This window comes from Lycorma delicatula, chromosome 4 (genome assembly GCF_047948215.1).
Source record: "Lycorma delicatula isolate Av1 chromosome 4, ASM4794821v1, whole genome shotgun sequence".
NCBI classification, from domain to species: Eukaryota; Metazoa; Arthropoda; class Insecta; order Hemiptera; family Fulgoridae; genus Lycorma; species Lycorma delicatula.
Window position 1 is genome coordinate 158,198,181 of NC_134458.1, and position 130,627 is coordinate 158,328,807.

Here is a 130,627-nt window from a genome sequence, read left to right on the forward strand (position 1 = left end):
AACAACTAACAAAATAAAAAACTTCCTCTCTATACGTAACGTAAGCTATACAGCAAAAACCACAGGTGTACAAATGTATATATATATTTATAAAAAAAACGTTACATAATATTATGTTGTCGAATTAAAATGTAATGGAATGAAACAAGTTTGATGGATCATAATTTTGTATGTGCGAACGGAGAACGGTGGGCGTTACATTTTCAATGAACGCAGGTGTACATTACTTGTACTTGGTTAACGTGGAAGCAGACATCTGACTGTTGTTCATATTTCCCCTCTTTTACTTTTGTGATCGCTTCGCCCCCACTACCTATGTAAAACTTACTCGCACTACCACATTATAACTCCCCGTCGATGAAATCAAATCGTACGTGTATGCGGACGGCTTAACTTTGTTTTTAAAACTTGTTCAGTGTTTTTAAGTTGACAACGCCGTAAAGAGGTTTAACCTGACATCGCGTATTTTATTTTGTGTCGTTTACTTCAAAATATTTTTAATAACTAAATTTTTTACTGATTTTGTTTTAATAAGTATATAGTGATTTGTCGATTCGACGCACCTGTTTTTATATAATTTTAAAAAATGAGTTGTGCGATTTCAACGATAAAATATATATTATTTTTATTTAATTTTGTCTTTACTGTAAGTAATTTTTAGATTATCTTTAATTATTATCTTATGTTTTTAATCTTTATTTATTTGCAAAACTTCCATGTCATCTTTCATTATTTGAAATCTGATAGTTATAAAAATAGTGAAATATTTATTTTAATATTTTTCATGAAATCTATGAACGTTATTTAGTTTACCCCACAATCTTTCTTAGTAACGTGGGTCATTATATCCACCAAGGAAGTAGGACATATAATTATAAAAATAATTACATAAAGGATATGGAAGGATAAAAATAATTATTTACTATGTTGCATATATATATATATATATACTACCATTCAGTGTTCGTGATAAAATAATAGCGTCCTCGCTTATCATACAGAATATTCTAGATTCGAATCCCGGTCAGGTTTGGTATTTTTTCAAACACGGTAAATTTTCCCTCCGATATTTTTCAGTTTTTGTTAATGGTTATCGTGAAATAAACAACATTTAAATAAATTTAAATAAAGTTTTAATTTACAATGTAAAATAGCATCTGTTTATCTCGTAGTTCGAGGAAAATTACTTACGACAATGATAAATGTAAATTTATTACTGGGGTATAACATTTGGAATAATTATTTTTTAAGTTGTTTCATTTTATGAAGTTTTTTTAAAGTGATTGAACATGAAACAAGCAGCGTAATGTTTTGTTTTGATACATAATTTTTATTTGAATGGTCGAACTGAAACTGTACACTTCATTTACACTCGTGTATACCATCCTCATTCATCCTCTGAAGTAATACCCGAACGGTAATTCCCGGAGGCTAAACGGGAAAAAGAAAAAGATAATTTTTATTGACTGTTCGAATTTTTATTAAAAAAAAAATAATTTTGTACTATTAGTTCTTTTCTAGTATTTTACAATACTTACTTATTTTACAATAAATCGTATCTTACAATAAAATAATTGCGCTACCAGATCTATCTTCCCTAATTTTAACCGCAAATATTTTCGTACATACCTTCTTGTTAGTATGATTAATATAATATAAAGTGCCGATCTCCGTGCCGGAGTGGTAGCGTCTCAGTCTTTCATCCGGAAGTTCTGGGTTCGAATCCCGGACAGACATGGCATACGCTACGCTGATGTTTTGTTAAAAATAAAATACAATTATTAAAAAATTGCGTAGATCCGTCAAACTTGTAGCATTTGACACTTCAGATCTAAGAGCGTCATCGGGTTTGAATTCCCGTACTTCCCAATCAATTAAAAAAGGGAAAAATTGAAAATTGGATCGTCTTTTCTTCTTTTTCTTTTAATTAAATATTTTAATATTCTTACCGTTCCTTTTTTTAAAAAAAGAATTCTCCTTACAGAGTGGAATAGATAAAAAAATAGTTTTTTCAGATCGGTTTGAGCCCTCCACGAGTTCTTTTATGTTAATCGTATGATAGGCCTTGCGATTAACATAAAATTAATATTTATTGAAATCTAAATACAAACATTGAACTTTAAATTTCGTACCTTTAATATATGTAATTAATACATTCATTAGATAAGAATAGGATTGAGGAGTTGAAAAAGAAAAATCTGTTCCACCATACTTTAGATAAATGGTAATAAATGTTTATTGAGGTTAGTAAGATAATTAAGGGTTAGTAGCCGGTTCCTTTCCGCGTTAGAAGTATATACCATCTGCTAATAATAAATCATTAACCGGATGAGAATACGGTATTAAATTTTGTACTATAGCTTCAAAATGCCGTGCCTAACTGGGATACGAACCGGGACCTCCGGATGAAAGGCCGAAACCCTTCGCGCACAGAAGCCGGCAACCCGAACACTTAGCAACATCCTAACCTTTTCCCAGTTTTTTAATAAAGTAAAATGCGTCTTTTTTCTCGAACTCTCCTTCTGTGTCTCTTACTTTTAACATGTTACTAATATTTTTATAATCTTTTCCATAACTAAATTTAAACCGTTACTAATCTTTATTGTCCTATCTTTCATTAGTGCTCAAATATTCGTTCCGTGTACTGTGCCGCACTTATATTTTTCTATCCTTTGTTCAGAGGCGTACATACTTGTCTTGTTAAAAGAGTTTCTTAGTCATAATTTTAACTTTCAGTTGCAAAGTGGACTCCTAATTTATCCACTTAACTAGAAGACGTTCTCGAAATTAGGCTTCAAGTGAAATAATACTTCGTACTTTGTATTTATTTTTTAATATTTGAATTCTATTCTATAATATTTATTTATAATATTAACCGTTCATTTATTTTATACTTGATTATTAATTTTTATCCATAAGGTTTTCGTATCGTTATAAATATTTTCTAAGGTAAGTTTCTGTACTTTAAAAGTGTTACATATACTGTATGTATCACGAAGTTCTGCCGGGACTTTTATAACCTATTCTACTTGTGAAAATAATGGAAAAAATTTATATAATTATATGTCCTCAAATGCTTTGTTTGCGGGTTACCGCTAGTGAAAGTTTTTTCTCGGATTTCAACTACTCCGGTGAAATGAGTTCGTACTGAAATTTTTAGAACGTTAAAGGAACAACATTAACGATTTCTTATAGGTTTTTACCTGAAAATTGAGTAAAATAAGTCCCAGAATGAGTAGAATAGGTCGACAGAACATATCTGCAGTAAATTTTGAGAAATCTGGGGTGAAAACCAATAAATTGGGACAAAAAACCCTGTTTTTTATGTTTGACGTGCAGTAACCTTTTAAATGGCTAGTAAACATACAACTTTTTCAGAAATTTGTTTCTTAATTTTTTAAATTAAAATTCTGGGACCTATTTTATTCAATTTTTCAGATCAAAAACCATAAGAAATTACTAATTCTGCTCCTTAATTAACGTCTTACAAATTTCAGTACGACCTCATTTCATCGTGGTAGCTTAAATCCGAGCGAAATCTTTCACTAGCCGTAACGCAAACGAAGCATTTTAGGGCATATGTTTATATGCACGTTTTCCATTATTTCCACGAATAGTATAGGTTATAAAAGTCCCGTAAATTCATATGATTCACTCTATAAATGGTAGGCGAAAATAAATCTATTTAAAAGTAGAGTTTAGTAATTTCTGTTATTGTTTTTATTTAATTACTTTCAATAATGTATTAATATACATTTCGTAGTTTCAAATGACAATTTTTTTAGTTTTCTGTCATTTTTGTTGTATATTTGCATGAATACCAAAACGATACCTCAGAAACGGCTTAACCAATCGAGCTGAAATTATAACTGTAGCTTCAAACTACTAGTAGCGATTATAAATAGCTAATAGTGATTATAAATAGCTAGGTCACAAATGAATGTTCAGGTTTAGGTTTAGTCTAACCTGTGATATCTTAGTAGCGACTCGTCCATATGGACTGGAATTCTAAGTGTAGATTTTACAACTTTTATTTCAGTAAAAGTTTTAATCAAATTTGAATCGGTATGAATGCTGAAAATCTATGTGCCATTAGTCGGCGTAAAATATTCGGTGCTCTTGATTTTTTTCGACGTTAGAGAACGTTATTATATTAGCATGTTATGGAGCTAGAGTTCTTCACACCGGGAAACCAACATCCGATCTAATGTAAACAAACAGTGCAGCGACGTGCTGGACAGTTAGAAATAAATTCTAGCGCACAACTTTGTTTTGGCGGTGCACCCTTTCTTCATCCGCAATGGCACGAGGAGGTCAGAGCTCGCAATGTATACAAGAATCTGATTTTTTTTTTTATTTACTGGTTCGGCTTGAGCTCACAGCCATTCAGTGTTTTTAAGTGAATTAAATGTAAACAAGAATAGAATTACATTTCTTTTCGTTACTTTAATCTTAAAATTTTAAGATTATCAAGAAATTAAAAAAAAATCTAATCTAGATTTTGGAATTAAAAATCTAAAAAATTAAAATTTTCAAATTTCTTTACATATTCACGTATTTTGTTTGTACATTTACCCTTTCAGTTTCAGTATACCATCTGAAATATTCATCAATTTTACAGTTTCTCGTCAATTCAAATCCTTCGTGTTTTAGTATCATCGAGTTGTAATTTTTATTTTTATGTTTCTGCTAAAGAGCAAAAAAACCAATAAATAAAAATTTATTGTTTTTCTAATAACGTTCAACTTAGAGAAAAACAAGCTTTTTAATTAACAGATAAAGGAAGCCTATTTGTAATTCATTTCTTAATATTGTAATACGTGAATAAGTATGTGTGTATGTGTGTGTGTGTGTGTGTGTATGTGTGTGTGTGTGTGTGTGTGTGTGTGTGTGTGTGTGTGTGTGTGCGTGTGTGTGTGTGTGTCTGTGTGCGTGCACACACACACACACACACACACACACACACACACATACTTAGATATATCTGTATACATGTTACTTAGTTAATAAGTCGTAAGTCACATTGTTTGCAGTGTAATGTTTGTTATTAATTATATTTTGTATTGTTTGCAGTCTTATCAGCTTATTTGTAAAAATGAACATCTTGTCTCTTTGAGTGGGTTTTAACCTCTTTTTTTCACCTAATTCGATGGTTAATTTGATTTAAATTTAAACAATTAAAAGTTTCAGAAATATGCCAGAGTATATTTTTTAAAACATAAAAAAAAATATTCTTATTGGTTTAGAAACTTTGTTATTTATATTTTCTAATTTCAGTTTTATTTTACTAAAGTAGTAGTAATTAGTAGTTTACTAAAGTAAACAAGGTTTTTTTTTAATTTTTAACCGTTTTATAAAACGAAAATAGTTTTTTGTGCATTTGAAATGTTTCATATATAGAAATTCTATTTGCCGGCTACGTGTAATAGATCATAATAACTACCACAATTTTATTATGAAAATTTATTTATTGAAAAATCAACCGAATTACTTTGAAATAAAAGTATTTTATTTTTTTTATTGCAAGATTCTCTTGATTGGTAATTGTATTTTTTTACACGACTGACTGCCCAAAAAGGAGTGTAATGTATTTATGGTGTATGTATGTTTGTTCCACCGTAGCAGCTCAACGGCTGAGCCGATTTAGATGTATGACTCCGCGTTGGAATGGAATCCTTACGTTACCAGTAGTGTCATAGTCTATAAATATATATATTTAAATAAATTTAGAAAATTTGAACAAAAAATTTTACTAGTTGTCACCCGCACGCTCTTTAATTATTTTATATTAGTAATTATCCTATATTAAAGAGCAGTGTTTGTCAGTAATGTTTTTTTTTTTTTTTTTTTTTTTTGGCAGTCGTGTTTCTTAATATTTATTTCTTATTTTTATTTCCGGATATACTTAATGTTACCCTCCCGACTGAGAGAAAAGTTTAATAACTTTTTTCATGAAACCTAAAAATTTATAATTTTCAAAAATTAATATTATTTTAAAACATGTTTATTTAATTTTTTTTCACGTTTTATTCAAACGTGAATTTATTTTTCATTTAAAGAAAGAGCGATTTAATTAAAATGTATTCCAAATTTTGTCAGAAATCGACGTTAAAATTTATTATATCTTCCTCAAATATATTTTATTTGATTTATAATATTTTGTTTAAATAAATAGCGTACTACCTGATAATAATTTAACAGTTGAACGATGGAAAACGCCAGACATTATGTCCTGAGTTTACCGATTTTTCTTGAAAGAAATTAAAATAAATCCTTTCTTTATTGATAAATATTTTTATTTCAATCATATCGATTCAAATCTCACTACTATATAAAAAAAACAACTACCATATAAACCCTTTCATCGAAGGTCCTGGCTTCGAATCCCGGGGTCAGGCATGACACAGCATTTTTCATACGCTATAAATTTTCAATCGGGCTAAATGATCACAACAGTCGATGTCCGCACCTCATCGAAAATAGAAAACATCTTTTTCGTTTGTTTCCGATTACCGCAAAAACTACTGAACCAATCGTTACGAAATTTGAGATGTAGTTTTCGTATGACCCCTGGAATGTTTACCGCAGTTCAGAGCTTTCAAATCTCACTACTATATAAATCATAAATAAAAAAATAAATATAAATAAATAAACCTAGAACTTCTGCTAAATTTTTAATGTTGTTTTCTATATTGATCGTTGTCTCTGTCAAGTTCGACTTCTTCAAAAAGTTATTATGTGACTTATTAAACTTAATAACTTTGTCTAAACTGGCGGCGTTCCGCAAGAACTCATTTTTACGCGAGTAAAGTTGCACTCTATAGATTTTTATATTTTGAAATAACAAGTTCCGTCAGGGTAAGCCATGCACATTATCGACATAAATTTGACTTTGAATTTGGTATAAATATTTTCATAATGCCTCGGTCGGCAAGGTTAAAGTAAGAGGAAGAACTTCTCGGATTATTAGAATTATAATCGTAGACAATATGAATCTATGCCAGAGCGTTCTCAAAGATTTAAACAGGAACGTATACATTCAGCTGAAATTTGAGTTATTAACTTTTGATTATCACCCTGAAATTGGCTACCTGAATTTGAAGATATTTAAGTAGATAACATGATTAAAATATGTAACCACTGCAATGCAAAAAAAAAAAATGGAATCATGAAACTGCTAGACTTTGGAAGCTAAGTAGCATTATACTGCTACTTGATATTGAACAGTTTTAATATCTTCCTGATTTCATTAAAAATTTTATTTTAGGAACACATTTCATTTTATCCGTTAAGTTGTAAATAGCGATAACTCTGAGAGCAACTGCCCACATATAATTACTAAAAAATTATTTCCAAATTTTGAATTTATATGGGCGTATACCAGTGGTAAAGCCGCGACGGGGTACGCTAATTAGATACTCATTGATTAAAACAAAAGAGTAAAGATTTTATTTGAAAAAAAATAATTAAAAATATCTTTTGTTGCAAAACTAAACGTTAAGAAGATAATAAAAAAAAGTTATTTACATTTATTTAAGAATTTATTAAAGTTCAGAAAAGATTTTACGAGATTGTACTAAAACATATTAAAGAAATATAAAATTCTTCAGGCTATTTTTGTTATTGAGAAAGAGATATTAATGTCGCAGAATGTAGTAACTTGTGCTCTGTCGCCTTAGCTTTTAACTGATATAACGTACACTTTTTCAAATTCAAATTTATTCCAATAATAATTTTACAAATAGATATACAAAGTTGCATTCTGGAATACCTAGAGCAACACAGAAGCTCCAGTACCAAAGTCATAATACATAAATGAATCTTAAAATATAGCCTAATCTGAATATAATTAATCTAACGTTTTTAACATCGAGTCTAATTCCTCATTTCAATTCAATTCAATTTTATTTCCTCTTTTTAAATACATAGAAAACGCGCATAATATTAGAATATGGGAATAACTATTACCTGCAAAGTAAAAACTGAGCGCAGGTATGAGTTGTAAAAGTTTATATTAAGAATATACTGTAATGTAATAAAATTTAAGTTAAAATAAAATAAGAATAACAATAAAAATAAAATATAAAATATGTTCTCATAAAAATACAGTAGCACAAAAAACAAAATAGCCGATACATCAAAAAGTCAATACAATATACTAGTAATAATTCACAGTAAACAATATCTAATGAAAAAAACAAAAAAAACTTTACTTTTAAAGAGCCTTCGTTACACTAATCATTACATATATGGCGGTGTGTGGTTCGATTCATCAACAGTAATACAAAACCTTGATCATATTGTAAATTTTGAACACTATTTTAATTTTTATTCGTACTATGTTAATTTTATTCATTCCAAAACACTAGTGTCCTGAATGCTGGCAACTCATTTCCTCACATCTTTGATGAAGATATTTTCAACAGTTTTATACTATTGTCTAACACGTAATAAATTTTAGGTCCGAAATAGACAAATGATTTTCGAAACCGTTCTTTAAATACAGCCGGGATTTGTGTATGTTCTGCAACCGTACTTCTTGATTTGTACACATTATTTATTTTATGATTTTTACAACTCTTAATACTTTAAAAATGCTCTTAATACTTTGTATATGTATAGATTCTTTACGGGTAAAATATTCAGTTATTTTGAAAACCTCAAGAGGTGGGTTGAAATTGCTCTTTTTCTTCTTTTTTTGTTTGAGATGACATCGTCGCCACATAAGCTTGAAGCTTGTGCATGGGATTTGGAAATGTAGCGTATGAAAAATGCCATGCCTGACCGAAATTTGAAACCAGGATCTCCGGATGAAAGGCCGAGACGCTACCACTCGCGCACGGAGGCCATGATTGAAATCCATAATTCTAATTATTATTTTTTTTTGTGCTATTTCCACGCTTGTTAAGTGAGATTTATAAGTGCCTGCCCAACATTCGACACCAAATTTAGGTCTAGATTTAGTAAGCGCATTATGTATACAAACGAACCATTTTTGATCGCAGTAATGTCGTAACTTGTAAAATTTATATAACGATAATTCTTTCCTTAATTTCAAAATCTGTGGTTTCCAACTTAATTCAGAATCTATAATTAGGCCTAAATATTTAGTGGAAATAGTTTTCCATATACATTCACATACAAAAATAGCCTTACACGAACAAGAGTGTTTATGATACCTTATAGAGAAGGTCCTTCTTCTCCATCCAGGAAATTAACAAAATTAGATTTACTTGTGCTAAGGACTAATTTATTATTGTATAACCAATCTCTGATAATAATGAGATCTTCCATCTGTATTTTTTATTTTCCCATATCGCAGTTACATTCTATGGTAGATCATCCGCAAAGAAGAGACGTTTCTCTCTGAAATTTTCTTTACATTAGTCATCAATGAATATTAAAAACAGAACAACGGAGAGGACAGTACTGTGGAGTGCCGCATGATACTGCAGTCCAATCACTTAAATTATCACCCACTCTGACACGTTGTAGACTATTTGACAGTTAAGATCCAAACCAGGTTAACGCAAAACCCTACTCTCTTCATTTTAGCTAGGAGGATTTTGTGATTAACTTTATCAAATGCTTTTTGTATATCTAAAAGTAAAACTGAGAATTTTTTCCCTATATTTATGCTGCTGTATACGTCTTTTATTTTATCGTTGTTTCTAGGAAGAGATCTCTACAACTTAGTTGTAATATTTTATTATTTTAAAATAATAAAATATCAAATTATTACTAATTTTCCTTATTCATTCTGAAAAAAAAGCTTTTTATTTTCGTAAAAATTACATTCAAAAAATTATGTCAAATACCTTTTAAAATTTATGTCAAGATCGATTTCGTAAATAGTAAAATAATCATTCTGCCTGTGGCTCACTTTTCTAAGAAATAAAAGATTTTCTCCATATTTTTTTTACACGTTTTAACCGGTGATCCGCGAAAACAAAAAAATGGTGTTCGTAGTTGACTTAAAATGAGTCACAATCATAGCTCCCTCTAGCTTCTCGGCCGTGCAATGATTTTAGAGGTATTACAATAAATTGCACAGAGAAATTTATTTCCCGCGCATCTACAATCAACTATTGTAAATGTGTAAGGTATACTCTATGACACGTTTAGTTGAGACTACGGAGTAGCATACAACGTGACTTTCTTACGGGAGTTTATAACTACTGTTCACAATAAAAACATTCTATTCAGTTATTGCCAGTTCATCGCATAAAAAATTGTATTGTGTACTAGCGGTGCAGACAGTGTAATGTTCGGGAAGAAAAATGGGGTAGCAGTAATACTCAAAAGAGAAATATCTCACTTAACTGAAAAACACTGTGCGGCACATCTGCACAAATAGATGTTCTATATCCTGCATATTAGATATGTTATATCTGTAGGATATAATGTTTTCTATATCCTGCATAATAGATACAAAATATCTGTTATGCAGGATAAAAAAAATTTATTAGAACTGGGTACACAATGTTTTACTGATCTAGCATCAAAAAGAAATCTTTTTTTAAATAAGCTCAAGTGTTAGAGCATGATGTTATATTATTTAAACCATTAAATAAGATTAAATAGTTATCAAAGTATTTTGCAGTTGGTGCTACAATAAAAGATTACAATACATTAATTGTATCGCAATTGTGTAACTGTATTAATTGTATAATTGAGTACTGTAAAAATCAGATAGCAGAATTCGATAACCCCATTTGTAAATATTGTGAAAAAATTCTGACTAATTCACAATATTGGATAGCAATATTTGCTCTGAAAGATGTATTAGATGAGCTTACATAATTGTGCAAATATCTACAAAAAAGTGATCTAACAAAATTATCAAAGGTCAACAAAAAAAATAATTTGAAACTGAGGTAAAATTCGGTGAATTAGAATATATGTTTTTTATGCTGAATCTTAAAATGAAATCAGTTTTTCTTCATCACCCTCAGAGTTTTAGTTATAACCCTGTAAAATATTGAGAAACTTCTTAAATAATAGAGTACAAAAATAATTACAATTAAAATTCCTATCTTTATTTTGCAGATATTTATGTTTACCTTTATTTCTTTTTTCTTATTTCACTTTTGTATTCAGTGAAGATTTCTCTTTTTATCATCTAGCAGTAGTCACTTATCATAGATTCATCCCATATTGCTTGATAACGTTCCATCTGCAATATATCTTGGTGGAACCTTTCTCCTTGGTCATTGCTTATGTCACCTGTTTAAAGAGATAACGCCCAAATGAGGATGTAAAAAATGAATTTTCAATGATATTCTGTAGCCTAAATTTTGTACTTCACTAGGAGTTTATTTATAAGGTGATTATGAATTCCAGCTTTTTGTTTCCAAGAAAAACAGTAACGATATCTTTGAATGACTTCCGTGCTGCTGAAAGAGTCATTTCCAAAGTGTTCGTGTTCTTGAACGCTAAGTAAGTCATCGTGTTGATGATGAATATCGTGTGATTCAGTATACTCAGCGTAGCCCAGGTACTAGTACTAGGCGAGTTTCATGTCGCACTGGTTTTTCAAAAAACAAAGTGTGGCGCATCGTACAGAAAAAAAATCTTTATATCTGTACCTAATAAACGCCACTCGCAGGTTAAAATTTACGGCCAACAGATTACCCCTAGCTGTTAAACTTCTGTCATTGGCTTCTACACAACGCTGATAAGGTAAATTCAGTTTTAAAGTCTTCAATTCTAAAAATAGTAATTTATGTAGCGAAAATTTCTCAAGGCCATGAATTCAAATTTTTAGAATTCGTATTACTGTGGAAACTAGTTTCCAACATAGATTTCTCATTAATGTTTGGTGTGGCATTATTTATGACAAAATTCTAAGACCGTTTGTTTTTAATGAAAATCTTACGGGTACATTCATTCCTTAAAAAATAATTTGCCGGCTTTTTTGGACGATGTACTTGTATAAACTAAATTGCAAATAATTTTCCAGCACGTTGGTGCAACGCCACATTTTTTTTTAGTAGCAGTAATTTTTTAAAGAAAATTTGAATGCTAGTTTCTTGTACTGTATTGGACGCGGTGGACCAACGGATTGGCCAACACGATTACCTGCCTTAACGCTATTAGATTACTTCATTTGGGGCCATATGAAAACAGTAGTATACCCACAAAAAGTTAATACTAAAGAAAAGTTAATCATTAAAATACGAAATGCTATTGAATTTATACGAAACGATCCTTACTTAGATGATACGGAAAGCCACCGGAAATATTTTACGTCGAGCAGACTGCTGTATACATTGTGAAGGAGGGAATTTCGAACAATTACTGTAACTGTTGTTTGTTTTTTTGTTACCGTTTATCATTTCACGTATTTGATTTTATTGTTTTGCTATATTAAGAATAAGGTTATTAATTACAGAAAGAAAAATACAATTTTTTGTCTATTTTTCGTCTGTTTTGATTCAATAAAAGCCTTATTTTTAAAAGTTTTTATTTACTTTTTATTGGCTGTATTTACATTTATTTTCTCAGAATTAAATTCTCTACAAGTTCTGTTATTAAATCTTCCGCATTTGTTAGTCATACAACAAAGCTATTGTGTACTAAAAACCCAGAAAAAAACTTGTTTTTCGACACCGAATTTTGTGTTTTACGTCGGATATCTTAAAAGCTACTGGAGTTATAGTTATAGGACCTGTTTTATCCTATTTCTCAGCTTAAATTACATAAGAAACCACCAAATTTACCCCTTAATTTGGATCCCAAAAATTACAGTAGGTATTCATTTTATTAGAAGAGCTGAAATCCGGGCGAAATTTGGGAAATAGAATTACTAAAGATGGAGGAAGCAGGTGCGATATAAAATGCCGAATAGCACAGGCGAAATGAGCCTTCAGTCAGAAATATAATTTGTTTACATCAAAAATTAATTTAAACGTCAGGAACACATTTTTGAAAGTATATGTTTGGAGCGTACTTTATATGGAAGTGAAACTTGGACGATCGGAGTACCTGAGAAGAAAAGATTAGAAGCTTTTGAAATGTGGTACTACAGGAGAATGTTAAAAATCAGATGGGTGGATAAAGTGACAAATGAAGAGGTGTTGCGGCAAATTGATGGAGAAAGAAGCATTTGGAAAAATATAGTTAAAAGAAGAGACAGATTTATAGGCCACATATTAAGGCACCCTGGAATAGTTGCTTTAATATTGGAGTGACAGGTAAAAGGAAAACACTGTGCAGGCAGGCAACGTTTGGAATATGTAAAACAAATTCTTAGGGATCTAGGATGTGGAAGGTATACTGAAATGAAACGATTAGCGCTAGATAGGGAATCTTGGAGAGCTGCATCAAACCAGTCAAATGACTGAAGACAAAAAAAGCCATAATTCCCCCGAAACAAAGCGTTTCCACACCTATGTTTATATGAACTTTTTCCATTATTTTCACCAGTAAAACATGTCCTGAAAGTCTGTTCGTGGGATACTCTATAAAAATACCATATTAGAAGTAACGTGCTTTTACGTTTGAAATTACGGCCTATTAATTATTTAAATTGTAAAACAATTGCGTTCACCAGTATTTTCTTTGTGATTCATTTTTATTATCTATTTTTAAATGCATTAGTTACATTATAAATTTAATCGTAGATAAGATAGTCTCTTATTTATGTAATATGTCTAGATAAAATTGTAGTTTTGTAGATAAAATTATTATTAAAGGCATAAAAACAGAAAAGAATGTAAAATAAAAGGAAAAACTCTTCAGAAAAATCAAAAAACTGTTTCATGGAATATGATTTTTTTTTGTTGTAATTTTTAATGTTATCTGAAATAAAATTATTATCACTGGAGTTCATATCATCAAAATTATCTATTTTTTCGACTATGATTAATGTGGAACTTAAATTGTTATGTATATATTTTTTTATTTTCCAAAGGTATCTCGAAAATTGTTTTGCTTTCATACGCTTTGATAACAAAACTAGCTTTACACCATTATTAAACTTTATTATCATATGATATAATTATTATACATATGATATAATTTCTTGGAGCTTTCCTTTAAAACCAGAAAATAATTTTCTCAATTTACAAAAATGGGCTGCAGACCATTGTTTGGCGCCCATAAATATGAATCGTGTAGGTCGATAATTAGTAAATTAAACATTTTTAAATATCTATTATTTTATGATAATGAATCTGCAATTTGTGCTAAAAAGAATATTCACTTGTTATTAAAAAATGACAATATCAATTTTTTCCAAATTAGGCAAGAGAACCGTTTTCACGTAACTTAACACAATACTTAGGCTTACTAGAAAAGGTTTGTTATGTTTCCCTTTCCATTTTTAATAAACTACTAAACCATTTAAAAAATTTCACCGCAGATTGATTTAAAATATAATTCAAAAATTTTCTTTTGCAGAAACAATATTACTTTTTGCAAATAATACTAATCAAACATTTTTTTTAAAAATCCGTGAATTTTCTTCATCTTTCTTCCACTATCATATGGTATTTTGTTGATATTTTTTATATTTAATATCTTCATTGATATTATTTAATATTATTGCATGCGTTTATATTTTAAATAATTACTATAGAATTTATTTTCAGAATTGGTAATCATTCTTTTTTTTTACAAAAACAATTACTTAGGAGCAAGTATGACTTTATCTACATTGAACAATCTGGACAATTCCAGCTTCTACTCTATGGAAAAAATGAAATCAAAACACATTCTGTCAAGCTTAAACTTTACCCATTCGATCATTTTCGTGCTACATAGTTTAATTTTTATTTCAATATGACATTTTATTCTACATACAATTCTATGCCTAAACATATTTATGTCGAGGTAATGTTTTTTGTTTGTATAATATGTTTTCGATTGAAAATAAATCGTGTAACAATGTCGAGTAACAATCGAGTACTTGGTCGATTCCGTTTTTTCTATAGATCCCATTTTAATACGAGACATATTGTTTTTATCGTACAACGAACTCTGCAGGAAGAATTCAGTAAGATACGAAACACTATTTAATAATAAGTTGGGATACATTTTGTTCATCACATTTCTTTCGTTGAGATCTAGTACATAAACGTTTTGAAAAAAATATTAGCTCAACATAAATATGTTTAGGCGTAGAGTTATTTGTAGTAAAAGATGTCTTATATTGAAATATAAAAGGAGCTTCATGTCTTGGAAAAATTATCGAATGACAGTATAAGCTTGACAGAATGTGTTTTGATTTCATTTTTTGCATAGAGTTGAAGATGGAATTATCCATATAGTTCCATGTAGATAACTCATTCTTGGTCATAAATAATAGTTTTTTTTATAAAAAAAATAATTTTGAAAATAAATCCGGAGACAAATTTCTGTTTTGAAAAAGTATGGTTGTATGCATGTTCGATATAAATATTAAATAAATTACCAAAAATACTTGACGGGATGTGTTTTATATACTCGTATATATGCCTATGTGTAAGATGTTGAGGCTGAAAAATCTCCAAACTATTACATCAAGTTTCATTGAAATTTATGCATATTAAAATTTGATGAAAATTGGTTGAATCGTTCCTGACCGAACAGGATCAAATGATCTCGGTCTGACCACTTCTGAAGTCCGAATATTTTTAGATTAGTTACTGTTGGACTTAGATGCGCTTCAATAAAAAAACAAGAATGCTAATCTAAAAACTAGTACTATTAGATATATCTAATCTAGTACTATTAACTTTAAAAATTTGACGTTTTAACTTTTTGACGACACAGTAACATGACACCTGCCATAAAATATGGTGCTAAGTTTAAAAAAAATGTGTGCGTGTTTGTATAAATATATATATATATCCGACGAGCAAAGCTGCTCGTCGTATTAGTAAAAAGTAAATACTTAACGAAGTGTACAAGGACGTCTGCATGGCCGAACGCAGTACTATGATTGGTTTAAGTGTTTTCAGGAGGGCAGAAGTTCGGTAGACGAAGATCCAAGGACTGGACTAATTTCCACGTCAACAGACAACTAACGTGTTAAGAGTGCGCGCGCTGTAATTCGCCAAAATCTTCGTTTAACAGCCCGTGAGGTTGCTGAAGAAGATAGCATAAGTGTAGGATCTTGCCATAATCCTGACTGAAAAACTTGCAATGAATCGCGTCATTGCAAGATTCGTGCCGCGTTTGTTGACAGATGACCAGAAGCAGAATCGAGTTGAAATCTTTCAGGAACTGCCTGCAGATATGGAATGTTTCAGTGAACGTTTTCCCCAGCTTTACGCAAAATTTCACGCACACTCCAACTCTTTCATTTTTGTTTTATCACTAACCCGACGAGTAAGTTGTGCACGATCTCATTCAATCGGTAGTTACTCGACAACTAATGCGTAGATCGAAACCCAGTAAAAGCCGATACGTTACCAAGATTCTCCGGCCACAGTGCGCGTCTAACGGCGCGTACTGTGCCCGGTGTACGCCATCTGCAGACACCCCCGTATGTGTTTTTAATACCCTCGAGTATATATATATCAACTTGTATTTTTCTTGTTATTTTGCTGTTCGTCGCAATTGCTTATTATTATTCCATGAGATCTGATTCGAGATGTAATGCGTATTATTTTAAATGCTGATATGTTAATTTTTTATCTAACATTATAAAATAGAACTCGAATCACAGAGCTATCCTGATGCAAACAAACTGCGTGATTTATGATCTGATCTATGTTTGATGTTTTCAATTGGCGACGACTGAATCGTGTTATTTACGAATTAATTACATAGCAGCTACATTTAAAGTTATATCACTGTTGACAAAAACACGATAGACGATGAAATATTATATTAATACTAGCGAGGACTAATAAAGAGTCACCTGATACATTACTTCATTAACACGATAGCACACCCTGCAGTAAAATCTCACTACTACAAACAACAGCTAGGATTGCTCTTGCGCTGAACACATGACGAATTATGTCAGGTCGCTTACAACCTTTTTTTGGTTTGTATAAACTTACAACTTATAGCTTAAAATGCAGAAATGGAATTTTTTAAGGCTGTATTGAAAGTCTTCGGATACAAATTGTGGAGCAGAACTGGTGGTTTTATATGTTTCTATACCGAAAAACCAAAATTTAGCATCGGAATTGCATCTACTAATTTTTAAGAAAAAAATATTATAAAGCAAAAAAATCTATAAATCAATTATTATAAATCAAAAAAATCACTTCTTTTAAATTATTTCTTTTTAAGTTTCCAATAAATAAATGAATAAAAATCTTTTAACAAAATTTTATAGAGAATTTAATTCTGAGAAAATTTAAATAAGTCAACTAAAAATTAAAAAGAATTAAACAAATTCAGTTTTTATTTAAAACAAAACAGACCAAACAACTTAGTAAAAATATATGTTACAATTTTAAAAACATAAAATCTTATTTTATTGCTTATATATGTATATTTTACGGAAGTATATTTGGATTACAACTTAACACTGTTTTATTAAAGCAGTAGAAATTGAAATATTATCTGACAGTGGGTGTGTGTACGTTATTACCAATTTCCTTTTGATGATGTTATATTTTATTTTTAACTATTAGTCTTTAAATTACTTTAATTCCTAGCAATTTTATCATTACTATTCATTTTTTTATGCATTGCTTATAAAATAGTAATAGTAATAAAAATTTAAAAAAAATAAATTTTATGTCACTTTGATTTAATGAATACTTAAAAATAATATTTTTTTTTTAATATAGGACTGCATTTACAGGCTGACAACAATTATTTTTTTTATTTTTTATTTTTTATTTGACAGTAAGATCTTCTGTATTTTAATCGTTTACTAACTTATGCGACAAACGCTGTTATATACAATTTTTTTTTTTAATATTATCATTTTATTACATATTTTAAAATTGCATGGAAAACTGTTTATTTTTAATTAGTTTTGAAAATTGAGAAGATGCAGATGGCTAACATACGGCCCGCGGGCCGGATCCGATCCGCGTAATGAATTTTTGCGGCCCGTCAAAAATGTTTCAATATTAAATTTTTTTATAAGAAGTTAAATAATGGAAAATACGGAAATTTAAAAACTTACCAAGAAATATTTAGTAATCTTCAGCTCAACTTATATTTGTGAACAAAACGTAAAAAAAAATTAAATAAGAACAACAAATTTCATAATTAAATTTTGTTTACTTAAACGAATCGTTTTTGTATTTAACATTTTTTTAATTTTAATATTTCGTTCGGTCCGTGAAAAAGATTTTCTTTCCAATTCGGCCCGGAGGCAAAAACTGTTGACCACGCCTAAGATAGATGGTCGTTATTTGCCATTCACTTACAGATTTATCCAGTTTATCATTTCCTGACGTATCGTTTTTGGAGGTATCGCAAAATTTTTTTATGTGTAGCAACCTTCAGTATATGAATATTTATCGGTCGTTGTTTGCGATTACGTTTACATAGCCGCAAGAGTGAAAAATTACAATAGATAGAACAGAACGGGACGTAACAGTGTCGGGAGATGTTTTATCCCGCTATTTATTGCAGAGTCTGGATATCAGACGTCTTGGAAACAGATGGAGACAGCGTTGACGTAAGGGGAACCTGCCTCCAGCCAGATGACGATGATATCAGCACGTCAAGCCCGTAGAAATTCTGTCGATGTTTAGTCCTGTATGAGGCACTGTCGTTTCTTCATCACAAAGACCAGTGTATAGCAGGGACGGATCCAGCATCTGAATTTGGAGGGGACTTTTGGGAGCAAGGGGTCACATTTCCCTACTCCTTTCTAATTAAGTTGTGTATATAATATTTCATACACTTTGGATACTCACTGTATTCTGAACTATTTTTAAACACGAAAATCGTTTAACCAGTCATTAATTAGTATAGCTGTAAAAGTACAAAAAAGGAACGGTTTCGGCAAAACCAAAAAAGTGCTTTAGTTTCTTCAATTTTATTTCGATTTAAAAAAATTAAGCTGTAAGTTATTCGAAGTGACCCTCACGGGATTCAAGAAGCTAAATGAACTTTAAGCCCGGACTGTATGTATATAGTTCTAACAACTTTAATCAAAACTGCCAAGCAAAACAATCAAAATTATATAATAATGTAAGATGGGATAAAAAATAATAAGATGAAGATTTAAATTGATTTGTAATTGTTCGTTCATTTCAATATTTATAATTAATCCATTGCAATCCAAAATTTTACACATTTTATGTCATACAATAATAATAATACAATATTTATTTATAAGATGAATTCCTCTTGATTATTAAACATCTTAGCATAGCAATCGATAACGCGATCTATATCAGTTTGGATGTCGTTATGAATATGCATTAGAGCAACTGACGTGTCAGTCTCTCTTAATTACCTATTAAGAAAAAATAAATATTCATTAAATAATTATTCAATAAGTAAAATCACAGAGTTGCAACTTACAACTGGTTTTTTTGACAATACAGTAATGATAAAATGTTTCAATTCTTTTCAACTGGGTTTTCAAAATGCAAGGCCTTCCGGTCTTTGGGGAGTCCATGGCCTCCCTGGATCCGCCTCTGGTGTAGTAAACGCCAATACCTTCTGAGAAATCAAATGTGACCGGTGTCAACACTTCAGAAGCTATACATATATCAAAGCCACGGTGAAGACGATAGATTAGTTTACTTGTTTCTGTATTGAAACGATGTCATAATCCGTTTTGGTACTTTTGGAATTTCCCCCCAATTTTTTTTCTATTTTTTTAACGATATTTGACGAATCGTACGTATATCAACATAATCTAACCAAATATAACCTACGCTCGCTTCACTCGCTAACCGCTCTAATTAACGTTAAATGTACAAATTATAAACAACAATGATGTACAAGTATATAATTTCCTCGTCCTAATGTCGGTGACATAAGGATGAGGATGATTTGTCCAATTTGATACTTCAACATATTACTTAGGTTTCATCCTACAATATAATTATCGTTTAATAAAAATAAGTATTGTGTTTGTAAAAGTAATTTTAATTATCATTTGCATTAAATGTTATATTAAAAATATATTATATAAATTTTTAATTGTACTCTCGTTTCTACAAAATAATGTTATCTAATCATTAAAGTACATGCATTTTTAGTGAATTATGATATTTCACAACAATATTGCAAGTATATATCATTCAAAGAAAAACAGAAAAATCTTGGGGGGGGGGGAGATTCCGAAAGAATCTACCGTTTCAATTCGGCAGGGAAAGAAATAAAAAAATTACAGAAGTATACAAATAAAAGAATACAAATTTGAATACTAGATCGTGGATACCGGTGTTCTTTGCTGCTTGGGTTTCAATTAACCACACGTCTCAGGAATGGTCGACCTGAGACTGTACAAGATTACACTTCACTTCACTTACACTCATACATATCACACTCATTCATCCTCTGAAGTAATCCTGACGGTGGTTCCGGAGCCTAAACAGAAAAATAAAAGAAAAGTATGTTTATAGAGCCATGCTTAGGGACCTTTTCCACCTGGTCTGAGCGACAGAAAAGTTTTGGCCCTATATTCATGATCTGAATCTAATGTTCCTACTCTAATCGGTAGTTTATTATTTTGTACATCTTTGGATTCATTTCACTGATAAAAAGACTAATAAGTGTAAAGATATCTTCAACGATAAGCATTAGTCATCAATTTTTTTTTAGAGAAAACAAAGAACAAATTAATTCATTTTTTTTTAGAGGAAACAAAAAGAAAAAATTAATTAAATAAAATGATATAACTACTAATAAAAAAAAAACGAATAAACCCTAATAATTATCATTAAGTTTAATCGGAAACACATGCAGTATCGATAAATAAATGACGTAATTTGGTGTAAGTAAGTAATTAACTCTACAGCGACTCCTCCCACATCCATAACTTTTTCGTAATAGCGTAGTCGTTTGACAACAGTTTTTGTGGAATATGGATACTTATTACAGTTTTAGTGGGTTTTTTACGTTTAACAAGGCGCGGCAATTAGATGATTACTCAACCGACCGACTGTTAATATTATCTCTTTAACTTTAATAAAAATATGTTCAAAAGCTATTAACCCGGTCTACAGAGCTTGACAATGTATTTTAATAAACGTTTTACACAGAAAACTCCGCCGCCTTACTCGTCTTGACAAAATATTACTTATTGAATTTTTATTATTCGAAAAAAAAATTATAAAACATTTTATTTACCAAACAAATATAATCTTATTGCAATGAAATAAGTGAATAAAATTCGGTTAAAATTTCAAAATTAAATCTTTACGCTCTTTTGGTTAACACTGTTGTTTATACAGAACGTTTGGAAAATTGCTGTGCACTGGAAATATGGAAGCGTAATGACGAAACCTTTTTAATTATTACTTTGTACTTTATTTCATTATTTTTCAGAAACGGATACTACAATAATTGGAATAGTTTATAAAAGGTGTTGAAAATGATCTCAAACATCAATACAACACTGCACACGTTTCAATCTTTCTTTTTCCTATTTAGCCTCCAGTAATTACCTTTCAGATAATACTTCAGAGGATGAATGAGGATGATATGTATGAGTGTAAGTGAAGTGTAGTCTTGTCAGTCTTAGGTCGACCATTCATGAGATGTGTGATTAATTGAAACCCAACCACCAAAGAACACCGGTATCCACGATCTAGTATTCAAATTTGTATAAAAGTAACTGCCTTTACTAGGATTTGAAACTTAGAACTCTCGACTTCAAAATTAGCTGATTTGCGAAGACGCGTTCACCACTAGACCAAGCCGGTGGGTTACACGTTTCAATCTGTTTTTACACTTCAACACTTTAACCGGCTGATGTACTGGAATATCACGTATTTATGCCGATATTACGGTGTTTAGTTCGTCAATCGTGCGTGGCCTGTTGCGATACACTGCTTGTGTCGCTGCCCCCTATAGAAAATAATCTGGGGGAGTCAGATTGGGTGATCGCACCGGCCGCAAACCACTCGAAATGATTCGTTCGCCAAAGACATTTCGTAAAAAAGTCATTGACTGTTAGCTGTGTGCGCTGTGGCGCCATCTTGTTGGAACCAACCGTCATTGATTTCAACTTCTGTTAACTGACTAATGAATTTTGTTAAAACAGTACTAAAGTGACTTTAACCGTATTTAAAAAAAAAATTAGTCCCATAATGCGCGTTCTACTCACATCGACCCAGATTTCAATTTTCACTTCGTGTAATTTATGGGAGTTAGTTGTCGTCCATAGTCGTGAATTTTGTGATTTAATATACCCTCCCAAATGAAACCACGCTTCATCTGTAAAAAAAAAACATGATGTCGAGGATACCTACGGAATTTTGTAGAGAAAACGTTTAAACCATTGACAATAATTAAGTCATTTGGCATGATCTGCAGGTTTCAATTCTTGAACACACATTATAGGAGAAAAGTTTCAGTTCTTTTCTTACAGCTTTATGTGCGGTAGAAAGTCCGTGCTATGCTACTTATGCGTTAACTTTGATGGACTTTCGGCCATAGCATCCGAAATATCAAGCAGCTTCTGTTCGTTTAGTTTAGGTGATCTTCCGCTTCGATCAGCGTCTTCAACAGAGCCTGTCGCCCGAAACCTTTCGATAACAGTTCGAACTACATTGCGGTGAGGAAAATTTGGAAATTTTTCAGAAAACTTGTGTTCCATTGAATCAGTATACTTGTCACCTTCACGAAAGACGTGTTCAACGAGAAAAATGCGTTCCTCTACCGAAAGAAATGTTACGTTTCTCGCAACTGTTGATTCCGATAAACGAAACGTAGCACGTTTAATCACAGCTTAACAACACTAACGTCTTGGTTTATTATTGAGTCACACCCAACGAACCCTTTTTTTTCCTTACTCCCATACGCCGGGGACCCGCAATTCAGCATACAACAGTGTAGGGGGTGGTCCTTTCTACTCTTAACAGTCCTTTCCACCTACCGGGAGTATGTCCAGCATAGCAAGTCGGGCTGCCGGTCAGATCCTTATTTTATATTATATTAGTAAGCAACCCATTAGAGTACCCCACTGTAGTTTTTTAGCAGTGATCCTATATGAGGCTATCCAGCTTCCAGTTGTCATTATTCAAAAACTACCACAAGGGGACCCCGATTGCTCATCAAGAACGGCCCATCTCGGCGAACTGTCCTCTCCAGATCGAGGCTGCCTTCCCTAACTAAACTCACGCACAATTACACACGTTCGAGGTCCCAACCGTCACGGGATTTTGTCTTAAAAAAGTGAAAGAACAGAAAGCACCACATAATTCTAAAGCATACACAGCGACTTTCCAAAATCATTGTATATTGAAATTTAATCATTAGTTAATTTAATTATGTTTATTAAATAAATACAACATTTAAAAAAAAAACTATTCCACGTGATTATTTTATGAAACAAGTTAACTTTTTTACTAACTCAAAAATCTGATGTGGACACAACAGGACTTTCTTGTACGCCTATTAAATTATATATACATATTTTTTTTAAGTGAATAATACATAAAATTTTATTTTATTTTTTTATATTTTATTTTTTCATATATATATATATATATATATATATTTTTTTTTTTTTTTAAATTGTAATTATTGAATTATTATTTATTGTAAAATTTTTAATGCAATCAGAGGTTAATAATTATTAATAAATCAATATATTTAAATAAAAAAAATATGAGATGAAGTCAGATTTGAACCAATAAGCCGTCCTCTTTTAAGATCCAAATATTTCATTAATTTTATTTGGCTATAACTCTGGAACCAATGAAAATAAGTACCATTTATGATATATCATTGAAAAGCTCTCAATGAGGGGTTATTACTGCAGTCCAAAATCCAAGTTTTTGGATCTTCAGCTTTCATGGACACTTTTGGTCCAGTCGATTGCAATCAAAAGGGTAGGTGCGCAACTAGATATTACAACAGCGGAAAATCTAAAATGTCAACATCCTACGCTATTCATTTTTGAGTTATTCGAGATACATACATCAACAGCTACGGTGAGCCATTAGGATTCTAAACCAGGACCTTCGCACGAAACACCGAGACGGTACCTATTCAGCGACGGAGTTTGGTAAATTTTACAAAAGATAAAATAAATAATGTTGTTATTCAGGGATTCATCTCGTTGAAGATTAAAAATCGAATTAACTTATGCTTATTTCCCTGTTAAGATTATTATTAATAACTGTCCTAAACGGGATTTTACTAAATATTTAAGAAGTTGGAGATTCGATCATCTTGTGAGAAAAGGCTTTCACATACACTGGTTCTTATCCAAGTGCGATGAAAATTAAATTGTTCAATAATTAAACATAAAAAAATTAAATTTAGCAAATTTTCTACCCCAGAACGATCTAGTTTTCGAAATGAGAACAACACATGCCTAAGACCGCTGAAGGGAACGACTCAGAGATGATAAACGGAAAGGGTCGGGTTGTAATAATAGGTAGTCTAAAAAAAAGTATTGAACCTTTTGCGCGCGAGATAGCGTTAGCGTATTGTGGCAAAACTCGAAGAAGGCCGGCATCTAAGTAGTCATGACATCGCCAATGACCTAACATCAATCACCAAACAGCGTTAGATCATTTTGAAAAGACAGGATACAAAAATAAGCTCAATGTTTGTGTGCCGCATGATCTGACTCAGAAAAATTTACTCGATTGAATTTCTTTCTGCGAATCTCTACTGAAATGTAACGAAATCGAGCCGTTTCTAAAGCGGTTTATCGCGGGTGATGAAGTGGATAACCTACGACAAAAATGTGCGAAAAAGATCGTGGTCGAAACTCCACGGTTGTGGCAAAGTCCACACTGACGTCCAGGAAGATCATACTGTGCATTTGGTGGGATTGGAGGGGCATCGTACATCACGAGCTGCTGCTGCCAGGCAGAACGATAAACTCAGACTTACACTGTCGACGATTAGTGCGATTGCACCTAGTAATGTAAATGATACGGCCTGAATTGTTCAACAAAAAGGGGGTTTTATACCGCGCTGACAACGCCAGACCCCATACATCTTTAACGACCCTCAGAAATTGAGAGAACTTAACTAGGAGGTTTTAATACATTCACCGTACAGTCTGGACCTTTCTTTCACCGTCAGACTATCATTTGTTTCGCTCTCTTCAGAATTCCCTGAATGGTCCAGGAAGTTAGTTTGAATGGTTCTTTTTTTGAAGTTAGTTTCAAAAGAGGCCTGTGAAAACCACGGGTCACAATTTCTTCACCGGAAACCACAGAAGCTCTGCAGCGACGGGATTATGGTGTTGCCGAAAAAATGGCAGAAGTCATCGATAAAAATGGGGCATATGTGGTCATCATGTTATTTTCCAATAATCATATAGGTGTTCTCAATTTTGACCTCCAAAAACTCGATACATTTTAGACAACCTAATATATTACTTAAAAAGGAATTGATAAACAAAACTTTCGATTTCGAAAGGCTTCGGGATAAAACAACTTAACCAAAATGGCGGCCGTTTAAAATTTTTCACAGCTGGTTATAAAGTAGTTTACAATACTTCATAATTAACTGCTGGACAGTGAAACGGTAAAAAAAAATAGAATTTAGCAAATGCTCGTACCTCAAAAAAATCTATTTTTCGGTACGAGACCACTACTTAAATATTGAATAGGTAAGTTTTGAAATCGGCTTTCAAAAAACATTAAATGATTTCCATTTTTGTTAGAATTGTCGTAATCTGAAGGTTTTTAGGCAAAAAATTTGTCTTTCTAAGCTCTTTAAAGTGATATTTTCAACTCTATCAATTTCCATTTAAAGGTTTGAGTCGCTGTCTTATGTTTCCTGGCGATGGGGCGTGGGGTGATGGTCTCATATCAAAAAATATATTGTTTTCGGGTAAAGAACATTTGCTCGATTTCATTTTTTATGATTAACTCTTGAAAAGTTATATAATGGTCGCCATAGTTTGTTAAGACTCGGTGTTATATACGAGGGTTGTTTATTAAATAAAGAGACAAAAGTGCAGTTGCGGGAAATTTGTTTAATAGAATAAACAGAAACCGTGTTCCATTCAAGTCGGCATCTCTGGCGCAGAAAATATCAGTTGTTCTAAAAGGAGAGTGTCCACCTACAGTCCTACAGATATTTTTGTTTTTCTGTTTGTTCCTATCAAAGGTTTGTACGTAACACCAAATTCTACAAAAATAATGAATGCGGTACAAGATCTGCTCAGACACCGAGATGAAGAATTAACTAGAATAAGAAAGCTCACAAAAATTAGACAAGTGCCAAAATGTAGCCGGTAAAAATGTTAAAAAGTAGCTTTAGATTCATTATCATTGAATAAATAATTTTCTACACTGATTTGTTGTCTCTTTGAAATAAATTAAAAGATTTTAAGAGTTCTCAGGAAAAATTAAGAGAAAAAAGGGGAAAACAATTTTCTCAAAAAGGAGAGGCGAAGTCAGTCAAAAAATGAAAAAGTACTGGTAGAAAAGGAAACAAAATACAAAATAAATTTAGTTTTTTAATACGAACCATACCATAGATTGTGTAATTGAAAAAAGTATATATATATATATATTTGTGTCGATAATTCTGCGACATCAATTGTCAGCTTTTTATTTCAACATTACATTCTGTATTAGTTAATACAGGCTTTATTATAGTAATAAAACATCCAACCATCAAACAATCTATTCAATTTCACAACACTTTAAAAATAATTATTCTATTCACTGTTTTACATAATTACATGTTTTTATGATGCCTTTAAAACCTACACTATAATAGCAAACAGTATTTTGCAATACAGGAAACTTTTTTAAATGAAACTACGAGTATATTGAAGACGATCTTGTAGTATTTTGCCTGTTAAATCATCATTCGATTTGGTTTATTTATTTACGGTTTCTATGTATGATAATAGACTTCGAACGTTTTATTTAAATTTAAAAAATTGAGATGTACAAATAAATCTAATTAATAAAATTAAAATAAAGTTCTAATTCGAACTGGAATTGTCGATTGTTGTTGATAATGGAAGATTTAACCTGTACCAAAAAATAATCTTATCGTGATTCTACAGTATCATAAGGACTGTTTTCAGGGACACCAGACGTAGGCATTGATTGACAAATTGTGGAACAGAACGGAATGTAAATGTGTCGTGGAGATTGCATTACCTCCTTATTCATCGTATAACCTGGTGAACTTTTGTCTTTTGCTGCTGCAGGTGTTTCTAATATACAGCGTCCCGTAATTCTTAGGAATAGCTTTATTAATTTTTATATCATTTATGACTGGTCTCAGGTTTTTATAACGTTAGGTAAACTAGTACCCATACAATATAAATTAAAAAATTGTCCTTTTTGAAAATCCTATTTTTATTTATTTATTTTATTTTAAATTTATAATACGAGTAGAACTGGGATATTCTTTATATGTATTAAAACAGGAAAATATATATGGATAAAATTATGGATGTCCGAATACCTTTGTAAGAAATCGAACTCCGAATGTTCTAAATCAATAATTATTTTGTAATAATAATTGTGGAAGTTCTTGTTTATATTTGCAACAGTACCAAAATACTTTTATTTTTAAAAAATAAATATAATTATTTTTTTTATTTTTTAATGCTTGTAATATTGATTATTTTTCGATTCAGAACAAAGTAGTTTTTCCATTACGCGATAATTATCACTAAGTGATAATCTATCTAAGCTCGGATATTTATAAGTTGTTGAATTTAATTTTCGTCTGCCGTAAGAGAATTTTAGAAATACGTTTTCTTTTCTCTTATTTTTTTTTCAAACTGATTTAATGAAAGAAACATTTTTTTTCGTCTGATCAAATTGCATTCTGCATATTTTATTTGTTCAGAAATAGACTAAAATCAATTTCGTTTTTCTGTCAAGGATAACGCTTCATGGATGATCATGACAGTAGGAAACAGTTAAACACGTAATAGTATAATGCTACAGTTGCGGAGCGATAATTCCGTAGATTTCAGGAAACAATTTCTGAAAACTTTTACATACCTGTAAAACTTGATTAAATCCTGCCGATTATGGAAATATAAAATAAAAATAATCTAAAACAAATAAAATAAACACTAATGTAAATAATTTTTTTTAAATAATTAAAAATTAGATAAATAAAACCGCATTAAAAATTTTAAAAAATTGAATTTCAACCGTTGAAATCATCAAAAATAAAATTTAGTGAATTATTAGTTGTTACAGTAATTTGGTTCCAAATTCAAAAAAGGTTTAAATCAAGTTTTATTTTAACAAAGTATCATTTATTTTAGAAATCACTTTTATTTTTTAAAAGGTTTATTTTATTACTTTCCTGCTTTAGTAATATATGCTTCTATAATAGGAAAATATATGGATCAGTCAAAAAAAAAAATCTAAAAAAAATTATTGTTATTTTTAAGTTTTATACTCTAGGGACAAAAAAAAATTAAGAAAAACTTAGATTTAAATAAATCAAAAATAATCTACGAAGAGTTTTTTTGTTCCAATGCTCTCAAGACCAAAATGTCTATTTTCGTCAGACGGGAACGTTTGAGCGTATGTATACTGATTGGCCTGTATTTGGTCAAACTCTGGACCCGGATGTACGATTTTTTTAGAACTTCTTAGACGGTACTACCGTCGGGGTTAAAGATTGTATTAAGTTTTTGCAAAGATTTGAAAAAAGTAAGGGGGTGTTTGACCGAAATAAAATTTCAGATCTTTACTGGGGCACTTCAAAAAAAATTCAACTTTTTACAAAAGTTGAATTTTTTTAATCAAAATCACAAAATACCAAAAATTTGTATTTAATAACCACTCCCTTTCCAAAAAATTACTATATATTTTTCTTTTTTTATTTATATCTTGCTTCAGAAAAAGAGTTAATGGGAATTTTTTGCATCAATATTTTCTACATAAATAGGCATTCAAGCCATTATAAAATGTTTTCGTCCATCCCATTACAATGGTCTGTAGTAACAAAAAAGTTTTTTTTTAATTAAAAATATTTATTTTAAATTTCAATCCATTTCGCAAGTTACCCATTGCATTTAAAATGTAAAAATGGTAATCTTTTGACATCTATTATTCCTTAATATTTCTTGAATAAAATATTAGCCAAAACTTTTCACCCCTTCCTAGAAAATTACAACTTTGTTTATTTAGAATTATAACTGTATCTTCATGTTTTTTCAACAATCTTTTAACGTTGTTTTTTTAATTTATTATCATCACTGAGTAAAAAATAATTTTACCTGAGTGCTTCGCTTGAGTATGGAAGCCTTCAAAATAAATAAAAAAATTCTTCGTAATTTCAAATTTTTAATGCTCAAAAGTATTTTTTTTTAAAAATAAAGTTATTAAAATAACTTAATACTCCTCCCGTGATGGGAGAGCTCAGAACTATTAAATAGATTAAAAAAAGAATGAATTGCGTAGCTTGGCTGGCGTAGCCAGACCAATATATATATATATATATATATATATATATATATATATATATACAGAGGTGTACCACGAAGTTCTCCTGGAACGTTCGATGGTTTGGAAGACACTTAAACAAAACAAATTTTATCCTCATCATAAAAATCCAGTTCAATAGTTCAATATCTATACCCAGGAGACGGTCCGCTTCGCTTGGAATTCTGCAACTGGTGACAACTCTCTAAGTATGTTTTGTGTACCGACGAAGAAAATTTTTTTCGAGATGGCGTCAACAACTTACGCAATGAACATACCTGAGTAGAAGTAAATCCTCATGAAACAGTGAAAGGCAATTTTCAACACCGATTTTGCGCCAGTGTATGGTGCGGCCGTCTTTACAATCAGCTATTTGGACCGTTTCATATTACCTGGCCGCTTAAATACTGAGATCTACTTGGACTTTCTTCAAGAATTGCCGCAGCTGCTTGCATTGCATTGCATTTATAAAAGTACGTTGACAATCGAGTTATTGCAGACAATTAACCCGGCAGTACAGTTTCGCACCGTAATACAAGCTGATAATTTTTTGCCTGTTTTTATTTCCTCCACTAAATGTATAAAAATGATTAATAACAAAAAATAGTAGTAAATTAATAAAAATTATCAGCTAGCATTATGGGGCGCAAGCGTACTGCTGCGTTAATTGTCTACAATAATTAGATTGTTTGTCAACAGATTTTTACAAACAGGTGTCATTTTGTTCAAAATAAAATGCTTAATAAATTTTGTAGTAAGTAAAAATTTGATCAAACAAGTAATTACAAAGATGTTGAAGATTAAAGAATTAAGATGGCCGCCATTTTGAAATTTTTGAAGGTGACGTTTTCAAAATTCTTTCTTTTGTAGAATAAGACACTAGTCTTAGATTTGCCAAATTTAATTAATGGAGATTTACCCCTTCCTGAGAAATAAAGTTTTTGTTGAAAATCACAAAATGGCGTCCAGAAGAAAAACAAAGCAAAATAGGACTTATGTCGATATGAACGTTTTGCTCATTTTGTTGTCCTGAATCAGTTCCTAAAGATCGACGAATACGTCCTGGAACATTGTACATATACAGAGTGTTTCTAAAATGGTTGGCTGGCTATACTTTTTCGGATTCTACTTGTAAAACTAAACAAAAAATATCCATAGAAAAAATGGCAATTTCTCCTTCGTTTTCCCATTGTCTGCCATTTTGTTATTTTTATGTTAAACTTTTATCTCAAGTTCGGTTAGAGGAATTACATTAATATTTGGTAAACATCTTTGTAATAAAGTTTTAAAATTAGAAAAAAAATCAGGATCTAAATAGTTTCGCAAATTACAAAATGGCGGCCACGTTTATTTTTAAATCTGTTATATCTTCATAAATATAAGTTTTATCAAAATGTATGTTTTCGCTAAAATATTAAGTCTTTTATTTTGAACAAAATGACATTTTATTTTTTTAAATCGGTTAAAGAATAGCCGAATTATGGCAGAAAATCGATGTAATTTTGTCTGTTTTTATGTCCTTTACTTTACGTTCAATTTGATTAAATATTAATTGTTTTTATTTACTGTTAATTCTATTATTGTAAATTAGTATCAGATAAAGTGATAATTTTCTCACAATAACATTTAATATTACATAATAATAAAACAATTGATATTAATTTTTCACTTTTGAATAATTTTACACAGCGATTATTACTGCTGATCATGTTAACAATGTAAAAATGAAGCTTCTTTCAAGGAATGGCGTTGAAAACTATCAATCTGGAGTGACGAGAATCCTCATGGTACCTTCCAAAGTAGCCATCAACAAAGATTTTCTCTGAACGTATGGGCAGGTATTTTTAATGACTATATTTTGGGTCTTGTCATATTACCAAATCATTTAACTGGAGAAAATTATCTTGCTTATTTGACCGAAAATCTTCCATATTTTTTGGAAGACCTTCCTAAAAAAAAAGTATACTTAATGTTCCACAACAATTAACGTAAGATTATCACAGATATTTGTTTTATTTTTTTAATTATTAGGTCTATTATTGTAAGAAAATTATTACTTAATTTGATACTAATTTACAATACTAGAATTAACAGTAAATAAAAACAATTAATATTTAATCAAATTGAACGTAAAGTAAAGGACATAAAGACAGACAAAATTACATCGATTTTCTGCCATAATTCGGCTATTCTTTAACCGATTTTAAAAAATAAAATGTAATTTTGTTCAAAATAAAAGACTTAATATTTTAGCATAAAGATAAATTTTGATAAAACTTGTATTTATGGAGTTATAACGGATTGAAAAATAAACATGGCCGCCATTTTGTAATTTTCGAAGATATTTAAGTCCTGATTTTTTTTCTAATTTTAAAACTTTATTACAAAGACGCATACCAAATATTAATGTGATTCCTCTATCCGAAATTGAGATATAAATTTTTACATAAAAGTAACAAAATGACGGACAGGGGGAGAACGAAGGAGAAATTGTCATTTTTTCTAAAGATATTTCTTATTTAGTTTTACGAGTAGAATCGGAAAAAGTATAGCCAACCCACCATACTAGAAACACTCTGTATATATAAAATACATGCCAAGCATTTTTCATGATATATTTAATATTTATATTGAACACTCTTCACGCATATAACAATGCTTTTCAAATTAGAAATTTGTCTCCGAATTTATTCTCAAAATTAGTGATCGTTCTATTTTTTACAAAAAAGATAATTTAGTTACAAGTATGACTACGTGAAACTATGGACAATTCCGTCTTCAACTCTATGCAAAAAATGAAATCAAAACACATCCCATCAAGTATTTTTAATGATTTATTTAATAATATTGAACACTGTTCACGCATTTAACCCCCCTTTTACAAAACAGAAATTTGTCTTATCCAACTATGCTAAGAGGTTTCTTAATGTATTACATATTTTCTTTTTTATCTTTTCATTTGAATATTTTGAATTTCATACATAATCGGGTTAGATGAGTAGCGCTACTTACACCGCTTCAGTATCTATTTTAACTTCTAGAAGATTGAGGCTCCATATTACGAATGCACTGAAGGAAAAATACTTTTTACTCAGGTAATTTAGATTGCTCAGCATTTTCAATGGAGCTGGAGCGACCTGAAGTTAAAAAAAGGTCAGATATTAGTCCAAGCGAGTATATACAAACTTTCATGCAATATGAAGTTAGCAGAGGTGACAAAATCGGTATCAGCTCGGAGTAGATGTTTGAATCTAATTTATTCTCACATTTATAAGTTACATTGCTAAATAAAAATACAAAATATATACAAGAATTCTAAAGATATACTATAATACAAAAACTTTACCTGTCCAAGCAGCTCAATTATTTCCAAATACGAGTATAACTTACTCTGAAATCTCTTTCGGCGGATCGGTCGAGTATGATCAAATTCCAGTGTGTTTTCAATTGAAAATAAATCGAGTAACAATGCGGGTTACTTTGTCGACTCCAATTTTTCTATAGGGATCCCATTTTAATACAAAACATGTTTTTATCCTACAACAAATTCTACAGGATGAACTCAGTAAGATAAGAAACACAATTAAGAATACTATTTAAAAATAAATTGTGATACATTTTGTTCATTGCATCTCTTTCGTTGAGATCTAATATACAAATAAAAAAAATAAAAAAACATTTATTTGAAAAAAACATTAGCTCAACATAAGTACGTACAAGAAATGTATGTCTTATATTCAAATATAAAAGAAACTTCATGTAGTAGGAAAATGATCGAATGAAAATTTAAGCTTGATAGATGTATTTTGATTTTATTTTTTGGATAGAGTAGAAGCTGGAATTGTCCATAGAGTTCCATGCAGATAAAGTCATACTTGCTCCTAAGTAATCTTTTTTGTAAAAAAAAAAAATAGAATGATCACTAATTTTAAGTCATAACACCAATATAAATTTATATTTTCCAATTTTTTCCCACATTTTAAATTTGTTTTCTTTAGCCAGAAAGATATTTTGAAATGTTTTTTCATTCATTTTTATTATACATATAATAATTTATTTGGTATACTCTTTTGTCATTTATTAGTTTTTTTAAGTTATGTTTTTTGCAGAAAAATGTTATGTTGTTTTTTAATTCTTTTATTAAAATATGCACCACACAAAATTATCACAAATTTATTAAAATAATGGGTAATTACTTTTTTTTTTCACTTTTTTAAAAACTTTTTTTTTCGTATTTATAAATCATTGTTAGTTATAATTCTACGAAGAAAAAACATTTTAACTTTGAATACTAAATCTTACAAGAAAAGTATGAAATAATTTATACATAATTATACATGATGCACTTGTATTGTACATATCCACACATTTAAATATCGGTTTTAAAAACACCCAACAGACAGACGTGTCTTAACATTATTTCTTCTTATTTGATCAATATTAACAATTATCTACATAATGACCTTACTTTGATTCAAATTTTCTAATGATATCTGTATGTAATACGTGCAATTAAAAAAAAAAGATTAAAACTAAAAATAAAACTACCACTGATTTGATTATAGTTAAAAAATATATAATTGTAAATTAATACATATTTCATTGTGACGTGATTTACTGCTTCTTAAATGGAAGAAAAGTTATGTTAGTCTTTGTTTAAAAATTAAACGTCAGTAGTCGTGAAAAAATACGTGTCAATTTAAAAATTTAAAAAATTAAAATTAAAAATTATTTTAGTAAAATTTAAATGACTTTATTCATTAAATTTGTTAAAAAATATTTCATTTACAATCTTATCAAATGGAATGGTTACCATTTTATTCTACTTTTTCTTCTTCTTCTTATTCCATCTACTCCTGTTCCGGTCCTTAAAGCCACAGTTCACCAATTCGATCTGCCAATAAGGTTGTATTCCGTAACATCAGCTGGAATTCTCTCTGACGGCATCCTTTCCATTTAATCCTCTGTCCAACTCATCCTCCTTTTCATTCAATCCTCTAACATTCCATAACGTTAATTTTAACGTGTCCTTTATTCCAAATCGTTTTTCTTTCTGACACTTCCAGTTTAGATTCCCTTGTAATCCGTTACTGTTTCCGAGGTTTTCTTTAGGAGTGCGAGTATATATTTTTTCTGCAGGCAGGAAACCACCCTACCGTGTAACCCCTAACCTGGAGGACCAGGGTGTTTGTATAAAGTTCCCTCCTCTTACATAATCAGCCCTCATTACGGCTGAAAGAGCATCATCTACTCTTGATTTTCCTTCGGGTTATCTTCCCTAGGTTCTTCCACCTACTCCATCGTTGGGAATTTACTCTTTATCCGACTTCCAGACCGTTGACCATTTTATTAAAAAATATTTTTTCTTCTACACTTCTATTTCTTACTCAAATAAAAATAAGAATTATCGATTTAATTTAATTGAAATCTTCAAGCTTTGGAAAGCTTGTTTATCTGAAGAAAAGGTCATTTGAAAAAGTTCACAAACTGAGCATTCACACTTAATTTCATTTTCATACTGCGGATATACATGTAGAGAACAACACGACACCAGGCTTACCACTGGTCATTAACCCACTACTACCTTACCTTAAATTATTTATTTTTTTTTACTATATTTGTTATTTTTTATCTGGGGAAAAGTTTTTATTAAAAAATTCAGGAGCTAAATTTAGTAACAAGGTAAAAAAAAATTGTTGAAAGTGAACTGGGGAATGGTTGAACTACGTATTTAGTTTACCATTTTTGGAATCTTCTGAAAGTATGCGATTGCTTTATTTTCGATTTAGTTTGTGAACAAACACAAGACGAAAGATTAAAATGATATTCAGCTTATTTCATTTGATACATATCGGAAAACGTAACGTTTCCACCAACGATACAGGCTAGTTTTACAATATAATTTAGAAAAACAACGAACTGTTGCGAATTATTTCATTCACAATTTAATGAAAGGTTTTACAAAGTTGTAAATATTATTTTATAATTTCAAACAGATATTTATATCGAATTGAAAAGTGTAAACGAACTGTTAAAATTAAGGATTCTATAACCAGACGTGGAAATGATTTCTTAAAAAAAAAAAAAAAAAACAAAATAAATATCTTAAATGGACACATTGCAGTATGTAAAAAGGAAAATTTGTAGGGTATTTTAACAAATAAAAATTTTAAAGCTATGATTTAAATTTTATAAATAAAATTGTATAATTTTAATGTATCATTTGTATTCTTATAATTTAGAATTAATCAAATCTAATTTTTTAAGTAATGTTTTCGTACACTTTATTGACTACATTAGTATTTATTTATCTAACTTGGGTACACGGTACGCAGTTCGTCCGTTACAAAATGCTCTCATGTAGAGTGCAGTACGATTTTCTTGTAATAACTTTTATATCCAGGTAGGTACGGTGCGCTATTCGGGGCCACCGAAAAAAAACCATCTAAAGGCATCGCCCCTTACTTAGTAGTAAAAAAAAATATTTTTTTATTATAAATTATATTGAAAAAGAATATATATCAATCTTAAAAAATTTTTTGTCTAAAACGCTTTAAAATTTTAACACTTGATTTCGAGTCGAATTAATTATATCATCTGGAAATACCTTCTCGCCATTTTCTGTTATTCATTTTGTATTATCTCAAAAGGTTGACAGGAAAATTTAAAAAACCTCGTATTTATCAATTGTAGCCCACCAGGCCTGGTCTTTTTTTTTAACCTCCGGAACCACCGATAGGTGGTTCAGAGGATGAGATGAATGATTTGTACCGTGTGTGAAAATGCCATGCCTAACCGGGATTCGAACCCGGGACCTCTGGATGAAAGACCACTCGACCAGGCTGGTCTAGTGGTAAACTCGTCGTCGCAAATCAGTTGTTTAACAGCTGATTTTCAAAGTCAAAAGTTCTGAGGTTCAAATTGAGGTAAAAGTTAATTACTTTCCTACAGATTTGAATACTAAATAATGGATGCCGGTGTACTTTGGTGGTTGGGGTTCAATTAACCGCATGTCTTAGGAATGGTCGGCCTGAGTCTCTGCAAGACTGCACCTCATTTACATGTTAAACATATCATCCTCATCTCATTGGGTCGTGGAGCAGTTGCTTGTTGTTCATTAATTGAAGAAATTGCAACGTACACATTAAGAAAATAAAAATTAAAAAAATACATATTAATAATACATAAATAATAAATATTTTTGTAATATTGAATTTTGTTTTGGATATTGTTTTTTAATTTTAAACTGATTTAACCACTAAGAAATTTTTCAGTCGGTAAGGAGAACTTGTTTTTCAGGAAGTTTTATAATCCATTGCGATTTAATATGCTTTGTGAAAACACTATTCATTGACGGCAATTTTGCAAAGAGACTAAACGTTTGGCACAATGACCGTATTTTATTAACTTCAACTTCTGTTTGAGTTCCACCTGGCAGCTGATGAGCTGTGCGTCTGCGGGGAGGACCAGTCAAATGAACACCTGATGTTTGACTGCCCTGCTCTTGGAGGGGCCAGAGACCGGGCCACCCAGGAACTTAGAGGTCAAGGGGAAAATTGGCCACTCACAAGCGGCGAGTCAATGTGGCGAGAGCCGCATTGTCGGACCGTGTGAAAGTTCCTTGATGCGATTGCTATGTTCAACCGACATCAATAGTTTACTTAAGGGAAAGACTCCTAACGCACTGCTGTGGGAAGCTAACCTTGAGATATATGGCTGACCATCAGCCAATTAGGGCTCCAAGCGTTTTAATATGGTGGACAGGTACTTGCTGGCATTCAGCGACCTAGGCGTGGCAGCGAATTGCTGTCTTGACAAAATAAATTTTAATTTATGGATGTCATATATATTTTTAGTAGTTGACGGGGTGCGCCTTCCCATTATAATAGATATATGACAAGTGAGCGGTTGGGACACGTAAGCCGGTGGTGTATGGCACCGCGCTAAGTCCGCTCACGCTGTTAGGTAAGCTCTAGGAGCTACTTAGGACACTGATCGCTAAACTGTTTCGAGGCTCAGTAGCCGTTTGTGGCACAGACATTCGGTCTTATGCTTTAGGGCGACCGAATGGGGTGGTAGCGGGAGAAATGCCAAGCAAACTAACTTTAAAAAAAACCAATACCTTCAACAACCTTTTTTATCAGTTAACGTGAGAGGTTGCTTTTGCTGATCACGCTTGAGGTACGCTATACTAATTTTCGATAATAGTTTTCGAATGCTGTATATGGTGATATAATACTTCTCGTTTAAGTGGATTTTCATAGTAACGAAATGCGGAGGTCAGGAACTGCGAGAGAACGACTCTCATATGGAGTACAGCGGTAATTCGCTGCTTCGAAGTTTTTCTATAAAAACGGATCGGACCACGTTCCGCTGTACTCGATGGGATTTATGACGTTGTTCCAATTCAGCTTAGTTCCCCAGTTTTTAGATTTTCTTTGTCTCATAAAATTCAATGTCCAACAACCAAATCTATCAATTCATCTTCTGCTGATTTGAAAAGTTCACTTGACAAGATAATAAAAAATGTTATAATTGAAACTCAAGCTATTATGAGTAAATTAAAAAATATATATATTGAAAACCTTTTAATTAAGTTTCCATTTCTTTCAATATAATAGTTAGTCTAAAAAGAATTGAACTTCTATGTACGCGTTAGCGTTAGCGTATTCTGGAAAACCTCGAGGAAGGCCGGCATGTAAGCAGTCATGACATCGCCAACGACCTAAGCATCCGTCAACAAATAGCGTTAAACTTTTTTGAGAAAGTGGGATGCCAAAAGAAGCTCGACGTTTTGGTGCCGCAGAATCTGACTCAGAAAAATTTACTCGATCGAATTTCTTTCTGTGAATTTCTATTGAAACGTAACGAAATCGAGCCGTTTCTGAAGCGGTTTATCGCGGGTGATGTACTGGATAACCCATGACAACAACGTGCGAAAAAGATCGTGATCGAAGTGAGGAGAAGCTCCACGGTCTGTAGCAAAGCCCACACTAACGCCCAGGAAGATCATACTGAGCGTTTGGAGGGATTGGAGGAGCATCGTATATCACGAACTGCTGCTGCCAGACAGAACGATAAACTCAGACGATTACTGTCGACGATTAGCGCGATTGCACCTAGTAATGTAAATGAAACTGCCTGAACTGGTCAACAGAAAGGGGGTTTAATACCGCGCTGACAACGCCAGACCCCACACATCTTTAACTACCCTCAGAAATTGAGAGAACTTAACTAGGAGGTTTTAATACATTCACCGTACAGCCTGGACCTGACACCGTTTGACTATCATTTGTTTCGGTCTTTGTAGAACTCCTTGAATGGTGTTAAGTTAATTTTAAAAGAAGCCTGTGAAAACCACGGATCACAATTTTTTTCACCGGAAATCACAGACGTTCTACAGCGACGGGATGTTGGTGTTGCTGGACAAAAATTGCAAAAAGTCATCGAAAAAAATGGGTCACATGTGGTCTCATAATGTTATTTTCCAGTAACCATAAACGTGTCTCAATTTTGACGTCTAAAGGCTCAATATTTTTTAGACACCTAATTTTTAAAAAAATTTTTAAATTTATTGTACATTATGCAATTAGTCTATAATGATAGCCATTAATGCACAAGTGAAGTAAGTTACGACACGATCCTTAGCGAGGTTCGTAAACTTAGCAGAAGTACATTGATGGCCATTATAGAGAGTTTCATATCATATTACGTACATATAAACATTTGCTGAGCTGATTTTTATTTATGCTTTTTGTATTGATTATTTATTAAGATTTAACTCTGTATTATTTCATGTTTATAATGTTTAAAAAAAAAACGTAAACATGTTCCGTGAACTCGGCTCCTGATGATTCACACAGCTCCTGGTGGTTCACTCGGCTCCATCTACACTATATCATATGGCTCTTCACTAGAGTCAGTCAGTAGCCGTCTCTCGCAGTCTCTCTCTGATCACAGTCTCTGACCATCATTCGAGGAATCATTAGTGCGTCTTACAATTCTAATATTGTTTAGTCAAAATTTACACTTCATGCAGTTAACAAGTAAATTACACATATTCTTCAACAATGAATCTTTTTTTTTGTATGTTAAAAATCCTTTAAACATTATGTTTGTGTTTTTTCTTCTCTATAATTGTATGATAAAATATTGAACTTAAAGGAATTTATATAGACATATATAAAATCCACGATTCTAAGATTATATTTTGTGCAAGTGAATATCAAGATGTCAATGTTTTTCATTCTACAGTGTAATCGTCCGTTAAACTCTTTGTTATGATAATCCAGATTACATCCTTCGTAAGTGAATATCAAGATATTAATGTTTTTCATTCTACAGTAATCGTCTGTTAAACTTTCTATTATGATAGTCCAGATTACATTTTGTGCAAGTGAATATCAAGATGTCAATGTTTTTCATTCTACAGTAATCGTCTGTTAAACTTTCTATTGTGATAGTCCAGATTACATTCTGTGCAAGTGAGTGTCAAGATATTGTTTATCATTAACAAAAAACAGTAATCGTCTACTAAATAATAAGGTAATCCTCTGTTAAGTAATAAGATATTATTATACTCTGTATTGTTATTATATACTGTGTGTATGTAAAAGAAATATTTAAGGTAATAAGTTTACCTATACTTTACATAAGGATTGTTGTATATAAATATCGCACAAGGAGATTTTGTGCAAAGCATTTGTCTTGACAAAACAATAATATGTAATAATGTATTTATGCATTTTTTTGTTGGTTTTTATGAATATGGTTATATAATTCTGATTTTCATTCTGTTAAAAATAAAGTCCAATATTCTTTTTGCAAAAACGAGCTATGTGTAATTTTATTTTTTGTAACTTTCCCCAACACATTGTTTACGGAATATTTTTTTTTCAAAAAATATATTAAGTAATACATTTCTGTGGTAATAGGTTATTACTCGACTTAATTAACAAAAGGATAAACAGTATTATGTATAAACTTAGTTACCTATCGGTGTACTTTCACGTTAACCTCTGCTTGTTAACTACTAAACTGTATTAAAATCAAAGTAAAGAAATATTAAACAGTACTCGCGCTTTTGATCGTTCAGTAGTGGTTGAAAAGAGTAGTCTTTTGATCAGTTGAACACCTATATCATAATAAAAGTCTGTTTTATAATGACTCTCATTACGAAACAGGTTCCAGCCGCGTAATTCAAATATAATGAAAAGAAATGATTTGAAAAGCTGGAAACTTTAAAAACGCAAACCGTACTACCGGGTTATTTTCAACGTTACTCGACATTGCGGTACAGATTTAAATAAGTATAAAGAATTTACAATTTTCTACGTTATGATGTAGCTGAAATTTATATTATGTTAAAATTTTTAATAGTTTTTAGATTTTTTTCAGATTTTTAATTAAGTATATTTTCGGTACTACAATTATCCAATGCTTATTATAATCTGAATAATTCTTTTTATATCCTTGTACGAGTACAAGGATATAAAAAGAATTATTGTAATCGCAAAAAATTTCGGTTTTCAGATTTCAACGGAAATATCCAATTTGATCATCCCTGAATCCTGTATTGTATTGATAATTGAAATTTAATTTGATTAATGGACTGTAGAATAAACACTGAATTGAACATAACTTTATTAACAAGAAATGATACTAACACTTTTAACAAAAGAATATTGATACATAATAGTTGGCGACTTGGCCATGTTGTGTTCTCTTAGTGCACTAACAATTAATGAATAAAAATAGAAAGAAAAACATTATGTAAAAAAAAGAAGTAAAACTAATATTTCAACATATGTAAAAAAGAAGAAAAACTAATATTTTGTATCACATGGTGTACGAGACAGTAGCGCTACTTGATAGTTCGATCTTATGCAAGCGACGCAACAAATCCATTTTGACTAGTTGGGCCGTAGAAAAAATATATTTTCATAGAAATGATTTGAAAAGCTGTAAACTTTAAAAACGCAAACCGTACTACCGGGTTATTTTCAACGTTACTCGACATTGCGGTACAGATTTAAAAAAGTATAAAGAATTTACGAATTTCTACGTTATGATGTAGCTGAAATTTATATAATAAAATTTTTAATAGTTGTTAGATTTTTTTCAGATTTTTAATAAAGTATATTTTCGGTACTACAATTATCCAAAGCTTATTATAATCTGAATAATTCTTTTTATATCCTTGTACGAGTACAAGGATATAAAAAGAATTATTGTAATCGCAAAAAATTTCGGTTTTTAGATTTCAACGTTAATATCCATTTTGACCATCCCTGAATCCTGTATTGTATTGATAATTGAAATTTAATTTGATTAATGGACTGTAGAATAAACACTGAATTGAACATAATTTTATTAACAAGAAATGATACTAACAGTTTTAACAAAAGAATATTGATACATAATAGTTGGAGACGTGGCCATGTTGTGTTCTCTTAGTGCACTAACAATTAATGAGTAAAAATAGAAAGAAAAACATTATGTAAAAAAAAAGAAGTAAAACTAATATTTCAACATATGTAAAAAAGAAGAAAAACTAATATTTTGTATCACATGGTGTACGGGACAGTAGCGCTACTTGAATAGTTCGATCTTATGCAAGCGACGCAACAAATCCATTTTGACTAGTTCGGCCTGACAACTGTACGTACGTATGTTATCTCGCATAACTCAAAAACGATTAGCCGTAGGATGTTGAAATTTTGGATTTAGGAATGCTGTAACATCTAGTTGTGCACCTCCCCTTTTAATTGCAATCCACTGAACCAAAAGTGTCCAAAAAAGCCCAAAATACAAAAAATTTGGATTTCGGACTTTTTCTTAACTGCAATAATAAGCACTCATTGAGAGTTTTTTAACGATATATCATAAGCGGTACTAATTTTCATTGGTTTCAGAGTTATAGCCAATTAAAGAAAATTAAAGTAATAAAAAAATTGCTATTCAGGTATTTTAATTTATAAGATAAAAATGACATGTTGTAATTATATATAAAAAATAATTAGATAAAATTTGTAGTTTATATTTAGTCGTAAATAATTTTTATGATGGGAATAATTCCATTTGTATGTACTGAATAATAATTAAGTATTAAATAGTATTGATTTTTTGTCCAGTTAGAGAACTTTCATTTTACTACTAGTATTACTTTTCTTTGGTTTTTATATAGCTTCGTTAGTGCTAGTATTTTTTTTTCTTAAATTATGTTTTTTTATTTATACTTTTTTTTAGATTACTTCCTTTCTTAATATACGTTTTGACTTTAATGGATTTTTTTTTACTTTAGTATGTTATTTATATAATCACTTAGCGTTGTTTTTTTTTCTGTCATTTTTTTATCATTGCTTATAAAACACTTTCGTGTACTTTTATGGTTTAACTTTTTCTTTTTTGCAATGCTTTTCAAAGTGTTATTCTTTATTAATTTATTTGGTTAATGTCTGGTGCAGAATTTCGTTTATTTTGAAGTTAATTATTGGTTATTTACTCAGAAAAAAATCTATTTGTGTTTTATTAATGTTTATTACACCTATAAATTAAACTAATTTAAAAAAAAAATTGTGAATTAATTATAGTATTTTTATTATTGAAATGCTTTCATCATTATCAGGCTATCTACCTTGAAGCAAGTGTTTTGTACCGTTTCGTATCTATTCTCTATTTACAGGTGTAATTTTGAGATTGTGGTAAAAATGGCATTTCCTTTTTAGGTCTGTCAGTTTTAATATTTTTCTATTTTTATTTTTTATACACCTGTTATTGATCTTTCTATCACTGTTTAAATAAATAAATAAGTATTTTATTTTGAACCGTACATAAATTATACATTATAATGAGCGAGTCAAAAGTATGAAAACACCTCAACATCTTGAAAACAGTTCCAGATAGAATGCTGTAACTTTTAGGATATGGTATCGTAAAATAGTAACTATTTTACCTTTTGACGAGAAATAGAATTACAACCCCTTCTTCGGGGGTGGCCCAGGGGTTGTTACTCAAATATTTTAAACGGTAACATCATTTGTGTGATACATCATTTTAAAGGACTTTATAAGAAAAGAAAAATGGTATAAATAAATAGTTGGTGCGATGTGTGTACCCAAAATTGCGGCGGGATAATTTTAGATTTTGAAAAAAAATTACATTGATCATTTTACATTACAAATAATGATCAATTACATTGATTAACTTAAGGAATTATAATCGAAAAATAAATAAATTGATTAAATGGATATTATCGAATAAATTTATTTAAAAACATAATGTTTGCTTATTTACTGACATTTCATTTTAATAAACATTCGAAATGTTCTCCTTCTGTTGTTTGACAGTGTGCCAATAGGTTGAAAAAGGATAGTCTTGCTTTATTCAATGATTCCCTAGTGATATTTTGTGCTGATACTCTAATTCTTTGTTGTAAATCATCGATATCTTGGGACTTATTATGATAAACAATACTTTTTAAGAGCCCCCAGAGAAAGTAATCCGATGGTGACAAGTCGGGTGATCTCCCTGGCCATTCTATTTGACCCTTCGGCCAATCCATCTTCCAGGAAAAAATGCATTTAAAATTTCACGTACCTGAAGACCGAAATGAGGAGTGGAACCATTTTGATGAAACTAAATGTTTTGAAATTTGGGGCCAACAACGTTTTGAATGTTTGGAATGATATGGTCGAGAAGCAAAGCCTCATATTTTACTGCGTTTATATTTCCATCAATAAATGTAGGCCCTATCAATAGTCCACCAAAAATACCTGCCCGTACATTTACTTTGACTGAATACAGTGTATGTTCCTCACGATAATAGTGTGGATTAATATCGATCCAGAATCGACAATTATGGTGATTGCCATTTAAAAAATGTGAACATCACTAAAACTATGTTGTATAATAAATCAGAATTTGCAAAAATAATATTGTTCATTATAATTTCGCAGAACTTAAGTCCTTCAATCGTAGTCATCTTCATTAAGTTCTTGCACCAGACCAGTTTTGAAGAGTTTGAAATTTTCACTTTTTAATATTCTAATCGCTGAACTTTGGCTAATTTTACGTTCTCTTGCTGCTGTTACAGTCGAAGAATGAGAGGATTCTCAATACATTCTTGCATAATTTCCAAGGATTTGTTATTATTTGATACAGATTTAGGCCTCCCTGGTTTTCCTCCATTATTAATGCTCCCTGTTTCCTTCAAATCGTTTGATGGTTTGTCGACCTGAACCTTTTGAAATTAGGTTGCAGTTATTAAATTTTGCATTGAACAATTCTCAAACTTCATTATATGACCTAACTATATCATCAAATTAAAAGTGTGACCCTCTCCTGTTCACTAAGTGAACAGTTAGCTGGCAGCGTAGAAAAAATTAATTCAAAACAGTTACAAAAAAAAAAGTAAAAAAGATGCAAATAACAAAAGAGACCTACAAATGCGGTAAAGGTAGACATCTATTGGCCGACCAGTCGCAGTAAATTTTCATAAGAAACTAAGTGTAGTAATGAAACACTCTAAATGGAATATTACACGACAGTGAATTAAGCTTCATTATTGCAACAACTCTTAACAGACCATTAATGATTAGCTTATCAGCATGATTAGGTGACAACATTTTTATTTATTTACTCATTAAATTGGAACAAAAACAATTTTTAGTGTTAAAAATAAAATATATATTAAAAAATATTTATATTAAAAAATATTTTATTTTTTTTAATTAAAAATTTAACTATTAAAATAATTTTAATTTAATTCAGTTTAATTTCTTTTTATTTAATTTTATTACTTGAACTTACTAAATTCAGTAATTCTCAAAATCCATATTTTATCCCGCTGTCATTTTGGGTGCACACACTGTACCAACTTTTTATTTATATAATTTTTCTTGTCTTAAAGAAACCTTTAAAATGTTGTATCACGCAAAGGATGTCACCATTTAAAATATTTGAGTTACAAGCCTTAGGTCACCCCTAATGAGGGGTAGAAATTCCATTTTTTCAAAAGGTAAAGTAGTTGACTGATACCTTATACTGAAAGTTACAGGATTCTATCTGGAACGGTTTTAAAGTTGTTGAGGGATTTTCATACTATTGACTCTGTATTAATTAGGTCAGCAATATGTGTGGATACTCTACTCCACCCTTAAAACAACGAACTGCTCCAGTATTTGGCTGGATGGATGAAGAGAAACCTTGGTAAACCCTTGATCAGAGCAGCATAACAAAATTTATAATTAATTATAAAATAAGAAAATATGTAGATGAAATTTTGAAATTTTAAGCGCCCCAAGAGAAAGTAATCCCATAGAAAGTAATTAAGGTACATGTTAATTATTTAAAATATAGACACCTGTAATAATATTAAGGTAAATACATTAAATATAAAAAATAATTAATTAAATAACTAAAAATAATTAATAATTAAAAAGCATTAATGAAGATTGTTTAAGCACATACAAGTTTGGCATGAGTCAGTTGTTTAACAGCTGCTTTTCGTAGTCGAAGGTCCTAAGGTTGAAATCCTAGTAAAAGTTGTTTTTATTCGGATTTGAATACTAGACAATGGATACCGTTGTATTTTTGTGGTTGGGGTTCAATTAAACACACGTCTCAGGAATGGTCGGCCTGAGTCTGTACAAGACTACACCCGTTTACATGCCATACATATCATTCTCACTTCATTGGACCGTGGAAGGGGTTGCTTATTGTTCACTAGTTGAACAGATTGGTGAACACCAGATAGTTGAACGCATTAGGAAACTAAAAAAAAGTATGGAATGCAGTAAACTTGTTTTTCTCTTAATTTTTTATTTAGTATTATTTAAAAATTCATTGAAAACGTAATATTTTTTTTTTGTAAAATAAATCTCTTAATTGTATTTTCTGTATTTTAAATGAAGATTTTTTTAAACGGTTTGGTAATTTAATAAAAATGTCAACGGAAGCATAGTAAGACTTTTTCCCGTAACCCGAAGTATTATGAAGAGTTACACCTCGTCATTATTAATCCTAAATATACTCTCCTATAAAGTATAATGTCATCTAAACATATATAGAAAACTAATTATGGTAACTTAAACTTGGTGTTTTATATACACAATATCCCACGAAAAACTGTAGAAACTTTCAGGACATCTACTGATGAAAGTAATGAAAAAAGTTGATATAAACATAGATCTAGAAATGCTTTGTTTTTGAGTTACGGCTAGCGAAACATTTCGCCCGGATTTCAGCTATTCTAATAAAGTAAAGCCCTACTGAAATTTTTGGGACTCAAATTAAGGTGTAAATTTGGTAATTTCTTATGTAATAGGATAAAACATGTACCAGAACTGTAACGCAGTAGATTTTAAGATATCCGACGTAAAACACATAATTCAATGACGAAAAACAAGTCTTTTTTTTTTTTTTTTTTTTTTTTTTTTTTTTTTTAGGTTTGTAGTACAATACCTTTGTTGATAAATGACTAATAAATCCGGAAGCTTTAGTAACAAAATGAGAATTTAATTTTTTGAAAATTAATGTAAATACAGCTAATAAAAAGTAAATAGAAACTTTTAAAAATCGGTTTTTTATTGTAGCAAAATAGACGAAAAGTCGTATTATTCTTTCTGTACCTAAAAACATTCTTTTTAAAAACAAAAACACTAATTACTGAAAATAATTTTAAAAAGTTTCATTGAAAACAAATTGTTCCAAAATTTTGTCATAAATAATGCCACACCAATCATTAATGTGAAATCTATGTTGGAAACTAGATTCCACAGTACTATGGTGGATTGTCTTCACTCCATAAATGACTATTTTTTGAATTAATGACTCCGTTTCTTGTAAAACTGGTTTTATCAGTAAATAGAATGAATTTTCCGCATTAACGTTGTCTAGAAGCCAATGACACAAGTTTAACCGCCGGGGGTAATCTGTTGGCCGCAAATTTTGAACCTTCTGCAGACGGAGAGGATATAAATTTTCTTTCCGTACGATTCGTTCATCACACTTTGCTTTTTTGACAAATCAGTGCAACATGAAATTTGCCTTGTACTAGCGCCTGCGCTACGCTGAATACGCTGAATCACACGATGACTTAATTGGTGTTCAAGAAAACGAACACGTTGGAAATGATTCTTTCGTTCGTAAATGCTGATACACCGAATAATGTTTAAAAAACATGCTTTAAAAAGAATTTTTATTAGGTACAGAAAGAATACGATTTTCTGTCTATTTTTAATTTGTTTTGCTTTAATAAAAAAAACGACATTTAAAAGTTTTTTACTTTTTTTTCTGTATTTCTATTAATTTTCTCAGAATTAAATTCTTTACAAGTTTTGTTACTAAATCTTTCGCATTTATTAGTCATTTAACAAAGTTATTGTACTACAAACCTAAAAAAAAAAAATTGTTTTTTGACACCGAATTTTGTGTTTTACATTGGATATCTTAAAAACTATTGGAATGGTACTTCAACCTGTTTTATCCTATTTCCCAGCTCAAATTACATAAGAAATCACAAACTTTACACCTTAATTTGTGTCCCAAAAATTGCATCACTGCTTCTTTTTATTAGAAGAACCGAAATCCGGGCGAAATCTTTCATTAGCCGTAACTCGAAGAGAAAGCGTTTCACCTATGTTTAGAAGATCGTTTTTCACTATTTTCACCAGTAGAAGATGTCCTGAAAGTTTCTCCGTTTCTTTGTGGGACACTCTGTATATATATATATATATATACACATATATATATTCAGTGTCCCACTGCAGTTTTTGCTAGAAAGAATGGTCACTCATTCTTAAAAAAAAGTAGCCATCTTTACCATATCAGAGAACGGAACTATTATCGTATAACTCAACACAGCAATACTTCGTCTTATGAGAAAGAGCCTTATTATGCTTCCGTTGCTGTTTTCATGAAATAAATTGCCGAACCATTTAATAAATCTTCCCCCCATTTTATTTAAAATATAATTAAAAAATCTTCTTTTAAGGAAACTATTATTTTACTCTGTCATAAATTTTTAAAATAATACTAATTAAAAACAAAAATAAATTTGTCTGCATCCCGTTCAACGTGTATCAAATATGTGCTCAAAATAATTTTTAATAATGGTTTCTGAATTGTAAATTATTTTATTGTAATTTTTTATATTTAATATATTTATTACAACATTATTTTATGTGTTTGTATTTAAATAATTAATGTGAACTTTAAACATATGTATTTTTTTATCTTATAATTTATTTTTATTTTTATATAATGTATTTTTATGTTCCGATCGGAATAAAGATTTATTTATTTACACGAAAACTGTTTTTTTGTCAGGTTTGGTATACATTTAGTCATTGCTTTTTTGTTTTTTTTTTAAATAAGTAATAATTATTCTTTTTAGAAAAGATTACATATAAATAAGTATAAACACAAAAATAAGTTAACTTTTTTAATTTTCTAAATTTCAATTCTTTCATCTCATGATATATTCCAGCTTTTGTATTTTGAATTATTCACGTTAAGCTTCTATTATCGTTTATTTTCCTCATTACTTCTTCATTTCTTATTTTATCTTCCCGTTCAATTTTCTCCAATCTTCTCCGTGTCGTTATTTCGAAGAAAATTTATGTGTTGACCGTACAAGAAATTTGATTGTCTTATGTAAAATGTGTTTGACAAAAAATCGTAATATTTGGATAAAACTGTATTCTAACAGCAAAAGAATTGGTTATGGAACTTTCGAAATTTAATCACTTCCTATTTTTATTTTTGCTAGGTGTTTAAAAATTAACGCCCTTCAGTAGCATTCAATAAAACTGCATCTTTTTTACTTATCAGTAATTATATCGTAACTGAAGATAAAGTTTTATTAAAAAAATATAATTTGTTGTTAAAAAAAATGATTATCCAAAATTATCCTCTGTATTGGCGTAGACATTAAATTTTTACTTTTTATTGATCGTTTATTTACAGTTTATAAATAATAAATAAATAAAAATTGATCACTGCCCTATAATTTTAAATTTGTAACTCCATTGCTGCTCTATTCTTGAATGACAAAGTGATGGTCATAGTGTTGGATGACGTTCAAACAGCCATTGTATTGATAAATTGAAATACCACCTACATAAGTTGTTGACTTACATTCGAGAATAATAATAATTAAAAACAAATTATATTAATGGTGTCAAGGTCTACTTTAATAGTATTTATACTGTACTTTTAAACTAAGTTGCATTATAAAATAAGTTTATTATGCAGCCTTGAGCTATGTAATAATTCACTACGTGTATGTTATGTTATCTTATGATTATTTACCGTATGTATATTTGTACTTGAATTTAACTTGTTACATGCTATGCCATATGAATTATCGGTATCTCGGTCCATAATTTCTATTTATTTTTTGTAATAGATATATGTTTTCGTACTTATTAAATTTAATGACGTAATAAAAAGTAGTTCAACTTACGCAGTATTAAAAAACCCAATTATTCACATCTAATCTGTCTTCATTATTTTTTCGTTAAAATTAAATAGATTACCCGTAATTTATGAATTTAATTATGTGTTATTTTAATTTCCATTTACTTCGAAGTTGTTAAGATATGTACCCTTAGTAATATATAAATTTCTCAAAATATTTAAATTTATTAATTTGTTGAAGACAGCAAGAAAATAATATTTATTAGGCACTTAAAGGGACATATTTTTGTAAAAGTAAGGTATTACTTCAGAGGATGAATAAGTATAATTTGTATAAACGCAAATGAAGTAATGAAAAACTGAGTTTTAAAAAAATGTTCGCCAGTGTTGTTATTTTTTAATCGTTAAGAAATGTGCTTAACAAAAATATGACCTTAATTAGACGAAATATCGAGATACTGAAGGTAATCTTGCTCTACAGCCTCACCCACTTTAAGTTAACCTTTTAAGTTGAAAATTTAATGGCATCAATGCCCCATATATAGAAGTAATCTGACCAAGTTTGGTCAAAGTCGGTACAATATTTCTGGAGATATAAGGTGATTTAGAGGCCGAAACTGAACACACACGCGCATGCACGTACATACGAACATTAACATCCGGAAAATTTCCATCCGTTGTTTTTCGTCCCTTAGGTGTCGAAACGTCAAGATCGGGTGAAAACCGCATAATGCTCAAATTGGACCGATTACAATACTTTCTCTTTTAGAGCTCTGCTATAACGCTATCTAGGCTGAAAAGTAAAAATTATAAAAATCATTTCTACATGAGGTAATACAAGTAAAAAAAAAAATTATTTGTAAAAGTTTAAATAGATATTAATTCATTTTAATTAATATAAATTTAGTTATGTGTATCGTGCAGTACTAATAAATTAATTGGGTAGAAAATGTTGATGATGGTTGTATTTTTTAACTATTTCACATCGATAAAATAACTGTAAGTTTGTGTGAATGTGCGCGCACGGATGCGTGCGCGCGTGTGCTCTCTCACTCTCTCTCTCTTTCTCTCTGGTTTACGTTATTGTTATTATTATTACATAATAATGTGATAAATTCATAGCGTGACAATTTAATATCACAATGGTGTGTAATCTCAAGGTTGCTTCTGTGATCAGTAATTTTGTAGAAAATAATTTTTTTATAAATTTTGATCTTGTCCTTGTTATAATAAAATTCCATTTATTAAACTCACGTATTCAAATTAAATTGAACATTTTTTTTTTTTTTTATTCCTTGAAAATAAATTTATTATGTTGTATGATGGTTTATATATAATTTATACTTACATTATTCATATAAATCTTGTTCATCTGGATAAAATACCAAAACAATTTCAAATGAAATTGAGTTAGGTCAGTTAATAACAAGGTCACATTATCTGTACCTTACTTATAAAGGATATAATCATTACTTAATGTACTTATGTACGTATTTTTATGTACATTATTACATAAATTATATGCAGATTAGTGTAATTTTTATTTATGAATTGTTTGTTTTTACTATAGTGCAGCGTTTCTCAACCCGGAGGTCGCGGTGATATGAAAATGGGGGTCGTGAAATTAGTTTACAACTACACGTAACCATTAATGAAATCACTTTACGAGAAAAAATAATTTATTATAAATATTTTATTAACAAATATGATAAGAAAATAAATTAATGAGTTGTTTGCATTTGTTTTTCATTTTAAAGTTTCTTCATACGTGGATCTACGTTAGAAAAACGCAAAAGCGAATTGTTTTCAAGTGATAAAAGTCGATTCTTATAATTAGTTTTTAGCGTAAATATAGATGAAAATCCCTTTTCACAGAGGTAAGACGTGACGAAAGGGATTAATATTTTTTTATGTTTCTGTGACTAAATTTCAATATTCATTTCGACGAGCAAGCCAAAACGTATCTAAATCATCAGTAATCGTAACGTTTTATCGGCAGACATTTCGATGAGCTGGTCGTGAATCTCAACCGGTAACTTAGCAGCTGCCAAAACGTTTTCACTAAGTGGATTCACTAACTGAATCCATTTATGATCTCTCGAGAAATCATTTTTATCTTCCGGGAAATACTCCGCCGAATGAATTTTTCTTACGTACCAGGTATCGAATGCATCTTCATGCTATCCAAACTGTGGTGAATAATAATCTTCTTCATCCAAACTTTTCTGAATATAATCGGAAGTGAGTGAAAACATATCAAACCTTTGCTTTTAAAGCGAATAATCAGATATCAAGCTTCTTGATGAAAGCGTGAAGTTTGTCTGTCATTAAGAAAATGTTTTTATCACATCCTTTTAAATTCACATTCAAGTTCCTTAAATGTGAAAATACATCAGCTAAGTAAGTCAATAGCATCATGTAATCATTCTATAAAACATTGAGAATGGCGTTTGTTTATCCTGGAAAAATATTAATTCATCTCGCAATTCCAACAACCGGGTTAACACTTTTCCCCGTGATATTCTGTATGTCAATTGGCGAAACCAACCGAATGGATAATAGTTGAGAATTTCATGCACTATTTTGCAAAAGAAAGGATTGCTGAGGGCATTTAGGGTGCCGCCTGGGCTTTCCCGCGTTCTTCTTTTGTTCGTTTTGCAATTGCTAAGTTCTTGTTCTTGGTTTGATTTACTGTAATTGCATATTAACTCACTTATTTTACCTTCGGGTGGGTAGTGGATTTCAATTCCTTTGCTTAATCTGTTTACTCAGTGTTGTTTGAGACTAACGTGAAATGTGTTTTGTTTTTAGGTTTGTTGTGTTTTAGGGATAGTAGTACACCGATGGGAATGTCACATGTGACATTCTCATCGTATGACATTCCCGTCGGTGGCATCCTGACTGAGGCAAGAACAAGGCTGAGAGATGCCTTTTGTCGATGTTTTGAAGATGGCCTCCGGTATAGCCCATAAGGGCTTGATACGGAGGGGGTGGCGTGGCGACCGTGTCTGTCACATGGTGGGTGTCTTCCCCTACTACTGCTCAAGATGTATGGAAAAGAAGAGATTTTTTCTTTTCGCCCGTTTCATCGCATAGTTTAGCAAACAGTCTACTGGGTAACGATCAACTTTTAATAAAATTAACAATTTTTACCGCTTTACAAAGGATTTGTTTGAGATTTTCCGGTATATTTTTTCTGGCAAGAGCATGTCTGTGAAAAAACAGTGCGTCCATCCGCCCTTAATATAAGACTATATTTTAGTTTTTTCAGGAATCCTCTGTTCTTTCCTGTTATCGCCTTTGCACTGTCACTACATACTATAACACATTTTTTCCAATCTGTGCTAATAGTTCTTAGTAGCTTCATAAAAAATATCAGAAAAATATTGTCCTATTGCATGACCAGGTATTGATTTGCAAGCAACATATTTTCTTTCGTTGATCTGTCACTGCCGCATTCATATCTCACAAACCATAAAAACTGAGAAATTTTTGCCATATCTGCTGAGTCATCAAATTGAATACTAAAAAATTAATTTGAACTCACTTATTATCTGATCGCAAAGGTATGAAGGTACATAAAGAATAATACGATTTTCTGTCTACTTTTCGTCTGTTTTGCTTCCATAAAATATCATCTTTAAAAAATTTTTAATTACTTTTTATTGGCTGTATTTACATTAATTTTCTCATAATTAAATTCTCTGCGCAAGTTTTGTTATTAAATCTTCCGCATGTATTAGTCATTTAACAAAGCTGTTTAATACAAACCAAAATAAAACCTGTTTCTCGACACCGAATTTTGTGTTTTACGTCTAATATCTTAAACATTACTGGAAATACAGTTCTAGGATCTGTTTTATGCTATTTCTCAGCTCATATTACATAAAAAACCACCAACTTTACTCCTTAATTTGAGTTGCAAAAATTACAGTAGGGGTTTTTTTTATTAGAAGAGCTGAAATCCGGGCGAACTCTTTCGCTAGCCGCAACTTGAAAACAAAAATGTTTCCAAACCTATGTTTACATGAACGTTTTTCATTATATTTACCAGTAGAACATGTTATGCAATTTTCTCCGTTTCTTCGTGGGACACTCTGTATAAGAGCCGCAAGAACGCGTGCTAGTGAATCGTTTGATGCATGACACATTGCTATTTCTTGTTGGAAGAAGCCGTACTCTTTTTTATTGTATGTTAACTGAGCGTAGACTTTGTTGAAATTGTACAATACACATCTGTATTGACAATACGGTATAAAAATGTTGGCCCCACCTTACGATTAACCGAAACAGCACCCCATACCCGATTTTCTAATCGTAAGGCAGATACTCAAATATCCGCTGAGGATTTTCATCATTAAATTCCTGATGTACCAATTAACACGACCAGTAAATGATAACGTGCCTCGACCGACATGAAATACAACATCGAGTCTATCTGTCCATCGATAATGGGTTTGAAAAGCCAGTCGCAATAACTAAGACGTTTCGGTTTCTGTTTTTTGTGCAGTTGTTATTCGATAGGATTTTAAATTTAAATCGTGAAGAATCTTACGGTAAGATATGTATTTTACAACATTTTGTAGTGGTCATTTATTTATAGGTTTTTCGTACCGTCTAAAATGTTTCTTTAAATATCATCTATGGCATCTTGAGTCCTAACGGAAGATCGCCTGTTTCGTTCTGGATTTGAAATCGACCCTGTTAAATCGTTTGTACGCAAACGTTTAATCGAATCGTATATGCTATTCTTTACTGTAATACTGGCGTTTGGAAAATTTTCCGCGAATATTTGAAACGATCTATAACGTGTATAAGCTTCCAGTATAGCAATTCCCTTTCCTGGATCGAATAAGACATTTTTTGAAAAACACAACTGCAAAGAACAAATATATGCTGCACTAAAGCATGAACAGTTTATAATTTACAATAAACGATAGTAGTAATATACATAACCGATTGTGGCGCTAACAGTAGTTGCGACGGTAACAATGTTAAAGGTGACCTCTCAAATAACTGCAGTTCGAGCCGACTCGGGTCAGTTTTAAGTTGCTGAACTGGTATTTACAGATCTCACCCGTTAAGATGTTTTAGAATTTTTACTTCCCCTGATTTATTATTTATCACACATACTCGTAACTTTTATAAATTGTTTTAAAAATATTAATTTTAAATTATGAAAAGTATTATATGAGTTTTAAAAGTATTAAGACTATGTTTATTACAGCATATGTCGGCTTAATAGTTTACCTCACTTATGACTGTATTTTTTATAAAAAATAATGATTTTTATAAAATAGTTTTCTCTTATTTTATTACAGAAATATAATTCCATTGGACAAAAATTAAATGTATTGAATATTTTTTTTATTGATGGAAATAATTAAACAGTATAATTTAAATAGTAATGATTATAATTTATAAAATTACGTAATTATTATGAAATATTTTAAGTTTTTTTTGCGCATAAATTGCTGTAAAGTAGTTATTTTTCTTTTTATTATTTTTTAGTTTGCCGGTTCAGTTACTGCAGAATAATAAAAGTAGAATTGTCTCGCTTGGTTGTTGCTGTTATAATTTTTCCATCAAAATTAACTTACTAACTCACACGTGTATTGTAGCACGTGCGTGGGTGCTCAATTGGTTCATTTGACCTTGCCCGTTGTTTTTTAGTGACCTCTTGATTTTCGACTTGTTAAACTATCCTTCTGTTTAAAATATTATTTTATTATTATTATTATTATTATTATTATTATTACTTTTTTTGTGTGGAAAAGGTTTTTAATTTATTTTAATTCATTATGATTACTCTTTTTTTTATCATTAAAAGAGATGGTATATTTATTTATATAAATATTCTGTAATTTTCTTTATTTAAAAAAAAAGAAGTGTTAATGATAATGTTTTAAATGGTAGATAAAAAAAAATTGTATATACCAAAACCTCTGAATTTTTTAATTATCGAAAAATAAAAATACTGTTTTATTATTACTTTCCTGTCTAGATAGCGCTATATCAGAGCTATAACTCGAGAAGGGAAAGTATTGTAGTAGGTTCAATTTGGACATACGCGGTTTTCATCTGATCTTGACGTTATGACATCTAAGGAACCCAAAAAACCGGATGGAAGTTTTTCGGATGTTAATGTTCGTCTGTTTTCGGCGTTGGCCTCTAAATCACCTTATATCTCCAGAACTACTGGACCGATTTTGACCAAACATGGTCAGATTACTTCTACATATTGGGACATTGATGCCATTAAATTTTCAACTTAAAAGGTCCAAGGGGGGGTGAGGCTGTAGAGCAAGGTCACCCTCAGTGTCTCGAGATTTCACCTAATTAAGATATTTTTCTTAGGCGTATTTGTCAACGATTAAAAAATAACAATATTTGCGAAAAACGTTTTGCAAATTGACACCACCATCCCAAAGAATTCTGTTGTAGTCGTGTGCTATGTTGTGACGTCAGAGGTGAGCGGTAGATTTAAGTAAATGAATAATATTTAAAGTGTAAAAAAGTAAACTCGGTCTGGCTGGGTCTCGAACTGGATCGCCTGGATACCTGGTACGTTAAGCCTCATGGCTATACCAGTCTGCGACCGTACGAGCGAAATTTGTTCTATGTAATTTGTGAAATTGCATTAGTTCAGTTAATGCCTACCGTCGCCGCTAGTACCGCCACATCCGCGCGAATTAAATACGGTATGCGCGGGCGCTTTAGTTAGAATCACTGGATTAAATAAACGAAAAAATATTATATTTTTAAAAAATGATAAATATTTTAAATTAAGTTGTGTGTGTAAAGCCGTGCATCAGAAACAACCCACAGTTGTAGGACTTTCCCGGAACGGCGGCTTTAGCTGCGTGACGGGAAAGTCCTACAACTGTGTTTTCAGCTTTTATTTAATTAACTGTGTTTTACAGAACCGAAATAGTTTTATGGGGAATGATATTTAATATTAGTCATTCTTGAAAATAATGTACGAGTCATTTAATAATTAAAGAGACAAATTGTTTTGAAGGTAAAACTATTTATTTAATCGATGTAACATTCTTTTCACGTTTCGATGTAATTTCCAGCAAAATTATTAGACTTTTCTCGTATCCGAATCGGCTTGTTTGTGTTGTGTCTGCTGCATACATAAGAAAGCAAAGAAAGCGTTTTCTTGATGTTGAAGCCAATTTAGAACATTTCTTTGACGTTTCCGTTACCATTAAACGTATTTCTAAGTAGTGCAAACAGCTGGAAATCCAGTGGGACCGAGTCAAAACTGTATGAAGGATGAGATAGTACAAGGTCATCGAAAAATTTTGCAGCACTTTAAAAAAATCGTATCTCATAAAGTACTAAAGATAATCAAACGAGTATATTTTGTTACAATTCACCAACTCAAAAAGTTTTTTTATATACCTTAGACTGTTTCAATATAACCGCACCACACGTTTATTTTTGGGGAATCTCTGACATACACAATAATTTCACATCGTTTCATCCGTAAACATACACCTTTTAAAAATGTTTCGTCATCCTCAATGTTATTAAGCATTTTACTTGCGAATTCAACACGTTTAGGATGATCCGTAGGTTTAATTTGATGTTTAAGCTGAATTTTGTAAGCGTGAAGGCATAAACGCTTGTGCAACACATTTTGAATAGTTGTCTTTGGAATTCCTAACGGTAAACTTTGCCTAGAAATAGATTTTTTAGGGCTTCTTAAGCAACTTTGGCGTATTCGCTCAACTGCTTCGTCACTCGTTCTGGGTCGTCCGGGGGACTTTTTCACTTCCACGTTGCCAGATTCCTTAAACTTCTCGTACCACCGTCTAATGCTGTTTGTATGGGGGGGGGGGGATCATTGTCATAAACACGCCAGAAAGTCTGTTGAATAGTTATAATTGATTTATACTCCGCAAACCACAAAACACACTGTGCTTTCTGCTGAATTGTCGCCATTGCACTGACTGACAGTGGCGCAGAGGCGTTGTCCACTTCGGCTCAAGGTCACGGCCGGTCACGTCGTCTAAAACTTGATATCCTAATTATTTTGCAGTTCCAATTAATACTTTATCTCAGTTACATAGGGAGATATAATTTTTTTTTATTGCTGCAACCTTTTCGATGTACTTCCCGATGCAATTCTTCGATGGTTTCTCAAGTTACCTGAGCCTTTTGAAGCCGGACGTTGTCGTGAAACAGAACGATGCCTTTGCGCTGAAATCCAGGGCGTTTTTTTCAATATTGCTGGCGTCACCTTGGTTGAAATGCATGTTACAGCGGTATGCGCTGTTTATTGTTCACTGATCTTCTAAAAAATCGACAAAACCTAGCCTTTTGCATCCCATCAGAATAACTTTTCCTGGTGATTGTCGGGTTCGGAATATTTTCTTGACAGGTGAACTCGTGCGCTCTCACTCCGCGCTCCCTTCTGATTTCGGTTGATAATGGAGAATCCATCCCTCATCACAGGTTAGAATACTAAAAGTATCATCTTCCTTCTGATATCGTTGTTTCAGCTCTGTACACTTGCGAAGATTCGTCTCCTTATGACGATTTATCATATGTCTTGGAACCCATATTGCGCTTATTTTACGGTATTTTAGCTTGTCGGTAATAATATTACTAACCGTACCAAGACTTACTTGTAATTTTTCAGCTGTAATCTTAACTGTAATCGGTCGGTCTACATGGATGTGAGAGTCTACGCGAGTTTCAAGCTTGGGTTGAAATTTCTATGAAAACGTTCCTCAGCTAGCTATTGGCGGTTTTTATTTTTACATACAATTAAAAATAAATCCGCTATTGGCGAAAAAACTAAAAATATTCCCTTAATTTGTTAATTAACAAATTAAATAGTTATTCGTTCTAGTCCACTAGTGCACGCTTTTATTCTGCATACTTTTCCGAACCCATTCTAATAGTTTGTTTACTGTATTGAATTTTTTCGAGGTTAAGGCCTTTTTGAATCTCTGTTGACTCAGCTAAAAATAAAGCCTCACTAACTGCTTTTATGTAAACACGTACCCGGATGCCTTGCAAATTGCATAAGTGAATGGTACAATTACAATTTTTTTTTTTTTTTAATCTTGACGTAGTACAACTAACTAGTGCTACTAATTTTAATGTGTTAAAGTTTTTTTTTTGTAATTAAATCTAAACTTCGATTATATTGTTACCTCATAAAAAGTTATAGTAAGATCTGAAGTGTAGAGGTGTGGATAAGGTTACCCCATAAATATTTTAAGTCGAGATACTGTACAATCAAGATTTAGGAGAAAAAAACGGTATTCTAACTAATCCAAAGACCTTTACTTTATATTTAGGTCTTCATACAGGAATGACGTAGTTTAGTAAGATTGTGTCAATCGTATTGATTTTATTACGTATGCATTACAGTATTCAATATTACATCCTATTTAAATGTTTTTATCTCTTTGTTTCAATACTGTATAACTTATCTATTCTCTTTTATTACTCATTCAAAATTATCTAAAAATATCTTTACTGAAATAAATGGTTTTTTTTTAAAATAAAGCATACAGCATATATTATAAATAATTATTTTTTTAAAAAAGGCTTTGTATTCTTTTTAAATTTAAATTAGGTTTGTTTTTTTTTTGTTTAATTTACAAAATTTTTGAAAATTAACAGACGTTGTCGTATTAGTAAAAGTGTTTGTTTTTTGTTTAAAATATTAAAATTCATGATTCTTCATTATTTATTTTTAGGTGTTGTAATTTCAATGACAATTAAATGTTTAAAAAGTTACTATTATAGTTTTATTTATGCTAATTTATAAACAATTTTTTTTAAACTAATAAGTATAATTGACTACGTGTAGTTGTGACGTGAAGTAGATTTTTATTATGTTCATTTAGTTAATTTAAAAAAAGAACTGAAAAAAATATTCTTAATTTTATAGTGTTATTACTATTATTATGTCCTGAAATATATATAAAGTGTCCCACGAAGGGACGGAGAAACTTTCCGGATATGTTCCACTGGTGAAAATAATGAAAAAAGTTTACACAAACACAGGTGTGAAAACGCTTTGTTTTCAAATTACAGCTAGCGAAAGATTTCGCCCGGATTACAGCTCCTCTAATAAAAAGAAGCCGTAGTGTAATTTTTGGGACCCGAATTAAGGAGTAGAGTTGGTGGTTTCAAATGTAATTTCAGCTGGGAAGTAGCATAAACAGGTCCCAGAACTGTAACTTCAGTAGTTTTTAACATACCTGACGTAAAACAGAAAATTTGGTGTCGAAAAACTACTTTTTTCCAGGTATCTACTACAATAGCTATGTTAAATGACTAGTAAATGTAAAAATGACTAAATAAATAATAAATGTAATGTAATTTAATAGGTAACAATAAATTTAAAATAATAATAAATGTAAAAAAATGACTAATAAATGATTTAGTAATAAAACTTTCAGAGAATTTAATTTTGAGAAAATTAATGTAAATACAGCCAATAGAAATTTTTAAAAATCGGGTTTTTATTGAAGCAAAACAGACAAAAATAGACAGAAAATAGTATTATTATTTCTGTACCTAATAAACGTTCTTTTTAAAGTAATCTTTTAAGCATTCTTTTTAAACATTGTTCGGTGTATCACCATTTACGAAGGGGAGGGTCATTTCCAACGTGTTCGTTTTCTGTTGAACGACAAGTAAATCATCATGTTAATAACGAAGATCGTGTGATTCAGAATATTCATCCTAGCCAGGCACTAATCAAAGCGAACTTCATGTCGCACCGGTTTGTCAAGAAAATGGGGCGAAAAGAAAATCTTTATACTTTCCGTCTGCTGAAGGTTCAAAATTTGTGGCCAACAGATTACCCCCAGCGGTTAAACTTGTGTCATCAGCTTCTAGATAAAATTAATAAGGTAAATTGAATTTTATTTACTGATGAAGCCACTTTTATGAGAAACGGAGTCTTCAGTTCTAAAAATAGTCATTTTTGGAGCGAAGACAATTCACAAGGTACTGTGGAAACTAGTTTTCAACATAGATTTTGCAATAATGTTTGGTGTGGCATTATTTACGACAAAATTCTGGGACCGTTTGTTTTCAATGAAAATCTTACGGGAGATGCATACGTTCATTTCTTGAAAAATAATTCGCCTGCTTTTTTGAGGATGTACCTTTACAAACTAGGTTTCAAATGATTTTCCAACTTGATTGTGCAACGCTACATTTTCTTTAGTAGCTAGAAATCACTTGAACGCTAATTTCTTAAACTAGATTGGACGCGGTGGACCGATCGATCGGCCACCACGATCACCTGACTTAACGCTTTAGGTTACTTCATTTGGGACTGTATGAAAACGATAGTATACCGACAAAAAGTTAATATTAAAGAAGAGTTACTCGTTAAAATACGAAATGCTATTGAATTTATATGAAACGATCCTGAGATGGTACGGAAAGCCACCGGAAATATTTTACGTCGGGCAGAGTGCTGTGTACATTTTGAAGGATGGAATTTCGAACAATTACTGTAACTGAGGTTTGTTCTTCTGTTACCGTTTATCATTTCACGTATTTAATTTTTTTTATTTTGCTAATTAAGAATGTTTATTTAGTTACAGAAAGAACAGTACAATTTTCTGTCTATTTCTCGTCTGTTTTGCTTCAGTAAAAAAAAGATTTTTAAAAGTTTTTATTTGCTTTTTATTGGCTGTATTTACATTAATTTTTCATAAATAAATTCTCCACAACTTTTGTTATTAAATCTTCCGCATGTATTAGTCATTTAACAAAGCTGTTGTAATACAAATCCGAGATAGGACTCAGAGCGACGTAGGCTTGTAGGATACTAAGGTTGTGGCATCTTCAGCATAATATGGTTTTCAGTGCGAAGAAAACCACTATGATGTTTCTCAAAGGCCGTCTAGCTGCGACACGCCACCTGCGTGTCGTGATGAACGGCCATCCGATTAGGTATGTTACCGTTCAGAGATATCTGGGTGTCATCCTTGATGAGAGACTTCAATTCAGGGAGCACCTTCAGGTTGTCGCAAGGAATGCAATTGTTGCCTTCTTTGGTGTTAGTAGAGTCATTCATCCCTATTGGGAGTTGAATTACCGTATCATGCGCATTCTTTACAAAGGTATCTCTGAGGCCATAATGTTGTACGCTGCGCCCGTCTGGGCTCATCGTTTGCAATTCCAATGATATAGGGGTATATTAATGCGATCCCAGCGATTTCTGCTGCTAGCTGTTGTCGGAGGTTACAGAACTGTCTCGAGAGAGGCAGTTTCTGTGATCACCGGCAATAAACCTATCGACATTCTAGCTACTGAACGTAGCGAGCGGTATACTCCCAAGAAGGCAAGTCTTCTCACTTCTAGGAGTTTGCAAGAAATACAAGACTAAAGCTTTTGACTCTTGGCAAATTAGGTGGAACGATTCTTCTACTGGTCGATACACGCATGGTATATTTTCAAACGTTAGGGAGTTGCGAGCAATTAGCTGGGTTTCTCCCAATCGGTTCTCAACGCAATTCCTCTCAGGGCATGGGTGCGTTTAGAGATAGTTTGGCTAGATTTGGTTTGTTTGAGTCGGGCTTGTGCCCCGACTGTAGAGTCGATGATACTGTGGACCATGTCCTCTATGTCTGTCCCCGGTACGAAGCTGAACGTACCAGAGTTGTCAGAGAACTAGAGAGAGTAAATTCCTTTCTTGGTCTGCGAGTCAATTGGCAGACTCGCAGAGAATGGACTATTGTGGCTGGCTTCCTTCGTTTCCTCGCGCTCAGCAGGACTACTGAGGGAGTATAAGTAGAATAGAACCCCGGGTGGCTAGGGACCGCCTGGACAGTTGATTGGCCGGAGGTAGGCGTATTGGCATCAAGCCGCGGTTAGATAGAAATTGGTATGATTATTTTGACTGTTTAGCTGTCGGCGGAACGGCGACTACTGCACTGCCGAGGGCATGGGTTACCATGCAGCCGTGAGGTGTAGCGCCGTTTCGACGAGGGCAATTTTTAAATGAGCATACGACACTGTCGGAGGGATGCCGACTGCACTGCCGAGAGCATGGATCCCATGCAACCGTGAGGTGTAGGGACATATCGACGATGGTTGAAATAGAGTAATGTCACGCGGGACTCTGCGATGGAGCTGAGTGGGAGTAGGAGGTCTGTCCGCCTATCCTTAGTGGACCCGACCGGAGTCCGTAAATTAACCTAAGTCTGGAGTATGAACTAAAATGAGTTCACTAATGGAGCTAGGAGTAAACTCCGTTGTTGCGAGCAACATTGCTGGTAGTATGTTATTATTTCTATTGCCTCGAGCCAAGCGGCATTTACAAATTGGCTCTGTAAAATGTAGAACTAGGCGCGGGGTTCGTGCTTCCGTGAACTCGATACGCTAGTTTAGAGAGAAACGATGTAGGGCATTCAAGATGTTCGTATGAGGCCTGCAGCAAAGGCGAAAGCTTAGTTAAAAATCACCGATGTAAATGTCTATCGAGGCATTTACATCGGTGGCATCCCAACCTAGGCCTAGCTTATTACTGTGAGGTGTAATCAGTTGATGGTCTATAAGACGACTCCCGTTAAAGAAGCCTATCAGGGCTAAGAACGAGGGGTTGTGGCGATCGGAATCGTCACAAGTTGGGCGTCTTCCCCTACGGGGATTGGGAATATTGTAATACAAACCTAAATAAAACTAGTTTCTCGACACCGAATTTTGAGTTTTACGTCGGATATCTTAAAAATTACTGGAGTTACAGTTCTGGGATCTGTTTATCCTATTTCCCAGCTCAAATTATGCAAGAAACCACCAACTTTACTCCTTAATTTTGGTCCCAAAAATTACAATAGGGCTTATTTTTATTAGAAAAGCTAAAATCCAGGCGAAATCTTTCGCTAGCCATAACTCCAAAAAAGCGTTTCTAGACCTATGTTTATATGAACGTCTTTCATTATTTCACCAGTAGAACATGTCCTGAAAGTTTCTGCGTTTCTTTGTAGGTGACCCTATATATATATATGACTTCATGGAATTGTATTTCTAAATCTTTTCTAATTTATTGTCAACGACTTTATAAGTGAACCTATTATTAAATCGGACTGTTCTTGAAGATGTTAGGATATTCCAATTAATATCTAACAGTATTTCTAATCTTTTAACATTATCAACCGACTGAATTTTGAATTATGAGTTGCTGGGTGCACTAATCGCCCAAGGGGAGCGGAATCGGACTCTGCTCTGTCCCATTTTTTTTCGGGATTCGACTTTTCTCGGTAGACGATGGCCTATGCCTTATGCAACTACACATCAGATCGGTTTTCCCTTGCGGCGTATATATGGTTGCTCCAAGACGGGTCAGTACTTCGTCGTCAGTTGCTCATCGGTAGAGCCCGATCACGATCTCTCGGCCTTGAACCCGGTCGGCCTCCAAAAATAAAATCCGTCGGTTAAGTACGAAATACCACTGTAAGAGAATTGATTCATTCATCCCGTGGGCGGGAATTTTGAGTGCTTAATGGTCTTTGATTGGCTGTTGGAAAATGAAGGTGGACGAAAACCAAAATGTCTCTTTAACAGCCGAGCGCAATATTTGTTAGCAAGAGGATAGCCTATGAAGGTACCTAACAGCAGATTCTTCAGGTTTGGTATTATCATATCTAGCCTTAACTTCTGTGTTGATTTGAAGGCTAATTGGTTGACCTGTGTTGATATATTCTCACTTCGTTTCTTTTTGTCCTGTTATCAATCGCGTGGGGGAACCCGCAACGGTGCGCCTTTTTATTCTTTTAGTTTGTTGTTATCATATTTTATTTTTGATCGTGAATTATGTGCCATCGCGTAAAATTTGAATGTTTTAGTCAATATCCTTGTATTTTATGCTTATTTTGTTTCTATAAATTGTTTTGCTTCATAAGTTATAAATGTTGAGTTGACTCTGTGATGGTGTAAATTGTTCGTACATTTTTTCTGCATCTGTAGACGATTAATGGTCTAGTCTTAAATATGGAACTTAAAATTCAGTACTGTATATTAATTTTGTAATCTTCGATTGTTGCGTTCTTCAATGGTGTGTTTTGTATGACGATGAGTATTCTTTCTTTGAGTTTTTTGAAGCGAGATGAGAGAAATGGTTGTACCATTTTTTTTATTTTTTACGACTTTTTTTGTCTAATAGAATTATTACTTGGGGAAACCGATCGAAACTACAATTTATTAGTCCAGAAAAACCCAAATCGGGTGAAGATATGTAATTTATTATGCAATTAATATGATATATTTTAGATATATTTTGAGCGTCTCATATCGAAGAAAGTTAAAAAAATTATCAAAAAAGATAGTTTCCTTTAGGGTTTTTTTTAATAAAAAAATGTATTATTTTAATTAAATCCTATAAGTTAACAGAAAAATGATTGGAAAATAAAATAAGGGTACTCTAAATTTTTTGAACTTATTATGAAGCAGTTGTTATCAAGCCGGCCCCACAACTGAGAAGAGGGATGGGCACTCCCCGTCTGCACTCTGAACAGCGTCGGCAAACAGATCATGGTCATGCCTCCCACCCGCGCTGCAAACAACGAAAGCGAGAAGCACAACCACAACCAGCTCGCGGTCCCGTACTCCATGAGGTGCTCCTGAGCAAGACCATTTCCCCGTTGGCCGACATAAGTGCGCAGGTACCGATTTTTTGCAATTTTTTTACCATGTCGCTGCCCGCCTCAGACGTGTGCGTAGATGTTGTTGCACAGACGTTGGGTTGGATTTATCCGGGGCTCTACCGTGTGATAATCTCAACATTACATTAAATAAAAGTTGAGATTATGATGTGGAAGTATCCATCGTTTGCACAGCACTTAAAATTTAACCCTTTTCTTAGTAATAATAACATTTTTTAATTATTATTACTTTTACGATCAAATCGTTTTGTTAATTTTTTTTTGTGTAGTCACTTTTCTAAGCAAGAATTCAAGTTGCAATTAATAATATCCGCAACAGCAATGAAAATTGATTTTTTCGTTGTAAACCGATGAGTTTTCTTTTGTACGACAATGTTTTAATTCATCAAACCAAAATTAACGGTCGATTCGACAGTGCAGTCAACAAAAACAACATGATATCTTAGCCGTAAAGCTTTTCAAAAACAGATATTTGCAGAACATTCGTTTTTTTTACATTAAAAAAAACAATTTTCTTCGATAACTGTAACAAATAAAAATCGTTTAATAAATGTTATGAATTTTTTACGGGAATTATGTAAAGGTTGGTATCTTACATCTATCATATCAGCTAATCATTAGTGGTTCTATCTATAGCGATTCCGAGTATCAAACGCTCCACGTAAAAATAAAAAATATTTTTTAGCATTCTTATTATTACATTCTTCTTTGATAACCTGTTATCAAAATTAAAAATATCATTCTTTTTCTAAAGTCTTTTAAATATTTAGTAATCAGTTTTAAGTCGATAAAAATAAATAAAGTAAAATAAATACAATTTTTATTCTCTGGGTAAAAATTGATGGGCAAAATTTGCTGAATTTTTACCCAGTGGATTAAAATTCAGAAACTTAGTGCTGATCAGTGATGTTGATGAAAGTTAGGTAAAAACTGTAACCCACCGGGTTGGTCTAGTGGTTAACGCGTCTTCCCAAATCAGCTGATTTGGAAGTCGAGAGTTACAGCATTCAAGTCCTAGTAAAGCCAGATATTTTTACATGGATTTGAATACTAGATCGTGGATACCGGTGTTCTTTGGTGGTTGGGTTTCAATTTATCACACATCTCAGGAATGGTCGAACTGAGAATATACAAGACTACACTTCGTTTACACTCATACATATCATCCTCATTCATCCTCTGAAGAATTATCTAAATGGTAGTTACCGGAGGCTAAACAGGAAAAAGAAAGAAAGAAAGGTAAAAACTGTAAACCCACCCAGTTGGGTTGGTCTTGTGGTGAACACGTCTTCCCAAATCAGCTAATTTGAAGTCAAGGGTTCCAGTGTTCAAGTCCTAGTAAAGTCAGTTATTTTAACACAGATTTGAATACTATATCGTGGATACCGGTGTTCTTTGGTGGTTGGGTTTCAATTAACCACACATCCTCAGGAATGGTCAAACTAAGACTGTACAAGACTACACTTCATATATACTCATACATATCAACCTCATTCATCCTCTGAAGTATTATCTGAAAGGTAATTATCAGAGGCTAAACAGAAAAAAAAATAAAAGGTAACAACTGTAATTTACAAAACAATACTGATAATAAATGAGACCTAAGTATGATCGTTCTTGATAGATAGAAAAATGTAGACCTTATTAAAAATAAAATTTTGTTCTAAATGTACTATGTAGTCAGGTAGATTTTGTTTGTTGAAATTAGAGACTCATGCAAGAAAACAATAATGAATAAGTTATGCTTTAATAAATAATAATTGTAATAGTGACAATATAAATATTATTTTTGTTCTTTTTAATTTTTCTTTCAATTAAATAATTAATATATATTTTAATTCTTATTTACTAATTCATATAAATTCATTTTTGTATATTGTATTATATGTTTTTCTTCTTTTTTTTTAACAGTTGACTGGAATTTTATTAATAGGTATTGGCATATTTGTAAATTCAAAAGCAAGTAATGTTAAAGAATTATTGGCTGGAAATGTATCATTTGCATCTATGTTACTTATTGCAGTTGGTGTAGTAGTATTTTTGGTAGCATTCTTTGGTTGCTGTGGTGCCATTCAAGAAAGCCATTGTATGATCATAACGGTCAGTGTTTAATAAACTTTCTTTTTTCTTTTGTTTTAACATTTATTCATATAATAATATTAATTAAAAAATATTTATTTAGGGCAAATAAATTAATTGACAATTACCACTTAACATATGGTAATTGTCAATTAATTTATATTAATTCATTATTGAAAAAATATATATATCAGATTTCTGTGTTGATAGATCAAACTGTACACGCATAATATGGACACAAGCATTTTTATGGTATAACAAAGTATATCATTATAAAATAAATAATAATAATTTTAATTGTATTGTATATTTTTAATAGTGAGGGTAAAAATTTGGCTAGATTGTTAACTACTTTAACATAACCTGCTTTTTCCATAACACCTGTTACATCTCAAAAAGAAGCATCTTTGATTATGCAGTATAAAAATAAAACCCACTGGCCAGATTTGTGTTAAATAAACTGTTTGTTTACTGTATATCATTCAAGTTTTAAAAAAAAGAAAAAATTTTGCAGTTGTTTTTTTTTTTGATGGGCATATGAACTTATGTGTAGTTACTAGAAGTGAATGCCATTTATTTTAAAAAAAAATAACATAATGATATTTAGCTTATATCATTATGATATTCAAAATACAGTATATTTAAACAAAAATAAAATAAAAATAGTTGGAAAATTTAGTATAAAAAATAATAATTAATATACTTGTAAGAACTTTGGTTTATGTTAGGTAGAATGCATTGTGAATTTGGGTTTCTTTTCTTATTATCAAAACATAGGTTTTGTGACTTTGCATTTCTAGTAAACAGAATTTTTTTATGTGGGCCGCAATTTTGTATTAACAAAAAAATAAATAAAAAATACAAAATAATTTTTTAAAAATAAAAAAACCTGACTAAAAAATTTTAATAAAAATTTGTAATTTATTCAATTCTTTGAATTTCAAATTTTTTGAGTCTACTCTAAATTAAGAGTGTAATTTTTTGCTAGTTTTTTAAAATTTGGATTGACCGATAAAGGCAAAATGTATACCTATTATTGCATTTTTGAAGTTGGTTTTACCATTATTTTAAATTATTTTTATGAATTAATTAAAAAAACACAAATAAGATATGCTCTTTTAACAACAATGTTATTGGTTTGGTATATTAATAGCCCAGTCATATGTGCATATTTATTTTTGAATCCAATTAGTTGTCCTAGTAGTATACAGTAAGTTAAAATTAATAATTAATTTTCTTTTATATTTACAAATAATTACTTATATATAAATTTTAAAAAAACGTATTGAGTAGTTACATGTTTTTATTGTTTCAGTATACTATATGTCTTTTAACGATATTCTTCTTTGAAGTTGGAATTGGTATTTTAGCATTCGTCTACAAATCAAAAGCACAAGACTATTTGTCAGTCACAGCTGACAGAATTTTTGACGGTTATAATACTAATGATGATTACAGAAAACTTGTTGATACTGTTCAACGTGAGGTACGTACACTAATTAAAATTTTTATAAAATTATAATTGGGGGAATGGAACGTAATGTTGATGATAGAAGTTTTCAGGATTGTAGGATGAAGATTAGACTGAAAGAGTTATTTGTAATGTAATGTTCCGTGTTGGCATTCATCAGAAGTTTAGTCTTATTGAAAATGTACTTCCTTATTACATTAAGTAAGAGTTAAAAATGTATCTTAAGTGTATCATAATGGTATAGCTAGTACAAGCTAAATTGGCTTAAATCCACTTATACAAGTATACATAGTTTAAAATAAAGTACATAATTTTTTACTTTTGTCTGTTAATGACTTATCCATTGAAATCTGGCATTTATGTCACTTTATAAAAATAAGTTATTTGTAAAAAAAAATTATTTTATTTTAAGTTTTATATAATTTATTTTATTCATTCATTTTATATAACAGATTACTCACAACAGATAGTACAGTACTACATCAATAAAGAGAAATTATTTATGAAGCACCAGTTACCATGTGGTTGTGAGTGTCCTTGCCAGGTGTAAAGCAAAGAATGGAGTAAATCTGCGTGCCAGTTCAATTTGTACAAGGTGTTATGTATTAAAGTACAGAATGGTGTAGTGCTTACATTAATTTACTGTTGTTAACAATTAAGTTTACTCGTTATTAATAGAGTTATAATAAATTGGTAATAAAACATAATTACACTGGTTTAAAAAATAACTTTTTTTTTGTGTAACATCAATGAAATTATCTATTTCTAATTGATTTTGCAGCTGAATGTTAAAAAATAACTGAAAAAAGATGTAACATGTGTAGTTTTTTCTTATTATGAGCAATATTGTAGATGTCATAAAAGATGGCAAAAAATTATAATCAAAAGACTAATTTTATTAAGAATGTTTTTTATTTATCATGAAATAACATTTTATTCAATTACATAAAAATTATTAGGTTTTGTAAAAATAAAATAATGAAATAATGTTAACATAACCTAAATATGATAATAGAATTTTCTTATTTTTTCTTTTTAATGGAATCAAATCAATCTTGTTTTTACAAACCAGCCATAATCACCCACTATTGCTGGGCCCCAACAGCCTTGTTAATAGATCTCCGTAGTCCTGATGTCCTGGTGGAATCTATTTCATTGTTAATTATTAACTACACCAGAATTTCCTGGAAAGAAATTTTGGAAAGAATATGCAAATGTAGAAATTTTATTTTTAGTGACATTCAACATTCCATGGCTCAGCAGGAGTTAAGATCTTTTAGTTTTTTAAGATCTTTTTAGTTTTTTCATTTTGTTACCAAAAAATTCTTTAACCACCTTCACAGACAAATTCTATGCTGCTTGTTGAGTTTCCCTTAAAAAAAACAGGGCTGCAAATTACTTTTCTAACATCAGTCCCAGTAAATATGCCCTCTTAGAAGTTTGGCTTCAGTTTATTGTCATCACAAATCAGCTGATTTGGAAGTTGAGAGTTCCAGCATTCAAGTCCTACCTAGTAAAGGCAGTTACTTTTATACGAATTTAAATACTAGATCGTGGATACCGGTGTTCAATGGTATGGTTCTATGGTGTGGTTTCAATTAACCACACATCTCAGGAATAGTCAACCTGAGACTACACTTCATTAATTTACATTCATACATATCATCCTCTGAAGTAATATCTTCCAGTGGTTCCGGAGGCTAAACAGAAAAAGAAAGTTTAATGTGTAGAAATTCTTTTAAATGTAAGCCTTTACCTTCTTCATGGCTTTTAAAATATTTTTGTTGATTTTAGTCAATGTGTAAATAATCTCAGAGTGAATAGGAATGTGAGACATTTTGATTACCCCGTTCAAAATAAATTCTCTTTAGCCAGACTTCATTTTTACAAAATGCTGCTGTGTTGCTCTGCTACCCCATAAACATAAAAACAGCAGTATTTTGTGGACCCAACTTGAAAATCCATTTTCAAGTTGGTCAACAACCATTAAATCACACCAAACTTGTCAATTAAACTGTTTGTATTTAAAAATAATGGAACCATGTTCCTTGGCAACAAGTTATCATATGTTCCTTTCATCAAAACTGAATAAGTAAATGGCTTTGTGTTTCCGTTGTGGAGTAAAACTGTTTTTAGGCTTTATTTAAATAAATCTATAAAATGGACCATTCCATAGGTTTATATTCTATTCCTAATTCAATCATTAATCTAACAATATCAAAACAAGCACATATAGAACCCTCCATTTTACAGCACTGAGATAGCAGCATTTCTTTTTCTGACATCTCATTAAGTTTTTAAGAGGAGGGTTTAATCCCCCTCCCAATTAACAAAACATAATTTTTCAGGATTAATTCATTCATTTTTATGTTATTTTACAGTGGAAGTGCTGTGGTACCAGTGGTCCAGCATCATGGGCTGGTAAGTATCCTTCATCATGCTGCGTAGATGATAATGGAAGACATTATACAACGTATACTGGTGGCTGTCCTGGAGAAATGTATCCAGTCGGATGCATTGAGAAGTTAACACAATTTGCAAAAGATGAGTTACATACTTTAGGATGTATCGCTATTGGAGTAGCATCAGTAGAAGTAAGTTTTATTTATATTAGGAAATAAATATTTTTAATGCACTCTGCTGATTATAGTAATTATTATTCATTTTTGCCCTTAAGGACAGTTTTTGAACTTCAATGTTTCATGATTATGCAATCCTAAGCTGTTTTCTCCTTTTTCTCTTCCCAAAATCTCTCCATTCTTTGACTGCATTCCTGTTTCCTTTGTTCTGTCCACTTTGCTCCTATTTTCTTATTTTTTTCACTTCAAATTTTGTGTTCATAATTGTGTTGTTAACTTTTCTTCTTTCTCCTATCATTTCCCTGGTAATCCCTGCTTGTCGTAGGTCCTCTTCTATTTTGTGATGTCAATTGATTTTTTTGATTGAGTCATTCACTACATCAAAGATCCTCTTTGTTAGTCTGTTCATTTGCTATAAGTGCCCGTAGAATGTAAGTCTGTGTTTTCTGATTGTGTCTGTGAGTGTGTTTGTTCATTCATATAATTCTTTGGTTTTCTTCACCCACATACCATCTCTATATACTGCTCCAAAAACTTTCCTAAGTATTTTCGATTTTATTTTTTCTGTTTCTGTGATGCCTGATGCTCCAATTTTGCTAGTTTCTGATGCGTACAGTGCCTCCAGTAGCACAACCATCTTCTAGTGTCTGAGTTTCACTTGATTTGATATACTTTGCTTGTTGTAATGCAACCATGTGAGTCTACATGCTTACTGAAGTTTTTTTTCTCCCCATGTTGGATGACTTGTTTGATCCTCCCATTTGTATAAATTCCCCTAGCTACTTGAATTTTTCAGCATTCTTTATGTTTCTGTATTTGTGCATATGGTTTCTGTATCGTTTTGCTTTTCCATGTATTGTATTTTCTCGTATGATATTTGTAACCTTGTTTTGGCAGAAATTTTGTGTATAATATTAGTAATTACAATAAAGAAACTTAATCTTTATTAAAATGCTAATTCACATTTTATATTTAGATTAACAAGTTTTTGGTAGATTCACCTTTTTCGGAGTTTTTTCTTTAGTTAATTAAAAATATACGCTAAACGTTTTACATATATTTACCTTTTTTGCTTTCCCAGCCATAGCTATAATAGGAAAAGTATATAGATCATTAAAAACAAATTGGTATTTTTTTAGAATTAAGGAACAGTGTAAATAGACAAATAAATGTAAAAAGAGAAGTGGATTAATAGAAACAATTTTTAGAAAAGAATAGAAAGTTTGAAATCAAGAGAATTCTGAAAAATAAATGAATATTTGGGACAATAGCTGTTGTTTTAGGATCATTAAGTTTAAATGAACAAGGGGATGGGCTGGCTGCAGTTATGTTAGGACAACCCTTAGGCCCAGGGATATAAATATTGGTGAAGGCCAATAAATGGTACAGTGTATGATAACATTTGGAGTGAATGAATGAAGAGTGCATCACAAGCATATTTTATTTGCAATAAAAGTGCAACAGTTTGTTCTGTTGTGTAGCAAGTTTATTGTGAAAAGGTATTATTTACTTTTAAAAGTAACAAGTTAGTTTCCTTTTGTAAAAAATAAAATAAATAACCCTTGTATAAAGTTTATTATTGATTTTTTAATTGTAATCTCATTGCCGCTTATGACTATTTAATTTTGTATTAACTTTTATCAATTATTGTATATGTCACAGTGGAACCAGAATTAATGTTTGCGACATATAATTTACTTATTTTGTAAATAAGATGCTCAAAACAAAATAAATTGTAAGTATATAAATTTTAATTTGTGTGATTTCTAAATGTCCTTTGTCAAACTAATAGTACATGATAGCATAAAATGTGAATTAGTCGCTTAATTAAGGTAAAGTCTCTATATTATTATTTATAAGTTTTACAGTATTTCTACATTATTATTACTTATAAGTTGTACAGTATTTATTTTTTAAGTGACATCGACTTCTATTGTCAGTAGTCACTAATAATAAAGGGGTCATTAAAAGTACATAATACACTTAGGTGTTTAATTTTGGTGATATATTGGAATCAGTTTATTAAACATGTGAGTAAACCATTGGCATTTTATCTTATATCATGCTATTCAATTGACAAAATGCAATTTCTTGAGATATTCCTGGTGTATTGGAATCATCAAATTGTAAGGTATGCAGTTTACTTTATTACCTAGAATACAATTATTGTACTCTTAACTATATTTTTAATGAGTAGGAAATGAAAAGAAATATATTTTTGAAAAATAAAATCAACTTATAGTAAAACATATTGCATTCGATCATTACTAGATTATGTCAATCCTCAAAAAGTCAGAATAAGCAGTCCTAAAGGATTAGGATTTTAGCCTATCTTCTTAATTTTTAATTTGTAAGTAAAAGAATAAATAAAGGAACTGGAAGAAAAATTTTGGAATAGACTAGTAGCCCAAAGACAATAAATTATTACAAGGTTTATTCAAAAAATACATGAACTTTATTTTTTAATCTTTATTATTAATTTTAAAGAGTTGGTTCTTGTCCCCTTCAAAGTACTCCCCTCCCCTATTCATGCACTTTTCCTTGTGATGTTTCCACTTTGCAAAGCAGTCCTGGATAGCTTCACTTGAAATGGCCTTAAGACGAATTTGCTTTAATGTCATCAATAGTCTTAAAACGGCCTCCTTTCATCACTGATTTTATTTATAAAATCTAGGAGTCAGGTCTGGCGAGTAGGGAGGCTGAGGAAGGACAGTAATCTGATTTTTGGCAGAAATCTAATGAATTGTCAAAACTGAGTGTGCGGGCGCATTGTCGTGGTGAAGGAACCATGAGTTGTCAAACCACAACTCTCATCTCTTTTTGAGGATTTTTTCACGTAACCGTTGTAGTATGTACAACGTATGTTTCACGTAACACCTTGATAGTATGTACGCTTTGCTGTTTCACCTTAAAGCGAGAATTCAAAATGCACAATTCCATTAAAATCAAAAAAGACAGAGAGCATTTCTTTGACATTGGATCGAGATTGACGTGCATTCTTTGGGCGTGAAGATCCTTCGCCAACTCATGTGGTGATTAAACTTTTGTCTCAATCTCATAGCCGTAAACCCACCTTTCGTCTCCCATTATGATCCTTTGCATGAATGTTTCATTGGCTTGTTCAAGTAGTTGGCGACAAACATCCATTCAATGTTCTTTCTGCTGTTGGGTCATCAAACGAGGAACAAACTATGCTGCAACTCGATGCATGTTCAATTTTTCAGTCAAAATGTCATGGCATGATCCAATCAAGATGCTAGCCTCTTCAGCAAGTTCTTTGACAGTCAATTGGGGATTTGCATGCACCAGATCATTAATTTTCTGAACGTGGGTGTCATCAGTTGAAGTCGAAGGCCTTCCTGGTCGAGTGTCATCTTAGATTCACTGACGACCATCGTGAAAACATTAAATCATGAAAACCATTCGTAACTTTGTGTACAACCCAGAACATCATCTCCGTAACCTTGTTTCAAAATTTGAAATGTTTCTGTGAAAGTTTTCCCCAGTTTCACAAAAAATTAAAAAAAACAACTATATTTGATGAAAATGATGGTTCTTTTTCATCAAGACACTGCTGTTAGCTAGTCCTGATCTAGTATCAAGATGCTAGCTCAGTCCTCTGCAATTGTAATTGAAAAATTATTTGAGTTATGACAGAATTCTTCCACATTACCTTTTTTCGCAGACTTTGCACCTTTGGACTATTATCTATTTCAAAATATGAAGAAGCGGCTTGCTGGAAAGAAATTTACATATAATTATGAAGCTATTGCTGAAACATAAGCTTATTTTGAAGAATTTGATAAATCATACTACAAAGATGGGATTGAAAAACTTTAGCATAGTTGGACTAAGTACATGGACTTAAATGGAGATTATCTTAAGAAATAGTGAAGATGTTTCCTGAAGAATTTTTTTATTCTTTATTCATGCAAGGAGTTATCAAGCAACACTCTTATGAAAGAATGCCAATTAAGAATATCTACTTTTATTGGTGGTAGAGAAATTCAGTTTGAATGTAAAGCAAAGGTAATGAAATAAAACTGAAAGTAGTGTAACATAATGTATTTCTTTTATTGCTTTAAAAGTACAGTAAATCCTGAGTTAACGGCATTTCGCGGGACCGAAAATAGTTTCCGTCGTGAACATGATTCCGGTGAATACAGGGATGAACTGGCGGACTATACAATCAAAAAGAAAAAAATATCATAGTGTACTTACCATAATTCCAATTCATTTTCAACAGTGGATTGTACAGTAGTTTGTTAACGAATTCGTAAGCAAAAAAATTCTACCATATGTTAGCACGGCAGAACAGTATACTGAATTGTAGAACAATTTTCAAATTTTAATTTTAAAAAATCTTAAATTTAGGAATTGATAATATTGAAAAATAACGAATTTCAGTACCTTAAACTAATACACTTTAATAAGTAAACATAATTTAAATTAACCTAAATGTACTTTATTGCCGTTCATTATCTAATTTAGTCCTTACTATAAGAAAAAAATTGTTTTTTTGTTTTTGTACTGAACTTTACTTTCAGCTATTCTGTTTTCTGTCATCATTCTGGCTTTACAAATTATGTAAACTCTGAATCATTTGCTGTAAGTGAAAATTCCTGAAGGTTTAATAGGTTGGATAACGCTGCACTGTATGATCTAGTTTTTGTATCGTTCGTTACTGTTACGGTCCTCGTCATCGGAATCGGTTTTGTCTACTTCAGTTTTCTCTAGATGGTGGTCTACAAATTCATCTATAATCTCTATGTTAGCCTCGGTCTCTAATAAGTTGTCCATGTTAACAAAATCTTCAGCAATTATATTTTCGTAAGACGCCCTGTTCAGTTCTTCCTGCAATCATCAAATGTCGTAAGTTCCGTTTCTGTCGTTCTGTTCGTAAGTTCCGTGTGCAATTGAAAGTTTTCTTTTTGGAAGCAGTGTTGAACCGTCTCTGCCGATACGCATTTAAATGCTTCCGACAGCTAATTATAGCGTCGAGCACCAATATAGATTTAGTCAGTAGTGTAGTTGACCGTGCCGTTTCAGTAGTTGCTAACAGAGATTTTATTAAAAACCCACGGTAGCGTAATTTGAGACATTTAATTACACCCTGGTCCATAGGCTGGGTAACGCTTGTCGTATTTGGTGGAAACCAAGCTAATTTAACATGGCTTAATGCAATATCCGGATGACATGTAGCGTTATCTAAAAACAGAAGAACGTGTCTATTTTGTTGCTTCATTCTTGCTGCCAGTCCTTGCAACCATTTCTCCGTAATACGCGACGTCATGTATGATTTTTTTTTGTTGGATGATTTCCATACTACAGGAAGACTGTTTTTATTAATGTTTTTAAAACTTCTTGGCTTATCAGCCTTTCCGATAACGAGCGGTTTTTCCAGTTCTCCTGTCATAAAACCGCAAACAAAAACCGTTAACATTTCCTTGGAATGCTTTCCTCCTGTACAACGTTCTCCTTTCAAGCAAAGAGTCTTACTCAGTAGTGCACGATTAAAAAAGTCCGGTTTCGTCCCCGTTTGTAATATTTATAGGTTCGTAATTTTCAGTCAAAGTAGCAAGTTTTGTTTTTCAGTCAGTTACTGTCTCGTCACACACATCTCCAGCCTCGCCACATACTTCTTTAAACACAATTTGATGCCGTTTTTTAAAACTTTCCAGCCGACCATTTGAAACTCTGAAATTGGTGCTACCTAATTTCTCTGCAATTTCCTTTGCTAGCACTGTACAATTACTCCTGAAATCGGTAACATTCTTGCTCCCGCACTCGCAAACCACTCCCAAACAATTTTGTTAATTTCTTCGTCGCTAGTTTTTCACATATGCCTTTTATTTGAAACGCTCCCTTTTCACCATTTAGTATTTAATTCGTTTTTATTTTTTAAAACTTCATAGATTTGAGTCTTACCTACGCCAGATTTTTCGACTAAGCTTTTAATGGACAGTTTGTATTTTTCGTTGGCTTCGATTACTTTAATTTTTGTATTTAAGTCCAACACAACTTTTTTCGATGCCATACTTGCACTAATACACAGTATCCGGAAGAACACTGAAGTAACAATCGCATCGTACAGTTCTGTATTTTAGGTATTGAAGTGTAATATGAATCCTTAAAAATAAAAAAATTAAAATTAAAATGACAAATTCAGCGAATGAACGGAAAAAAATGCATACACACGCACAGTAAAGAAGACTGTTATAATGAACAAAAACGACTCGTGGATAAGTTACATGTAGTGACATTACATAATTAATTTAAATAAAAATTGTGATAAGCGTAGTCAGTATACAGTATGGTATGCATAGTACTGTACAACAGTGATTTCCAAACTGTGCACCGCGTCGCCCCAGGGAGCCACGGTCTCTTCACAGGGACGCCACGAAATATTGTATAAATTTCATAATTAATTGAACTAAGACATTTACATTTGGCCTAACTAAACAAAAAGAAAGTGAGAAGCTAAAAATATCTAGTTTTTTTGTGTAGTTTTACTTGACCCTGTATAAAAGTTAAGTCGCCGGCGTAGAATATTCTAGCGAACGCGAGCCGGCAACGCTGCGCCTTCTCGATCGCGGCATATGATCGCGCTTGACACGTCGAGGTGCGGTAGACCCTTCGCGACAGATTTGGATTGTTTTGGAAGATCTTGCGGAAAGCATATAAGCAAGCGTTGTCGACTCAATTCAGTCAGTCGGTTTATAATCTAAGTCTAGTGAGATTAAACCCAGCGCTTCATATAAATAAACAGTGATATGAATTAGTTCATGTTGCATAATTAATGTTATATTACTTCTTATTTGTTATCCTTGATAAATAGTTTTGTGATATTTTGCTCTTGTATCTTAATGACGGACCGATTTTTGAACAGTAATAAACGTAATAGTGCAGATAAAGAAAGTACAGGGTGTCCCATATAAAACGCAACCCATCAATCACTCATCCATGAAATTTCAAAAGTCAAGCTTACTCCCCTACTCGTTACTGAAATGGACTCGTCCAACATCTGAACATCGCGGTGATGCGGTAGAACACTACCGATGGTAACAACAATGCAATCATAACGTTCAGTGTATTGCTAGAGACAAGATGGTGTTTTCACTGGATGAACGTGTTTTCATTGTTGAGTCGTACTTCAGTACGAAATCAGTGGTTGCAGTGCAAGATTTGTTTCGCCATAAGTACCCAGATAAACCAGCTCGTAACAAAACATCAGTATTAAGGTTTGTTGCAAAATTTAGAGAGACTGATTCTGTTAATAACAAGGAACACAAAAGATCTGCGTCAGTGTTGAGTACAGATACAGTCACTGAAATCAAAGACCGATTACTCGCCTCGCCAAATAAATCGATCAGACGTTTGTCTGCTGAAATTAATTTATCTAAATCAACTGTTCATCGGGCGACCAAACAATTACAATTACGACCTTATCGCATTCAAACGGTTCATCAACTTCTTGAGCCCGACAAAGAAAAACGGCTACAATATTGTCAATGGTTCCGTCGATTTCTGCGCGAGGGAATTAATGTTATGGATTTGTTATTTTTCACAGATGAAGCACGGTTTCATTTGGATGGCTACGTAAACAGCCAAAACAGTAGAATTTGGAGTGCTGAAAATCCCCACGTTTATCACGAAAAACAATTACACCCGCAGAAGTTGGGCGTGTGGTGCGCGATATCGCGGAAGAAAATAATTGGTCCTATTTTTTTCGAGTGCACCATTAATGCAGAACGATATCAGGATATTTTATTTCAGTTCATTGCACTCTTGGAAGAGGAAGACAGACACTGCTGGCTACAAAATGACGGTGCGACATCGCTCTACGCAGGTTCAACTTCTGATTTCGTTGAGGAATTCTTTAGTAATCGTGTTATCGGTCGATGCTTGTGGCCACCAAGATCTCCAGATTTGACTGCGGCGGATTTTTTTCTACGGTTACCTCAAAGAAAAAGCCTACAGCAACAAACCACGAACACTTGAACGATTGAAAGTCAATATTGAACAAGCTGTATTAAATATCCAGCCATAAACTTTGAAAAAAGTTGCAAGAAACGCTGTAAAAAGAATTGAAGCTTGTATTCAAGAAGATGGCGGCCACTTCCAACATTTACTCTAAATGTAAGGTAATGGATGGTAATAATAAAAATTACATTTACACATGCCTTTTTATTATTTCAATACCTACCAATATAAGGTTGGGTTGCGTTTTATATGGGACACTCTGTATGTCTTCAACCGGTGACACGACTGTGAAGAAACGAAAATATCGTAAATATGATGACGGTTATTTAGAGTTTGGTTTTACGTTAACAGAAATTAATGGTGAAAAGAAATCACAATTTGTATTGTGTATGTCATATTTTTACTTCGGGTAGGACGCCATAGAAAAATTTTAATTGAAAAAGGGCGCCGCGACTCGGAAAAGTTTGGGAACCACTGCTGTACCGTATACGTATTCTATTTTATATCGTGGGAAACTTTAGTACGGAACTTTATGTACATCATTAAATGAATAATGGATATACGTATTTTTTTGCATAAATTACAGTACTCTACGCGATTCTCAAAACTCGGTACGTTTCCGTTAACTCGTGAGATTTTTTCAGTTTCCACGTCAGCCAGGTTTCCGTTATTTCAGGGAAATTTAACATCATATCTTTGGTAAATTTCACGGGACCAGGGAAATTTACGGTTTTTGACAGGATTCTGTTAAATCCAAGTTCCGTTAACTCAGGTTTTACTGTATTTTGATCTATTGGAGTACTTTTATTTTCTGCAGTTAGTCTTTAATTTATCGTTAAATTACAAAAGTAGTTAATGTTTGTATCTTTATTTTATAGCTTGTTGGAATTGTTTTCTCACTCTGCTTGGCAAGTTCTATACGGCGCTCTGAACTTCGAGGTTATGCCTAATATTCGTAATTTATCAACATAAACTGCTTATGAAGTAATTTTTTACTTCAACAATATACCACTAAAGTGTTACAAAAATTAAAAATATGGTAAATCCAAATATATAACATTTTAATTAAAGAAAATCTTTTAATTGTACAAAATAACATTTTTGTATTATATTAAGTATTGTAATAATTGTAAGTACAATTAAACACAGTTTTAATATTTTTTTATCATTATAAGTTGCATATAGTTTTGTAATATTTTATGTATTCCTGTGATAAAACTTATAATTTCAGTGCCTAAAAATATTTTAGAGTTATTAAGTGCCTCATCTTACGTATCTTTTATTTCTAGCAGGAAAAAGAAATGTAGACTATTTTTTTTTAATTTGATATCTTTATTAAAAAGAAATGTAGTTTAACGGTTTTTTTTAAACTTTTAAAAATGGTTGTGTATTTTTTATGTTATATAATTTTTGAGTATGAGTAGTTGCTCAAATATTAAAAGTAATGATAAAGGTGTTTATTGGTGATAACACTTAATTTTTTTTTTTCCTAAGAAAAGTATGATTGCATTATTTTAAAATGAAACTAATATATTGTGTTTTTAACTACTTTTTTAAAAAAATTGAAACTTTAGCTAGTATGATTATTTTTATTTTTCATTTAAATTTTGGTTGGCAACATTTATTGTCAAAGTTTTTTACTAATAAAGCAGTTAATTTCTTATTATCTTTTTTCTACTGAATAGTTTTTTTTTTTAATGAGGAATAAAGATTATATTTTCTATTACAGAGGCTATTAGGGCTGTTATACTAATTAGTTATAATTGTTATACATTAATTATAATGTTATAATTTATGTATAACCATTAGTATTGTATGTCTTCTGCACTGTTCTTTTAATAATAATTCTTTTTTAAGTAGTAATTCTTAATTTGAATTCATTACATTAAAAAGTAAATAATTACTTTAAAAAATGTTATTACAGTACTGAACTTAATTCCAAAATCATTGTCGTGGTTAAGTATTAGAAAAATTGATTTTAATTGATAATAAATTATGGTAACTGATTCTAAATCAATTTTCAAATTAACAGCTAATAAGAGATCTGAGAATACGATATCAAAAATAAATATATATACATATATTTAATACAATATAAAAATATATTTTTTTATTGTAAATAAAAGATTTACAAATTCCTCAGCAAATTTTCACATATCTTTAAATTAAAATCTCTTGTAAATAATCATTTGTGTTTCTATTATATATATATATGTATTAGTTGTTTTAGTATTTTTCTTGATATAATAATAATAATTATAACAGCTTTTGTCTTTGTTTTATTTATTTGTTTAAATCATTCATCTTAAATAATCTGAAAAAATTGATGCTAAAAGCTTTGTTCAAAGGAAAATTTTTTTTACTTGGCTTATAATTTTAAGAATAATAACAGTTTCATATTATATAAAAGATTGTAATTAAGATGCTCTAACTTTTATCTTTTTCTTAAAATATCAAATTTCAGAGAAATCTTTTACATGTTTCACATAAAATAAAAAGCTATGTTACTTTTTAAATCTTTACTATCCTCACACCAGTTCTTGAGTTCTTTGAGAAATGTTTGAAATTCTGCACTTCACACAACAGAAAAACCAAACACTCAGGTTACATTATTCATGTAAAAAACTTTAAAACCCAAGTAATATTGTTGCTGTGTAAACATAATTTTAGTCTTGTCTTAAAATATTTCATTCGTTTCTCAACAATCTATTACTGTATTTTAAGAAAGGTTAAGCATTCTAAAGTTTAGATGGTTTAAATTTGTAGATTGTTTATTATTCTAGTAAAATGTAAATTTAAATCCCTTTCCTTAGGGTACTTAAATGTTGATTGGAGAAAATCTCTTTTTATTTTCTCTGCTTATTCTCTTAACTGTAAATATGAAAATGTGGGAATAACGTGCTGCCCTTTCTGTCTTTATTTGTTCAAATGGGATCTAGATGTGCATCTTCTCTTGGTTGTTCACAGCTTTTTAATAACTGATGCAATAATTTCATGCCCTTTATAATGACTTAATTTTATTACTTTTTTGAGAAGACATTTAAAATGTGTTAGTGTGTAATTCACACTAACACATACTTTAAATTAAAAAAAAATATATTCATCTAAGATTAATAATGTAATGAAATAAAGTAGTTTTGTATTTAGAATTAACAGCTAAATCAGTACATTACCATCTGCTTCAAATAACTAAACAATAAATATTGTTTTATTGCCGACTAATGTTTTCAGGAAGTTAGACTATGCTTAACCATTAACAAATATACAAGTCAACATACCTATATTCCCCTGTCTTTACCAGGCAACAGGGTGCAAGAACTGGCACAGGTAAAGTATAGATTAGTAATTTTTGTTTCTAATATTCATATTACATAGTTATCCTTATTACCAGTATTTCATCTTTGTTATGACTTTTTTTTGAACATCTTTAAATATTTTAACTGAAATATTAACTGAATATTAACTATAATATTAAATATTTTCTATGTATTAACTGAATAAAAGAATTGAAGATATAACTGTTTGGTTTTTGCATAAAATTAAAATCAATTTGAATAATACAGGCTTCAACATAAAAACAAAGTATCTATTTGAAAACCAACTACCAAATTGCAAATTAATACTACTATTTTTCCCCTAATCCTCCTTCCAACATATTAATATAACATGTTGGAAGGAGGTATAACATGTTACTAACATTGTACTAGAATTATTCCTTGAACTGGCAACTAATACTGACCACATAGAAATAAAACATACATGTGTATGCGCATGCACGCGCGCGTGTGTGTAGGCAAAGGCAGTTACCACTATTGGCTTGCCAAGCCTGACATAGTGCAATGTAAAAGTAAATTTAAGATGTACAGACTCAGGTCGACCACTCTTGAATCTGCTATTAAACCCTCCGGGTTGGTCTAGTGGTGAACTTTCACAAATCAGCTGATTTTTAAGATTTCTAAGATTCAATTCGCAGTAAAGGCTTTTATATGGATTTGAATACTAGATTATGGATACCGGTGTTCTTTGACAGTTGGGTTTCAATTAACCACACATCTCAGGAACAGTCAATCTGAGACTGTACAAGACTACACTTCATTTACATTAATACATACATATCATCCTCATTCATCCTTCTGAAGTAATACCTTACAGTGGTTCTGGAGGCTAAACAGAAAAAAGAGAGGTCATTTTAATAGTACTCTTACTTTACCAGTACGTCAATTCTTGTGTATCCCACTCATCCCTTTCATGCTACAACTACACACACTTTGAATTCAGTTTAGTTTAATATACATTATTTAACACAAAAAGAAAAGTGTCACCTGTATAGCAGAGAGGTTAACATCTTTACCTTTTACCTAGAAGGTTCTGGGTTCAATTCCAGTAAAGCTTTATTATATTAAAAGAAAAAGCCAATGCCTGAAACATTTTCTTTTACATTATATGAATCTCTCAACCCATAACTATTTTCTTATTAATCCTAGTTATATTTTTGTAGGTATTTATTCTAGGCAGTTGAACTCTGTGACAACACATCCCCAGTTTAACTTTCATAATAGCATAATCATTTTGCCAATGATTTTCATTATTATTAACACTGTTTACAAATTTACTGGTTATTAGCTTTTAGCAAGGCTTAACAGTTACTTACCATCTAACTGTTACTACCATTCTAGTTTCAATATTATGTGCATTATAGTCATATGGATTAATAGTGTGTAGTCTTCCTTTATAAAAGGACAATATTCTTTTGTGGTAATAAATACATTTGTTATCTCCTCATTTCACTATGTTTAGAGTCTTAGGCTTCATATTGATAAATTTAAATTTTATCAATTTCCATTTCTTAAAGCAATGCTTATAAGTTTCAATACTTGGCATATTGTTTTTAAAAGATTTAAAATTAGTAGATTTATAAGCTCTATTTTGATTTTCATTTTATTTTAAAAATATGATTTATATTGGAACATTTATAGAATTTTTAGAACAAAGCCTTTTTGTTTGAGCCACTCACTGTAATTGGTAGTTTTACTTACCTTTATTAAATTTCTAAGACTAAATGAAAATTCACTGAATAATTTCTATATTCTTTGCTTTAACAATTATTTTACAGTGTTATCATGGATTCAGTAATGAATGTTTTAAAGAAAGAAAATTTATTCCATTTATTGCTATTAATTTAGTTTTAGGTTAGTTATTTAGAATCTACTTGTATAATTAATGCATTACTGTTATCTGTTTTAGTTATTTATATGTATTAGTAAAATATCAATATTCACAAATTTTCTATATAACATGCATCCATTTATAGAAGATTTACAAAAGAACACCCATATAATGCTGCCTATATTTTGAATAGAAGATTGTAGTAATGGGATAATAAGATGTATCAAACAATATACTCATTACTACAGATAAACTACAATGTACAGATAAACTGCAATGGTGTGCAGCACAGATCTTGAATGACTTGTATACAAATATTATGATAATGCATTACTGTTATCTGTTTTAGTTACTTGATTATATAATAAACATATCTTTTCTGAACAGCATTTAAGTTTGTCTTCGTTTTTTAAACGTGTGTTATCTGTTTATAAATAAATAAAAAAATAAATAAATACAAATTTTTATTTTATTAATCATGTTACAATAAAATCTGATTGCAGTAATTATTTGCCAAATGTGTCGTCACCACGGCCACTGTGACGGCGACGACTGAGGTGGCAGCGTTTACACCGCTACACACGTATGTGACGACGCTTGTGTCATCACCACGGCCACGGTGACAACGACGATGACTGCGGTGGCAGCGTTTACACCGCTACACACGCTGTGTGTGACGACACTTGTGTCGCCGCGTCAGCCGGTGGTGGTGGTGCCGACCGTGGTGTCTGTAACAAAGTAAAGATTATTTAAAATCTCAATTTTAAAAGCTGATATATTGTAAAAGTTATTAATGTTGGGTAAAATTAACAAAAAATAAGATGGACAGCTCATATTTGCCAAAAGAAATTGGACTTAGAATAAACATAACATATACAACATAACATAACATATACAACATCAGCTGAAATTAACATAATTATAATATTAAAATGAGAAATACATAAACATACATTTTTCAAATAATCATTATTTGTGTGATAAATTCTATATTTTCATAAACTGCATATAGGCTAATAAATATGAAAATCTGCAGTTTAACAAAGTCTGAAAACAAAGAGAACACCTTTTTTACAATTATAAACTTATAAACATAACATCAATAAACATAGTGTAACTGGAAAACTGTTATTAGTGAAACTGGTAAACTGCATTAGTGACATATTCTGTAATAATGATAATTAGCAATGAACAAATGTCATTAACTTAGAAAAATAAATTACAGTAAATCTTATTGGCACTGGCCTTTTCTGAATTATGAACATCAACATACTAGAATTACATGTTTTAATTATTTAATGCTAACATGTAATTCTAGTTTAGTGTAGAAAAAAGGCCATGATAATATTCCAGTACAAAAAGTGTTAATTACAATCAAATGTGTAATATGTAATCATATAAATAGACTTCATTAAGTAAGCAAGCCTTTTTTGAAAAAAATTTAAGTTTCTTAGCCATTCTCATGTTAATGACTTTCTAAAATAATATAATATATGATGGAGCAAAACAATATTTAACATTGACCAAAAATTATTAACAGCAAGAAACTAAAACATTGAAATTATGTAGTAGTTTTAATTACAAATTTTAATACTTGTTAATAAACAATTATTATCAAATGGCTATAACTGTCTCATTAAAATTGTTATTTTCCAAAAACAAATCAAGAGGTTGTGCAGTTAAGAGGCAATGAAGTACAGTAGAAAACAAACATTCTTGAAAGTTGTAATGTATATAGAATGCTATTAACAAACACATTTATGTTCATTAATGTTTGTCATATATTTTTTTATAATTTTGAAGTATTTAATTACCAGTATATTGGATAATAACAGTTGGCATTAATAGCACATAAAATATGCTACACATGAAAAATAATAACATAACCTTTATCTAAGCCACTTGCGTGACTGTTTAGGAATTTAACAATACGGAGCGTCTCAGATATGTAGCAACGAGTTGCTACATATCGTCTCAGTTTGTAGCAACTGAACCACTTTCAACAGAGACGATAACTACTGAATTCGAAACTTGACTTATCAAAGAAACGAGGCAAAATGAACATAGAAATCACAGACGAGTAGAACAAGAGGATGGTGAGAGAATTAACACAACGTTTATGAATACACGAAAGCGACGAGAGTACGAGAGAAAAAAGACAAAACCAAGATGAAGTTAACCAAACATATTGAAAGTCTGAACCATACTATAAGAGAAAGCGAATCGCAGGCTGGTTCCCAGGCCAGAGGACCAGCCCATACAACTACACAACTTAAAAATCTAAACTGGAAGTGACCTGATGGAATGGAATGCAAAGTTGGTGGGAGTTTTAGAAAAAGTATAACCATTGATTATTTATTTTTAAATGTAAACAATAATCATTATTAGTTTTGAAAAATCAGACATTGAGATGGTAATTGTTATGGTTATTGTTGAGATGGTAATAGTATAATGACACCATGTTTGTAAACGTTATGTTTGTTCATCACTACTTTTAGAGAAATCTAGAGTAAACAGTTGTATTATAAATTGACCGATTGGCCATATACGTTTTCAGATTATAAAAACAAATATCCCTTGTATGTGATTGTTCACGACAGGATGAATCGACAGAAATGGGCGTTATTGATTTGAAAATTAATATTGAAGTTGAAGAGAATTTTAAACCATACAATTGCGTATTGTTTATTAATATATGAAAATTTAGTGGCTTAACCATCAAAGTAATTAAACAACTTTATAAGTAGAAAATTTTTGCTTTCCCTGAAAGTAATGATGTCCGGGTTTTTTGTGGGTTTTTTTTTTGTTGAGAAATTTACAAATGAAGTTTTTATATTACCTCATTTTTTCCATTTTTTTCTTTTCCTTTTCTTTCTATAAAAATCAAATTCACCATTATTTTTAAAAAATAATAAAATAAAATTAATAAATAAAAATCTTTCGGCACGAAAGGTTTCATCAATCCTAAATAGGAGCTAAAAAAGATTTCCACCTAAAGTTAAAAAATAAATTTACTCAATATAACAATTGAATGTGAAAAACGTTTCACATGTTTAGCATACGAAAAGTCCATCTGCCAAAAGGGTTGCCAAATATACACATGTGTATATGTAATGGATTTACATGCCTGTAAATAGTACATAAAATGTTATTTCACTAATATTTTATGATTTTTTAAAACTATTGTAAAGTTTTTTTACAGTCACAGGTTAATTATTAATAAATCAATATATTTAAATTTAAAGTTTTTAAAAAAGAGATAAAAAAATCGATGCGTTTTCCCCTTGTAAGATGAAAATATTTCATTAATTAAAATTTTATTTGGCTATAACTGTGGAACCAATGCAAATAAGTACCACGTATGATATCCTTTTGTTTCAATGGATTGCAATCAAAAGGGGCGGTGCACAACTAGATGTTACAACAGTTCTAAATCCAAAATTTCAACATCCTACGGTTAATAGTTTTTGAATTGTGCAAGATACGTACGTACAGACGTCACGCCGAAACTAAAAATGGATTCAGGAATGGTCAAAATGGGTAATTCCGTTGAAATCTGATAACCGAAATTTTTCGCGATCACAATATTTCATTTACTTCGTACAAGGAAGTAAAAATGAATTAATATATTTTCACAGATTCAAGTTTAATTAATTTACTCCAATTGTCAAACCTGTTTATATATTTCCCTTATAACCTACAATTTAAAAAAAGGAACCTGAAATGTTCACCAGTTATTTCTTAAACGATTACTTTTCTTTCTTTATCTTAAATAATTAAATAATTAAAAAAATAAATACCTTTTAAATACATGCAATCTTATTTTTTTAAACTAGACAATGGAGCAATATTCTTTATTCTTTACTATGTGTGAAACCAATGATAAATGAAAAATACTCCCATTTAAACTTAATTGTTAAAAGAATATTTATTCTTAATGTCAATAACAAATAAGAAAAAATTTATAAAAACAATTTCTTCTTATTTTTCGTTTTGAAAAATTGTATTAATATTTATTTAAAAGTATTTTATTTTATGTATAATTTTTTGGAAAGTTTATAAACATAATAAAAATATAATACAAATTGTAGAATAATAGGCTCTTATAAAAAAAAATTTCATTAATTTTATTAAACTGTATAACTAACATCTCAAAACAAATATTAAAAACAACGAACAAAATTAACAAAAAAAGTAAACTCAATTAGGAAAAAATAGTATATAGTATTTATTTGACATATGGTATATACTTACACAAAAAAAAGTTAATTTGGTATTGTACCTCATAACTTATCGGGATGTTCTAGTGGTGAGCGCGTCTACCGAAAACAGCTGAGTTAGAAATCGAGAGTTCCAGCGTTTAAGTCTTAGCGTTTTATTAATTACCTTCTCTTTATATTATAATTTCGTTATATCATAGAGTGACGTAGGTGTTTTAATAAGCAAATCGCTTTCACTGAAATTACATTTATTCTTTCCACTATTGCTAAAATTACTTCTTTATTTTGTAATAGGAAGGCTAAAAATACATTCTGTATATCACTCGAATCCTCTAAAAAAGGCCTCTGATTCCTTATAAAAAATAAGTATTCATAGATAAATGCATATTATATTATATAGATGAATCATATATATATATGATTCAGGAAGAAGGAAATATAATTTGGGGACTGATTTCACGACTTCAAATAAGGGAAAATGTTGTTACTAAATTAACGTAGTGGTTTCTAAATCAGCCCATCATGGATTTAATCCTTGACAAGGGTTCGATATTTTTTCACCAGTCATTTTAAACATATTATCTTACTTAATAAAATATATGTCGCCAATTTGTGGCTGAGCCGTGGCTCTGCCAACCGTTGTTTTTATTATTATTATTATTATTTTGACGTTAGGCTTGTCACCCATTGACAAACAGGATGATACCAGTTCCTGACAAGCTGTTGCTTCCTAGTGGGTGATAGCGAGGCAGATAAAAAGCCGCAGTTCGTCGTAGTATTGGTGATACGTTGTTGTCGAAAAATAATCACCTCTATTGCGACTTTCTAAATATCACTCGTCACCCGCTGGCTACCAACAGCTTGTAAAAAACTGGAAACATGCTGCTTGTCACGCAATGGCGTTCTCGTCTAAGAGAGCCGAGTATCATGAGCCCAGTGTCTCAACCGGTGCCCAGCCACCCAACGGCGTGCCATGGTTTCATGGCACAACCACCCAGTGACTAGCCTTCCGGATGTAGTATCTGCTTTTTCAGACTAGTAAAGTAAATATGAATTTTATTTTAGTTACGCATTGCTATGAAACAGTATTTATAATAATTTTATTCTAAATTTAATTTTAATTTTATATACTTGGAATTATTATTTTTATTATATTTATATATACAGAGTGTTTCGAAAATGGTGGGCTGGCTATACTTTTTTGAATTCTACTTGTAAAACTAAACAAAAACCATCGTTAGAAAAAATGACAATTTCTCCTTCTTTTTCCCCTGGCCGCCATTTTGTTATTTTTATATAAAAATTTATATCTCACGTCCGCATTGAGGAATGACATTAATATTTTGTAAGCCTTTCGGTAATAAAGTTTTAAAATTACTAAATAATCAGGAATTAAATATCTTCGCATATTATAAGATGGCGGCCATTTTTATTTTTCATTCCGTTATATCTCCATAAATATTTTTTTCTTGGATAAAATATTAAGCATTTTATTTTGAACTAAATGACAATTCAGTTTTAAAAATTGGTTAACAAATAGTGGAGTTATGAGAGAAAAATTATGTAATTTTTTATCTGTTTTCATTTCCTCCACTTTACGTTCAATTCGATGAAATATTAATGGTTTTTATTTATTGTTAATTCTAGTATGTGTCAAATTAAGTAATAATTTTCGCCCAATAACAGACCTAATAATTGCTATATAATATTAATAGCAGTACTATATATATGTATGTATATACATTTATTATATTTTCTGTTTTTACAATAATACATTTTATTTATAATAAGTTATTGCATTTGTTAATGTCTGAATATCCTTGCCGAACCTCGAACACGCGACATTATTTACTCGCGATAAGATTTAGATCTACTACTCTGGTCGCTCTACATATTTTCCGATTAGTTTATAACTTTTTTACTAAAAAAACGTGGTGCTCTTATTTTTCTGTTAAATTACACAAATCATCGCATTTTCTTCAAAACAATAGAAAAGAGTAGGGGGCGGCTCGTACCTAAAATTAATGGGGGTGCTGTTCCAGAAAATTTTTTTCTGGGCTTTTTCAAAGCCAAATTAAAGTTTTCTGTAAAACAAAAGAACCGATAAAATGAATCAAATAGAATAGCTGGAAGCAAGATAATAATCTCATTCTACATTTTATCACTTCCAAGAACACGATATACAGTTGAACCGTATTCGGTTTAATCGAATAAATAATAAAATGTCGATACAGATAATACGTATGTGTGTATGTATCTCGCATAACTCAAGAACTATTAGCCGTAGGATGTTGATATTTTGGATTTACGACTGGCCAAAAAAGCCAATAATTCAAAAAAATGTGGATTTTTTACTTTTGTCGTAACTGCAGTAATAAGCCGTCATTGAGACTTTTCAACGATGTATTATAAATGACACTGATTTTCATTGGTTCCAGAGCTATAGCAAAATAAAATGGTAATTGATGAAATATTTGTATCTTACAATGGTAAGTCAGAGTGGTTCGCATCAGACTTCATCTCCTTTTTTTTTAATTATTTAAAAATATTGATTTAATATCAATTATTAACCTCTGATTGTAAAACAAAATTTACTCAACTCGACAATGGTTTCATATTTAACCATATTTAAATAGAGAGAGTGAGAGAGAGAAAGAGAAAGAGAGAGAGTGTAAGAGAAGGTAGCATACATAGAGGGAGGATATAGAGATAGATAGAGGGAGTTTGATCTAGAGAAAGAGAGAGAGAGAGAGAGATAGTGAGCAAGGGGAGAGAGAGGGAGGGTAAGGGAGGGAGAGGGAGATACACATAGATAGAGAGAGTGTGAGTGAGAGAGAGTGACATACAGAGAGAGAGGGATGATATAGAGATAGATAGAGGGAGTTTGATCGCGAGATGAGAGAGAGGGATAGAGCGGGGGAGTGAGAGAGAGGAAGCGACAGAGATACACATAGATATAGAGAGAGTAAGAGCGGGAGAGAAATAGATAGAGAGAGATAGAGTGAGTGATAGAGAGGGAGAGAGAGATTGATATAGAAAGAGAGAGAGATTGATATAGATAGAGAGAGAGAGAGAGAGAGAGAGAGAATGATATAGAGTTAGAGGGAGACACACATACAGAGAGAGATAGAAAGAGATTGATCGAGACAAACAGAGAGTGTGATAGTGTGGGAGAGAGATAAAACATAGATAGAGAGAGAGAAATAGGGTAAGAGAGTGAGAGAGAAAGAGATAGATAGATAGAGAGAGATTGATCGATGTGGGAGTAATAGGCATAGATAGTTAGAGGGGGGAGAGAGAGAGAAAGTGAAAGATTAAGAGAGATAGAGATTGAGAGAGAGGGTGACATACATAGATAGAGATAGATTGGTCGAGCGAAAGCGAGTGATTGATAGTGAGGGGGAGTTAGAGAGAGGTTGAGAGAGATAGACATATATAGAGAGAGAGATTGAGTGAGAGATAAGCCCAATCTTCTTATAATTAGAGAAATATTTTGGTAATCAGAAATATTTTGTACATATCAGAAATCGCTTCAGACAAAGATTTTAGGTAATGTTTTAAGGACTAACGACCACTTTAAACCGATTCGATACTTTGCCTATTAAGGGAGATATGATTTTTTTGTCTTTGAAATCCCATTTTTCCATCTCCTGTTCCTATAATTGATGATATCAAAAGACATTCTTAGATAAGTTTAGGTTGTTATGAAAAGAATTGAAGGATTTTTAAACGAATTCGTTATTTTACTTAATTAAAAATTTATAGCCATATTTTTTTCGAAAACCCCACCCCATTTTCACCACTATGGTCTGATTTTTCCATTAACGAACTGAACCGAGTTTTTGGGTCGTTATATTTTATGTATCAATTTGAAAGTGACTGGCACAAAATTCCGGTAGTTATCGTCTCCACAAGAAAGTGAAATATATAAACTTTTGAACTGACGGTGGTTTTGGGATCTGCGGGATGTGAAACGGGAAGATATGTCGAAATTTTCCGAAAGAAAAATCATGGTACCCAATATAATAGATAGCCTTCTTATGAAATCTATCTAAAACTTACCTTGAAATTTACGTTTTTCTTTCATAAAATGCTTAGAAATAGACTTCAAATATTTTTCGGGGAAAAATGTTAATTTTCTTAATATATAATTGGGAGTTTAACTGTTATTTCTTTATAACACACATTTGTTGTGGCTTTTTGACAGATATTTGGTGGTGAAGTGCATTTAGATACATGTAGAACAGCTGATTGATATTTCCCCTCTGAAGCACCAATCATAGTGTAAATTATTGTGTACAGAATTTCCTGATAAATGATATTATTGCTTGTAACTCAGGAGCATGATCTTAGTAAACTTTGTAAGCTAAGAGAGTAGTTCAGTACAAAAATGTAAATGATGTACTTAAAACAAATATAAAATTATTTTTGCAATTTCTTGAAATAAATGTGTTATATTTATATTAAATACAAAGCGTGCTAATTTTGGCTGATCTGCGCTGCGTCCCCCTGCCCTCCAAACCCGATTACCAGTGACGCAAACTTAATTAATATCGGCGAGAAGACCATTTAAATTATAAAAATAGCCCGCAAGAGACTATTTAGGGAGTTATTAATGGCAAGACGATATAAACCTTTTCGTTACGCTACAAGTTTCTGTTCTGCAATTGTTTCGGTGTGATTTTAAAGACGTTTCAAGTCAATAAAAAGTAATTCACCTGTATATAATATTTTGGGTATGATTTATAATTTTTCTACCTCAGATTTGACATTTTCATTAGTTATAATTATCTTCTCATTAATTGTACAGGTAGACATTTATAAAGGAATCGGTCAGCCTTTTAAAAGAAGTAAATACCAACCAAACTGTTGTCTGTTAATTGCCGGAACTAAACAAAGTTGTAGAAAATCTGACAAATACTTTCTCTTATATTATTTTCTCTTATATTAATTCTTCTATATTATTAGACCCCCACACGGATGAACGTCAACTGCTGTGCCCACAGACAAATTAAGTAATTTTTGTAAATATACGATATCTCAGAAACAAATAAATGAATTTTCTTCGTAACTACTCATTGAGTTCGGTATTTCAAGAGATAAACCTTTAAAACAATGAACACCTTTTAATTTTAATTAAAAGGTGTGTATGTCATTTTAGTCTTGTCTTAAAATATTTCATTCGTTTCTTAACAATCTATTACTGTATTTTAAGAATAAACGTAAAGCATTCTAAAGTTTAGATGGTTTAAATTTAACCCCACCGGGTTGGTCTAGTGGTTAACGCGTCTTCCCAAATCAGCTGATTTGGAAGTCGAGAGTTACAGCGTTCAAGTCCTAGTAAAGCCAGTTATTTTTACACTGATTTGAATACTAGATCGTGGATACTGGTGTTCTTTGGTGGTTTGGTTTCAATTAACCACACATCTCAGGAATGGTCGAACTGAGACTGTACAAGACTAACACTTCATTTACACTCATACATATCATCCTCATTCATCCTCTGAAGAATTATCTAAACTATAGTTACTGGAGGCTAAACAGGAAAAAGAAAGAAAGATGGTTTAAATTTGTAAATTGTTTATTATTCTAGTAAAATGTAAATTTAAATCCCTTTCCTTGGGGTACTTAAATGTTGATTGGAGAAAATCTCTTTTTATTTTCTCTGCTTATTCTCTTAACTGTAAATATGAAAATGTGGGAATAACGTGCTGCCCTTTCTGTAGCTTTATTTGTTCAAATGGGATATAGATGTGCATCTTCTCTTGGTTGTTCACAGCTTTTTAATAACTGATGCAATAATTTCATGCCCTTTATAATGACTTAATTTTATTACTTTTTTGAGAAGACATTTAAAATGTGTTAGTCTGTAATTCACACTAACACATACTTTAAATTTTAAAAAAATATATTCATCTAAGATTAATAATGTAATGAAATAAAGTAGTTTTGTATTTAGAATTAACAGCTAAATCAGTACATTACCATCTGCTTCAAATAACTAAACAATAAATATTGTTTTATTGCCAACAACTAATGTTTTCAGGAAGTAAGACTATGCTTAACCATTAACAAATATACAAGTCAACATACCTATATTCCCCTGTCTTTACCAGGCAACAGGATGCAAGAACTGGCACAAGTACAGTATAGATGAGTAATTTTTGTTTCTAATATTCATATTACATAGTTCTCCTTATTACCAGTATTTAATCTTTATTATGATTTTTTTTGAAGATCTTTAAATATTTTTAATGTATTAACTGAATAAAAGAATTGAAGATAAAGCTGTTTGGATTTTGCATAAAATTAAAATCAATTTGGAAACTACAGGCTTCAACTTAAAAACAAAGTTGATCTTGAAATGTATTTGAAAACAACTACCAAATTGCAAATTAAAATTACTATTTTTTCCCTAATCCTCCTTCCAACATATTAATAACATGTTGGAAGGAGGTATAACATGTTACTAACATTGTATTAGAATTATCATTGAAGTGGCAACTAATACTGATCACATTGAAATGAATTCTTGTTGTTGTTTTCTCCTACCAGTTTTGCAGTTTTCTTCTGCTGAGTCTAAGTGTGTGTGTGTGTGTGGGTGGGTGTGTGAGAGAGTGTGTGCGCGCGCGCGCACTCTCTCACTTGAACTTGAACTCACTTGAACTTGTCATTCCAAATCAGCTGATTTTGAAGTCAATTCAATTCACAGTAAAGGCAGTTACTTTTATATGGATTTGAATTCTAAATTGTGGATACCGGTGTTCTTTGACAGTTGGGTTTCAATTAACCACACATCTCAGTAACGGTCAATCTGAGACTGTACAAGACCACACTTCATTTACATTAATACATACATATCATACTCATTCATCCTTCTGAAGTAATACCTTACGGTGGTTCTGGAGGCTAAACAGAAAAAAGAGAGGTCGACCACTCTTGAATATGCTATTAATTAATTGTTAACTAATCATTTTAATATCAATAGTACTACTACTTTTATTAGTACGTCAAATGCTTGTCTATCCCACTCATCCCTTTCATGCTGCAACTACACACACTTTGAATTCAGTTTAGTTTAATATACATTATATTATTAACACAAAAATAAAAGTTTAGAATATTATGTTAATAGTATACTGTCTACCTGTATAACAGAGAGGTAACATCTTTACCTTTTACCTAGAAGGTTCTGGATTCAAATCCAGTAAGGCTTGGCATTTTCTCTCATGCTACAAAAATTTATTTCTCATCTACTATATTAAAAGAAAAAGACTAATTAATGACTCAACTTTCAGCAGTGAAGCAGAAATAAATATTGTTAATTTCTTAATATATTCACTAACAACTTTAAATTAATATTATTTGTACTCTGTCTGAAACATCTGGTAAGCATTTAAAAATTTTCTTTTACATTATATGAATCTCTCAACCCATAACTATTTTCTTATTAATCCATCAATTCTAAAAGTAGATATATTAATTTTAAAATAATTCAATGTTAAATAATTGCAGTAATCTATAAGTATCATTAATGTAACAAAAATGTAAGAAAAATTACATCATATCTTTTTAGGCAGTTGAACTCTGTGACAACACATCCCTAGTTTAACTTTCATAATAGCATAATCATTTTGCCAATGATTTTTATTATTATTAACATTGTTTACAAATTTACTGGTTATTAGTTTTTAGCAAGGCTTAACAATTACTTACCATCTAACTGTTACTACCATTCTAGTTTCAATATTATGTGCATTATAGTCATATGTATTATTAGTGTAGTCTTCCTTTATAAAAGTTTGTTTAAATATTCTTTTGTGGTAATAAATACATTTATGAGACCTCCTCATTTCACTTCGTTTATAGTCTTAGGCTTCATATTGATAAAATTAAATTTTATCAATTTCCATTTCTTAAAGCTTAAGTTTCAATACTTGGCATATTGTTTTTAAAAGATTTAAAATTAGTAGATTGTATTAGAAGCTCTATTTTGAATTTCATTTTATTTTAAAAATATGATTTGTATTTGAACATTTATAGAATTTTTAGAACAAAGCCTTTTTGTTTGAGCCACTCACTGTTATTGGTAATTTTAAAAGGGCAACAATTTTATTAAATTTCGAAGACTAAATGAAAATTCACTGAATAATTTCTATATTCTTTGCTTTTACAATTATTTTACAGTGTTATGGATTCAGAATGAATAAATTAATTTTCTTTCTTCCATTTATTTGCTATTAATTTAGTTTTATAGGTTAGTTATTTAGAATCTACTTGTATAATTAATGCATTACTGTTATCTGTTTTAGTTACTTATATATATTAGTAAAATGTTAACAATATTCACAAGTTTTCTATAAACATGCACCCATTTATAAAAGAAGATTTTCAAAAGAACACCCATATAATGCTGCCTATATTTTGAATAGAAGATTGTAGTAATGGGATAGAATAAGATGTATCAAACAATATACTCGTTACTACAGATAAACTGCAATGGTGTGCAGCACAGATCTTGAATGACTTGTATACAAATATTATGATAATGCATTACTGTTATCTGTTTTAGTTACTTGATTGTATAATAAACATTATATCTTTTCTGAACAGCATTTAAGTTTGTCTTCGTTTTTTAAACGTGTGTTATCTGTTTATAAATAAATAAAAAAATAAATAAATACAAATTTTTATTTTATGAATCATGTTACAATAAAATCTGATTGCAGTAATAATTTGCCAAATGTGTCATCACCACGGCCACTGTGACGACGACGACTGAGGTGGCAGCGTTTACACCGCTACACACGTTGTATGTGACGACGCTTGTGTCATCACCACGGCCACGGTGACAACGACGATGACTGCGGTGGCAGCGTTTACACCGCTACACACGCTGTGTGTGACGACACTTGTGTCGCCGCGTCAGTCGGTGGTGGTGGTGGTGGTGGTGCCGACGGTGGTGTCTGTAACAAAGTAAAGATTATTTAAAAACTCAATTTTAAAAGCTGATATATTGTAAAGTTATTAATGTTGGGTAAAATTAACAAAAAATAAGATGGACAGCTCATATTTGCCAAAAGATATTGGACTTAGAATAAACATAACATATACAACATAACTACATATAAAAGGAATATCAGCTGAAATTAACATAACTATAATATTAAAATGAGAAATACATAAACATACATTTTTCAAATAATCATTATTTGTGTGATAAATTCTAGATTTTCATAAACTGCATATAGGCCAATAAATACGAAAATCTGCAGTTTAACAAAGTCTGAAAACAAAGAGAACACCTTTTTTACAATTATAAACTTATAAACATAACATCAATAAACATAGTGTAACTGGAAAACTGTTATTAGTGAAACTGGTAAACTGCATTAGTGACATTCTGTAATAATGATAATTAGCAATGAACAAATGTCATTAACTTATTGGCACTGGTAAATCTTATTGGCACTGGCCTTTTCTGAATTATGAACATCAACATACTTAGCATTAAATAATTAAAACATGTAATTCTAGTTTAGTGTAGAAAAAAGGCCATGATAATATTCCAGTACAAAAAGTGTTAATTACAATCAAATGTGTAATATGTAATCATATAAATAGACTTCATTAAGTAAGCAAGCCTTTCTTGAAAATATTTAACTTTCTTAGTCATTCTCATGTTAATGACTTTCTAAAATAATATAATATATGATGGAGCAAAACAATATTTAACATTGACCAAAAATTATTAACAGCAAGAAACTAAAACATTGAAATTATGTAGTAGTTGGAATTACAAATTTTAATACTTGAACAATTATCAAATGGCTATAACTGTCTCATTAAAATTGTTATTTTCCAAAAACAAATCAAGAGGTTGTGCAGTTAAGAGGCAATGAAGTACAATAGAAAACAAACAGTAATGTATATAGAATGCTATTAACAAACACATTTATGTTCATTAATGTTTGTCATATATTTTTTTATAATTTTGAAGTATTTAATTACCAGTACATTGGATAATAATAGTTGGCATTAATAGCACATAAAATATGCTACACATGAAAAATAATAACATAACCTTTATCTAAGCCACTTGCGTGACTTTGTTTAGGAATTTAACAATACGGAGCGTCTCGGATATGTAGCAACGAGTTGCTACATATCGTCTCAGTTTGTAGCAACTAAACCACTTTCAACAGAAAGTGGTTTCAAAGAAACGAGGCAAAATGAACATAGAAATCACAGACGAGTAGAACAAGAAGAGGATGGTGAGAGAATTACCACAACGTTTATGAATGCACGAAAGCGACGAGAGTACGAGAGAAAAAAGACAAAACCGAGATGAAGTTAACCAAACATTGAAAGTCTGGCCCATACAACTACACAACTTAAAAATCTAAACTGGAAGTGACCTGATGGAATGGAATGCAAAGTTGGTGGGAGTTTGCAAATTCTCCCTTCGGATTGCAGAGCCTGGACAGTGTCCCTTGCTGTTGGGCGATTCTATCGGGCGTGTTTTTAAAGGTTTACTTTATATGACGGGTCTAATTTTTCAATTTTTGTTATATTATTTATTTAATAATAATGGTTATATTATTTATTTAATCAGGTTGTATAGATTGTTTGTGGCTAATGACACTATGGTGAAGTGTAAATTGTATAATGATGTTTGGTCATCACTACTTTTAGAAAAAGTATAACCATTGATTATTTTTAAATGTAAACAATAATCATTATTAGTTTTGAAAAATCAGACATTGAGATGGTAATTGTTATGGTTATTGTTGAGATGGTAATAGTATAATGACACCATGTTTGTAAACGTTATGCTTGTTCATCACTACTTTTAGAGAAATCTAGAGTAAACACTTGTATTATAAATTGACCGATTGGCCATATACGTTTTCAGATTATAAAAACAAATATCCCTTTTATGTGATTGTTCACGACAGGATGAATCGATAGAAATGGGCGTTATTGATTTGAAAATTAATATTGAAGTTGAAGAGAATTTTAAACCATACAATTGCGTATTGTTTATTAATATATGAAAATTTAGTGGCTTAACCATCAAAGTAATTAAACAACTTTATAAGTAGAAAATTTTTGCTTTCCCTGAAAGTAATGATGTCCGGGTTTTTTGTGGGTTTTTTTTTTGTTGAGAAATTTACAAATGAAGTTTTTATATTACCTCATTTTTTCCATTTTTTTCTTTTCCTTTTCTTTCTATAAAAATCAAATTCACCATTATTTTTAAAAAATAATAAAATAAAATAAATAAATAAAAATCTTTCGGCACGAAAGGTTTCATCAATCCTAAATAGGAGCTAAAAAAGATTTCCACCGAAAGTTAAAAAATAAATTTACTCAATATAACAATTGTTAAATGTGAAAAACGTTTCACATGTTTAGCATACGAAAAGTCCAATCTTACAATTCCAGGAATATTTTGGTCATCTGCCAAAAGGGTTGCCAAATATACACATGTGTATATGTAATGGATTTACATGCCTGTAAATATACAATTTCCTGTAAATGCCTGTAAATAGTACATAAAATTTTATTTCACTAATATTTTATGATTTTTTAAAACTATTGTAAAGTTTTTTTACAGTCACAGGTTAATTATTAATAAATCAATATATTTAAATTTAAAGTTTTTAAAAAAGAGATAAAAAAATCGATGCGTTTTCCCCTTGTAAGATGAAAATATTTCATTAATTAAAATTTTATTTGGCTATAACTGTGGAACCAATGCAAATAAGTACCACGTATGATATCCTTTTGTTTCAATGGATTGCAATCAAAAGGGGCGGTGCACAACTAGATGTTACAACAGTTCTAAATCCAAAATTTCAACATCCTACGGTTAATAGTTTTTGAATTGTGCAAGATACGTACGTACAGACGTCACGCCGAAACTAAAAATGGATTCAGGAATGGTCAAAATGGGTAATTCCGTTGAAATCTGATAACCGAAATTTTTCGCGATCACAATATTTCATTTACTTCGTACAAGGAAGTAAAAATGAATTAATATATTTTCACAGATTCAAGTTTAATTAATTTACTCCAATTGTCAAACCTGTTTATATATTTCCCTTATAACCTACAATTTAAAAAAAGGAACCTGAAATGTTCACCAGTTATTTCTTAAACGATTACTTTTCTTTCTTTATCTTAAATAATTAAATAATTAAAAAAATAAATACCTTTTAAATACATGCAATCTTATTTTTTTAAACTAGACAATGGAGCAATATTCTTTATTCTTTACTATGTGTGAAACCAATGATAAATGAAAAATACTCCCATTTAAACTTAATTGTTAAAAGAATATTTATTCTTAATGTCAATAACAAATAAGAAAAAATTTATAAAAACAATTTCTTCTTATTTTTCGTTTTGAAAAATTGTATTAATATTTATTTAAAAGTATTTTATTTTATGTATAATTTTTTGGAAAGTTTATAAACATAATAAAAATATAATACAAATTGTAGAATAATAGGCTCTTATAAAAAAAAATTTCATTAATTTTATTAAACTGTATAACTAACATCTCAAAACAAATATTAAAAACAACGAACAAAATTAACAAAAAAAGTAAACTCAATTAGGAAAAAATAGTATATAGTATTTATTTGACATATGGTATATACTTACACAAAAAAAAGTTAATTTGGTATTGTACCTCATAACTTATCGGGATGTTCTAGTGGTGAGCGCGTCTACCGAAAACAGCTGAGTTAGAAATCGAGAGTTCCAGCGTTTAAGTCTTAGCGTTTTATTAATTACCTTCTCTTTATATTATAATTTCGTTATATCATAGAGTGACGTAGGTGTTTTAATAAGCAAATCGCTTTCACTGAAATTACATTTATTCTTTCCACTATTGCTAAAATTACTTCTTTATTTTGTAATAGGAAGGCTAAAAATACATTCTGTATATCACTCGAATCCTCTAAAAAAGGCCTCTGATTCCTTATAAAAAATAAGTATTCATAGATAAATGCATATTATATTATATAGATGAATCATATATATATATATGATTCAGGAAGAAGGAAATATAATTTGGGGACTGATTTCACGACTTCAAATAAGGGAAAATGTTGTTACTAAATTAACGTAGTGGTTTCTAAATCAGCCCATCATGGATTTAATCCTTGACAAGGGTTCGATATTTTTTCACCAGTCATTTTAAACATATTATCTTACTTAATAAAATATATGTCGCCAATTTGTGGCTGAGCCGTGGCTCTGCCAACCGTTGTTATTATTATTATTATTATTATTTTGACGTTAGGCTTGTCACCCATTGACAAACAGGATGATACCAGTTCCTGACAAGCTGTTGCTTCCTAGTGGGTGATAGCGAGGCAGATAAAAAGCCGCAGTTCGTCGTAGTATTGGTGATACGTTGTTGTCGAAAAATAATCACCTCTATTGCGACTTTCTAAATATCACTCGTCACCCGCTGGCTACCAACAGCTTGTAAAAAACTGGAAACATGCTGCTTGTCACGCAATGGCGTTCTCGTCTAAGAGAGCCGAGTATCATGAGCCCAGTGTCTCAACCGGTGCCCAGCCACCCAACGGCGTGCCATGGTTTCATGGCACAACCACCCAGTGACTAGCCTTCCGGATGTAGTATCTGCTTTTTCAGACTAGTAAAGTAAATATGAATTTTATTTTAGTTACGCATTGCTATGAAACAGTATTTATAATAATTTTATTGTAACTTTAATTTTAATTTTATATACTTGGAATTATTATTTTTATTATATTTATATATACAGAGTGTTTCGAAAATGGTGGGCTGGCTATACTTTTTTGAATTCTACTTGTAAAACTAAACAAAAACCATCGTTAGAAAAAATGACAATTTCTCCTTCTTTTTCCCCTGGCCGCCATTTTGTTATTTTTATATAAAAATTTATATCTCACGTCCGCATTGAGGAATGACATTAATATTTTGTAAGCCTTTCGGTAATAAAGTTTTAAAATTACTAAATAATCAGGAATTAAATATCTTCGCATATTATAAGATGGCGGCCATTTTTATTTTTCATTCCGTTATATCTCCATAAATATTTTTTTCTTGGATAAAATATTAAGCATTTTATTTTGAACTAAATGACAATTCAGTTTTAAAAATTGGTTAACAAATAGTGGAGTTATGAGAGAAAAATTATGTAATTTTTTATCTGTTTTCATTTCCTCCACTTTACGTTCAATTCGATGAAATATTAATGGTTTTTATTTATTGTTAATTCTAGTATGTGTCAAATTAAGTAATAATTTTCGCCCAATAACAGACCTAATAATTGCTATATAATATTAATAGCAGTACTATATATATGTATGTATATACATTTATTATATTTTCTGTTTTTACAATAATACATTTTATTTATAATAAGTTATTGCATTTGTTAATGTCTGAATATCCTTGCCGAACCTCGAACACGCGACATTATTTACTCGCGATAAGATTTAGATCTACTACTCTGGTCGCTCTACATATTTTCCGATTAGTTTATAACTTTTTTACTAAAAAAACGTGGTGCTCTTATTTTTCTGTTAAATTACACAAATCATCGCATTTTCTTCAAAACAATAGAAAAGAGTAGGGGGCGGCTCGTACCTAAAATTAATGGGGGTGCTGTTCCAGAAAATTTTTTTCTGGGCTTTTTCAAAGCCAAATTAAAGTTTTCTGTAAAACAAAAGAACCGATAAAATGAATCAAATAGAATAGCTGGAAGCAAGATAATAATCTCATTCTACATTTTATCACTTCCAAGAACACGATATACAGTTGAACCGTATTCGGTTTAATCGAATAAATAATAAAATGTCGATACAGATAATACGTATGTGTGTATGTATCTCGCATAACTCAAGAACTATTAGCCGTAGGATGTTGATATTTTGGATTTACGACTGGCCAAAAAAGCCAATAATTAAAAAAAATGTGGATTTTTTACTTTTGTCGTAACTGCAGTAATAAGCCGTCATTGAGACTTTTCAACGATGTATTATAAATGACACTGATTTTCATTGGTTCCAGAGCTATAGCAAAATAAAATGGTAATTGATGAAATATTTGTATCTTACAATGGTAAGTCAGAGTGGTTCGCATCAGACTTCATCTCCTTTTTTTTTAATTATTTAAAAATATTGATTTAATATCAATTATTAACCTCTGATTGTAAAACAAAATTTACTCAACTCGACAATGGTTTCATATTTAACCATATTTAAATAGAGAGAGTGAGAGAGAGAAAGAGAAAGAGAGAGAGTGTAAGAGAAGGTAGCATACATAGAGGGAGGATATACAGATAGATAGAGGGAGTTTGATCTAGAGAAAGAGAGAGAGAGAGAGAGAGAGAGATAGTGAGCAAGGGGAGAGAGAGGGAGGGTAAGGGAGGGAGAGGGAGATACACATAGATAGAGAGAGTGTGAGTGAGAGAGAGTGACATACAGAGAGAGAGGGATGATATAGAGATAGATAGAGGGAGTTTGATCGCGAGATGAGAGAGAGGGATAGAGCGGGGGAGTGAGAGAGAGGAAGCGACAGAGATACACATAGATATAGAGAGAGTAAGAGCGGGAGAGAAATAGATAGAGAGAGATAGAGTGAGTGATAGAGAGGGAGAGAGAGATTGATATAGAAAGAGAGAGAGATTGATATAGATAGAGAGAGAGAGAGAGTGAGAGAGAATGATATAGAGTTAGAGGGAGACACACATACAGAGAGAGATAGAAAGAGATTGATCGAGACAAACAGAGAGTGTGATAGTGTGGGAGAGAGATAAAACATAGATAGAGAGAGAGAAATAGGGTAAGAGAGTGAGAGAGAAAGAGATAGATAGATAGAGAGAGATTGATCGATGTGGGAGTAATAGGCATAGATAGTTAGAGGGGGGAGAGAGAGAGAAAGTGAAAGATTAAGAGAGATAGAGATTGAGAGAGAGGGTGACATACATAGATAGAGATAGATTGGTCGAGCGAAAGCGAGTGATTGATAGTGAGGGGGAGTTAGAGAGAGGTTGAGAGAGATAGACATATATAGAGAGAGAGATTGAGTGAGAGATAAGCCCAATCTTCTTATAATTAGAGAAATATTTTGGTCATCAGAAATATTTTGTACATATCAGAAATCGCTTCAGACAAAGATTTTAGGTAATGTTTTAAGGACTAACGACCACTTTAAACCGATTCGATACTTTGCCTATTAAGGGAGATATGATTTTTTTGTCTTTGAAATCCCATTTTTCCATCTCCTGTTCCTATAATTGATGATATCAAAAGACGTTCTTAGATAAGTTTAGGTTGTTATGAAAAGAATTGAAGGATTTTTAAACGAATTCGTTATTTTACTTAATTAAAAATTTATAGCCATATTTTTTTCGAAAACCCCACCCCATTTTCACCACTATGGTCTGATTTTTCCATTAACGAACTGAACCGAGTTTTTGGGTCGTTATATTTTATGTATCAATTTGAAAGTGACTGGCACAAAATTCCGGTAGTTATCGTCTCCACAAGAAAGTGAAATATATAAACTTTTGAACTGATGGTGGTTTTGGGGATGTGAAACGGGAAGATATGTCGAAATTTTCCGAAAGAAAAATCATGGTACCCAATATAATAGATAGCCTTCTTATGAAATCTATCTAATACTTACCTTGAAATTTACGTTTTTCTTTCATAAAATGCTTAGAAATAGACTTCAAATATTTTTCGGGGAAAAATGTTAATTTTCTTAATATATAATTGGGAGTTTAACTGTTATTTCTTTATAACACACATTTGTTGTGGCTTTTTGACAGATATTTGGTGGTGAAGTGCATTTAGATACATGTAGAACAGCTGATTGATATTTCCCCTCTGAAGCACCAATCATAGTGTAAATTATTGTGTACAGAATTTCCTGATAAATGATATTATTGCTTGTAACTCAGGAGCATGATCTTAGTAAACTTTGTAAGCTAAGAGAGTAGTTCAGTACAAAAATGTAAATGATGTACTTAAAACAAATATAAAATTATTTTTGCAATTTCTTGAAATAAATGTGTTATATTTATATTAAATACAAAGCGTGCTAATTTTGGCTGATCTGCGCTGCGTCCCCCTGCCCTCCAAACCCGATTACCAGTGACGCAAACTTAATTAATATCGGCGAGAAGACCATTTAAATTATAAAAATAGCCCGCAAGAGACTATTTAGGGAGTTATTAATGGCAAGACGATATAAACCTTTTCGTTACGCTACAAGTTTCTGTTCTGCAATTGTTTCGGTGTGATTTTAAAGACGTTTCAAGTCAATAAAAAGTAATTCACCTGTATATAATATTTTGGGTATGATTTATAATTTTTCTACCTCAGATTTGACATTTTCATTAGTTATAATTATCTTCTCATTAATTGTACAGGTAGACATTTATAAAGGAATCGGTCAGCCTTTTAAAAGAAGTAAATACCAACCAAACTGTTGTCTGTTAATTGCCGGAACTAAACAAAGTTGTAGAAAATCTGACAAATACTTTCTCTTATATTATTTTCTCTTATATTAATTCTTCTATATTATTAGACCCCCACACGGATGAACGTCAACTGCTGTGCCCACAGACAAATTAAGTAATTTTTGTAAATAATATACGATATCTCAGAAACAAATAAATGAATTTTCTTCGTAACTACTCATTGAGTTCGGTATTTCAAGAGATAAACCTTTAAAACAATGAACACCTTTTAATTTTAATTAAAAGGTGTGTATGTCATTTTAGTCTTGTCTTAAAATATTTCATTCGTTTCTTAACAATCTATTACTGTATTTTAAGAATAAACGTAAAGCATTCTAAAGTTTAGATGGTTTAAATTTAACCCCACCGGGTTGGTCTAGTGGTTAACGCGTCTTCCCAAATCAGCTGATTTGGAAGTCGAGAGTTACAGCGTTCAAGTCCTAGTAAAGCCAGTTATTTTTACACTGATTTGAATACTAGATCGTGGATACTGGTGTTCTTTGGTGGTTTGGTTTCAATTAACCACACATCTCAGGAATGGTCGAACTGAGACTGTACAAGACTAACACTTCATTTACACTCATACATATCATCCTCATTCATCCTCTGAAAAATTATCTAAACTATAGTTACTGGAGGCTAAACAGGAAAAAGAAAGAAAGATGGTTTAAATTTGTAAATTGTTTATTATTCTAGTAAAATGTAAATTTAAATCCCTTTCCTTGGGGTACTTAAATGTTGATTGGAGAAAATCTCTTTTTATTTTCTCTGCTTATTCTCTTAACTGTAAATATGAAAATGTGGGAATAACGTGCTGCCCTTTCTGTAGCTTTATTTGTTCAAATGGGATATAGATGTGCATCTTCTCTTGGTTGTTCACAGCTTTTTAATAACTGATGCAATAATTTCATGCCCTTTATAATGACTTAATTTTATTACTTTTTTGAGAAGACATTTAAAATGTGTTAGTCTGTAATTCACACTAACACATACTTTAAATTTTAAAAAAATATATTCATCTAAGATTAATAATGTAATGAAATAAAGTAGTTTTGTATTTAGAATTAACAGCTAAATCAGTACATTACCATCTGCTTCAAATAACTAAACAATAAATATTGTTTTATTGCCAACAACTAATGTTTTCAGGAAGTAAGACTATGCTTAACCATTAACAAATATACAAGTCAACATACCTATATTCCCCTGTCTTTACCAGGCAACAGGATGCAAGAACTGGCACAAGTACAGTATAGATGAGTAATTTTTGTTTCTAATATTCATATTACATAGTTCTCCTTATTACCAGTATTTAATCTTTATTATGATTTTTTTTGAAGATCTTTAAATATTTTTAATGTATTAACTGAATAAAAGAATTGAAGATAAAGCTGTTTGGATTTTGCATAAAATTAAAATCAATTTGGAAACTACAGGCTTCAACTTAAAAACAAAGTTGATCTTGAAATGTATTTGAAAACAACTACCAAATTGCAAATTAAAATTACTATTTTTTCCCTAATCCTCCTTCCAACATATTAATAACATGTTGGAAGGAGGTATAACATGTTACTAACATTGTATTAGAATTATCATTGAAGTGGCAACTAATACTGATCACATTGAAATGAATTCTTGTTGTTGTTTTCTCCTACCAGTTTTGCAGTTTTCTTCTGCTGAGTCTAAGTGTGTGTGTGTGTGTGGGTGGGTGTGTGAGAGAGTGTGTGCGCGCGCGCGCACTCTCTCACTTGAACTTGAACTCACTTGAACTTGTCATTCCAAATCAGCTGATTTTGAAGTCAATTCAATTCACAGTAAAGGCAGTTACTTTTATATGGATTTGAATTCTAAATTGTGGATACCGGTGTTCTTTGACAGTTGGGTTTCAATTAACCACACATCTCAGTAACGGTCAATCTGAGACTGTACAAGACCACACTTCATTTACATTAATACATACATATCATACTCATTCATCCTTCTGAAGTAATACCTTACGGTGGTTCTGGAGGCTAAACAGAAAAAAGAGAGGTCGACCACTCTTGAATATGCTATTAATTAATTGTTAACTAATCATTTTAATATCAATAGTACTACTACTTTTATTAGTACGTCAAATGCTTGTCTATCCCACTCATCCCTTTCATGCTGCAACTACACACACTTTGAATTCAGTTTAGTTTAATATACATTATATTATTAACACAAAAATAAAAGTTTAGAATATTATGTTAATAGTATACTGTCTACCTGTATAACAGAGAGGTAACATCTTTACCTTTTACCTAGAAGGTTCTGGATTCAAATCCAGTAAGGCTTGGCATTTTCTCTCATGCTACAAAAATTTATTTCTCATCTACTATATTAAAAGAAAAAGACTAATTAATGACTCAACTTTCAGCAGTGAAGCAGAAATAAATATTGTTAATTTCTTAATATATTCACTAACAACTTTAAATTAATATTATTTGTACTCTGTCTGAAACATCTGGTAAGCATTTAAAAATTTTCTTTTACATTATATGAATCTCTCAACCCATAACTATTTTCTTATTAATCCATCAATTCTAAAAGTAGATATATTAATTTTAAAATAATTCAATGTTAAATAATTGCAGTAATCTATAAGTATCATTAATGTAACAAAAATGTAAGAAAAATTACATCATATCTTTTTAGGCAGTTGAACTCTGTGACAACACATCCCTAGTTTAACTTTCATAATAGCATAATCATTTTGCCAATGATTTTTATTATTATTAACATTGTTTACAAATTTACTGGTTATTAGTTTTTAGCAAGGCTTAACAATTACTTACCATCTAACTGTTACTACCATTCTAGTTTCAATATTATGTGCATTATAGTCATATGTATTATTAGTGTAGTCTTCCTTTATAAAAGTTTGTTTAAATATTCTTTTGTGGTAATAAATACATTTATGAGACCTCCTCATTTCACTTCGTTTATAGTCTTAGGCTTCATATTGATAAAATTAAATTTTATCAATTTCCATTTCTTAAAGCTTAAGTTTCAATACTTGGCATATTGTTTTTAAAAGATTTAAAATTAGTAGATTGTATTAGAAGCTCTATTTTGAATTTCATTTTATTTTAAAAATATGATTTGTATTTGAACATTTATAGAATTTTTAGAACAAAGCCTTTTTGTTTGAGCCACTCACTGTTATTGGTAATTTTAAAAGGGCAACAATTTTATTAAATTTCGAAGACTAAATGAAAATTCACTGAATAATTTCTATATTCTTTGCTTTTACAATTATTTTACAGTGTTATGGATTCAGAATGAATAAATTAATTTTCTTTCTTCCATTTATTTGCTATTAATTTAGTTTTATAGGTTAGTTATTTAGAATCTACTTGTATAATTAATGCATTACTGTTATCTGTTTTAGTTACTTATATATATTAGCAAAATGTTAACAATATTCACAAGTTTTCTTATAAACATGCACCCATTTATAAAAGAAGATTTTCAAAAGAACACCCATATAATGCTGCCTATATTTTGAATAGAAGATTGTAGTAATGGGATAGAATAAGATGTATCAAACAATATACTCGTTACTACAGATAAACTGCAATGGTGTGCAGCACAGATCTTGAATGACTTGTATACAAATATTATGATAATGCATTACTGTTATCTGTTTTAGTTACTTGATTGTATAATAAACATTATATCTTTTCTGAACAGCATTTAAGTTTGTCTTCGTTTTTTAAACGTGTGTTATCTGTTTATAAATAAATAAAAAAATAAATAAATACAAATTTTTATTTTATTAATCATGTTACAATAAAATCTGATTGCAGTAATTATTTGCCAAATGTGTCATCACCACGGCCACTGTGACGACGACGACTGAGGTGGCAGCGTTTACACCGCTACACACGTTGTATGTGACGACGCTTGTGTCATCACCATGGCCACGGTGACAACGACGATGACTGCGGTGGCAGCGTTTACACCGCTACACACGCTGTGTGTGACGACACTTGTGTCGCCGCGTCAGTCGTTGGTGGTGGTGGTGGTGGTGGTGGTGGTGATGGTGGTGGTGCCGACGGTGGTGTCTGTAACAAAGTAAAGATTATTTAAAAACTCAATTTTAAAAGCTGATATATTGTAAAAGTTATTAATGTTGGGTAAAATTAACAAAAAATAAGATGGACAGCTCATATTTGCCAAAAGAAATTGGACTTAGAATAAACATAACATATACAACATAACTACATATAAAAGGAATATCAGCTGAAATTAACATAACTATAATATTAAAATGAGAAATACATAAACATACATTTTTCAAATAATCATTATTTGTGTGATAAATTCTAGATTTTCATAAACTGCATATAGGCCAATAAATACGAAAATCTGCAGTTTAACAAAGTCTGAAAACAAAGAGAACACCTTTTTTACAATTATAAACTTATAAACATAACATCAATAAACATAGTGTAACTGGAAAACTGTTATTAGTGAAACTGGTAAACTGCATTAGTGACATTCTGTAATAATGATAATTAGCAATGAACAAATGTCATTAACTTATTGGCACTGGTAAATCTTATTGGCACTGGCCTTTTCTGAATTATGAACATCAACATACTTAGCATTAAATAATTAAAACATGTAATTCTAGTTTAGTGTAGAAAAAAGGCCATGATAATATTCCAGTACAAAAAGTGTTAATTACAATCAAATGTGTAATATGTAATCATATAAATAGACTTCATTAAGTAAGCAAGCCTTTCTTGAAAATATTTAACTTTCTTAGTCATTCTCATGTTAATGACTTTCTAAAATAATATAATATATGATGGAGCAAAACAATATTTAACATTGACCAAAAATTATTAACAGCAAGAAACTAAAACATTGAAATTATGTAGTAGTTGGAATTACAAATTTTAATACTTGTTAAACAATTATCAAATGGCTATAACTGTCTCATTAAAATTGTTATTTTCCAAAAACAAATCAAGAGGTTGTGCAGTTAAGAGGCAATGAAGTACAATAGAAAACAAACAGTAATGTATATAGAATGCTATTAACAAACACATTTATGTTCATTAATGTTTGTCATATATTTTTTTATAATTTTGAAGTATTTAATTACCAGTACATTGGATAATAATAGTTGGCATTAATAGCACATAAAATATGCTACACATGAAAAATAATAACATAACCTTTATCTAAGCCACTTGCGTGACTTTGTTTAGGAATTTAACAATACGGAGCGTCTCGGATATGTAGCAACGAGTTGCTACATATCGTCTCAGTTTGTAGCAACTAAACCACTTTCAACAGAAAGTGGTTTCAAAGAAACGAGGCAAAATGAACATAGAAATCACAGACGAGTAGAACAAGAAGAGGATGGTGAGAGAATTACCACAACGTTTATGAATGCACGAAAGCGACGAGAGTACGAGAGAAAAAAGACAAAACCGAGATGAAGTTAACCAAACATTGAAAGTCTGGCCCATACAACTACACAACTTAAAAATCTAAACTGGAAGTGACCTGATGGAATGGAATGCAAAGTTGGTGGGAGTTTGCAAATTCTCCCTTCGGATTGCAGAGCCTGGACAGTGTCCCTTGCTGTTGGGCGATTCTATCGGGCGTGTTTTTAAAGGTTTACTTTATATGACGGGTCTAATTTTTCAATTTTTGTTATATTATTTATTTAATAATAATGGTTATATTATTTATTTAATCAGGTTGTATAGATTGTTTGTGGCTAATGACACTATGGTGAAGTGTAAATTGTATAATGATGTTTGGTCATCACTACTTTTAGAAAAAGTATAACCATTGATTATTTTTAAATGTAAACAATAATCATTATTAGTTTTGAAAAATCAGACATTGAGATGGTAATTGTTATGGTTATTGTTGAGATGGTAATAGTATAATGACACCATGTTTGTAAACGTTATGCTTGTTCATCACTACTTTTAGAGAAATCTAGAGTAAACACTTGTATTATAAATTGACCGATTGGCCATATACGTTTTCAGATTATAAAAACAAATATCCCTTTTATGTGATTGTTCACGACAGGATGAATCGATAGAAATGGGCGTTATTGATTTGAAAATTAATATTGAAGTTGAAGAGAATTTTAAACCATACAATTGCGTATTGTTTATTAATATATGAAAATTTAGTGGCTTAACCATCAAAGTAATTAAACAACTTTATAAGTAGAAAATTTTTGCTTTCCCTGAAAGTAATGATGTCCGGGTTTTTTGTGGGTTTTTTTTTTGTTGAGAAATTTACAAATGAAGTTTTTATATTACCTCATTTTTTCCATTTTTTTCTTTTCCTTTTCTTTCTATAAAAATCAAATTCACCATTATTTTTAAAAAATAATAAAATAAAATAAATAAATAAAAATCTTTCGGCACGAAAGGTTTCATCAATCCTAAATAGGAGCTAAAAAAGATTTCCACCGAAAGTTAAAAAATAAATTTACTCAATATAACAATTGTTAAATGTGAAAAACGTTTCACATGTTTAGCATACGAAAAGTCCAATCTTACAATTCCAGGAATATTTTGGTCATCTGCCAAAAGGGTTGCCAAATATACACATGTGTATATGTAATGGATTTACATGCCTGTAAATATACAATTTCCTGTAAATGCCTGTAAATAGTACATAAAATTTTATTTCACTAATATTTTATGATTTTTTAAAACTATTGTAAAGTTTTTTTACAGTCACAGGTTAATTATTAATAAATCAATATATTTAAATTTAAAGTTTTTAAAAAAGAGATAAAAAAATCGATGCGTTTTCCCCTTGTAAGATGAAAATATTTCATTAATTAAAATTTTATTTGGCTATAACTGTGGAACCAATGCAAATAAGTACCACGTATGATATCCTTTTGTTTCAATGGATTGCAATCAAAAGGGGCGGTGCACAACTAGATGTTACAACAGTTCTAAATCCAAAATTTCAACATCCTACGGTTAATAGTTTTTGAATTGTGCAAGATACGTACGTACAGACGTCACGCCGAAACTAAAAATGGATTCAGGAATGGTCAAAATGGGTAATTCCGTTGAAATCTGATAACCGAAATTTTTCGCGATCACAATATTTCATTTACTTCGTACAAGGAAGTAAAAATGAATTAATATATTTTCACAGATTCAAGTTTAATTAATTTACTCCAATTGTCAAACCTGTTTATATATTTCCCTTATAACCTACAATTTAAAAAAAGGAACCTGAAATGTTCACCAGTTATTTCTTAAACGATTACTTTTCTTTCTTTATCTTAAATAATTAAATAATTAAAAAAATAAATACCTTTTAAATACATGCAATCTTATTTTTTTAAACTAGACAATGGAGCAATATTCTTTATTCTTTACTATGTGTGAAACCAATGATAAATGAAAAATACTCCCATTTAAACTTAATTGTTAAAAGAATATTTATTCTTAATGTCAATAACAAATAAGAAAAAATTTATAAAAACAATTTCTTCTTATTTTTCGTTTTGAAAAATTGTATTAATATTTATTTAAAAGTATTTTATTTTATGTATAATTTTTTGGAAAGTTTATAAACATAATAAAAATATAATACAAATTGTAGAATAATAGGCTCTTATAAAAAAAAATTTCATTAATTTTATTAAACTGTATAACTAACATCTCAAAACAAATATTAAAAACAACGAACAAAATTAACAAAAAAAGTAAACTCAATTAGGAAAAAATAGTATATAGTATTTATTTGACATATGGTATATACTTACACAAAAAAAAGTTAATTTGGTATTGTACCTCATAACTTATCGGGATGTTCTAGTGGTGAGCGCGTCTACCGAAAACAGCTGAGTTAGAAATCGAGAGTTCCAGCGTTTAAGTCTTAGCGTTTTATTAATTAACTTCTCTTTATATTATAATTTCGTTATATCATAGAGTGACGTAGGTGTTTTAATAAGCAAATCGCTTTCACTGAAATTACATTTATTCTTTCCACTAATTGCTAAAATTACTTCTTTATTTTGTAATAGGAAGGCTAAAAATACATTCTGTATATCACTCGAATCCTCTAAAAAAGGCCTCTGATTCCTTATAAAAAATAAGTATTCATAGATAAATGCATATTATATTATATAGATGAATCATATATATATATGATTCAGGAAGAAGGAAATATAATTTGGGGACTGATTTCACGACTTCAAATAAGGGAAAATGTTGTTACTAAATTAACGTAGTGGTTTCTAAATCAGCCCATCATGGATTTAATCCTTGACAAGGGTTCGATATATTTTCACCAGTCATTTTAAACATATTATCTTACTTAATAAAATATATGTCGCCAATTTGTGGCTGAGCCGTGGCTCTGCCAACCGTTGTTTTTATTATTATTATTATTATTTTGACGTTAGGCTTGTCACCCATTGACAAACAGGATGATACCAGTTCCTGACAAGCTGTTGCTTCCTAGTGGGTGATAGCGAGGCAGATATTAAGTCGCAGTTCGTCGTAGTATTGGTGATACGTTGTCGTCGAAAAATAATCACCTCTATTGCGGCTTTCTAAATATCACTCGTCACCCGCTGGCTACCAACAGCTTGTAAAAAACTAGAAACATGCTGCTTGTCACCCAATGGCGTTCTCGCCTAAGAGACCCGAGGATCATTAGCCCAGTGTCTCAACCGGTGCCCAGCCACCCAACGGCGTGCCATGGTTTCATGGCACAACCACCCAGTGACTAGCCTTCCGGATGTAGTATCTGCTTTTTCAGACTAGTAAAGTAAATATGAATTTTATTTTAGTTACGCATTGCTATGAAACAGTATTTATAATAATTTTATTCTAAATTTAATTTTAATTTTATATACTTGGAATTATTATTTTTATTATATTTATATATACAGAGTGTTTCGAAAATGGTGGGCTGGCTATACTTTTTTGAATTCTACTTGTAAAACTAAACAAAAACCATCGTTAGAAAAAATGACAATTTCTCCTTCTTTTTCCCCTGGCCGCCATTTTGTTATTTTTATATAAAAATTTATATCTCACGTCCGCATTGAGGAATGACATTAATATTTTGTAAGCCTTTCGGTAATAAAGTTTTAAAATTACTAAATAATCAGGAATTAAATATCTTCGCATATTATAAGATGGCGGCCATTTTTATTTTTCATTCCGTTATATCTCCATAAATATTTTTTTCTTGGATAAAATATTAAGCATTTTATTTTGAACTAAATGACAATTCAGTTTTAAAAATTGGTTAACAAATAGTGGAGTTATGAGAGAAAAATTATGTAATTTTTTATCTGTTTTCATTTCCTCCACTTTACGTTCAATTCGATGAAATATTAATGGTTTTTATTTATTGTTAATTCTAGTATGTGTCAAATTAAGTAATAATTTTCGCCCAATAACAGACCTAATAATTGCTATATAATATTAATAGCAGTACTATATATATGTATGTATATACATTTATTATATTTTCTGTTTTTACAATAATACATTTTATTTATAATAAGTTATTGCATTTGTTAATGTCTGAATATCCTTGCCGAATCTCGAACACGCGACATTATTTACTCGCGATAAGATTTAGATCTACTACTATGGTCGCTCTACATATTTTCCGATTAGTTTATAACTTTTTTACTAAAAAAACGTGGTGCTCTTATTTTTCTGTTAAATTACACAAATCATCGCATTTTCTTCAAAACAATAGAAAAGAGTAGGGGGCGGCTCGTACCTAAAATTAATGGGGGTGCTGTTCCAGAAAATTTTTTTCTGGGCTTTTTCAAAGCCAAATTAAAGTTTTCTGTAAAACAAAAGAACCGATAAAATGAATCAAATAGAATAGCTGGAAGCAAGATAATAATCTCATTCTACATTTTATCACTTCCAAGAACACGATATACAGTTGAACCGTATTCGGTTTAATCGAATAAATAATAAAATGTCGATACAGATAATACGTATGTGTGTATGTATCTCGCATAACTCAAGAACTATTAGCCGTAGGATGTTGATATTTTGGATTTACGACTGGCCAAAAAAGCCAATAATTCAAAAAAATGTGGATTTTTTACTTTTGTCGTAACTGCAGTAATAAGCCGTCATTGAGACTTTTCAACGATGTATTATAAATGACACTGATTTTCATTGGTTCCAGAGCTATAGCAAAATAAAATGGTAATTGATGAAATATTTGTATCTTACAATGGTAAGTCAGAGTGGTTCGCATCAGACTTCATCTCCTTTTTTTTTAATTATTTAAAAATATTGATTTAATATCAATTATTAACCTCTGATTGTAAAACAAAATTTACTCAACTCGACAATGGTTTCATATTTAACCATATTTAAATAGAGAGAGTGAGAGAGAGAAAGAGAAAGAGAGGAGTGTAAGAGAAGGTAGCATACATAGAGGGAGGATATAGAGATAGATAGAGGGAGTTTGATCTAGAGAAAGAGAGAGAGAGAGAGAGATAGTGAGCAAGGGGAGAGAGAGGGAGGGTAAGGGAGGGAGAGGGAGATACACATAGATAGAGAGAGTGTGAGTGAGAGAGAGTGACATACAGAGAGAGAGGGATGATATAGAGATAGATAGAGGGAGTTTGATCGCGAGATGAGAGAGAGGGATAGAGCGGGGGAGTGAGAGAGAGGAAGCGACAGAGATACACATAGATATAGAGAGAGTAAGAGCGGGAGAGAAATAGATAGAGAGAGATAGAGTGAGTGATAGAGAGGGAGAGAGAGATTGATATAGAAAGAGAGAGAGATTGATATAGATAGAGAGAGAGAGAGAGAGAGAGAATGATATAGAGTTAGAGGGAGACACACATACAGAGAGAGATAGAAAGAGATTGATCGAGACAAACAGAGAGTGTGATAGTGTGGGAGAGAGATAAAACATAGATAGAGAGAGAGAAATAGGGTAAGAGAGTGAGAGAGAAAGAGATAGATAGATAGAGAGAGATTGATCGATGTGGGAGTAATAGGCATAGATAGTTAGAGGGGGGAGAGAGAGAGAATGTGAAAGATTAAGAGAGATAGAGATTGAGAGAGAGGGTGACATACATAGATAGAGATAGATTGGTCGAGCGAAAGCGAGTGATTGATAGTGAGGGGGAGTTAGAGAGAGGTTGAGAGAGATAGACATCTATAGAGAGAGAGATTGAGTGAGAGATAAGCCCAATCTTCTTATAATTAGAGAAATATTTTGGTCATCAGAAATATATTGTACATATCAGAAATCGCTTCAGACAAAGATTTTAGGTAATGTTTTAAGGACTAACGACCACTTTAAACCGATTCGATACTTTGCCTATTAAGGGAGATATGATTTTTTTGTCTTTGAAATCCCATTTTTCCATCTCCTGTTCCTATAATTGATGATATCAAAAGACGTTCTTAGATAAGTTTAGGTTGTTATGAAAAGAATTGAAGGATTTTTAAACGAATTCGTTATTTTACTTAATTAAAAATTTATAGCCATATTTTTTTCGAAAACCCCACCCCATTTTCACCACTATGGTCTGATTTTTCCATTAACGAACTGAACCGAGTTTTTGGGTCGTTATATTTTATGTATCAATTTGAAAGTGACTGGCACAAAATTCCGGTAGTTATCGTCTCCACAAGAAAGTGAAATATATAAACTTTTGAACTGACGGTGGTTTTGGGGATGTGAAACGGGAAGATATGTCGAAATTTTCCGAAAGAAAAATCATGGTACCCAATATAATAGATAGCCTTCTTATGAAATCTATCTAATACTTACCTTGAAATTTACGTTTTTCTTTCATAAAATGCTTAGAAATAGACTTCAAATATTTTTCGGGGAAAAATGTTAATTTTCTTAATATATAATTGGGAGTTTAACTGTTATTTCTTTATAACACACATTTGTTGTGGCTTTTTGACAGATATTTGGTGGTGAAGTGCATTTAGATACATGTAGAACAGCTGATTGATATTTCCCCTCTGAAGCACCAATCATAGTGTAAATTATTGTGTACAGAATTTCCTGATAAATGATATTATTGCTTGTAACTCAGGAGCATGATCTTAGTAAACTTTGTAAGCTAAGAGAGTAGTTCAGTACAAAAATGTAAATGATGTACTTAAAACAAATATAAAATTATTTTTGCAATTTCTTGAAATAAATGTGTTATATTTATATTAAATACAAAGCGTGCTAATTTTGGCTGATCTGCGCTGCGTCCCCCTGCCCTCCAAACCCGATTACCAGTGACGCAAACTTAATTAATATCGGCGAGAAGACCATTTAAATTATAAAAATAGCCCGCAAGAGACTATTTAGGGAGTTATTAATGGCAAGACGATATAAACCTTTTCGTTACGCTACAAGTTTCTGTTCTGCAATTGTTTCGGTGTGATTTTAAAGACGTTTCAAGTCAATAAAAAGTAATTCACCTGTATATAATATTTTGGGTATGATTTATAATTTTTCTACCTCAGATTTGACATTTTCATTAGTTATAATTATCTTCTCATTAATTGTACAGGTAGACATTTATAAAGGAATCGGTCAGCCTTTTAAAAGAAGTAAATACCAACCAAACTGTTGTCTGTTAATTGCCGGAACTAAACAAAGTTGTAGAAAATCTGACAAATACTTTCTCTTATATTATTTTCTCTTATATTAATTCTTCTATATTATTAGACACCCACACGGATGAACGTCAACTGCTGTGCCCACAGACAAATTAAGTAATTTTTGTAAATAATATACGATATCTCAGAAACAAATAAATGAATTTTCTTCGTAACTACTCATTGAGTTCGGTATTTCAAGAGATAAACCTTTAAAACAATGAACACCTTTTAATTTTAATTAAAAGGTGTGTATGTCATTTTAGTCTTGTCTTAAAATATTTCATTCGTTTCTTAACAATCTATTACTGTATTTTAAGAATAAACGTAAAGCATTCTAAAGTTTAGATGGTTTAAATTTAATCCCACCGGGTTGGTCTAGTGGTTAACGCGTCTTCCCAAATCAGCTGATTTGGAAGTCGAGAGTTACAGCGTTCAAGTCCTAGTAAAGCCAGTTATTTTTACACTGATTTGAATACTAGATCGTGGATACTGGTGTTCTTTGGTGGTTTGGTTTCAATTAACCACACATCTCAGGAATGGTCGAACTGAGACTGTACAAGACTAACACTTCATTTACACTCATACATATCATCCTCATTCATCCTCTGAAGAATTATCTAAACTATAGTTACTGGAGGCTAAACAGGAAAAAGAAAGAAAGATGGTTTAAATTTGTAAATTGTTTATTATTCTAGTAAAATGTAAATTTAAATCCCTTTCCTTGGGGTACTTAAATGTTGATTGGAGAAAATCTCTTTTTATTTTCTCTGCTTATTCTCTTAACTGTAAATATGAAAATGTGGGAATAACGTGCTGCCCTTTCTGTAGCTTTATTTGTTCAAATGGGATATAGATGTGCATCTTCTCTTGGTTGTTCACAGCTTTTTAATAACTGATGCAATAATTTCATGCCCTTTATAATGACTTAATTTTATTACTTTTTTGAGAAGACATTTAAAATGTGTTAGTCTGTAACTCACACTAACACATACTTTAAATTTTAAAAAAATATATTCATCTAAGATTAATAATGTAATGAAATAAAGTAGTTTTGTATTTAGAATTAACAGCTAAATCAGTACATTACCATCTGCTTCAAATAACTAAACAATAAATATTGTTTTATTGCCAACAACTAATGTTTTCAGGAAGTAAGACTATGCTTAACCATTAACAAATATACAAGTCAACATACCTATATTCCCCTGTCTTTACCAGGCAACAGGATGCAAGAACTGGCACAAGTACAGTATAGATGAGTAATTTTTGTTTCTAATATTCATATTACATAGTTCTCCTTATTACCAGTATTTAATCTTTATTATGATTTTTTTTGAAGATCTTTAAATATTTTTAATGTATTAACTGAATAAAAGAATTGAAGATAAAGCTGTTTGGATTTTGCATAAAATTAAAATCAATTTGGAAACTACAGGCTTCAACTTAAAAACAAAGTTGATCTTGAAATGTATTTGAAAACAACTACCAAATTGCAAATTAAAATTACTATTTTTTCCCTAATCCTCCTTCCAACATATTAATAACATGTTGGAAGGAGGTATAACATGTTACTAACATTGTATTAGAATTATCATTGAAGTGGCAACTAATACTGATCACATTGAAATGAATTCTTGTTGTTGTTTTCTCCTACCAGTTTTGCAGTTTTCTTCTGCTGAGTCTAAGTGTGTGTGTGTGTGTGGGTGGGTGTGTGAGAGAGTGTGTGCGCGCGCGCGCACTCTCTCACTTGAACTTGAACTCACTTGAACTTGTCATTCCAAATCAGCTGATTTTGAAGTCAATTCAATTCACAGTAAAGGCAGTTACTTTTATATGGATTTGAATTCTAAATTGTGGATACCGGTGTTCTTTGACAGTTGGGTTTCAATTAACCACACATCTCAGTAACGGTCAATCTGAGACTGTACAAGACCACACTTCATTTACATTAATACATACATATCATACTCATTCATCCTTCTGAAGTAATACCTTACGGTGGTTCTGGAGGCTAAACAGAAAAAAGAGAGGTCGACCACTCTTGAATATGCTATTAATTAATTGTTAACTAATCATTTTAATATCAATAGTACTCCTACTTTTATTAGTACGTCAAATGCTTGTCTATCCCACTCATCCCTTTCATGCTGCAACTACACACACTTTGAATTCAGTTTAGTTTAATATACATTATATTATTAACACAAAAATAAAAGTTTAGAATATTATGTTAATAGTATACTGTCTACCTGTATAACAGAGAGGTAACATCTTTACCTTTTACCTAGAAGGTTCTGGATTCAAATCCAGTAAGGCTTGGCATTTTCTCTCATGCTACAAAAATTTATTTCTCATCTACTATATTAAAAGAAAAAGACTAATGAATGACTCAACTTTCAGCAGTGAAGCAGAAATAAATATTGTTAATTTCTTAATATATTCACTAACAACTTTAAATTAATATTATTTGTACTCTGTCTGAAACATCTGGTAAGCATTTAAAAATTTTCTTTTACATTATATGAATCTCTCAACCCATAACTATTTTCTTATTAATCCATCAATTCTAAAAGTAGATATATTAATTTTAAAATAATTCAATGTTAAATAATTGCAGTAATCTATAAGTATCATTAATGTAACAAAAATGTAAGAAAAATTACATCATATCTTTTTAGGCAGTTGAACTCTGTGACAACACATCCCTAGTTTAACTTTCATAATAGCATAATCATTTTGCCAATGATTTTTATTATTATTAACATTGTTTACAAATTTACTGGTTATTAGTTTTTAGCAAGGCTTAACAATTACTTACCATCTAACTGTTACTACCATTCTAGTTTCAATATTATGTGCATTATAGTCATATGTATTATTAGTGTAGTCTTCCTTTATAAAAGTTTGTTTAAATATTCTTTTGTGGTAATAAATACATTTATGAGACCTCCTCATTTCACTTCGTTTATAGTCTTAGGCTTCATATTGATAAAATTAAATTTTATCAATTTCCATTTCTTAAAGCTTAAGTTTCAATACTTGGCATATTGTTTTTAAAAGATTTAAAATTAGTAGATTGTATTAGAAGCTCTATTTTGAATTTCATTTTATTTTAAAAATATGATTTGTATTTGAACATTTATAGAATTTTTAGAACAAAGCCTTTTTGTTTGAGCCACTCACTGTTATTGGTAATTTTAAAAGGGCAACAATTTTATTAAATTTCGAAGACTAAATGAAAATTCACTGAATAATTTCTATATTCTTTGCTTTTACAATTATTTTACAGTGTTATGGATTCAGAATGAATAAATTAATTTTCTTTCTTCCATTTATTTGCTATTAATTTAGTTTTATAGGTTAGTTATTTAGAATCTACTTGTATAATTAATGCATTACTGTTATCTGTTTTAGTTACTTATATATATTAGTAAAATGTTAACAATATTCACAAGTTTTCTTATAAACATGCACCCATTTATAAAAGAAGATTTTCAAAAGAACACCCATATAATGCTGCCTATATTTTGAATAGAAGATTGTAGTAATGGGATAGAATAAGATGTATCAAACAATATACTCGTTACTACAGATAAACTGCAATGGTGTGCAGCACAGATCTTGAATGACTTGTATACAAATATTATGATAATGCATTACTGTTATCTGTTTTAGTTACTTGATTGTATAATAAACATTATATCTTTTCTGAACAGCATTTAAGTTTGTCTTCGTTTTTTAAACGTGTGTTATCTGTTTATAAATAAATAAAAAAATAAATAAATACAAATTTTTATTTTATTAATCATGTTACAATAAAATCTGATTGCAGTAATTATTTGCCAAATGTGTCATCACCACGGCCACTGTGACGACGACGACTGAGGTGGCAGCGTTTACACCGCTACACACGTTGTATGTGACGACGCTTGTGTCATCACCATGGCCACGGTGACAACGACGATGACTGCGGTGGCAGCGTTTACACCGCTACACACGCTGTGTGTGACGACACTTGTGTCGCCGCGTCAGTCGTTGGTGGTGGTGGTGGTGGTGGTGGTGGTGGTGGTGGTGCCGACGGTGGTGTCTGTAACAAAGTAAAGATTATTTAAAAACTCAATTTTAAAAGCTGATATATTGTAAAAGTTATTAATGTTGGGTAAAATTAACAAAAAATAAGATGGACAGCTCATATTTGCCAAAAGAAATTGGACTTAGAATAAACATAACATATACAACATAACTACATATAAAAGGAATATCAGCTGAAATTAACATAACTATAATATTAAAATGAGAAATACATAAACATACATTTTTCAAATAATCATTATTTGTGTGATAAATTCTAGATTTTCATAAACTGCATATAGGCCAATAAATACGAAAATCTGCAGTTTAACAAAGTCTGAAAACAAAGAGAACACCTTTTTTACAATTATAAACTTATAAACATAACATCAATAAACATAGTGTAACTGGAAAACTGTTATTAGTGAAACTGGTAAACTGCATTAGTGACATTCTGTAATAATGATAATTAGCAATGAACAAATGTCATTAACTTATTGGCACTGGTAAATCTTATTGGCACTGGCCTTTTCTGAATTATGAACATCAACATACTTAGCATTAAATAATTAAAACATGTAATTCTAGTTTAGTGTAGAAAAAAGGCCATGATAATATTCCAGTACAAAAAGTGTTAATTACAATCAAATGTGTAATATGTAATCATATAAATAGACTTCATTAAGTAAGCAAGCCTTTCTTGAAAATATTTAACTTTCTTAGTCATTCTCATGTTAATGACTTTCTAAAATAATATAATATATGATGGAGCAAAACAATATTTAACATTGACCAAAAATTATTAACAGCAAGAAACTAAAACATTGAAATTATGTAGTAGTTGGAATTACAAATTTTAATACTTGTTAAACAATTATCAAATGGCTATAACTGTCTCATTAAAATTGTTATTTTCCAAAAACAAATCAAGAGGTTGTGCAGTTAAGAGGCAATGAAGTACAATAGAAAACAAACAGTAATGTATATAGAATGCTATTAACAAACACATTTATGTTCATTAATGTTTGTCATATATTTTTTTATAATTTTGAAGTATTTAATTACCAGTACATTGGATAATAATAGTTGGCATTAATAGCACATAAAATATGCTACACATGAAAAATAATAACATAACCTTTATCTAAGCCACTTGCGTGACTTTGTTTAGGAATTTAACAATACGGAGCGTCTCGGATATGTAGCAACGAGTTGCTACATATCGTCTCAGTTTGTAGCAACTAAACCACTTTCAACAGAAAGTGGTTTCAAAGAAACGAGGCAAAATGAACATAGAAATCACAGACGAGTAGAACAAGAAGAGGATGGTGAGAGAATTACCACAACGTTTATGAATGCACGAAAGCGACGAGAGTACGAGAGAAAAAAGACAAAACCGAGATGAAGTTAACCAAACATTGAAAGTCTGGCCCATACAACTACACAACTTAAAAATCTAAACTGGAAGTGACCTGATGGAATGGAATGCAAAGTTGGTGGGAGTTTGCAAATTCTCCCTTCGGATTGCAGAGCCTGGACAGTGTCCCTTGCTGTTGGGCGATTCTATCGGGCGTGTTTTTAAAGGTTTACTTTATATGACGGGTCTAATTTTTCAATTTTTGTTATATTATTTATTTAATAATAATGGTTATATTATTTATTTAATCAGGTTGTATAGATTGTTTGTGGCTAATGACACTATGGTGAAGTGTAAATTGTATAATGATGTTTGGTCATCACTACTTTTAGAAAAAGTATAACCATTGATTATTTTTAAATGTAAACAATAATCATTATTAGTTTTGAAAAATCAGACATTGAGATGGTAATTGTTATGGTTATTGTTGAGATGGTAATAGTATAATGACACCATGTTTGTAAACGTTATGCTTGTTCATCACTACTTTTAGAGAAATCTAGAGTAAACACTTGTATTATAAATTGACCGATTGGCCATATACGTTTTCAGATTATAAAAACAAATATCCCTTTTATGTGATTGTTCACGACAGGATGAATCGATAGAAATGGGCGTTATTGATTTGAAAATTAATATTGAAGTTGAAGAGAATTTTAAACCATACAATTGCGTATTGTTTATTAATATATGAAAATTTAGTGGCTTAACCATCAAAGTAATTAAACAACTTTATAAGTAGAAAATTTTTGCTTTCCCTGAAAGTAATGATGTCCGGGTTTTTTGTGGGTTTTTTTTTTGTTGAGAAATTTACAAATGAAGTTTTTATATTACCTCATTTTTTCCATTTTTTTCTTTTCCTTTTCTTTCTATAAAAATCAAATTCACTATTTTTAAAAATAAAATAAAATTAATAAATAAAAATCTTTCGGCACGAAAGGTTTCATCAGTCCTAAATAGGAGCTAAAAAAGATTTCCACCTAATGTTAAAAAATAAATTTACTCAATATAACAATTGAATGTGAAAAACGTTTCACATGTTTAGCATACGAAAAGTCCAATCTTACAATTCCAGGAATATTTTGGTCATCTGCCAAAAGGGTTGCCAAATATACACATGTGTATATGTAATGGATTTACATGCCTGTAAATATACAATTTCCTGTAAATGCCTGTAAATAGTACATAAAATTTTATTTCACTAATATTTTATGATTTTTTAAAACTATTGTAAAGTTTTTTTACAGTCACAGGTTAATTATTAATAAATCAATATATTTAAATTTAAAGTTTTTAAAAAAGAGATAAAAAAATCGATGCGTTTTCCCCTTGTAAGATGAAAATATTTCATTAATTAAAATTTTATTTGGCTATAACTGTGGAACCAATGCAAATAAGTACCACGTATGATATCCTTTTGTTTCAATGGATTGCAATCAAAAGGGGCGGTGCACAACTAGATGTTACAACAGTTCTAAATCCAAAATTTCAACATCCTACGGTTAATAGTTTTTGAATTGTGCAAGATACGTACGTACAGACGTCACGCCGAAACTAAAAATGGATTCAGGAATGGTCAAAATGGGTAATTCCGTTGAAATCTGATAACCGAAATTTTTCGCGATCACAATATTTCATTTACTTCGTACAAGGAAGTAAAAATGAATTAATATATTTTCACAGATTCAAGTTTAATTAATTTACTCCAATTGTCAAACCTGTTTATATATTTCCCTTATAACCTACAATTTAAAAAAAGGAACCTGAAATGTTCACCAGTTATTTCTTAAACGATTACTTTTCTTTCTTTATCTTAAATAATTAAATAACTAAAAATATAAATACCTTTTAAATACATGCAATCTTATATTTTTAAACTAGACAATGGAGCAATATTCTTTATTCTTTACTATGTGTGAAACCAATGATAAATGAAAAATACTCCCATTTAAACTTAATTGTTAAAAGAATATTTATTCTTAATGTCAATAACAAATAAGAAAAAATTTATAAAAACAATTTCTTCTTATTTTTCGTTTTGAAAAATTGTATTAATATTTATTTAAAAGTATTTTATTTTATGTATAATTTTTTGGAAAGTTTATAAACATAATAAAAATATAATACAAATTGTAGAATAATAGGCTCTTATAAAAAAAAATTTCATTAATTTTATTAAACTGTATAACTAACATCTCAAAACAAATATTAAAAACAACGAACAAAATTAACAAAAAAAGTAAACTCAATTAGGAAAAAGTAGTATATAGTATTTATTTGACATATGGTATATACTTACACAAAAAAAAGTTAATTTGGTATTGTACCTCATAACTTATCGGGATGTTCTAGTGGTGAGCGCGTCTACCGAAAACAGCTGAGTTAGAAATCGAGAGTTCCAGCGTTTAAGTCTTAGCGTTTTATTAATTACCTTCTCTTTATATTATAATTTCGTTATATCATAGAGTGACGTAGGTGTTTTAATAAGCAAATCGCTTTCACTGAAATTACATTTATTCTTTCCACTATTGCTAAAATTACTTCTTTATTTTGTAATAGGAAGGCTAAAAATACATTCTGTATATCACTCGAATCCTCTAAAAAAGGCCTCTGATTCCTTATAAAAAATAAGTATTCATAGATAAATGCATATTATATTATATAGATGAATCATATATATATATATGATTCAGGAAGAAGGAAATATAATTTGGGGACTGATTTCACGACTTCAAATAAGGGAAAATGTTGTTACTAAATTAACGTAGTGGTTTCTAAATCAGCCCATCATGGATTTAATCCTTGACAAGGGTTCGATATTTTTTCACCAGTCATTTTAAACATATTATCTTACTTAATAAAATATATGTCGCCAATTTGTGGCTGAGCCGTGGCTCTGCCAACCGTTGTTTTTATTATTATTATTATTATTTTGACGTTAGGCTTGTCACCCATTGACAAACAGGATGATACCAGTTCCTGACAAGCTGTTGCTTCCTAGTGGGTGATAGCGAGGCAGATATTAAGTCGCAGTTCGTCGTAGTATTGGTGATACGTTGTCGTCGAAAAATAATCACCTCTATTGCGGCTTTCTAAATATCACTCGTCACCCGCTGGCTACCAACAGCTTGTAAAAAACTAGAAACATGCTGCTTGTCACCCAATGGCGTTCTCGCCTAAGAGACCCGAGGATCATTAGCCCAGTGTCTCAACCGGTGCCCAGCCACCCAACGGCGTGCCATGGTTTCATGGCACAACCACCCAGTGACTAGCCTTCCGGATGTAGTATCTGCTTTTTCAGACTAGTAAAGTAAATATGAATTTTATTTTAGTTACGCATTGCTATGAAACAGTATTTATAATAATTTTATTCTAAATTTAATTTTAATTTTATATACTTGGAATTATTATTTTTATTATATTTATATATACAGAGTGTTTCGAAAATGGTGGGCTGGCTATACTTTTTTGAATTCTACTTGTAAAACTAAACAAAAACCATCGTTAGAAAAAATGACAATTTCTCCTTCTTTTTCCCCTGGCCGCCATTTTGTTATTTTTATATAAAAATTTATATCTCACGTCCGCATTGAGGAATGACATTAATATTTTGTAAGCCTTTCGGTAATAAAGTTTTAAAATTACTAAATAATCAGGAATTAAATATCTTCGCATATTATAAGATGGCGGCCATTTTTATTTTTCATTCCGTTATATCTCCATAAATATTTTTTTCTTGGATAAAATATTAAGCATTTTATTTTGAACTAAATGACAATTCAGTTTTAAAAATTGGTTAACAAATAGTGGAGTTATGAGAGAAAAATTATGTAATTTTTTATCTGTTTTCATTTCCTCCACTTTACGTTCAATTCGATGAAATATTAATGGTTTTTATTTATTGTTAATTCTAGTATGTGTCAAATTAAGTAATAATTTTCGCCCAATAACAGACCTAATAATTGCTATATAATATTAATAGCAGTACTATATATATGTATGTATATACATTTATTATATTTTCTGTTTTTACAATAATACATTTTATTTATAATAAGTTATTGCATTTGTTAATGTCTGAATATCCTTGCCGAACCTCGAACACGCGACATTATTTACTCGCGATAAGATTTAGATCTACTACTCTGGTCGCTCTACATATTTTCCGATTAGTTTATAACTTTTTTACTAAAAAAACGTGGTGCTCTTATTTTTCTGTTAAATTACACAAATCATCGCATTTTCTTCAAAACAATAGAAAAGAGTAGGGGGCGGCTCGTACCTAAAATTAATGGGGGTGCTGTTCCAGAAAATTTTTTTCTGGGCTTTTTCAAAGCCAAATTAAAGTTTTCTGTAAAACAAAAGAACCGATAAAATGAATCAAATAGAATAGCTGGAAGCAAGATAATAATCTCATTCTACATTTTATCACTTCCAAGAACACGATATACAGTTGAACCGTATTCGGTTTAATCGAATAAATAATAAAATGTCGATACAGATAATACGTATGTGTGTATGTATCTCGCATAACTCAAGAACTATTAGCCGTAGGATGTTGATATTTTGGATTTACGACTGGCCAAAAAAGCCAATAATTCAAAAAAATGTGGATTTTTTACTTTTGTCGTAACTGCAGTAATAAGCCGTCATTGAGACTTTTCAACGATGTATTATAAATGACACTGATTTTCATTGGTTCCAGAGCTATAGCAAAATAAAATGGTAATTGATGAAATATTTGTATCTTACAATGGTAAGTCAGAGTGGTTCGCATCAGACTTCATCTCCTTTTTTTTTAATTATTTAAAAATATTGATTTAATATCAATTATTAACCTCTGATTGTAAAACAAAATTTACTCAACTCGACAATGGTTTCATATTTAACCATATTTAAATAGAGAGAGTGAGAGAGAGAAAGAGAAAGAGAGAGAGTGTAAGAGAAGGTAGCATACATAGAGGGAGGATATACAGATAGATAGAGGGAGTTTGATCTAGAGAAAGAGAGAGAGAGAGAGAGAGAGAGATAGTGAGCAAGGGGAGAGAGAGGGAGGGTAAGGGAGGGAGAGGGAGATACACATAGATAGAGAGAGTGTGAGTGAGAGAGAGTGACATACAGAGAGAGAGGGATGATATAGAGATAGATAGAGGGAGTTTGATCGCGAGATGAGAGAGAGGGATAGAGCGGGGGAGTGAGAGAGAGGAAGCGACAGAGATACACATAGATATAGAGAGAGTAAGAGCGGGAGAGAAATAGATAGAGAGAGATAGAGTGAGTGATAGAGAGGGAGAGAGAGATTGATATAGAAAGAGAGAGAGATTGATATAGATAGAGAGAGAGAGAGAGAGAGAGAATGATATAGAGTTAGAGGGAGACACACATACAGAGAGAGATAGAAAGAGATTGATCGAGACAAACAGAGAGTGTGATAGTGTGGGAGAGAGATAAAACATAGATAGAGAGAGAGAAATAGGGTAAGAGAGTGAGAGAGAAAGAGATAGATAGATAGAGAGAGATTGATCGATGTGGGAGTAATAGGCATAGATAGTTAGAGGGGGGAGAGATAGATTGGTCGAGCGAAAGCGAGTGATTGATAGTGAGGGGGAGTTAGAGAGAGGTTGAGAGAGATAGACATATATAGAGAGAGAGATTGAGTGAGAGATAAGCCCAATCTTCTTATAATTAGAGAAATATTTTGGTCATCAGAAATATTTTGTACATATCAGAAATCGCTTCAGACAAAGATTTTAGGTAATGTTTTAAGGACTAACGACCACTTTAAACCGATTCGATACTTTGCCTATTAAGGGAGATATGATTTTTTTGTCTTTGAAATCCCATTTTTCCATCTCCTGTTCCTATAATTGATGATATCAAAAGACGTTCTTAGATAAG

General features: G+C 30.9%; 1 protein-coding gene across 1 annotated transcript; it reads left to right on the forward strand.

The window, feature by feature from the left end:
* The first annotated feature begins 347 nt into the window (after positions 1 to 347).
* On the forward strand, positions 348 to 81,932 carry LOC142324026 (23 kDa integral membrane protein-like). The gene is made up of 5 exons (XM_075364592.1): positions 348 to 646; positions 67,463 to 67,651; positions 68,946 to 69,116; positions 71,483 to 71,695; positions 80,542 to 81,932. Exons 1-5 carry the CDS (start codon positions 587 to 589, stop codon positions 80,611 to 80,613), a joined length of 705 nt encoding a protein of 234 aa, XP_075220707.1. The 5' UTR covers positions 348 to 586; the 3' UTR covers positions 80,614 to 81,932.
* Positions 81,933 to 130,627: the final 48,695 nt, after the last annotated feature.

Coding starts and splice junctions, on each gene's coding strand:
- LOC142324026 (XM_075364592.1), top strand. CDS start 587: ATGAGTTGTGCGATTTCAACGATAAAATATATATTATTTTTATTTAAT. Junction 67,652..68,945: donor GCCATTGTATGATCATAACG/GTCAGTGTTTAA, acceptor TTATTGTTTCAG/TATACTATATGTCTTTTAAC. Junction 71,696..80,541: donor TTGGAGTAGCATCAGTAGAA/GTAAGTTTTATT, acceptor TTTATTTTATAG/CTTGTTGGAATTGTTTTCTC.